General features: G+C 44.1%; 1 protein-coding gene and 3 pseudogenes across 1 annotated transcript; 3 read left to right on the forward strand and 1 right to left on the reverse strand.

The window, feature by feature from the left end:
* Window positions 1-19270: 19270 nt before the first annotated feature.
* On the forward strand, window positions 19271-24927 carry LOC132648709 (ribitol-5-phosphate xylosyltransferase 1-like; annotated as a pseudogene).
* A 9387-nt stretch (window positions 24928-34314) lies between these two features.
* On the forward strand, window positions 34315-35038 carry LOC132648575 (sentrin-specific protease 2-like; annotated as a pseudogene).
* Window positions 35039-41722: 6684 nt separating this feature from the next.
* LOC132648703 (ribitol-5-phosphate xylosyltransferase 1-like) lies at window positions 41723-96452 on the reverse strand. The gene is made up of 5 exons (XM_060370910.1): window positions 96129-96452; window positions 51066-51168; window positions 47142-47456; window positions 44798-44968; window positions 41723-42140 (listed from the first exon to the last, which is right to left on the reverse strand). Exons 1-5 carry the CDS (start codon window positions 96301-96303, stop codon window positions 41723-41725), a joined length of 1182 nt encoding a protein of 393 aa, XP_060226893.1. The 5' UTR covers window positions 96304-96452.
* A 42977-nt stretch (window positions 96453-139429) lies between these two features.
* Window positions 139430-144179, forward strand: part of LOC132648719 (ribitol-5-phosphate xylosyltransferase 1-like) — a 10879-nt pseudogene continuing 6129 nt past the window's right edge.

A 144179-nucleotide genomic window follows, 5' to 3' on the forward strand; every position in this document is an offset into this window, starting at 1 on the left:
TATGTTTAAACCTGCTTGTAGCTGCTTTTCTCACTCCCAAAAATCTAGACACATAACCATATCTCCATAAAACTCATATAACATGTGATTGATTAGTGGCGAAGCTTTGTAGATTATATATGATTTGATCATTGCCAAACAGAACGGAGGACCAAGGAGATGGCTCAGCCCGGTTAGCTGCTCCCTGGCAACTCTGACCAGTGCAGGGCAATTCCTGAGTCACTCAAAATAAAAGACAGAACCCAGTCACCCGAATTATTCTCCGACCTCCACGTGTGCTGCGGCAAGCCAACAGTTGCCGCACCCCCAATGCAAATAAATAATGAACTGCAATAAACCCTGCCAGGTGAGCAAAGAGAGTGGCATTTTATCCTAGTGGATCATGGTGGAATGGCCATGCCTCTCACCCTGCAAATTCAGGCAACGGCCACAAGAGGGCAGAGAGAAACCACAGAGAAGAGCGAGCCTCTCAGCTCTTTCCTGCCTTCATCTCTGACCCAAAGGAGATTTTCAGAGCAGAGAACTGCAGGGGCAGAACCAAAGCATCTGGACAACTGGGCTCCCCTTGATTACAAGGCTGGCAGGTTTAGTCAGGGATCTCGAGAGTAACAGAACACACACACACACACACACACACACACACACACGATAGATAGAGAGATAGATAGATAGACAGACAGACAGACAGACAGATAGATGAGTTTAGATAGATGACTTACAGGCTGAAGTCCAGCTATTCCAGAGATGGCTGCCTATGAATGGAAGGTCCAAAAGTCCAGTAGTTTTTCAGTCCATGAGTGTGGATGTCTCAGCTGGTCTTCATAAAGGCCAGAATTCTACACAAGTAGACCGCAAGGACAGTGAAGGAATGGACTTCTTCTCAGCTAGGCAGTAACAGGCAAATAGCAAAAGCTCCTTAGTTCCAGCGCCTTTTATAGAGGCTTCTAGCGGAAGGTGTTGCCTGGATTAGAGGCTCAGCTTCCCTCTTCAAAGATGCGGATTAAAATTAAGCAAGGAATCCCTCACAGGTGTGCCTTTTCATTTTGGGGTTTTACATAATACCAGATAACTGGAATCCAGTTGACACTCAAGAATGGCCGTCACAGCTGCCTTTCCAAACCCCACTTCATGTTCTGGACACAGTTTGACATTTTTGACATTTAACCTTGTGTTCTTTCTTTCTGTAGCTTCTGGTGTGTGTTTGTCTGTGTTCCCGTGTGTACGTGTGTGCATATGTGTGTGTGTGCCTGTGTGCAGGCTCTCTCAAAGAAGTCAGCATGTGTGGGCTGAGTTGTGGGGCAGCAGAGCTGGGTTGGAGTGGAGTGGAGCTCACTTGGTGGAACTCTTGGCCCAGCAAATAAGAACCCTGGGTTTGCTTCCCAGACCACACACAACTACATGTGATGGGGCACGCCTCTTCTCCTAGTGCTCTGGAAGCAGAGGCAGGAGAACCACAAGTTCAAGGTCATCTTAAGCAGTATAGGGCTTTCACAGTCAGCCTTGGATACAAAGAGCCCCGAATGATAAAATATAGGATATAGGAATGGAGGTTGTAGATCAGCAATTACTGAGCGTATGCCCTGCATAAACAAAGGCCACGGTTTAATCCCTACCACCTTCAAGATCCCCGTAGTTTGTTCAGTCTACGAAGCTGGCTGTCTAAGCTGGTCCTCAGTATATGTTGAAATCCCAAAGAAGTAGGCTGTAATGCCAGTGAAGAAATGCCTCAGCAGCAAGATGGATGAACTTGCCAGAGAAAGGGAGGGTGAGTGGACAAAAGGCAAAGACTCCCTTCTTCCAGGATCTTTTATACAGGCTTCTACTGGAAGGTGTGGCCCAAATTTAGGGTGGGTCATCTGACCCCAAAGGATCCCTCTGAAATGACCCAGTCCAGGAAAATCCTGTCTGAAGGGGGCCACCTTCATGGAGGGTACACCGATTAGATGCCCAGTGCAGAACAGCCTCCTGGAAGCTCCTCACACCAACAACGTTTTATGGACTTAGCAGGTTATATTTGGGATTATGCATACTGATATACATATTTGCAATGCCATAACAATTAATGAAAGGAGAGGAGGCCATGGATCTGAAGCAGAGTAGGGAGGGGAAATGCCAGGGTGTGGAGGGAGGAAAGGGAATGGAGAAATGTAATTATAGTATAATTTTGAAAATCTTTTTAGAAAGTTAAAAAAAAAAGAAAAAGAAAAAGAAAAAGAAGGCTCTAAAATAAAAAATAAAATAAAAAACAAAAGAAAAGAAAATTCCTGACAGATGTGCCCAGGTGCTTGAGTTTTAGTTGATTCCAGATGTGATCCATCCTTTTTACACTTTCCTTTACATATTCATTCTATTAGTTCTGTTTCTTCACTGAACCCCGACTAATACAGTAGCCTAGTATGGCCCCTAACGCAGGCAATCCCTCTACCACACCCTTCCTGAGTTCTGGAATTACATATGAGAATCAAGCTTGTCTCCATCCTATTAAATGACATCCCGGACTCAATTTTCCCTCTAGGACCCACCCCAAATCCATTTCCAAAGCATAGTATGCAAATATATTCTATGTCTGTCCATTCTTTTATGATGTTAATGATCATGACTGAATATGACAGAAAGGAGGGTTTAGACCAAGCATTCTGTCTCGCTGCCACTACCCACTTCTGATGGCCTGTGGGATGTGTGACACCTCCAGCCACTCAGTCGATAGGAATGCTGCTGGTGTTTGGGGCGCCAGGCCGAGGGTTTTCAGGTTCTTGGCCTCTTCCTCAAGAAGGAGCTAAAGCCATGCAAACATTACTTTCCTCAAAAGCTAAGTGATAGTATGGATCAGAAGGAAACATGCTGTCAAGAGTGGCATTGGCCTGTACAAGTGAGGGTACACAGTGCCCCAGTTAGTTTGGGGCTTCTTTTTCTGGGGTTCAGTGGGAGGTTATGTGCTATTCACCAACCCTAGACTGTTCTCCCTGGGCACATATCTATCAACAAGTCAAGACTAACGCCACAGCCTGTGTATCTAGGGAAGAGGCTAGAAAAACAGGCACCCTCTCAATAACTTCTACCAAAGTGTAAGGAAAAGAGAGCCTGATGTTTGCCTTCTAGAATATGGGCAGAGATCTGTAGCTGCTAAGAGATCTTTTTGTCACACTTTGCTCTGAATACTTACTCTCCCACCTTTCACCCTGACTGTTGAGTTGCAGCTGACAGTTCTTGTCTGGCCTAACTCTTGCTGCGTTCCTTGGAGTGCTAACACCATCTTGTTAAAATAAGGGATGGGATTTAATATTTTCATCGGTATAGGCTCCTGGAATATTCATATTCTGACTACACTGTGCATCAGACACATGGGAAACCTTAGCAGGATTCTAAGAGCAGAAAACAGTTGTCCTAATGAGAGGCTGGTTGGGGTAGGTGTTCAGAATTACCAAGATGAGTGGAAAGAAGGCCGATCCATTTTAATTGAACTGTGACTGGTGCAGCATGGAAACAGATGGACCTGAGTACAAGCCCGATGCTCTTACAGGTGAGTAAGTAAAGGCGAAAGTGTACTGAAGAAACAATTAGTTTTTAGAGATGTGTTCAATGAAAAATGTCTTGTCAGCACCATCACTGGCACTCAGGTAGTAAAACTCTTGATGTGCTTTAGTTCTGAGCTTCATATGTGTAGACTCACCTGGAGAATACTTTTCCCCAGTCAATATTTGGAACTTATGGTGTCTTTGCTCCTCAGAATGGCCTTTGTAACACACCTTCTCAGAGCTTACTGGAACTTCAGCATCTCAGGCTTCCCTCCGAAGGACAAGATCTCCCTTTGCCCCATACGCGCATTAGTCCTGTGAAGTGTCGTCTTAAGTGTGAAGTGGTGTGTCTGAGTTTAAAGCAGACTCTAAAGTGCTCTGATGTTGGTTATGAAGTGTCCCAGGACTGGATCCCAAACACTAACCACTGAAGGTGTAAGTGCAAGCACTTTGTGAGGTCAGGGGTCACTGGGAGTCCAGACAGTGCTGGACATATGTTGAGAGTCTGATGTATGCTGCGATGCTCTGGTCTGATCCCTAAACACAAGGGAGCATGCTGGCTTCCCCTGCTTCATTTGTAATCAGTCCCCTTGGGGGCACAAGAATGTACCCTTCCATTTGATGGGGGTCCCAGGACAGCCCATCAGACAGGAAATTCATTAAAGCCACAATTATAGCTAAAATGTATGTGAACCTGGTGCCAACAGTGCATTTCCATTTGCTATTTTAAAGTTTGTTTCAGAGTCTGGGAAGATGGGTCAGTTGGTCAACCGCCCACCGTGAAAGCGTGATATCCAGCAAATGTAAAAAGTCCTCAGTGTGATGGGGTGAGTCTGTAGGCTCCCAGCTGGGAAGGTGGCAGGAGGACTCCTGGGGCCCACTGCCTAATCAACCTAGCCAAATGGGTGCACCCCAGGTTAGGAGGGAGACCCTGACTCAAAAGGTGAGGTGGAAAGGGGCTGAGGAACACGTGATGTCAGCCTATTTCCTTCACATGTATAGATACATGTATACACATGCAAGTGCACACACAAACACACACACACACACACACACACACACACACACTGACACCATACAATTACTTGGCACTGAAGCAAAGCAATGCTTCTGTAAGTGACACTGTTTGGCCACAGGCCCTGGTGAATACCCCTACTTCCACCAAGGGTAAAGGGTCACATGGGACAAGAATCTCTGCTTCTGGAAACTTGGACTATCCAGAGAGGGATGGAATCTCACCAGCAGGCAAAGTTCTCACCACACACCTCTGAAGAGTGAAAAGATGTAAATTAGGAGGCGGTAGAGAGGAGCAGAGGGCTAAGAAAACAGCCATCACAAGGTGGAGCCAAGTCACACAGGACTGATGTGGGAACCAGACTTTAGCTGTCCACCATTTTTAAATTTGGGAGTCGGTTTGTTTCTTAAGTCTGAGAAAGATGATGGCACTGAAGGCCAGGTGAGGAACAAGATCCATCCGTATAATGCCGTGATCAGAAGTGATCATCTTGCGTGTGTGAACCTGCTTCCCAGTGGCAAGGAGTTACAGGTCCACAGGAAACAGCAGACAGCAGGAAAGAAGAGTCAATCCGGGTGCAGGAAGATGTGTGCTGGGATTACATCCTCGTTATGTCTGATTTATAAAATCTTTAGTCTCCAGATTCCATTTAGGAATATTAGGGGAATATTGGTGTTATCTTGTGGGGTTCTTGTGAGAATGTGTGCAAAATGCTCACATTTAGGCATTAATTCCCAACTTGTAAATGTTAAGCCACAAACACTCAACATATCATATTGATTGCTGAGTGAACACAGTGGTAGTTAAATGTTGTCAACTTGTGGGGGTCCAGAGGCATCCGAAGACAAACCTGTAGGCACACCTGTGAAGGATTACCTATATGGGAAAACCCACCTTAACCTTGTATGGGGCTCTATTCCATAGGCTGGGCTCCTGGACTGAATAAAAAGCTAAGCAAAACTGACTATGAGCATTTAATTCTCTCAAGATCGAACAAAATACCCCAGGTTCCCCATGAAATCCCTTACCCAGGATGGACTGGAATGCAGAATAAAACCCCTTATCTCTTGTGCTGTTTCTCATGGGATACCTTATCACAACTTCCAGGTAAGTTTGCATTACAGAGACCCTGGTGAAATCAAGCATGGGTAAGGCATTGTCTCTCATTTTTAAAATGTTTCCTGTTAAAGTCTGTTGAAGCTGAGTGTGGTAGTCGAGGAGAGGAGGCACCATGAGTTTGAGGGCAGCTGAGCCACACAGCATCTCTCTCAACAGGAACAGTAAGAGGCACAGATTATAGCGATGATCAAATGCAGTTGGTGTGTAGAAACTGCTCGGCTGCTGTGGCTGAGGCTATAGGCTGATGCTTCCTGCAGTACCTATGCTGGTCTCAACCCCCGGGAGGAAGCACCCCTCCTTTCTTAGCCTCTAGATGCTTCAACAATAGGCCCGAGTTGGTTTGAATTTGTCCCCATAGGCTCTGCTGTTTCAGTGTTTAGGCCTCTTTCTGTTTGTCTCTCAGTTGCTGTCTCAGTATGGAACCCCTCACTGCTGCTCCACCCCCATGCCTGCCTACCACCCTGTGTGACACCGAGGGGCCATGGACTCACCCTTGGAAACTGTGAGCAAGCCCCCGGGGAAAGGCTTTCTTTTGTAAGCTGCCTTGGTCATGGTGTCTCCTTATAGCAACAGAAGAGTGACTAAGACAAGGCCTAAGCCAGAGGCCCTTCTGTTAAACAATTTTAAATAATCATCTCAATAAGAGTTTATTCCATTCCAGGGATCTAGGAACTAACACATTTTAAAGATGAGGAAACAGAGGCCTAGGCAGGTAGTGATTTTTTTTTTTTAATATACTATTTAGCAGCAGAGCTAGGATTCACCACTGAGCCCTCTGTACCTCCGACTCCGTTCTGGGCTCAGGCAACAATTCCTCTCTAGTAGTTCAGTCTCTTCTCTCACATTGCTTTTCTCAGGTACAAATACAGAATAAACCCCAACAGCACCATGGGTGATAGGAATCCCAGGTCCAGGCTAGAGAGAATGCTCAGAGTTTAAGAGCACTGGCTGCTTTTCTAAAGGTCCTGAGTTCAATTCCCAGCAATCACATGGTGGCTCACAACCATCTATTATGAGATCTGGTGCCCTCTTCTGGCCTGCTGGCACACATGCAGGCAGAATACTGCATAATAGATAAATAAATAAATCTTTTTTTAAACTGGAGTATTCACATTACCTTAAAAAATATGAAACGAAGAATTCCAGTTCCATTTAAATGAATCCCACTTAAATGTGACTTTGATTGTGACCCCCTCAGGCTGCCTGTGTCAGCTCTTGCTCTCCCCAGGCTGACCCATCCTTTCTCTGCCAGTTATCATTACAGGACACCAATCTCTTCATGGCACTTCTCTGCTTAAAAGGCTCCTGGTGCTCTGCACAGCACAGCAGGGCTCCCTTGCACTGGGCATTCTGGAGCTTCTCTGTACACTGGCTCCTTCATCAGATCCTCATGCCATCAGGGCAGCCCAGAACTGAGTTTAAAACCGGAGGGCTCAGCGGTGAGTCCTAGCCCCCCCAATTCCTAGCATCAAAAAACATCACAGTCTAACCTCATGTGCAGTACACAGAAAAACAAGTCCTTTGGTGCTGGAGCCCAGCTGCCAGAGGGCTTAGCTAGAATGCCCTAAAGCCTGGGTTTATTCCCCAGGACTACAGAAAACCAGTCCTGCAGGCATCTGCCTATAATCTCACCATTTAGTGGGTAAAAACAGAGTCATCAGGACTTCAAGGTCATTCTTTCCTACTTTGCAAATTTGGGGCCATCTTGGCCTCATGAGATCTTGTCTCAATAAACAAGTTCAAGGCCAGCCTGGTCTACATGAGACCTGATGTCCAAAATAAAAGAGCCTTACTCTTACATCCTATTCTGATATAGAACAGAACATCGCTAAAAATTAAATTGAGGCAATTAGCAAGTTAAAAAATGCCAGCTCAGTACACCTGCATATGTTTAAAAAATGTGAAGTATTTTTTGTCTTCTATCATACCTAAACTTTGAGTGGATCTCTGGAAAAGTTATTTGCAGTGACCGAGGGTAAAATTTGTCTTTTCTCTGGAATGCATTTTCCTCTCTCATAGATGTCCAAGTACTTACTATTCAACCTTTAAATGCAGGAACAGGAGGCTGCAGAGTGATGGGTGGGAGGTGGGGTAGAGAGGTGGAGGAGGGGTGGTGATGGCTCAGGGATAGTCTTGCATGTATGAGGCCTTGGTTAATTCTCCACCACTGCAAACTAACAATCAATTGTTGAAGAGCTGTTTTTCTATAACACCTTATTCCCCAACCTGCCTCACGCTCAGTCTGCTTTTCCTCCCGTCCATCTCCCCAAGTCCTGAACTTGGATGACACCATTATTCCCACAGCCTGCAACTCTTTATTAATGCAATACACGGTTAAGATACTTCAGGACAGCTGCCTAACGCCGACTCCCCATTCTTGGCTTATGTTTGTTCACCGACTAAGGAGCAGTCTAAAAGTCTCTGACCGTTAGATCTTCCAGTGAAAACATTTTGGCATCAGACACGCCTTTGCTATATATCACTCAGCATTTGATAAACTGGTTGAGAGGAGCCAAAAAAGGTCCTAAAGGGTAAACACAGCCAGATGAAAGCCAGCGACACCTAAGTGTGACCGATGCCAAGTATACCGCTCTTTCCCTGTCATCCTAGTACCTGAGCTACATCTGGGATATCAAGAGGGCGATGGCGCTCAGGCAGTTTTCCTCCCTGCCTCAACTGGACAGCTTTGCCCTCTTGTTCTTTTTGACAGGCAGGTCCTTCACAATCCAAAGTTCAGTTGACTCCTGGGGTCTAGCATCTTGGATTCTTTAAGGGCGACACCCAACTCTGGACTTCCTCCCCTGGAAAAAACTGTGGAGGACCCACACAGAAGGCGGCAAGAAAGTCTGTCCCTAGGTTCAGAGGAGTCTAGGGGCACAGACCACCTCGCGGAGTCCACCAGGAGCGAAGCTCAGCAGGCTCCGCCAAGGCCGGTCACCGCTGGTGCGCGGGCCCCACTCGGGTTGGCCCCAAGGGGCCTCCATCTTCCAGGACGAGCTCGTAGACAGGACCGGGGCGATGGCGGGGAAAGTGTCTGCCCGGAGCGCGATCCCCTCGGGCGATAGGGCCTCGCATCGCTGAAGTGCCTGGGGCCCGGGCAGCCGCTGCCATCCTCCCGGCTCAGCAGGCGCAGGGCTGAGCGCGCGCCAAGGGCTGGGCTGCCCCCGGGCGGGGGCGCGGCTCCGGGTGCGCGTGTGGCCGCGGCCGCCAGGGGGCAGCAGCGGCCGGTGGGCGGCGGAGACCGAACCGAGGCGCCGGGCGACCAAGGCAGCAGAGGACCCTCGCGGCGCCGGCTCCGGAGACGCGTTCCCCGCCGGCGCTGAACCCGGCTCGTCCGAGGCGCGTCGCCGCTGCCGCCCTTCGAGCCCCGCCGATCGGACTCGCGCGGGGACGGCCATCCCTTCGGCCTGCCGGGCGTCGGCAGCGGCGGCGGCGTCCCAGCCCCGGAGCTCCGGCAGGAAGGGAGGAGGCGGCGGCGGCCGGCGGGGCGCGACCCCCGCGAGGGTCTCAACAATGGTGCGCAGCGCTGGCGCGATCCCCGCGTCCGCCCCGCGGCCGTAGAGGAAGCGGCCGGGAGCCGCCCCCACCCCGGACCCCCCAGCCACTCGCTCCCCCGAGTTGGCATGGCCTCGCGGGCTGGGGCTCCCGCTTGCCAGGACCTGCAGACCAGGACCCAACAGACACCTCGCTGCTCTTAGCTTGCTTTTGTCCGCTGTTTTGTTTGTTTGTTTGTTTTTCACATCAAAGAAAAAAATGATACAAATATCTTCCAATATTTTGCCCATTTTTTTCCAAAAGGCATTGGTTTTGTTGTACTGAGACTACATTTTGCATTGTTCGTGTATATGACTCGCTAACATTTTCTTCCAATCTGCTGCGGTTGATATTTTTTTCAGAGATTTTGCTTTTGGTGTCATATATGGAAACTTATCATCAATCCTCAAGGTAAGGGAGATCATTTTCTATGGTTTCTTTTAAACACTTTATGATAATTTTATGTTTAATCTACAGTCCTCTTCAAGGTAACTTTTCATAGGCTGCAAAAATTATAACAATTTTGCTCATGGATATCTAATTATTCCAACACCATTTCTTGAAAAAAACTTACCTTTTCTTTATTGTTTTTGTATCAGTGTCAAAAACCAACTAACTGTTCACTTGCACATCGACATTAAGATGTTCTGTTGAATGCTTGGGCTCACTGACAACACAGTGCCTTGGTCGCTGTGGCTTTATTCTGTCTGGAGTACTGTGCCTCCTCCATATTTCTTTCACTTTTCCAGACTGTTGTCATTCTTGTGCTTCCCTCATGCGCTTTTACTTGTCCGTGTTTCTAAAGCCTCAAGATTCATTATCTATTTAGATTTACTGAAGTCCATCAATAATTTAGGGAATAATTGTTACCTCAAGTACATGTTCTCTGATGAACACATATGCTATCCGTCCTCAGCAATTTGGGTCTTTCCTTTTCATTGTGTTCTCATTGTATTTTATCATAAAGATTCTGTGCATGCTTCTATTGGACTTAAGTTAATTCCCATTTTTGGAACTATACTAAGATGGAAACTTTATTTTCTTTGGCAACTCTACATTGCCAGGCTGTAGGAAAATGACATGCTGTTTTCCACAGTGGCTCTCTCTGAAAGTATTAGAGGAATGATTTGACATTGTGTCACATGAGGTACAGTTCAAGGAACCGGAAATGTTGTCACACTAGTAGAAGACCTGGGCAAATTAGTCAAACTGTGTGAGCTAGGAGGGCCAAACATAGGCGACATTTTGGTAGGGATCAGAAGTGAAACTTACCCTGCCCACTATGAAATTATAGAACTAACCCGTAAGTCTAGATGTTGATTAATAACAGGGAAGTTTATTCAGAAGACCCAGAATACTGACATGGAAATCAAGCTGCATCACCAACCTGGGATTTTTCAAACCATTATCTTTTAAAGCAGTGAGTCAAAAATAAATAAACAGCTGACACAAGAAGGTGAGTCCTGGTGCAGTGTGGTGTGAAAGTGAATTAGTGCTCAGTGATCCCAACTGTCCTACTCCTATTGTGTGAGAACACAGCACACAGATAAATATTGCTCCTAGAGTTCAAGGTTGGGCTTCTCCAGCCGAGCTGCAGTTAAGACTGAGTGCAGAGTAGCACAGCCCTCTTTGATTATGAAAGGAGCAGAAATTTTCATGGAAATGCTCTGCTAGTGCTAACTCTCATCTTGACCTGCATAAGCGAACTCAAGCCATGGACCAGCAGAGATCACTCAGCCCTCTCCCTTTGCAAGTTTGATTCCAAAATGTCTTTCTTCTAGAATGTAGGCAAGGCCAGGCATATTTTGAGGCTTCATCAAAACAAGATTAAAGAGTTTTGTTTGTAATGATAATGAGTTGATGTTTAAAAGAAAAAAGAAAAAAAAAAAAGCTGTTTCTTTTTATTTATTCACTTTCCTGCCAATTGTAGCCCCCTTCCTCCTCTCCTCCTCATCCCACCCCCTCACTCTTTCCCTTGCCCCCCTTCCCTTCTCCTTAGAAAGTGGGAGCCCCCACCATTACCAACCCACGCCAGCATATCAAGTCGCCTTAGGGCCGCATGCATGCGGTAACAGCAGAACTGACAGTGCCACGTGCCTTTTGGCATCCACATCACTGTGGCAGTGTACACGTCTCCCAGAGCGAGGAACAGTGCTATTTGTCTGGGTTTAGCCAGGTGTAGCGCGTGGAAGAATTAGCACAGCCAACCATGTTGAAGGAGGAGGTCACTCGCACATCAGAGAGCAGGAAGAGTAGGGAGGGGACAAGCCTCAGTGCACAGCTGATGGGGCCAACACAGAGAAATCTTTCTTTTTATCATCTTTATTCCATTTGTTCTGTCAGTTGGAGTGACCTAGAAACAGCTTGCTCATAAAAGATTAGCCACATTTACAAACACAGATCTCTTTAATAACAAATCCAGAATTCTCTTTGTAACATTCTGTTTTTTTTTTAACTCAGAACAAACATCACAAATTCACTGACACATAAGCACCCAACTTCTATAATCTACTTTTTAAAGAATTTGTTAGACTAGATCAGAAACCTCTAATACCATGGTCATATATTTTAAAAGTCTGCCTGCAGTGCCCTCTTCTGTAACTATAGGTAAGTGCAGTTTCCTGTCTGCCTTTTAGAAGAAAGTTATTTTGCCAGAACTGTTCGACTGCAAAATTTTGCAAATTTTGGACAGTTTATTTCTACTGACTTCTTTTGTATCAATTACAGTTTACTCATTTTTTTCTACTGACTTCTTTTGTTGCTATGTTAAGAAGCTACAGCATCGAAGAAATGTATTACAAAGATTGAGTTCTTTTTCTAAAACCCGCAAGATTTATGATTTGTAATAATGTTTCTCCAGGTTGACTATGTTACCATCTTCCAGGCATGGTTCCTGTTTGTAGGATGACCTATGCCACTCAATATTAACCGGTACCTGCTCGTGGTAGCTGTCAGGCACACACAGGGGTCATCTACAAGACAGAGGTGGCCACACACTGCATTTTGACAAAACTAAGGTTCTGTTTGCTCTGCCACATTGCTAAAACAAGTGATGAGGACGTAGGATGCTAAATAACTACTTGCTGCCTGCACATGTGTTTAAGAACATTCTCCAGATTCCAACAGTTTTCTAAAGAGAGATGCAAGTCAGTTTTAATGGACACTGGCCATGAGACCAAAAAACAAAAGAAAACAAAACTTAACCAAAGCAATTTTAGATGGCCACGGATCAGACCAAACAACAGGACAAGTACATAAGATTCTTCTGTGGGGATGGAAAAAATGTTAATAACTAATTAACATTGCTCAGGTACTAATAACAGGATTAATATCACCATGGGTACTGAAAAATAGAATGTATGGTGTCATAAATTTTAGATGTTCTCTGGGTCAAAATACCAGGAGTTTTCTAAAGTGGATAACTAATAAAAATTTTTAATGTATGATTTAAAATTTAGACTAAAGAGCCTTTCTACTCTTATCAACATTTATAAAACTTTTTGTGCTACTAAAACTTCCCAGGTTTCTCAGAAATCACAATAGAAAATAACTAAGTTCACATGAAAATAAATAAAAAATGAAACAAAAATATCCAATATGCACATAAATTAAGAGTTTAATGAAAGACATTAGAAGATCCAGGCTGGAGAAAAGGTTCAATCATTAAAGTGCTTGCAAAGAAGAACAAGGTCCAAAGGTCCCAGTTCTGTCCCAGGACACAGTAATCCCAGGGATGGAAAGGCAGAGGCAGGAAGATCCCCAAGGTCCCTTGGTATCTGTCCTGTCTAGTCTTTTGTTAACATAAGCTAGAGTCATCTCAAAGGAGGGAGCCTCAATTGATCCATAAGATACAGCTGTAGGTCATATTCTTAATTAGTGATTGATGAGGAAGGGCCCAGCCCATCCTGAATGGTGCCATCCCTGTGCTGGTGGTCCTAGTTCTATAAGAAAGCAGGCTGAGCAAGCCATGAGGAGCAAGCCAGTAAGCAACACCCCTCCATGGCCTCTGCATCAGCTCCTGCCTCCAGGTCCCTGCCCTGCTTGAGTTCCTGTCCTGACTTCCTTCAGTGATATGTAAATCAAATAAACCTTTTCCTCCCTGACTTTCTTGTTGGTCACAGTGTTTCATTGCAGTAATAGCAGCCCTAACTAAGACAAGTTGGTACCAGGATTGTGGGGTGTTTTGTGAGACTGAGCTGACCGTGATGTTTTGGGAGGATTGCAGAAGGACTTAAAAATTTGGATGAAAAAACCATTGAGTGTTGACAGCTTAGTGGGCAGCTGCTGGAGCTTGGAAGATAAGGATGTTGAGAGCGGTGCTGACAACAGAGGCCTGGCTTGTCAAGTTTCAGAGGAAAGCAAAGACTCGGCTGGGCCATTTGTATGAGGAATCTGTGGTGTCTGAACAGCTGGAGCTGAAGAATCAGCTGTGATGAACAAAAGACCAGCACCGTTGAAGAGAAAGCTTTGTGTGACTGAGACAATCAGTGCTGGTCAGCCTCAGCTGAGTAACTAGCAGTGCTTAGGAGCCCAGCATCATTAATTCAAAGCCTTCTGGAAAGTGTTTTCTCGGGGTCAACACACAGGCGCTGTGTTCCAGAGGTGGCCAAGGCTGTTGGCAACAGAACTTGGTAGTGTACGAGTCACCCAGGTGGTACTGGTTTTGAAGGCATGAAGGAGTGTGGAGATCAGCTGAGACTTGGCTCTGTAGGAAGCCAGGAGAGGCCACTGGTGAAGGTGCAGCCTCAGCAGCAGTTGAAGGCCCAGGATTAAAGGGACCATGCATAGAGCCTTTGAGAGGCTATTGGGGATGTCCATCCCAGTTGCAGTAACATAAGATGACCACCAAGAAGAGCAACAGCAATGGAATGGTGCCTTCTGGAGCTTGGAAGACAAGCTGTGTGTGCTGCAGGGGGTGGGGCTGGAGAAGTGACCCAAGCCCCTTAGAGGAGCCCAGAAGGTCATCTGCAAAGATTAAACAAACCCACAAAAGAGAAACACAAACACAGTGTACAAATGTGGGTCAAAGCAGCCATTGGTAAGTCAGTGTAAGAGGAACAGCTTGAGAAGACAGTGTAAACTGTATCCTGTCCTGGTATGGAATTTGCTAGATTGTGTATTTCCTTTAACGAAGTCAGTTTCAGGGAGTCTGTTCTTAAGGCAATGTAGGTTTTCTCTACTGTGTTCCTTGCTCTCTTCTGAGTCTTGCTCACTAAGTGAACTGTGAGCATCTGAATTATTCTGCAATCTGTTTCAGGCAATCTAAAGTAGACTTTGCTTATAAAAATAAAAATAAAAAAAAGTTACTCCTCAGAATTCTTCCAGCCACCCCCATTTCCCAGTTTCCAAGCCCCTTCCACATGTAACTGTTTGTTACAGTGGCACCTCCCTTCCAGGTGTTCTACCCACATAGCACAGTTTGCTGAGGCTGCTGTAGTGAACTGGTGATGGAGTGATTGAGAACTTTACAGCTTCTGCCTTCCTCAAGGCAGGAGTCTGTGTCTCTGGAAGGCTCTGCACCTCAGCAGCTAGGTCACATTGAGACACTCTGCTGTGTAAGACAATAGTCACAGGATCTAGAGATTAAGGTATGACCTGGAGAAGCGGGGCATTATTTAGCCTGACACATTTGGATGTTTTATACAATGGCCCACATTTTCACACTGGTTGTTAGTGTGGCTTTAAGAGCATGGCATAACGGAAATGGACCAAAGAATATCTTTCAAAATAACTGACAAGGGGTTCTCAGAGGTTGTAGGCCTGCATATTAATGTTACCTCATGTAACAAAACAAAGCATTGTGGTTGCTCTTAGGAGACAGGATGAAGTGTCAGCTTGCAGAGCGGATCATGCCTTCAAGGTCGTCTGAGCAAATGGGGAGGTGATATCTATCCCCTTGACACACTGAATGCTTTGGTGTACTTGTGGCTTCAGCACAAGACACATAGTCTCTCCAGTCACGATATTAAATTAATTCTAATAATGATGGTATTTTAGTTTATAATATACATTTTGCTTCAGAATATGATGGGTAGCCAGGGTTCAGTGACATTTGGGGTTCCACGGTATAAGTAAAATGTCCTGTCATCTTTACAACTACAGCCATGAAGTCTACCCGGCATACAGTAAGCTGCCACACAGGACCAAGGATTGTCTCAGTCACAGCCTGCAACCGACCATGGAGCGAAACGTCTCAGGTCAGAGTCAAAAGAGAAAAGAATAAAACATACATTTTCCTAACATTCTAAAACGGCTAAGACAGCAGATGTGTCTGGTTTTGTTCTTTGACTACCAGGTTTGTATCTGTGGGAACATGTTTTCGAAGGCACTCTTGATCGCCCGGACGTGACTGCGCAATGGAGGGAAGGACAGTTGATTGTAGGAAGAAGACAGTACAGGTACAGATAGACAACACTGACCTTGCCTGCCGCATGACTCCTCATGGACCTACCAGAGGGAATATACTCTCATAAGTATGCTCTATATTTTATCATATAGTATGCACAGTATATTTATACTTTTATAAACTTATTTTATATCTTTATGCTTCAGCTTGGGAAGAATACAGAAATCTATCCTGGGAATGAATAAATAAATGAATAGGTCCTGCTTACACTTTAGTAAATGTTTTCTTATTAAATTAGACATTTCAAGGTAATTTTGGAGGGAAAGCTGGAGATCTGCCTCAGTGGCAGATGAGTTGCCTGGCATGTGCCAGGCCCCGGGATCAGTCCCCAGTGCAGAGAAGAAAGAAACTAAAAGTCTGTAAATAAATCCTGGGGAGTCTTATTTCACTTTGGTTTTAGCTGATGATATGGAAAACTTCATGTTCCACATTTCATACACTTGACTCGTAAATGAACACAATGTTCTATGCCTTAGAGGACGAAAGTAAACATTACTTTCATGATTTTCTTTTCATTCGTAGTTAGGTTAACCTGGAAATACTCAGAGTCCAACTTTTACTTATTAAAACATTTTATGTCATATCTACTATGATTTACGTAATTATATAGGCTCCATTTTTTTCCAAAATTCAAAATTGTTTCTGTTTTGATTTTTAGATTCTAAAAAACCAGTGCATTGCCAACACTTTCAAGGGTTTTACTTTTATTTAACTTACTATTCACTGTATAATTTCTTAATTTTCAAATAGATTTAAGATGACTTTAATTAAAAAAAACATAGTTTTATCATGAAGGTACTATTTCCAGTTGGCTTTTAATGGAAATAAATTAGTTGTTTTTACATGTTTAATTGGTTTTTGTTATTTTTGTTTAAAGACAGTGTTTTTCTGTGTAGCCTTGGCTGCCCTGAACTTGCTTTATAGACCAGGCTGGCCTCAAAATCACAACGATCTGCCTGCCTCTGCCTTTTCAGTGCTGGGATTACAGGTGCATATCACCGAACCGGGCTTGTCCCTGTTTGTCTTCAATTAAATATTTTATTTAATGATAGTACATGAGGACATGAATACATGTTAGATCATGAATACATGATCCAGTTCAACCTGCATTCCCTCCCCTCCAGTTCCTTCTCTGTACAACCCACCACTTCTCCCTTCAACCTTATGTTCACATGTGTGCCCACATACACACCTCGGCAGCCTGCAGCTACCAGCTGGTTTTGAGAACAGGTTTCTGGCAGAAGCTTAGTGATTAGGCTAGGCTGTCTGGACAGTGAGCACCAGAGATCTGCCTCTCCATCACGACATCAGCCTGTTATCTTAGTTCAAGAATTGTCCTTAGGTCCTCATGCTCACAGCACAAGCACTTTGCCAACTCAGCTAGCTCCCGAGCCTGTCATTGCTTGACTCTCTCAAAGCTACTCTTTCAAATCATGCATGCAGTGTAAACAGGTATTTAGCCTCACTGTTCTAATCTCATTGTAGGTTGTGTGTATACTCCTAAACTTCACACTAGTTAGATTTCACTGCTTGAAAGAATAAGTGGATCTTAGTGGCAGGAAGGCTGTCATAGAATGTGCAACACCTTGGGTTCAATGGCCAGTCCAAAAAAAAAAATTTATTGCATGCATAAATTGCTTTCTGTGTTTGTAGTTGAACAGTGAACATGTCAGTGGACTAACATTGCAGAGACGTTTCTGGAATTCAACTAGTCTATAGAATGGAATATGTGAGACTCTCATTTCTTCCCTGAAGGCACAGTCATGCGTGTCATCCTTAAGCTTATAATTACTTGGTATTACCACAGTGATAGAAAACATCATTAACTACCACCAAGAAAGGCTAAGCCCAGTTTGCCTTTCTGAGGTTTGTACACAAGATTTAAGTCATCATGGAAGAAACCGTGTTCTTTCCTCTTAGAGAACTTTATAGTCAAGTTCTGTGACAGACTTTTAAAATACCTTATTAAACAATGAAAAGTAGTAGATAATGTATCCAAAATTAATGAAGTTTTATGGAATCGCAAGTTGTACTCTCAGTCAAGTTACACTGGTGCTAACTTGAGTGAATTCCAAAACTATACTGTTTGCACAGTTACTTCGGACTGAAATGATTCCTCTGGGCTTGCTATATGGAAGTGCTTACTCTGAAGACATTTTTCAGTTGAGGCAAGCGGTAGAAAAATATATTGAAAATTGTAAGTTCTGATGCTTACACATATGCTGAGTAACCCACAAGAGCAAATTAGAATTCTGTACATGATTATTTTCAGTTAATGGATTATCAGTAATAACCTTAGATAATTAGAACATAGCACTCATTCTGTACATTATACTACTCATACACAAGCCTTATTTTTATAATGTTAGTGTATAGTAGGAAATTTTCCTGTTTTAAGTGTAGTAGTTAGGGGTTGGAGATACAGCTCAGTTGGTAGAACTCTCACTGAACATGCGCACATCTGGGCTTGGTTCCCAGCGCCACATGGACAGGGAGTGGGGCGCACATTCTTATTCCTAGCACACCGAGAGTGAGGGCATCCATAATTCTCTGCCTTAACTAGATGCTCAGGCATCTTTACCCCTTCTCTCTCGGGGCCTTCCCTCACCCTGAGCTCTCTGGGAGGTGATCTCCCTACTCCAGGATGTTCTGTGCATTCCATCCTTCTCTTCTCAGACCATGTTCTGTCAGGTGCTGCCTCTCTCTCCTTCATTTTCCACCCCACTACTCTCCATTAATCCTCATCCAGGATTTCAGAACACTTGTCCACACTCACTGTTTTCACTTCCCACCTGCTCATTCCCTTGCACTTTGACTCCCAAAGTTCAGAACACTTCGGCAGCAGTGATTGCTTGGGGCAGCGGATGACAGTGTGAGTTATGGAGCATGTCTATTCCTTTTATGAAAACTCTTGAAAATATATTGCAAAGAAGAAAATACAACATTCTCCCACTTGCTAACCACTCAGACTTAACATATCTGAGCTGTCAGGAATTCTTAATGTTTAACTTTCCTCCTAACAGAATTGTTTCCAATAAAAGCCTTTTCTTTCTTTCCTACTCTTTTTATTCTTCACTAAAGAATTGCTATTAGGAATTTAAAGTATATTCTCACTCAAATTTTTATATTTCTACTGATGGAAGATATATAAGTATTTTTCAATACTTATTTTTATGTACTTTCATATTTACATAAAATTATCCTTTAAGGGCTGGTAAGATGAGTTGCCGGGTAAAAGTGGTTGCCCTTAACTCAGACAACCTGAATTCAACCCCAAGGTCTGCGTGGTGGAAGGAGAGAACCAACTCCTCCAAGTTGTCCTCTGGCTGTCACAAACACGCCGTGGCACACGCATGCACACAAATCCTTTTAATTATGTTCAGAATCTCCTGAAGCTTGATGCTTTCCTTTACATTGTATCTTACTGCCTTGCCTTCAGTGAAGAAATGAGAGTCCACTCTCATATACTAGCTGAATTTCTACATCCAAAGCTTTCTATTATTCTGTCCCACTTGCTCAGAAGAACTTGCATTATACAAATTGTACATCCAATGAGAATATTAATTTAATCTTATTCTAGATTTTATATAAAACGATTGAAATTTCCTTTGTTCAGTTTTGTTTATCTCTTGCTTGTGGTGTGTTGTTTTCGACAGCTTCATCACTGGCCGGGGTGTGGTTCCAGGGTACTTCTCCATAGAAGTGGACATTGTGGTCCTTGTGTTAAATGGAAGAGAAAAAGGAAAGATCTCCCATGCCACCCAGTGGTTACTGTAGGCACAGAATTTAATGCAAACCCAGAAACTGCGGCATCTGGCTGTTGTCTTGCTTGGAAATGAATACTGTGACAATGACTGGATAATGCAGTTCCTCAAAAGAAATGGAGGCTTTGTGGACCTGCTTTTCATAACATACGACAGCCCTTGGATTAATGGCGCAGATGTTTTCCAGTGGCCTTTAGGTGTAGCAACTTTGTAAGTACAAGATAAGAAAGGCATCCCTCTTATGGTGTTTTAAATGGCAGTAAGCTCACTGGTGATGAGGCAGGCCAATCTTTCCTACCATCAAAAAGAGTGGCCTAGAGCATAAGTGGCAATAGTATCTGCTTTGTTGTATTTTACCATCTTCTGAGGAGAACTGAAGAGTACTTGTTTGTTCTAAAAATGGATATAGGATAAAATTTTAAGCTTATTAGTGTCCTGAAGAGATGTTTAGCAGAGAATGAACAAAGACAGAGCCATAATTCTTGTGAAAACAAATACTGTTGTGGCAGTATTTTTATATGCTGTATACACATTCCTTGGGTTTGTGATTGGCTGACTTGATGTTAATCTCAACTATAAAAGCAGAGGTTAATTAAATGATAGTTTAGGGTCCTCAATATATAATCATCCTCCAGTTTAAAAAAAATGGAAAACATTTTTTAAACTTTCTGTGGATAGATTTTTAATAGTAAGAGATAGGCTCTCAGTAGTATATAAACTTTATGAGGTCAGGAGTTTTCTTCCCTGATTTAAAATAGCTCTGTAGAAATGGGCTATAGAGGTGGCTCAGCACTTAAGAACAATTACTGCTCATATAGTAAACTCAGATTCAGTTCTAAGCACCCACATGCTGTGTCTCATTGCCATGTGTGATTACAGTTCCAAGGCTCTGAATCCCTGTTCTGAAATCTGCGGGCGCTTGGCTACACATGGAGACAAGCAGGCATACAAATATACTAATATACACATAAATTAAAAAAAAAAGTAAATTTTAAAATAATGCTTATACACAGTAGGTACTCAGATATTTGCTGAGGAAGTGAATCATCTCACTGATAGAATTAAATCCGACATTCGTTATTATGTCACTGGTTACCATTTGTGAATTCAGACTGCTTTAGCTGTACAGATGTCACTAGAGAAATGCCAGGGACAGGTATTCCCACCCCTACATGGACAACATTCCAGGCGAACAGGTTTAGGCTGGGACCATCCTTAAAATTTCAAAAACTTTGTAAGTACACCCAACCTTCAGAAAAATCTATTTATTGAAAAGAGCCTGTATTTGTAGAAATATTTATACTTTTTCCACATTGTATGACACCACCTACTCACCTAATAGAAGACAGAAGCATAGTAATTCTGGTGTTGCCATCCTCACCTTGTTCCCGATGAGGAGATATTGGGTAGCATCTGGAAACCTTTTGGTTGTCTCAACTGAAGAGGGGGAATTATAACAACTGGTGTCATGGGGGTAGAGCCCAGGAATATTATTAAACATGGTGCAGTCTATGGCACTCTTTCAAACAAACAGTTATTTGACCCAAAATGCCATAATAATCTTATATACAGCATAGACTACAGGCACACATTTATATGCAAACCAGTGCCCATGGAATGATCCTCCTCTGTATAATAACAGGTTTGTTGTAAGCGGTGATTGATATATCTTCTAGTAAACTGCTGTTAGTCCTAAACAGCTGTATAACCAAATCACCATACAGAGACTGGGTTTATTTAGTTAACCTAGAACACAGTGTTGGGCAATAGCTACTCCATCCTAAAACTCCAAGCCCTCATGTTTTCCTAACATTTAGATTTCCCACGTTATACTTGCTTTTTGTGAAATATTAGATCCAGTCCATCTCCATGTAGTTCCAAGATCTGTCCTCCAGCTCTCTCTCCTAGCTCTCCTCTCCTCCCACTGCCCTCTGGCTCCTTCCCTCTTTCCTGTCCTCTGGCTCCTCCGAGCTCAACATTGTGTCTAATTTCTTTAGTTTGGCCTGTTTGCACACAGTTGAGACAGGATGCTTAAAATAAATATTACAAGGCAATATCCGGATTGAAACCGGACAGCTGTTGGGGGGGGAGGGAGATATCAGCATTTGAATGAACAAGGGTAAGGTGTATACATTTCAAAAGAACGTTATACCAACACAGGTTTTATTCATTGTTTTATTCTTTGGAATTTTTTTGAAATTAAATTTTCAGAGTTCATGATTATAACAGTATATATTCTTTTTAGTGGACAAATAGGACTGTTTATGTCTGTGGTGTACAATGTGCTTAGAAACCATTGTCCTTAACACATGGCTTAACAAGCCAAGCTGTGGGGCATCCTACCATATAGTACTTCATTACTTGCTTTTATAGATACAGAAAGTTTCCCGTGGTTGAAGCCAGCTGGTCGATGCTGCATGATGAGAGGCCCTACATATGTAATTTTTTTAGGAACTGTCTATGAAAACTCATCAAGACAAGCACTAATGAACATTTTGAAACAAGATGGAGGTGATAAACTTTTTTGGGTTTCTGCAAGAGAGCAGTACATTCAATGTTTGCATGGTTCCTTCCTGTTGTTCTCCAATCCGAATGTCACCTTGTGTACAAATAGGTTTCCAGAGAAACAATGGTAACTGCTTATTCCAGCCTCCTGTCTGAAGGTACAGCAGTAACTAAAACTTAGGAAACTGGCTTTTCTCCAGTCTTTCCCATTATAATCAGGAAGCAAGTATTGATGTAGTAATGGAAGTCATTTTGCAATAATATCTTTTGCTATTAAATAAACACGTGGAGTGTAAAGCTGATTGGCCAGGGAATGGATGCCTAATACATATGCTTCTAGATCTAAAAATTTATTTTTAATTAAGACAGAAATTGCCTTCTAGATGGATATCACTAATTACTATGAATTTAATACAATTACTGTTAATGTAATTGTATTAAATTCATTTACTCTGAGTTACCAAACAACTGCCAAATGCCAGAAACCATCTTACTCATAATAACAGTGAAAACAAAACAAAAACAGTGCCCTCATAGCACTTGTTGGTGGAGACAAGTAAAACAGTGTGTGTCAGGAGATGGTAATGCCGTGTAAGAAAAGAATTAAAGACAAGAAGGCCACAGAGAGGACTGAGGTGGAGGGTAGAACATTTGTTTTCAAGGAGCGAAGGAGAGCACCAGGTGGAGGGCTATATTATATACAGGCCTGAAGAGGGCACAAGAGTCAGCAGGGTCCATTTAGAGAGGGGAGCCAAAGCAAAGGACATAAGGCATGAGGGTGCTTACACAGCAGCTGAAGGGCTGGTGAGTGAGAGGTGGTATGAGAGAGGAAAGTCTTACTGGAGGAAAAGCACTAATAAAATGGTTCTGGTTGAGCTGAGCTAGAGGTCAGGTAGTACCCTCTGTGCTCCTGCTGCTTCTAGACCATTCTGTCCTTCTGCACCCGGAACCCCAGTTCTCAGTCTCATGCCAGTGTGTGTAACTGGTACTCTGTAGCCCTGAGCCTTCACCTTTGCCTTACCTTTATGTTTCCTTAAAGACTGGAGATCCAGTGCCCCTCTGGCTGACACCAGTCTTGTCTGAATTCTTGGTGACTTCTAAGTCTAGCCAATCCTTCCATCACCTTGGTATAAGGTTTCTTTCCTTTCTCCCCTTCATAGATCATAGGCTTCGATCAGCCATTTCCTGTTATGGTCATTCCTAAATGGACACTTGGATTTCACATACCACAAGGTTTCTCCATGACCTCGAATTCTAGCATTCCTGTTGGTAACCATCCTATCTTGCCATTCCAGCTCATTCTCTGTAATGGGACTCCACAGTTCAGCTGGAATTTACAACATGGTTTTTACTATTCCATGATTGTTCTTCCTGTCCTTGTATCAACTTCCGCATTACACAGCTTAAATTCTACAGTCAACCAGCCCTGCATATATGTTCCCCTTTCTAATTCCCCCATCTAGCGAGCCCTACCTGTCTAGTCTCCCCTTCTGCCCACTCCATAGCCATACTCACGCAGCTGTGCATAAGTTTAGACAGTTTGAAAGCTGAAGAACCCATCACTCCTATATTTCCTAAAGTATTCCCCCTTCGTCCTCAAAGACTGCTTTATACCTTCTCTCCTAAACTCTTGACACCTCCTCAGTCTCCCTTTAGAGATTGGAGCTTATTTCACTAAGAGAATACAAATGGAAAAGAATGCCAGGCTCAGCTTCTGCATGTATGTGGCCTATATATTCATTCCATTCTCAAGACCACAGCCTGGTTGAATGTTAAAATGTTTATTGCTTATGTCGTTCCCTCATCAGAACACTACAGGTGAGTCTTCTGTGAGCAGACTTTATGGTTTTTGACTGCTCACCTCAGTTCCTCTACTTCCACCTTGCTGGCCTCCCTACCAGTTCTTGGGCATACCAAGCACAAGCATGACCTTCATCTTTGTTTATTCTCTACTCTTCCCCACGTCTGCACTAGCCTGCCTGTTCACATACAGCTCTTGATTCTGAGCCCTTGGCAGTGAAACATTCAGTAATCACCCATACGAGAATGCAGCCCTGTCACTCCAGAAGCCCCTCTGTGCTTTTCCTCACAGGGCTTCAGACTTTCTAGAAAATGTCCTGACTTAACTGAAAGACCTAATGCCCACCACTGGATACAGCACAGCTGCATCAGAGTAAGCCGAGAGAACTCAACCTTCGGGAATTAAGGAGTGAATGAATACACCCAGTCGGAGATTGATCACCGGATATTTTTAAATATACAGCAATAAAATGTTCAGATCATTTTCAAATGTTCAAAACAAAAAACTTGTTTTAGGCAGAGTCTCATGTAGCACAGGCTGGCCTCAAACTCGGTATTTAACCCAGGATGATGTTAAACTCCTGATTCTTCCTATGCCTCCCAACTTACAGAATTAGGGAATTATATACCCAGTTTATGGATAGATGATGATCAATACTAGGTCTGAGTTCTAGCAGCTGGGCTATACCCACACCCCCAAGCCTTAAAGAAGTTTTAAGAAATGTGTTTGGTCCAACATTTTCATTGCCTCTCACATTTATCATCTCTATGATGTGTTCACAATTTTGATAACTGACATTAAAAGATTTGCTTCAAAAAAGATGCCATAGGAAAGGAAAACTTACAGGGATTTCTTTGTTGTTTGTTTAATTTCCTAGGTGGAAGCCTCAGGAGACAAATGAAAGACTTAAGAATTACCAAGATGCTTTGCTTCAGAGTGACCTCACTTTGTGTCCTGTAGGAGTGAACACAGAGTGTTACAGAATATATGAGGCCTGCTCCTTTGGCTCCAATCCTGTGGTAGAAGATGTGATGAAAGCTGGGCACTGTGGAAACATGTCCAGTTACCACAGCACTCCTCTGCAGTTACTCAAGGCCATGGGTGCCCCCTTTATCTTCATCAAGACTGGAAGGAGCTTCCTGCCATTTTAGAAAAGGAGAAGACTAACTTTACAAGAAAAGTTTCAAAGAAGAAAAATGTTACTTCACTGGTACCAACACTTCAAAACAGAACTAAAGTGGAAATTTACTACTATTTTAGAAAGCTCATTTTTTTATAAATAATAAAGGTTAATCATACCTAACTGTAAGTGTGTGTTCTTAAGTGTGAATATGTACAGCACTTGATAAGGCGGCTCCATCAACTCAGTTTCACGGAAGGGACCACATGTTCTCCTTTTTGGCTACTGCTGTATACAAGATCAAAGAAATGGTGATATTTTACTGAGGCTGACCTGGCAAGATACTGACACAGGCAGCCTGAGGGGGTCACAATCAAAGTCACATTTAAGTGGGATTCATTTAAATGGAACTAAAATTCTTCATTTCATATTTTTAAGGTAATGTGAATACCCCATTTTTAAAAAAGATTTATTTATTTATCTATTATGCAGTATTCTGCCTGCATGTGTGCCAGCCGGCCAGAAGAGGGCACCAGATCTCATGCTAGATGGTTGTGAGCCACCATGTGATTGCTGGGAATTGAACTCAGTAACTTTAGAAAAGCAGCCAGTGCTCTTAAACTCTGAGCCATCTCTCTAGACTGGACCTGGGATTCCTATCACCCGTGGTGCTGTTGGGGTTTATTCTGTATTTGTACCTGAGAAAAGCAATGTGAGACAAGAGACTGAACTACTAGAGAGGAATTGTTGCCTGAGCCCAGAACAGAGTAGGAGGTACAGAGGGCTCAGTGGTGAATCCTAGCTCTGCTGCTAAATAGGATATTAAAAAAAAATCACTACCTGCATAGGCCTCAGTTTCCTTATCTTTAAAATGTGTTAGTTCTTAGATCCCTGGAATGGAATAAACTCTTATTGAGATGATTATTTAAAATTGCTTAACAGAAGGGCCTCTGGCTTAGGCCTTGTCTTAGTCACTCTTCTGTTGCTGTAAAGAGACACCATGACCAAGGCAGCTTACAAAAGAAAGCCTTTCCCTGGGGGCTTGCTCACAGGTTGGGAGGGTGAGTCCATGGCCACAAGGGTATCACACAGGGTGGCAGGCAGGCATGGGGGTGGAGCGGCAGTGAGGGCTTCCATACGAGACAGCAATCGAAAGACAAACAGAAAGAGGCCTAAACACTCAAACAGCAGTGCCTATGGGGACAAATTCTATGGGGCCTATAGTTGAAGCATCTAGAGGCTAAGAAAGGAGGGGTGCTTCCTCCCGGGGATTGAGACCAGCATAGGTACCACAGGAAGCATCGGCCTACAGCCTCAGCCACAGCAGCCAAGCAGTTTCTACACACCAACTGCATTTGATCATCGCTATAATCTGTGCCTCTTACTGTTCCTGTTGAGAGAGATGCTGTGTGGCTCAGCTGCCCTCAAACTCATGGTGCCTCCTCTCCTCGACCACCACACTCAGCTTCAACAGACTTTAACAGGAAACATTTTAAAAATGAGAGACAATGCCTTACCCACGCTTGATTTCACCAGGGTCTCTGTAATGCAAACTTACCTGGAAGTTGTGATAAGGTATCCCGTGAGAAAGAGTACAAGAGATAACAGGTTTTATTCTGAATTCCAGTCCATCCTGGGGAAGGGATTTCAGGAGGAACCTAGGGTATTTTGTTCAATTTTGAGAGAGTTAAATGCTCATAGTCAGTTTTGCTTAGCTTTTTATTCAGTCCAGGAGCCCATCCTATGGAATAGAGCCCCATACAAGGTTAAGGTGGGTTTTCCCATGTAGGTAATCCTTCACAGGCATGCCTACAGATTTGTCTCCGGATGCCTCTGGACCCCCACAAGTTGACAACATTAACTACCACTGTGTTCACTCAGCAATCAATATGACATGTTGAGTGTTTGTGGATTAACATTTCCAAGTTTGGGGAATACTCGCTAAAGTGAGCATTTTGCACACATTCTCACAAGAAACCCACAAGATGACACCAATATTCCCCTAATATTCCTAAATGGAATCTGGAGGCTAAAGATTCTGTAAATCAGAAATAACGAGGATGTAATCCCAGCACACATCTTCCCGAACCCGGATTGACTCTTCTTTCCTGCTGTCTGCTGTTTCCTGTGGACCTGTAACTCCTTGCCACTGGAAAGCAGGTTCACGCACGCAAGATGAGCACTTCTGATCACGGCTTTATACCGATTGATCTTGTTCCTCACCTGGCCTTCAGTGCCATCATCTTTCTCAGACTGAAGAACCAAACCTACTCCCAAATTTGAAAATGGTGGACAGCTAAAGTCTGGGCTACCTGAAGTCTGGTTCCCCCATCAGTCCTGTGTGACTTGGCTCCACCTTGTGGTGGCTGTTTTCTTAGCCCTCTGCTCCTCTCTTTCGCCTCCTAATTTACATCTTTTCACTCTTCAGAGGTATGTGATGAGAACTTTGCCTGCTGGTGAGATTCCAGCCCTCTCTGGATAGTCCAAGTTTCCAGAAGCAGAGCTTCCTGTCCCATGTGACCCTTTACTCTTGGTGGAAGCAGGCTCTCAACACATGTCCAGCACTGTCTGGACTCCCAGTGACCCCTGACCTCACAAAGTGCTTGCACTTACATGTTCAGTGGATAGTGTTTGGGATCCAGTCCTGGGACATTTCATAACCAACATCAGAGCACTTTAGAGTCTGTTTTAAACTCAGACACACCACTTCACACTTAAGATGACACTTCTCAGGACTAATGCGCATATGGGGCACAGGGAGATCTCGTCCTTCTTCGGAGGGAAGCCTGAGATGCTGAAGTTCCAGTAAGTTCTGAGGAGGTGTGCTACAAGGGCCATTCTGAGGAGCAAAGACACCATAAGTTCCAAATATTGACTGGGAAAAGAATTCTCCAGGTGAGTCTACTCATGTGAAGCTCAGAACTAAAGCACATCAAGAGAGTAACCTTATAAAAGTTTTACTACCTGAGTGCCAGTGACTGTGCTGCCAAGACATTTTTCATTGAACACATCTCTACAAACTAATTGTTTCTTCAGTACACTTTTCGTCTTCACCTACTCACCTGTAAGAGCATCGGGCTTGTACTCAGGTCCATCTGTTTCCATTCTGCACGAGTCACAGTTCACTTACAATGGATCTGCCTTCTTTCCCCTCACCTCGGTAATTCTGAACACCTACCCCAACCAGCCTCTCCTTAGGACAACAGTTTTCTGCACTTAGAATCCTACTAAGGGTTCCCATGTGTCTGATGCACAGTGTAGTCAGAATATGAATATTCCAGGAGCCTATACCGATGAAAATATTAAATCCCATCCCTTATTTTAACAAGATGGTGTTAGCACTCCAAGGAACGCAGCAAGAGTTAGGCCAGACAAGAACTGTCAGCTGCAACTCAACAGTGAGGATGAAAGGTGGGATAGTAAGTATTCAGAGCAAAGCGTGACAAAAAGATCTCTTAGCAGCTGCAGATCTCTGCCCATATTCTAGAAGGCAAAGGTCAAGCTCTCTTTTCCTTACACTTCGGTAGATGGCATTAAGGGGGTGCCTGTTTTTCTAGCCTCTTCCCTACAGACACAGGCTGTGGCATTAGTCTTGACTTGTTGATAGATATTTGCCCAGGGAGAACAGTCTAGGGTTGGTGAATGGCGCATAACCTCCCCCTGAACCCCAGAAAAAGAAGCCCCAAACTAACTGGGGCACTGTGTACCCTCACTTGTACAGGCCACTGCCACTCTTGACAGCATGTTTCCTTCTGATCCATACTATCACTTAGCTTTTGAGGAAAGTAATGTTTGCATGGCTTTAGCTCATTCTTGAGGAAGAGGCCAAGAACCTGAAAACCCGAGGCCTGGTGCCCCAAGCACCAGCAGCATTCCTATCGTTCTGAGTTGCTCCAGGTGTCACACACCCCACAGGCCATCAGAAGTGGTTAGTGACAGGGAGACAGAATGCTTGTGCCCTAGAGCGATCCTTCTCCCTCAGTACTGAAAAAACAAAACACAGAGTCGGAACTCCACAGAGCTTTCTATAAGGGGACTGAGGAAATGCCACCTGAAAGAAAAGATTAGAGAAGATCAGCTATGTGAGAAGTGTTCTTTGACACTGCGACCTCCTTCTGTCTTCGTGGCCTAACTGACCCCAGCGCCAAAAGAAACCTGTGCTCTTCCCCTGTGGTTTCTGACCTTGAACCACCATGTCCGGTGTGGATAAGACATCTCCCAGTAGACTAAGGGACCCTTCAGCCATCAAGGGGACAACCCAAGAACTCCCAGAGAACGCCCAGCTGACCTGCAATTTGACTTGGACATCGGAAAGCTGTGTCGCAGGTGGCAGCCAACACCTGAGTAAAGACAATCCAGCCTACTTCAGCCAGAGCCAGTTACTTCTTTTATATCTATTGTAATGAATACAATAGATATAAAAGAAGTAACAGGGCCAGAAGATATTTCACCTTGATGGTACAAGACAGAAAAAAAAAAAAAAGATAAAGTAAATGGGCAGGTACAGATAAAGCTGGGATTACAAGCACCAGGTGGCCTTGCCCCTCTCTCATGCCTTCCTAACTTTTTGTTTCATTGCTGCTGCACAGCAGGGCTGGGGCCAGCAGGATTGTCCACTGGGTAATAGTGCTGGTCAGGTGAGCCTATGAACCTGAGATGTAGCCTCGGGATCCATCATGCAATGAGGCTCAGCTTCTAAAGCTTGTCCTCTGGCCTCCACAAATACACAATGGGACACATTCATGCACTCATACATGTATGCACACACACACACACACACACACACACACACTGTACACACCTATGCTCTCTACAAACATACTCTGTCCACACACATACTCTCTCTCTTGCTAAATGATAATTTAAAATAGAAAAACTCAAAACTAAAGCAGGCTTGTAGAATTGTCCTGTGTCCACCAGGAAAAACTGCTTGGACACAGGGTTCAAGCTGATAGAAAATATTAGTGAGCTGGCAACTACACTGAGCACTCAGGATCCTAGGGTAGCCCTCAGCTTTTCTCAAGGTGAGCTTTTAAGCACAAATCCCATAACCTGTGTTTGAGGTCTGTCTTCCCCTCCTTTTGCTTGAATCCCAGACTTGGGAAACCATCATTGTATTCTTCTCTTCCATGAACCAGAGATTTTCAGATTATATTATCTCCTAGAGGTGAGATAATACAACATTTATCAGGTTTATTTCACTTGACATACCTTATCCATGTTCAGCCATAATTTTTCTTCATATGAAAATTCTTCCATTGTGTGCATGTCATGTATGATAAGTAATCTTGGGTTGTCAACTTGATCACATCTGGAATCAACTAAAACTCAAGCACCTGGGCACATCTGTCAGGAATTCTCCTTTCTTTCTTTCTTTCTTTCTTTCTTTCTTTCTTTCTTTCTTTCTTTCTTTCTTTCTTTTTTCTTTCTTTCTTTCTTTCTCTTTTTATTTTAGAACTTTCTTTTTCTTTTTCTTTTTAACTTTCTAAAAAGATTTTCAAAATTATACTATAATTACATTTCTCCCTTCCCTTTCCTCCCTCCACACCCTGGCATTTCCCCTCCCTTCTCTGCTTCAGATCCATGGCCTCCTCTCCTTTCATTAATTGTTATGGCATTGCAAATATGTATATCAGTATGCATAATCCCAAATATAACCTGCTAAGTCCATAAAACGTTGCTGGTGTGAGGAGCTTCCGGGAGGCTGTTCTGCACTGGGCATTTAATCGGTGTGCCCTTCATGAAGCTGGCTCCCTTCAGACGGGATTTTCCTGGACTGGGTCATTTGAGAGGGATCCTTTGGGTTCAGATGACCCACCCTAAATTTGGGCCACACCTTCCAGTGGAAGCCTGAATAAAAGATCCTGGAAGAAGGGAGTCTTTGCCTTTTGTCCAATCACCCTCCCTTTCTCTGGCAAGTTCATCCATCTTGCTGCTGAGGCATTTCTTCAATGGCATTACAGCCTACTTCTTTGGGATTTCAACATATACTGAGGACCAGCTTAGACAGCCAGCTTTGTAGACTGAACAAACTACGTGGATCTCGAAGGTGGTAGGGATTAAACCTTGGCCTTTGTTTATGGACGGCAAATGCTCAGTAATTGCTGATCTACAACCTCCCTTCCTATATAATGTATTTTATCATTTGGGGCTCTTTGTATCCAAGGCTGACTGTGAAAGCCCCACGCTGCTTAAGATGACCTTGAACTTCTGGTTCTCCTGCCTCTGCTTACAGACTGCTAGGAGAAGAGGCATGCCCCATCACATGCAGTTGTGTGTGGTCTGGGAAGCAAATCCAGGATTCTTATTTGCTGGGCCAAGAGTTCCACCAAGTGAGCTCCACTCCACTCCAGCCCAGCTCTGCTACCCCACAACTCAGCCCACACATGCTGACTTCTTTGAGAGAGCCTGCACACAGGCACACACACACATATGCACACACGTACACACGTGAAGACAGACAAACACACACCAGAAGGTACAGAAAGAAAGAACACAAGATTAAATGTCAAAAATGTCAAACTGTGTCCAGAACATGAAGTGGGGTTTGGAAAGGCAGCTGTGACGACCATTGTTGACTGTGAACTGGATTCCAGTTATCTGGTATTATGTAAAACCCCAAAATGAAAAGGCACACCTGTGAGGGATTCCTTGCTCAATTTTAATCCTCATCTTTGAAGAGGGAAGCCGAGCCTCTAATCCAGGCCACACCTTCCGCTAGAAGCCTCTATAAAAGGTGCTTGAACTAGGGAGCATTTGCTATTTGCCTGTTACTGCCTCGCTGAGAAGAAGTCCATTCCTTCACTGTCCTTGCGGTCCAATTGTGTAGAATTCTGGCCTTTACTGAAGACCAGCTGAGACATCCACACTCATGGACTGAAAAACTAGTGGACTTTTGGACCTTCCATTCATAGGCAGCCATCTCTGGACTAGCTGGACTTCAGCCTGTAAGTCATCTATCTAAACTCATCTATCTATCTATCTATCTATCTATCTATCTATCTATCTATCTATCTATCTATCTAGTGTGTGTGTGTGTGTGTGTGTTTGTGTGTGTGTGTGTTCTGTTACTCTCTAGATCCCTGACTAAGCCTGCCAGCCTTGTAAACAAGGGGAGCCCAGTTGTCCAGATGTTTTGGTTCTGCCCCTGCTGTTCTCTGCTCTGAGAAGTTCCTTTGGGTCAGAGAGGAAGGCAGGAAAGACTGAGAGGCACACTCTTCTCTGTGGTTTCTCTCTGCCCTCTTGTGGCCGTGGCCTGAATTTGCAGGGTGAGAGGCACAGCCATTCCACAGTGATCCACTAGGATAAAAGGCCGCTGTCTTTGCTCACCTTTCAGAGTTTATTGCAGTTCAGTCATTTATTTGTGTTGGGGGTGCGGCAACTGCTGGCTTGCCATAGCACATGTGGAGGTCGGAGAATAATTTGGGTGACTGGGTTCTGTCATTTTATCTTGTGTGACTCAGGAATTGCCCTGAACTGGTCAGAGTTGCCAGTGAGCAGCTAACCGGGCTGAGCCATCTCATTGTTCCTCCGTTCTGTTTGGCAACGATCAAATCAAATATAATCTACAAAGCTTCGCCACTGTTCAATCACATGTTATGAGTTTTATGGAGATATGGTTATGTCTCTAGATTTTTGGGAGTGAGAAAAGCAGCTACAAGCAGGTTTAAACACATGGTTTAGTCTCTGTCTTTCAAGGTTTAAGGACATAGAAGCTTCTCAAACTATTTCTAAAAGCTTTTACAAGGGATAACTATCTTTTCATTTATTACATTTTTTTTCTAATTTTGTTTTGTACATTTTAGCAAAGATTTTTACTTAGTTCTCTGGTACACTGTTTTTCTGGGGAAAAAAAGAGAAATTGGCTTAGTACAAATCCTAGCTTTTATTTTTTTAAGATTTATTTTTAATGTATATGAGTGTTTTACTTTCACATATGTAAGAGCAGTGTGTGTGTGTGTGTGTGTGTGTGTGTGTGTGTCTGTGCGTGCGTTTCCTGCTTAAAGCCAGAAGAGAGTGTCAGCTCCCCTGGCACTGGAGTTACAGCTGATTGTAAACTGCAAAGACAGGGCTAGGAATCAAAGTGTGGTCTTCTAGTAAAGCATCACTCTTTACCACCACGGAGCCATATCTGCTGAGTCATCCTAAAAAGATCTCTCCCGCCAAGTAGTGGTGCTGCAGCTTTTAATCCCAGCATTTGGGGGTTTTTACATTTATTTATTCATTATATGTGCTGAACTTCTGCTCCTCTGAGTTCTTACTGATCTTGGGTTTGCTTCAGCCAGCAGGAGTTCCAACAGGAATTCCAGGAATGAAAACAAGCTTTAAGATCCTAGACCTGGTAGATGGTGGGCAGGGCCTCCATTCACCAATGAATGTTGCCCTGGTGCATAAAACCACATCATAACCAGCTTGTGGAAACTGGCCTTCCAGAGCCTTGATAACAGTGGAGGGACGCACACAGTAGTATTGATTCTAACATGTGTTGACTGCTGTCTCTGGCTGAAAGTCTCTGACACTCATTGTGATTTCCACAATTTCATTTTCTACAGTGGCTCCTTGTGCCCTACAGGGATCATTCTCCCTCAGTAGGGAAAAAACAAAACGCAGAGTCGGAACTCCACAGACCTTTCTATAGGGGGACTGAGGAAATGCCACCTGAAAGACAAGATTAGAGAAGATCAGCTATGTGAGAAGTGTTCTTTGACACTGCCACCTCCTTCTGTCTTCCTGGCCTAACTGACCCCAGCTCCAAAGGAAAACTGTACTCTTCCCCTGTGGTTTCTGACCTTGAACCACCATGTCTGGTGTGGATAAGACATCTCCCAGTAGACTAAGGGACCCTTCAGCCATCAAGGGGAAAACCCAAGAACTCCCACAGAACGCCCAGCTGCCCTGCACTTTGACTTGGACATCAGAAAGCTGCATCTCGGGTGGCAGCCAACACCTGAGCAAAGACAATCCGAGTAGAACCTCTATAAGGCAGCCTTGCAAGCAGGGTAAAAGAATGAGCCCTGAACAGCCAGAGAAAGGCCAGAAGAGGAAATGCCAAGAAGACAAAGAGGATGATGTGTGGTCCGAAGAGCCAGTCCAGTCCTGGAAGAAGCCGAAACAGGAACAGCATGAAACAGAGCTTGGGGATGAAGAACCTGACAAGAGCCGAATATGGTCACCCCAGGAAAAGGGTCCGTTACAGCTAATGGCCCCAGAGTGTGCCAAAGGCCCTGAGGAAGAGGCTGTGACTGAGGAGTCTGTGGGTGGAGGCCAGGGTCTCAAACCCCCTCACAGCAACAGGGAGGAAGAAGTTCAGAAACACCACCATGAAAAGTGCCCAGGGCTGTTGGAACTCCTCCAACCTGATGTCCCCGTGAGCTTTGGCCCTCACAGCACTCACACAAGCACCATGGACACCTCGAAGACTATCAAAGGTTGTGCTGAAGGGCAAAATCATGAATCGGAAACACCTCAAATCTGCACAGACAGTGTCAGCAATGGCATGCCCAGCAGCAAAGTGTCAACACCTGAGGTCAAGAAAAAGGCTCTTGAAGACCAAGAGAAGGGCAGAGGGCTGGACCGTGTTCCTGCTGTCACAGTGGACATGGAGAAAGAAATCAGCAGTGCGCTAGGCCCTGGGTCAAAAGATGAGATCTTGAGCTGTGCCTTCAAACTGCAAATGACTCGAGGAGACCTGTGGACCCTAAGGAACACCCAGTGGCTCAACGACAAAGACATCAATTTTTACATGAATCTTCTCATGGAAAGAAATCAAAGTCAAGGCTACCCGGCACTTCACGCATTTAATACCTTCTTTTACACCAAGTTAAAGTCTGGTGGCTACAGGTCAGTCAGAAGATGGACCCGGGCAGTAAACATCTTTGCCAAGGAACTTATCCTGGTCCCAGTTCACCTGGGCATGCAGTGGAGCCTGGTGGTCACAGACCTATGAAAGAAGAGTATTGTCTACCTGGACTCCCTGGGACAGAAGAGACCCGGCATCCTTGAGCTGCTTTTCTGCTATCTGCGGGAGGAGAGCAAAGCTAGAAGGAACAGCGACCTTAGCCCTGTGGAGTGGAAGCAACACATTATGTCGGCAGAGGAGATTCCTCAGCAGCTGAATGGGGGCGACTGCAGCGTGTTCGCCTGTAAATACGCAGATTACATTTCCAGGGGCCAGCCCATCAGCTTCTCCCAGCAGCACATAGCACATGCCTCTGTTCAGGAAGATGGTGTGGGAGATCCTGCACCAGCGCTTCCTATAGCAGCTTCCCCTGGCGGCACTGCGAGGCAGCTGCTCCGAGCTCTTTCCCAGGTGAGGCTAAGGACTGCAGGTACTGGGTGTGGAAGAGCCTTCAACAAGTTCTGAGTGTAAAGACTGCGGCCAGGACAGCCACGGCTGCACAGAGAAACCCTGTCGGGACAGAAACAACAACAACAGAAGACACGTGTGCCCACCGAAAGTGAGAAACTATCCGGCCTGCACAGCTCATGCTCACAAGCACGCGGCTTTCGAGATTCATCTGTGACTGAGGTCGACGCTGGATTGAATTTTACTGTTCTTGTTCACAATTTTTATCTAACTGGCAGTGGACGGCTTCCGGTGCTTTTCGGCCTTTCGTTCTCGACTGCTTGTTTGCATTAGTTATTTCTGAAAGGAAGGCCACCAGTTGCCTGTCTCCGAAGGAATCTCCGGTTGCCTTCCAGTACTGTGTGCTACCACAAAAGCGTCACAGTGTGCTGCTGTTCACGGGACCCGAGCAATCCAGGAGAAGTAAGAAACACGCCGGAGGCATCTCAAGATACTTCCCAGCCTGGAAGTAAAGACATCTATTTTATTCTCAGAAGAGGAGTAACTAATGCTACATGTGCATTGTAAACCCGGGACTCCTTGAAGCCTCACCCTGCTGAGGGCTGTACTAAACTGTTTATTCCAAAAAAATAAATATAAATATTTATATATATAGTTTAAATAAACAAATATTTATATATAAATAAAAATATATTTTATATATTATATATATTGTTAAGCTATTTTTGAAGATGTTTTCTTTGTATATATTAAGCTGAAATTTAATATGTCATGTTAATATTTATATTCTGTCACCTTAGCCCCACTATTGGTATAGACTTAATATATTTAGTGTGAATATTGCCAACTACATGATAATCTATTTTTATACAGGAAACTTTAATTTTTTATTAGCAGTAAATCTTACATTTGTGTTGTTATTCAATAAAGTTTTTATTTAATAAAGTTTGGAGTTTTCTGAACATACTTTGCAATATCTGGTGCCTGCTATTCCTTGCATGGTGTAGTGAGGTTGTCCGAGAGAACTGGAAAGCAGATGTCCGAGACAAGATCCAACAGTGTAAGCCAGAACCTGTTCATACATCTGCATGCTGAGATTGCTCTCATTCCAAACTTCTGACGTGAAGACAGGGCACTTTAGCCAAGACATGTCCTCATCCTGGGAGAAGCTCAATATCGCAGCCAGGGCTGCCTTGAAAAACCAAACAGAACAACCAAAACAAAAAAATATGTGATATCAAGACTTCAAAAATTCAAAGTTTTAACATAGTAATCAATGGAGTTGTGATACCTAAAATTACTTCTCATCATGTTAAAACCACCTCTGTCCAGACCTCTGGACAAAGAAAAGAATGTTGCTGTTTTTAACCCCAGATAATTTTTTTTAAATCCCCAAGCTTTTATTATGACTTAAAAGTAGAAGGCTCCAGAAGTTCCTCTTTTGTAACTTAAAAGAATTCATGTGAGCCTCACGGAGTTTGCAGCTTGGATCTATCTACCTGTCACAGGTCAATTGAACTCCAATCAACAGACTAAGATTCCCCAACTCTTGCCTGTTCCTGATGGAATAGGTGTGTGTGGGGGGTGCTCCAAATGTAAGAGTTTCCTTTAAGTTCCTTAACTTTAGCTTCTGTCCCTAGTCTGAATATATCTTGGCAGATTTCCACTCACCTGACAGTCACCACCCAGGAACCACAATCAGACAACAAACCACACCAAAAGTGATCTACAGCACCCAAGCCCCAGGCAGTCCTACAAAAGTGGACAGCCTGGGCTTGCTAGGTGATGTGCTCCAGTCCAGCTGCCTTGATTGCTTCCTCTCTTTTACCTTGATCAGGAAATCAGATGCTTCTGATGAGTGCCCCATTTCCGGAATGAATCCCCTCCCAGGCTTTGATTAACATTCCTGGCTTCCTGGGCCCCTACAATGGCATCCTAATTTCAGTTGAGGCCCATTTACAAAATCATCTATGCCACCCCTTATCCTCACCAAAAGACTGAAAAGGTTCAGTCCAAAGGAAACTCTCTGGCAAGGAAGACAAATGGTTACTTGGACTGTCTACCCAAGAAACCAGGCACGCTCATACTGACCTCCAGGCTCCCTTGTTTGAAAAAAAAAAAAAAGGTACCTGTAAAAACCAACTAGATCAAGATCCATCAGCATGTTGATCCATTAGCTGAAGCAGTTTTGCAACATGATAGAGCACTCACCATACTCTGTGCAGAACAAGGATGTGATTGTGTGGCTGTAAGAGAAAACGTTGTTCTATGCAAACCACTCAGCAATCATTAGAGATTCCTGTACTCTCAGGAAAACCAAAACAAAAACAAGCAAACAAACCCTGTACACTGCAGACAGAAAAATGACCCAGAACAGGGGAAGCCCATGGTTGCCATTCTCATTTCCTTGTTTTTCCGGGTGATAACTCTGTCTTCAGATATTGCAGAACACCAGACACTTCTGTTTCTGCTGATCATCGCTGGCTTATGCATCATAAATGTCTTAACTAGATACAGAAATTTTGGTCTGGGTGCCAGTATACTGATGTTTATTAAATCCCAGTGTGAACAGGTGTTAGGCCCACCGAGAGCCCAATTACCAGAGAGAAAGATGAAGTTAGCTTGGAGATGGATTGCCGCAAACAGAAGAGGTTTATTCAGGCCAGTGAGTGATGGGGCCACTTTGCAAGTCATCAGGGAACAGCCCCGAGAGACAAAGGCATGGGGTTTTTAAAGGAAAAAGCAAGGGAGGCGTGGGGGCTGCAAGCTTGGCAGTACAGGATTGGGTGAATGGGCTTATGGGTAGTTGACTTTTAATATCATTGGTTCGTTTTAGGCACCCATGTCCAGTCAGGCCTGCCCCCGACATCTGGTGGATATCTGATCTTCAAGTTACACCCAGAATGTCCTGGATGGGGGAGCTGTGGCCATCCGGACCAGTTGCCAGGCACCCTATCTCATACTGCAGGCCTGGACAGTCTTCTGCAGCAGGGTGGGTCTTGTCCCCATTCACCCACTTCTCCTTTTGTCTGTGTCCTTCTGCTTTCTGGAAAACTACCGGGAGAACTTAGTTTAATTAATATGGGGTATAGAATTCATAAAGAAACCTGTAAAGCTACCCTGTTCCTTTCACAGATACTCACCACAGGGTCAAGAACTTGACTCAGGATACAACTTAAGTGGGGGATGGAAGTGATGGTGAACATTTTGTTTAAAGTCCTGTGCTTAAGAGAACTATCAAACAAAAAGTGTGTCTAGCCTGTAAGTCCTACTTGTCCAAGGACAGAGGAGGTCTCAGAATGCTAGGCGTTGTTCTATGATTGCCTGGTCTTGTTCATGGAGGATACAGACAGTGTGTGGTCACTCCTGTGGACAAGCTTGCTTGCCCTTGACTGCACCTAGATGGAGGTGTCTGAGGACATGCAGGCAGGAAGTCTGCCAGTGTTCCTGCCTCTAGGTGCACAAAGCCAGGATGGACACAGCCTGAGAGCCTTTATGAACACATGACTAATGTAAATTGGGACTGCATCTTGAGAGCACTCTCAGGCACAGTCTTCACACCCTGGGTATCTGGTGCTAGCATCTGAATGAAGTCTCTTTGTTAAAATTTTAATAAATAGATAAGCAAATAAAAACACCTTGTTCTCTGAAAGTAAAGAGATCTGTGTTTTTGGAAGTTGAGTGAAGTATTTCCAAACGTACATTTTCAACACAGGTATCTTTGAATATAAGCCTCATCCTTGTTTTAACTGATGTACCAAACTGTTTATTCGAAAAAGGGTACTCAACTTAAAGCTACTTTAACATTTTTGGTACAGATTAAACTGAAATTAATTTGTTACTCTTTAAGAGTATTATTCCCCTTCACATCCTCACTGTGATTTAGTATTTAGCCTCAATAGTTCCAGTTTCATAATAATCAATTTTACATGTAATAATTTAACCTTTTCTGTTCATTGCATAATTTATAATGCTATTATGAAGTCTTTATAAAGTCCAGAAATGTCCAGAACATACTTCATAAGATTATGCTCCCACTGATGCTTTTATGATGCATTCAAGATTTTCTGACACAACCTAGGGAGCAGATAGCTAGAGGATAACCCATCAGCATTCCTGTCATTCAAGTATCCTACATCAAGTTCTGATTACAGCACTTAAGGGCTTTGTCGCCCGAAGTTCTCCAATCTTCCACATTTCTTCTGCAACTCACTTCCAAAGTATTAAGAATCACATGGTCAGGGTATTGTAACAACAGCCCAACTCCCAGGACCGATTTTCCGTATTAGTTCCTTTTCTTGTTTACTATGAAAAAATGTTTTGACAAAGCAAGGAGAGAGTTCATTCTGTATTCCACAATTCAAGGGTATAGTTGATATATATAGGAAGACCTAGTTGGTAGCTGGATCTCAAGCAGTTGGTCACATTGTGAACTGGGACCAGAATAAGTTCCTTTGCGAAGAGCTTTAGTGCCTACATCCATCTTTTGACTAACCTGTAGCCCCTGCTCCATTTTTAATTGGATTATTTGCTTTTTTTGTTATCTAGTTTCTTGAGTTCTTTACATATTTTGGATAATAGTCTTCCATCAGATGTGGAGTTGGTAAAAATCTTTTTGCATTCTGTAGGGTGCTACTTTAATTGATAGTGTCCTTTGTATTACAGAAGTTTTCCAGTTTCATGAGGTCCCATTTATCCTAGTGCCTGTGCGATTGGTGTTCTGTTCAGAAATTCATCTCCTGTGCCAGTTAAGTACAGAGCTGTTGCCTGCTTTTTCTTCTATCTGGTTCAGTGTATCTGGTTTTATGTTGACTGAACACAGCTGTATCTGTTGGTCTGGACAAGTTGTGAAAGGTATTTACTTGAATAATAGTACTATTGAACTTTTAGCATGATTTCAGCAGAACCTGTTGTAAAAGATTTTAGATCACCTTTTAAATTCCCTCAAGCTCTCCCAAAGCATCTATTTTGCCTGTTTCCCTCGTTTTATCACAAATTCAATTCTGCAAAAAGGGATAGACCTGACACTCTTACAGATAAACAGTGAAAATCCTTTTTTTCTTTTTTCACCCTGAGATCCAAGGTAATTGGCTGCTGGACTGATGGGACACACAGCAATCACCAGCTAAGATAGTGTCATCAAACCATCTTCTGTAAGACAGCAAGCAGCAGTAAGCTAACAGCTCCAGGAACATGACCTGGTGTTTCAGGTATTGCCAAGTTGACAACTGTTGTCTCCTAACCTTCCATGCTTACACTACCCTGCCATCTTCCTAGGATGAACACTCACCATCCTGAACTCTAGTCACAGCATGGAGTCTGTTCTAAAGGCTGTGCAGCCATTAGAAGGGGACTGGCTGGCAAAGCAGGTCCTGTGAGACTTTTACACACCTCTCTGTAGTCTGGAATTCTTCTACCTGGTCAGCAGTGATGCAAACAGTTGATGCCTGACAGTTCTGCTAGCCTGGATACATCCATTTTTGCCTCCTTTCTGGCTTTGGTACCCTGAAGATGTCAGAAAATATAAGCCAAAATAAACTTTCCCCACTTGTTCCTGCCGGCTATTTTGTTACTATGTTAAGGACACAAATGCTTTTCATACTGAGAAGAGAGTATGGCCAGTTAGTTGGCTTGAGCAAAATCCTCATGGAAACTGAAGTTTTTAATGTTTTTTTTTTCTTACTGCAATAAGCAGTGTTTTAACATATAATGCTGTTTCCCTAAAGTTTGCAATTTCTAATATCGGTATATAAAATAAAACGTGTTATCAAGTGAAATGTTTTGGGACTATATACATGGTGTACTAGCCACAACTTGCTAATTCACATACAAATCACCTCAGAGTTGATACAGTTTGTGAAAGCATGTAACACCCACTCAGGCACCTTTCAATTATATTAAAATAATTTCCGTGTTATATAGTAGAGCCATTAAATTCATTGACACTATCTAACTTCCGCCATTGATCAGCATATATCCTGCTACTGACATGACCAGATGTCAGCCCTAGTAAATAGTACTGTATCAGTTAGTTCTTTATTTTAATGTGTCATATGCACTTGTGTGCATGGAAGACAGAAGAACATGTCAGGATCTACGGAGCAATACTTACAGATGGCTGAGTGTGTGCCATGCATGCTGGGCACTGAACTCAGGCTATATGCAAGAATAGTGAGCACTTTCAAACACTGAGCCAGCACTCCAGCCCATACAGTGGGTTAAAGTCAGTGAGCACGGTCAGTAAATGCTAGCTTCTTGATCTCGGTAGAACTGAACCTGAGTCACCTGTCTACCTATCCATCCATCCACCAATCTATCTATCCATCTGTTTGACGTGTTTGTGTGTGCACGCTGGTGGGGTGGTCACATGACAGCCCATGAGACTCACTTCTCTCCTACCATGTGGTTTCTGGGGGACTGAACTTAGTTCATCAGGCTTGGCAGTAAGCACCTTTAAACACTCAAGTATCTTGCCAGGTGAGCCTCAGTAAAATATCGCCATTTCTTTGATCTTGTATACAGCAGTAGCCAAAAAGGAGAACATTTGGTCCCTTCTGTGAAACTGAGTTGATGGAGCCACCTTATCAAGTGCTGTACATATTCACACTTAAGAACACACACTTACAGCTAGGTATGATTAACCTTTATTATTCATAAAAAATGAGCTTTTTAAAATATTAGTAAATTTCCACTTTAGTTCTGTTTTGAAGTGTTGGTACCAGTGAAATAACATTTTTCTTCTTTGAATCTTTTCTTGTAAAGTTACAGTCTTCTCCTTTTCTAAAATGGCTGGAAGCTCCTTCCAGTCCTTGATGAAGATAAAGGGGGCACCCATGGCCTTGAGTAACTGCAGAGGAGCGCTGTGGTGACTGGACATGTTTCCACAGTGGCCAGCTGTCATCACATCTTCTACCACAGGAATGGAGCCAAACGAGCAGGCCTCATATATTCTGTAACACTCTGTGTTCACTCCTACAGGACACAAAGTGAGGTCACTCTGAAGCAAAGCATCTTGGTAATTCTTAAGTCTTTCATTTGTCTCCTGAGGCTGCCACCTAGGAAATTAAACAAACAACAAAGAAATCCCTGTAAGTTTTCCTTTCCTATGGCATCTTTTTTGAAGCAAATCTTTTAATGTCAGTTATCAAAAATGTGAACACATCATAGAGATGATAAATATGAGAGGAATTGAAAATGTTGGACCAAACACATTTCATAAAACTTCTTGAAGGCTTGGGGGTGTGGGTATAGCCCAGCTGCTAGAACTCAGACCTAGTATTGATCATCATCTATCCATAAACTGGGTATATAATTCCCTAATTCTACAAGTTGGGAGGCATAGGAAGAATCAGGAGTTTAACATCATCCTAGGCTAAATACCGAGTTTGAGGCCAGCCTGTGCTACATGAGACTGCCTAAAACAAGTTTTTTGTTTTGAACATTTGAAAATAATCTGAACATTTTATTGCTGTATATTTAAAAATATCCGGTGATCAATCTTCGAATGGGTATATTCATTCAGTCCGTAATTCCCAAGTGTTTAGTTCTCTCGTCTTACTCTGATGCAGCTGTGCTGTATCCAGTGGTGGGCATTAGGTCTTTGAGTTAAGTCAGGACATTTTCTAGAAAGTCTGATGCCCTGTGAGGAAAAGCACAGAGGGGCTTCTGGAGTGACAGAGCTGCATTTTCGTATGGGTGATTACTGAATGTTTCACTGCCAAGGGCTCAGAATCAAGAGCTGTATGTGAACAGGCAGGCTAGTGCAGAAGAGTAGAGAAGAGTAGAGTGGGGAAGAGTAGAGAATAAACAAAGATGAAGGTCATGCTTGTGCTTGTTATGCCCAAGAACTGGTAGGGAGGCCAGCAAGGTGGAAGTAGAGGAACTGAGGTGAACAGTCAAAAACTATAAAGTCTGCTCACAGAAGACTGACCTGTAGTGTTCTGATGAGGGAACGACATAAGCAATAAACATTTTAACATTCAATCTGGCTGTGGTCTTGAGAATGGAATGAATATATAGGCCACATACATGCAAAAGCTGAGCCTGGCATTCTTTTCCATTTGTATTCTCTTAGTGAAATAAGCACCAGTCTCTAAAGGGAAACTGAGGAGGTGTCAAGAGGTTAGGACAGAAGGTATAAAGCAGTCTTTGAGGACAAAGGGGGAATAATTTAGGAAATAGATGAGTGATGGGTTCTTCAGCTTTCAAACTGTCTAAACTTATGCACAGCTGCGTGAGTATGGCTATGGAGTGGGCAGAAAGGGAGACTAGACAGGTAGGGTTTGCTAGATGGGGGAATTAGAAAGGGGAACATATATGCAGGGCTGGTTGACTGTAGAATTTAAGCCGTGTAATTCAGAAGTTGATACAGGGACAGGAAGAACAATCAGGGGATAGTAAAAACCATGTTGTAAATTCCAGCTGAACTGTGGAGTCCCATTACAGAGAATGAGTTAGAATGGCAAGATAGGATGGTTACCAACAGAAATGCTAGAACTCGAGGTCGTGGAGAGACCTTGTGGTATGTGAAATGCAAGTGGTCATTTAGGAAATGACCATAACAGGAAATGGCTGAGCGAAGCCTATGATCTATGAAGGGGAGCAAGGAAAGAAACCTTATACCAAGGTGATGGAAGGATTGCCTAGACTTAGAAGTCACCAAGAATTCAGACAAGACTGGTGTCAGCCAGAGGGGCACTGGAGCTCCAGTCTTTAAGGAATCAGGGAGGTAAGGTGAAGGTGAAGGCTCAGGGCTACAGAGTTCCAGTTACACACACTGGCATGAGACTGAGAACTGGTGTTTCGGGTGCCGAAGGACAGAATGGTCTAGAAGCAGCAGGAGCACAGAGGGTACTACCTGACCTCTAGCTAAGCTCAACCAGAACCATTTTATTAGTGCTTTTTCTTCCAGCAATACTTTCCTCTCTCATACCACCTCTCACTCACCAGCCCTTCAGCTGCTGTGTAAGCACCCCCTGTGCCTTATGTCCTTTGCTTTGGCTCCCCTCTCTAAATGGACCCTGCTGACTCCTGTGCCCTCTTCAGTCCTGTATATAATGTAGCCCTCCACCTGGTGCTCTCCTTCGCTCCTTGAAAACAAATGTTCTACCCTCTACCTCAGTCCTCTCTGTGGCCTTCTTGTCTTTAATTCTTTTCTTACACGGCATTACCATCTCCTGACACACACTGTTTTACTTGTCTCCTCCAACAAGTGCTATGAGGGCACTGTTTTTGTTTTGTTTTTACTGTTATTATGAGTAAGATGGTTTCTGGCATTTGCCAGTTGTTTGGTAACTCAGAGTAAATGAATTTAATACAATTACATTAACAGTAATTGTATTAAATTCATAGTAATTAGTGATATCCATCTAGAAGGCTATTTCTGTCACAATTAAAAAATAAATTTCTAGATCTAGAAGCATATGTTTTAGGCATCCATTCCCTGGCCACTCAGCTTTATACTCCATGTGTTTATTTAATAGCAAAAGAAATTATTGCAAAATGACTTCCATTACTCCATCAATACTTTCTTCCTGAGTATAATGGGAAAGACTGGAGAAAAGCCAGTTTCCTAAGTTTTAGTTACTGCTGTACCTTCAGACAGGAGGCTGGAATAAGCAGTTACCATTGTTTCTCTGGAAACCTATTTGTACACAAGGTGACATTCGGATTGGAGAGCAACAGGAAGGAACCATGCAAACATTGAACTTACTGCTCTCTTGCAGAAACCCAACAAAGTTTACCACCTCCATCTTGTTTCAAAATGTTCATTAGTGCTTGTCTTGATGAGTTTTCATAGACAGTTCCTAAAAAATTACATATGTAGGGCCTCTCATCATGCATCATCGACGTGCTGGCTTCAACCACGGGAAACTTTCTGTATCTATAAAAGCAAGTAATGAAGTACTATATGGTAGGATGCCCCACAGCTTGGCTTGTTAAGCCATGTGTTAAGGACAATGGTTTCTAAGCACATTGTACACCACAGACATAAAGAGTCCTATTTGTCCACTAAAAAGAAAATGTACTGTTATAATCATGAACTCTGAAAAGTTAATTTCAAAAAAAAATCCATAGAATAAAACAATGAATAAAACCTGTGTTGGTATGACGTTCTTTTGAAATGTATACACCTTACCCTTGTTCATTCCAATGCTGATTTCTCCCCGCCCCCCAACTGTCTGGTTTCAATCCGGATATTGCCTTGTAATTACTTATTTTAAGCATCCTGTCTCAACTGTGTGTAAACAGGCCAAAATAAAGAAATTAGACACAATGTTGTGCTGGGAGGAGCCACAAGACAGGAAAAAGGGAGGAGCCAGAGGGCAGTGGGAGGAGAGGAGAGGTAGGAAAGAGAGCTGGAGGACAGATTGTGGAACTACAAGGGGATGGACTGGACATATTTCACAAAAAGCAAGTATAACGTGGGAAATCTAAATGTTAGGAAACCATGAGGGCTTGGAGGTTTAGGATGGAGTAATTATTGCCCAGCACTGTGTTCTAGGTTAACTAAATAAACCCAGTGTCTGTGTGTTGATTTGGTTATACAGCTGCTTAGGACTAACAGCAGTGTCACTAGAAGATATATTAATCACCACTTACAACAAACCTGTTATTATACAGAGGAGGCTCATTCCACTGGCACTGGTTTGCAAATAAATGTGTGCCTGTAGTCTATGCTGTACACAAGATTATTATGGCATTTTGGGTCAAATAACTTTTTGTTTGAAAGAGTGCCATAGACTGCACCATGTTTAATAACATTCCTGGGCTCTACCCCCTTGACACCAGTTGTTATAATTCCCCCTCTTCAGTTGAGACAACCAAAAGGTTTCCAGATGCTACCCAATGTCTCCTCATCAGGAACACGGTGAGGCTGGCAACACCAGAATTACTATGCTTCTGTCTTCTATTAGGTGAGTAGGTGATGTCATACAATGTGGAAAAAGTATAAATATTTCTACAAATACAGGCACTTTTCAATAAATAGATTTTTCTGAAGGTTGGGTGTACTTACAAAGTTTTTGAAATTTTAAGGATGGTCCCAGCCTAAACCTGTTCGCCTGGAATGTTGTCCATGTAGGGGTGGGAATACCTGTCCCTGGCATTTCTCTAGTGACATCTGTACAGCTAAAGCAGTCTGAATCTACAAATGGTGGTAACCAGTGACATAATAACAAATGTCGGATTTAATTCTATCAGTGAGATGATTCACTTCATCAACAAATATCTGAGTACCTACTGTGTATAAGCATTATTTTAAAATTTCCTGTTTTTTATTTATGTGTATATAAGTATATTTGTGTGCCTGCTTGTCTCCATGTGTAGCCAAGCACCCACAGACTTCAGAACAGGGATTCAGAGCCTTGGAACTGTAATCACACATGGCTATGTGACACAGCTTGTGGGTGCTTAGAACTGAATCTGAGTTTCCTATATGAGCAGTAATTGTTCTTAACTGCTGAGCCACCTCTATAGCCCATTTCTACAGAACTATTTTAAATCAGGGAAGAAAACTCCTGACCTCAGAAAGTTTATATACTACTGAGAGCCTATCTCTTACTACTAAAATCTATCCACAGAAAGTTTAAAAAATGTTTTCCATTTTTTTTTAAACTGGAGGATGATTATATATTGAAGACCCTAAACTATCATTTAAGTTTTTTACAGTTGAGATTAACATCAAGTCAGCCAATTACAAACACAAGGGAAGTCTATACAGTATATAAAAATATTGCCACAACAGTATTTGTTTTCATTAGATGTATGGCTCTGTCTTTGTTCATTCTCTGGTAAACATCTCCTCGGGACACTAATAAGCTTAAAATTTTATCCTATATCCATTTTTAGAACAAACAAGTACTCTTCAGTTCTCCTCAGAAGATGGTAAAATACAACAAAGCAGTTACTATTGCCACTGAGGCTCGAGGCCACTCTTTTTGATGGTAGGAAAGATAGGCCTGCTTCATCACCAGTGAGCTTACTGCCATTTAAAACACCATCTTCCCTGTTCTGTTCAGAAAACCCGAGGGATGCCTTTCTTATCTTGTACTTACGTTGCTACACCTAAAGGCCACTGGAAAACATCTGCGCCATTAATCCAAGGGCTGTCGTATGTTATGAAAAGCAGGTCCACAAAGCCTCCATTTCTTTTGAGGAACTGCATTATCCAGTCATTGTCACAGTATTCATTTCTAAGCAAGACAACAGCCAGATGCTGAAGTTTCTGGGTTTGCATTAAATTCTGTGCATAAAGTAACCACTGGGTGGCATGGAAGATCTTTGCTTTTTCTCTTCCATTTAACACAAGGACCACATTGTCCATGTCTATGGAGGAGTACCCTGGAACCACACCCGGGCCAGTGATGAAGCTGTCGAAAACACCACACCACAAGCAAGAGATAAACAAAACTGAACAAAGGAAATTTCAATGGTTTTATATAAAATCTAGAATAAGATTTAATTAATATTATCTTTGGCAGTGCAATTTGTATAATGCAAGTTCTTCTGAGCAAGTGGGACAGAATAATAGAAAGCTTTGGATGTAGAAATTCAGCTAGTATATGAGCGTGGACTCTCATTTCTTCACTGAAGGCAAGGCAGTAAGATACAATGTAAAGGAAAGCATCAAGCTTCAGGAGATTCTGACAATAATTAAAAGGATTTGTGTGCATGCCTGCCAAGGTGTTCCTGTGACATCCAGAGGACTTTTGGAGAAGTTGGTTCTCTCCTTCCACCATGCAGACCTTGGGGTTGAATTCAGGTTGTCTGAGTTAAGGGCAACCACTTTTACCTGGCAACTCATCTTACCAGCCCTTAAAGGATAATTTTATGTAAATATGAAAGTACATAAAAATAAGTATTGAAAAATACTTATATATCTTCCATCAGTAGAAATATAAAAATTTGAGTGAAATTATACATTAAACTCCTAATAGCAATTCTCTAGTGAAGAATAAAAAGAGTAGGAAACAAAGAAAAGGCTTTTATTGGAAACAATTCTGTTAGGAGGAAAGTTAAACATAGAGAATTCCTGACAGCTGAGATATATTAAGTCTGAGTGGTTAGCAAGTGGGAGAATGTTGTATTTTCTTCTTTGCAATATATTTTTAAGAGTCTTCATAAAAGGAATAGACATGCTCCATAACTCACACTGTCATCCGCTGCCCCAAGCAATCACTGCTACCGAAGTGTTCTGAACTTTGGGAGTCAAAGTGCAAGGGAATGAGCAGTTGGGAAGTGAAAACAGTGAGTGTGGACAACCATTCTAAAATTCAGGATGATGATCAACGGAAAGTAGTGGGGGAGGAAAATGAAGGAGAGAGAGGCAGCACCTGACAGAACATGGTCTGAGAAGAGAAGGATGGAATGCACAGAACATCCTGGAGTAGGGAGATCACCTCCTAGAGAGCTCAGGGTGAGGGAAGGCCATGAGAGAGAAGGGGTAAAGATGCCTGAGCATCTAGTTAAGGGAGAGAATTACGGATGCCCTCATTCTTGGTGTGCTAGGAATAAGAATGTGCGCCCCACTCCCTGTCCATGTGGCGCTGGGAACCAAAGCCAGATGTGTGCATGTTCAGTGAGAGTTCTACCAACTGAGCTGTATTTCCAACCCCTAGCTACTACACTTAAAACAGGAAAATTTCCTACTATACACTAACATTACAAAAATAAGGCTTGTGTATGAGTAGTATAATGTACAGAGTGAGTGCTGTGTTCTAATCATCTAAGGTTATTACTGATAATCCATTAACTGAAAATAATCATGTACAGAATTCTAATTTGCTCTTGTGGGTTACTCAGCATATGTGTAAGCATCAGAACTTACAATTTTCAATATATTTTTCTACCGCTTGCCTCAACTGAAAAATGTCTTCAGAGTAACCACTTCCATATAGAAAGCACAGAGGAATCATTTCAGTCCGAAGTAACTGTGCAAACAGTATAGTTTGGAATTCACAAAGTCAGTACCAGTGTAAGTTGACTGAGACTACAACTTACGATTCCATAAGACTTCATTAATTTTGGATACATTATCTACTACTTTTCATTGTTTAATAGGGTATTTTAAAAGTCTGTCAAAGAACTTGACTACAAAGTTCTCTAAGAGGAAAGAACACGGTTTCTTCCATGATGACGTAAAATCTTGCATACAAACCTCAGAAAGGCAAACTGGGCTTAGCCTTTCTTGGTGGTAGTTAACGATGTTTTCTATCACTGTGGTAATACCAAGTAATTATAAGCTTAAGGATGACACGCATGACTGTGCCTTCAGGGAAGAAATGAGAGTCTCACATATTCCATTCTATAGACTAGTTGAATTCCAGAAACTTCTCTGCAGTGTTAGTCCACTGACATGTTCACCTCTCAACTACAAACACAGAGAGCAATTAATGCATGCAATAGACATTCACTTTTTTTTTGGACTGGCCATTGAACCCAAGGTGTTACACATTCTATGACAGCCTTCCTGCCACTAAGATCCACTTACTCTTTCAAGGAGTGAAATCTAACTAGTGTGAAGTTTAGGAGTATACACACAACCTACAATGAGATTAGAACAATGAGGCTAAATACCTGTTTACACTGCATGTATGATTCCTCTGAGAGAGTCAGGCAATGACAGCTAGGGAGATAGCTGAGTTGGCAAAGTGCTTGTGCCGTGAGCATGAGGACCTAAGGACAATTCTTGAACTAAGATAAAAGGCTGATGTCGTGACGGAGAGGCAGATCCCTGGTGCTCACTGTCCAGACAGCCTAGCCTATTCACTAAGCTTCCACGAGAAACCTTTTCTCAAAACCAGCTGGTTGCTGCAGGCTGCCGAGGTGGGTATGTGGGCACACATGTGAACATAAGTTTGAAGAGAGAAGTGGTGGGTTGTACAGAGAAGGAAATGGAGGGGAGAGAATGCAGGTTGAACTGGATCATGTATTCATGATCTAACATGTATTCATGTCCTCATGTACTAAATTATGATGTACACCTGTTCCCAGCACTGAGGAGGCAGAGGCAGGCAGACTGTTGTGAGTTTGAGGCCAGCCTGGTCTACAAAGCAAGTCCAGGGCAGCCAAGGCTACACAGAAAAACACTGTCTTCAAACAACAATAACAAAAACCAAGTAAATATGTAAAAACAACTAATATTTATTTCCATTAAAAGCCAACTGGAAACAGTACCTTCATGATAAAACTATGTTTTTTCTAATTAAAATCATCTTAATTCTATTTGAAACTTAAGAAATTACACAGTGATAAGTAAGTTAAATAAAAGTAAAACCCTTGAAAGTGTTGGTAATGCACTGTTTTTTTAGAATCTAAAAATCAAAACAGAAACAGTTTTGAATTTTGGAAAAAAAGGGAGCCTATATAATTACGTAAATCATAGTAGATATGACATAAAATGTTTTAATAAGTAAAAGTTGGACTCTGAGTATTTCCAGGTTAACCTAACTAGGAATAAAAGAAAATCATGAAAGTAATGTTTACTTTCGTCCTCTAAGGCATAGACCATTGTGTTCATTTACCAGTCAAGTGTATAAAATGTGGAACATGAAGTTTTCCATATCATCAGCTAAAACCAACATGGAAATAAGACTCCCCAGGATTTATTTACAGACTTTTAATTTCTTTCTTCTCTGCACTGGGGACTGACCCCGGGGCCTGGCACATGCCAGGCAACTCATCTGCCACTCAGGCAGGTCTCCAGCTTTCCCTCCAAAATTACCTTGAAATGTCTAATTTAATAAGAAAACGTTTACTAAAGTGTAAGCAGGACCTATTTATTTTTTTATTCATTCCCAGGATTGATTTCTGTCTTCTTCCCAAGCTGAAGCATAAAGATATAAAACAGGTTTATAAAAGTATATATATACTGTGCATACTATATGATAAAATATAGAGCATTCTTATGAGAGTACATTCCCTCCGGTAGGTCCATGAGACGTCACGCGGCAGGCAAGGTCAGTGTTGTCTAACAGTACCTGTACTGTGTTCTTTCTACAATCAACTGTCCTTCCCTCCATTGCGCAGTCATGTCCGGGGGATCAAGAGTGCCTTCGAAAACATGTTCCCACAGATACAAAACTGGTAGTCAAAGCACAAAACCAGACACATCTGTTGTTTAGCCGTTTTAGAATGTTAGGAAAATGAATGTTTTATTCTTTTCTCTTTTGACTCTGAGCTGAGACGTTTCTCTCCATGTTCGGTTGCAGGCGGTGACCAAGACATTCCTCGGTCACCTATCGCAACTTACTGTATGTGGGGTAGACTTCAGTGGCTGTAGTTGTAAAGATGACAGGACATTTTACTCATACAGAGGAACCCCAAATGTCACTGAACCCTGGCTACCCATCATATTCTGAAGCAAAATGTATATTATAAACTAAAATACCATCATTATTAGAATTAATTTAATATTGTGACTGGAGAGACTAAATGTCTTGTGCTGAAGCCACAAGTACACCAAAGCATTCAGTGTGTCAAGAGGATAGATATCACCTCCTCATTTGATCAAAGGTCCTTGAAGGCATGATCTGCTCTGCAAGCTGACACTTCATCCTGTCTCCTAAGGGCAACCACGATGCTTTGTTTTGTTACATGAGGTAACATTAATATGCAGGCCTACAACCTCTGAGAACCCCTTGTCAGTTATTTTGAAAGATATTCTTTGGTCCATTTCCATTATGCCATGCTGTTAAAGCCACACTAAAAACCAGTGTGAAAATGTGGGCCATTGTATAAAACATCCAAATGTGTTAGGCTAAATAATGCCCCGCTTCTCCAGGTCATACCGTAATCTCTAGATCCTGTGACTATTGTCTTACACAGCAGAGTGTCTCAATGTGACCTAGCTGCTGAGATGCAGAGCCTTCCAGAGACAGACTCCCTCCTTGAGGTAGGGAGAAGATGTAACGTTCTCAATCGGTACACAGGCAGTTCACTACAGCAGCCTCAGCAAACTGTGCTATGTGGGTAGAACATGGTACCTGGAAGGCAGGTGCCACTGTAACAAACAGTTACATGTGTAAGGGGCTTGGAAACTGGGAAATGGGGGAGCTGGAAGAACTCTGAAGAGTAACTTTTTTTTAATTTTATTTTTATAAGCAAAGTCTACTTTAGATTGCCTGAAACAGACTGCAGAATAATTCAGATGCTCACAGTTCATTTAGTGAGCAAGACTCAGAAGACAGCAAGGAACACAGTAGAGAAAACCTACATTGCCTTAAGGACACACTCACTGAAACTGACTTCGTTAAAGGAAATACACAATCTAGCAAATTCCACACCAGGACAGGACACAGTTTATACTGTCTTCTCAAGCTTTTCCTCTTACACTGACTTACCAATGGCTGCTTTGCCCTACATTTGTACACTGTGTTCGTGTTTCTCTTATGTGGGCTTGTTTAATATTTGCAGATGATCTTCTGGGCTCCTCCAAGGGGCTTGGGTCACTTTTCCAGCCCCACCCCCTGCAGCTCCAGCAGGCTTGTCTTCTTAGCTCCAGAAGGCTACATTCCATTGCTGTTGCTCTTCTTGGTGGTAATCTTATGTTACTGCAACTGGGATGGACTTCCCCAATAGCCTCTCAAAGGCTCTCTGCATGGTCCCTTTAATCCTGGGTCTTCAACTGCTGGTGAGGCTGCACCTTCACCAGTGGCCTCTCCTGGCTTCCTACAGAGCCAAGTCTCAGCTGATCTCCACACTCCATCATGCTTTCAAAACCAGTATCACCTGGGTGACTCGTACACTACCAAGTTCTGTTGCCAACAGCCTTGGCCACCTCTGGAACACAGCACCTGTGTGTTGACCCCGAGAAAACACTTTCCAGAAGGCTTTACGTTAATGATGCTGGGCTCTTAAGCGCTGCTAGTTCCTCAGCTGAGGCTGACCAGCACTGATTGTCTCAGTCACACAAAGCTTTCTCTTCAACGGTGCTGGTCTTTTGTTAATCACAGCTGATTCTTCAGCTCCAGCTGTACAGACACCACAGATTCCTCACACAAATGGCCCAGCAGAGTCTTTGCTTTCCTCTGAAACTTGACAAGCCAGGCCTCTATTGTCAGCACCGCTCTCAACATCCTTATCTTCCAAGATCCAGCAGCTGCCCACTAAGCTGTCAACACTCAATGGTTTTTTCATCCAAAGTTTTAAGTCCTTCTGCAATCCTCCCAAAACATCACGGTCAGCTCGGTCTCACAGCAACACCCCACAATCCTGGTACCAACTTGTCTTAGTTAGGGCTGCTATTACTACAATGAAACACTGTGACCAACAAGAAAGTCAGGGAGGAAAAGGTTTATTTGACTTACATATCACTGAAGGAAGTCAGGACGGGAACTCAAGCAGGGCGGGGACCTGGAGGCAGGAGCTGATGCAGAGGCCATGGAGGGGTGCTGCTTACTGGCTTGCTCCTCATGGCTTGCTCAGCCTGCTTTCTTATAGAACTAGGACCATCAGCACCATTCAGAATTGGCTGGGCCCTTCCTCATCAATCACTAATTAAGAATATGACCTACAGCTGTATCTTATGGATCAATTGAGGCTCCCTCCTTTGAGATGACTCTAGCTCATGTTAACAAAAGACTAGCCAGGACAGATACCAAGGGACCTTGGGGATCTTCCTGCCTCTGCCTTTCCATCCCTGGGATTACTGTGTCCCGGGACAGAACTGGGACCTTTGGACCTTGTTCTTCTTTGCAAGCACTTTACTGCTCGAGCCTTTTCTCCAGCCTGGATCTTCTAATGTCTTTCATTAAACTCTTTATTTATATGCATTTTGGATCTTTTTGTTTCATTTTTTATTTTTTTCGTGTGAATTTAGTTATTTTCTATTGTGATTTCTGAGAAACCTGCGCAGTTAGACAGTTTAACTGTGTAGCTCACATAGCTATTCTTTGTTGTCAACTTGGCTACATCTGGAATGAACAAAAGCCAAGGTTCTGGGTACACCTGTAAGGGACTTTTCTTAATTGAATCACTCCAAGTGTACAGACCCACCTTTAATCTGGCCACTCCTTATGGTGGGAGCCCATACAAAGGAGGTGAAAGCAGGAAGCTCTCTCCTTGCCTGCTTCCCCTCACTCTCACTGGCAAGTCCACTTCTTCACTGGCATTAGAGCCTACTTCTTCCAGGATTCCAGAATATGCTGAAGACCTGCTGAGACATCCAGCCATAACCAAACAACTATTAGCCCCTTGGACACTCCTTTGGAGACAGCCATTGTTGGAATAGTCAGGCCACAGCCTGTAAGCCATCATAATAAATCCCGTTTACACTTTCCTGTACATATTCAATCTTTTAGTTCTGTTTCTTCACTGAACCCCGACTAATACAGTAGCCTAGTATGGCCCCTAACTCAGGCAATCCCTCTACCACACCCTTCCTGAGCTCTGGAATTACATGTGAGAATCAAGCATGTCTCCATCCTATTAATTTACATCGGGGACTCAATTTTCCCTCTAGGACCCACCCCAAATCCATTTCCAAAGCATAGTATGCAAATATATTCTATGTTGGTCCATTCTTTTATGATGGAAATGATCATGACTGAATATGACAGAAAGGAGGGTTTAGACCAAGCATTTTGTCTCGCTGCTGCCACTAACCACTTCTGATGGCCTGTGGGATGTGTGGCACCTCGAGCCCCTTAGTCGATAGGAATGCTGCTGGTGCTTGGGGTGCCAGGCCGAGGGTTCTCAGGTTCTTGGCCTCTTCCTCAAGAAGGAGCTAAAGCCATGCAAACATTACTTTCCTCAAAAGCTAAGTGATAGTATCGATCAGAAGGAAACATGCTGTCAAGAGTGGCAGTGGCCTGTACAAGTGAGGGTACACAGTGCCCCAGTTAGTTTGGGGCTTCCTTTTCTGGGGTTCAGGGGGAGGTTATAAGCCATTCACCAACCCTAGACTGTTCTCCCTGGGCACATATCTATCAACAAGTCAAGACTAACGCCACAGCCTGTGTATCTAGGGAAGAGGCTAGAAAAACAGGCACCCTCTCAATACCTTCTACCGAAGTGTAAGGAAAAGAGAGCCTTACCTTTGCCTTCTAGAATATGGGCAGAGATCTGCAGCTGCTAAGATATCTTTTCGTGATGCTTTGCTCTGAATACTTACTCTCCCACCTTTCACCCTGACTGTTGAGTTGCAGCTAACCGTTCGTGTCTGGCCTAACTCTTGCTGCGTTCCTTCGAGTGCTAATACAATCTTGCTAAAATAAGGGATGGGATTTAATATTTTCATCGGTATAGGCTCCTGGAATATTCATATTCTGACTACACTGTGCATCAGTCACACGGGAAACCTTAGTAGGATTCTAAGAGCAGAAAACAGTTGTCCTAATGAGAGGCTGTTTGGGGTAGGTGTTCAGAATTACCGAGATGAGTGGAAAGAAGGCCGATCCATTGTAATTGAACTGTGACTCGTGCAGCATGGAAACAGATGGACCTGAGTACAAGCCCGATGCTCTTACAGGTGAGTAGGTGAAGACAAAAAGTGTACTGAAGAAACAATTAGTTTGTAGAGATGTGTTCAATGAAAAATGTCTTGTCAGCCCCATCACTGGCACTCAGGTAGTAAAACTCTTGATGTGCTTTAGTTCTGAGCTTCACATGAGTAGACTCAACTGGAGAATTCTTTTAACCAGTCAATATTTGGAACTTATGGTGTCTTTGCTCCTCAGAATGGCCTTCGTAGCACACCTCCTCAGAGCTTACTAGAACTTCAGCATCTCAGGCTTTCCTCCGAAGAAGGACCAGATCTCCCTGTGCCCCATACGTGCATTAGTCCTGAGAAGTGTCCTCTTAAGTGTGAAGTGGTGTGTCTGAGTTTAAGACAGACTCTAAAGTACTCTGATGTTGGTTATGACGTTTCCCAGGACTGGATCCCAAACACTATCACTGAACGTGTAAGTGCAAGCACTTTGTGAGGTCAGGGGTCACTGGGAGTCCAGACAGTGCTGGACATGTGTTGAGAGTCTGATGTGTGCTGTGATGCTCCAGAGTGATCCCTAAACACAAGGGAGCATGCTGTCTTCCTCTGTTTCATTTGTAATCCGTCTGCTTGGGGGCACAAGAATGTACCCTTCCATTTGAGGGGGGTCCCAGGACGGCCCATCAGACAGGAAATTCATTAAAGCCACAATTATAGCTAAAAAGTATGTGAACTTGGCACCAACGGTGCATTTCCATTTGCTATTTTAAAATTTGTTTCAGAGTCTGGGAAGATCCGTCAGTTGGTCAAGCGCCCACCGTGAAAGCATGAGTTTGGGTCTCCAGCAAATGTAAAAAGTCCTCAGTGTGATGGAGTGAGTCTGTAGGTTCCCAGCTGGGAAGGCAGCAGGAGAACACCTGGGCCCCACGGCCTAATCAACCTAGCCAAATGGGTGCACTCCAGGTTAGGAGGGAGACCCTGACTCAAGAGCTGAGGTGGAAAGAGGCTGAGGAACACGTGATGTCAGCCTATTTCCTTCACATGTATAGATGCATATGTACACATGCAAGTACACACATAGACACACACACACACACACACACACACTGACACCATTCAATTACTCGGCACTGAAGCAAGCAATGCTTCTGTAAGTGACATTGTTTGGCCACAGGCCCTGGTGAATACCCCTACTTCCACCAGGGGTAAAGGGTCACATGGGACAGGAAGCTCTGCTTCTGGAAACTTGGACTATCCAGAGAGGGCTGGAATCTCACCAGCAGGCAAAGTTCTCATCATATACCTCTGAAGAGTGAAAAGATGTAAATTAGGAGGCTATAGAGAGAGGAGATGGCTAAGAAAACAGCCACCACAAGGTGGAGCCAAGTCACACAGGACTGATGCAGGAACCAGACTTCAGGTACCCCAGACTATAGCTGTCCACCATTTTCAAATTTGGGAGTCGGTTTGGTTCTTAAGTCTGAGAAAGATGATGGCACTGAAGGCCAGGTGAGGAACAAGATCCATCGGTATAAAGCCATGATCAGAAGTGCTCATCTTGCATGTGTGAACCTGCTTCCCAGTGGCAAGGAATTACAGGTCCACAGGAAACAGCAGACAGCGGGAAAGAAGAGTCAATCCGGGTGCAGGAAGATGTGTGCTGAAATTGCATCCTTGTTATGTCTGATTTACAGAATCTTTAGCCTCCAGATTCCATTATAGGAATATTAGGGGAATATCGGTGTCATCTTGTGGGGTTCTTGTGAGAATGTGTGCAAAATGCTCACTTTTAGCGATTAATTCCCAACTTGGAAATGTTAAGCCACAAACACTCAACATGTCATATTGATTGCTGAGTGAACACAGTGGTAGTTAATGTTGTCAACATGTGGGGGTCCAGAGGCATCCGGAGACAAACCTGTAGGCATGCCTGTGAAGGATTACCTACATGGGAAAACCCACCTTAACCTTGTATGGGGCTCTATTCCATAGGCTGGGTGCCTGGACTGAATAAAAAGCTAAGCAAAACTGACTATGAGCATTTAATTCTCTCAAGATCGAACAAAATACCCCAGGTTCCCCCTGAAATCCCTTCCCCAGGATGGACTGGAATTCAGAATAAAACCTGTTATCTCTTGTACTCTTTCTCACGGGATACCTTATCACAACTTCCAGGTAAGTTTGCATTACAGAGACCCTGGTGAAATCAAGCATGGGTAAGGCATTGTCTCTCATTTTTGAAATGTTCCCTGTTAAAGTCTGTTGAAGCTGAGTGTGGTGGTTGAGGAGAGGAGGCACCATGAGTTTGAGGGCAGCTGAGCCACACAGCATCTCTCTCAACAGGAACAGTAAGAGGCACAGATTATAGCGATGATCAAATGCAGTTGGTGTGTAGAAACTGCTCTGCTGCTGTGGCTGAGGCTGTAGGCCAATGCCTCCTGCGGTACCTATGCTGGTCTCAATCCCCAGGAGGAAGCACTCCTCCTTTCTTAGGCTCTAGATGCCTCAACTATAGGCCCGAGGTGTTCTGAATTTGTCCCCATAGGCTCTGCTGTTTGAGTGTTTAGGCCTCTTTCTGTTTGTCTCTCGGTTGCTGTCTCAGTATGGAAGCCCTCACTGCTGTTCCACCCCCATGCCTGCCTGCCACCCTGTGTGACACCGTGGTGGCCATGGACTCACCCTCTGAACCTGTGAGCAAGACCCCTTGGAAAGGCTTTCTTTTGTAAGCTGCCTTGGTCATGGTGTCTCTTTACAGCAACAGAAGAGTGACTAAGACAAGGCCTAAGCCAGAGGCCCTTCTGTTAAACAATTTTAAATAATCATCTCAATAAGAGTTTATTCCATTCCAGCGATCAAGGAAATAACACATTTTAAAGATGAGGAAACAGAGGCCTAGGCAGGTAGTGATTTTTTTCTTTTAATATACTATTTAGCAGCAGAGCTAGGATTCACCACTGAGCCCTCTGTACCTCCGACTCCGTTCTGGGATCAGGCAACAATTCCTCTTTAGTAGTTCAGTCTCTTCTCTCACATTGCTTTTCTCAGGTACAAATACGGAATAAATCCCAACAGCACCATGGGTGATAGGAATCCCAGGTCCAGGCTAGAGAGATGGCTCAGAATTTAAGAGCACTGGCTGCTTTTCTGAAGTTACTGAGTTCAATTCCCAGCAATCACATGGTGGCTCCCAACCATCTTTCGTGAGATCTGGTGCCCTCTTCTGGCCTGCTGGCACACATGCAGGCAGAATACTGCATAATAGATAAATAAATAAATCTTTTTTAAAAATGGGGTATTCACATTACCTTAAAAAAAAAAAAAAAAACAGGAAATGAAGAATTCCAGTTCCACTTAAACGAATCCCACTTAAATGTGACTTTGATTGTGACCCCCTCAGGCTGCCTGTGTCAGCTCTTGCTCTCCCCAGGCTGACCCATCATTTCTCTGCCAATTATCATTACAGGACAACAATCTCATCATGGCATTCCTCTGCTTACAAGACTCCCGGTGCTCTGCACGGCACAGGAGGGCTCCCCTGGGTGGCTCTGACATTCCTTCCTGGCTTCTGCACTGGGCATTCTGGAGCTTCTCTGGACACCAGCTATTTGGTCAGATTCACATGCCATCAGGGCAGCCCAGAACTGAGTTTCAGACCCCTTGGGCTCAGCGGTCAGTCCTAGCCCCCACCTACTTCCTAGCATCAAAAAAAATCACAGTCTAACCTCATATGCAGTACACAGAAAAACAAGTCCTTTGGGGCTGGAGCTCAGCTGCCAGAGGGCTTCGCTAGAATGCCCTAAAGCCTGGGTTTGTTCCCCAGAACTACAGAAAACCAGATGTGGAGGCATCTGCCTATAATCTCACCATTTAGTGGGTAAAAACAGAGGCATCAGGACTTCAAGGTCATTCTTTCCTACTTTGCAAATTTGGGGCCATCGTGGCCTCATGAGATCTTGTCTCAATAAACAAGTTCAAGGCCAGCCTGGTCTACATGAGACCTGATGTCCAAAATAAAAGAGCCTTACTCTTACATCCTATTCTGATATAGAACAGAATATCGCTAAAAATTAAATTGAGGCAATTAGCAAGTTAAAAAATGCCAGCTCAGTGCACCTGCATATGTTTAAAAATGTGAAGTATTTTTTGTCTTCTATCATACCTAAACTTTGAGTGGATCTCTGGAAAAGCTGCAGAGTGATGGGTGGGAGGTGGGGTAGAGAGGTGGAGGAGGGGTGGTGATGGCTCAGGAATAGTTTTGCATGTATGAGGCCTTGGTTAATCCTCCACCACTGCAAAGTAACAATCAATTGTTGAAGAGCTGTTTTTCTATAACACCTTATTCCCCAACCTGCCTCACGCTCAGTCTGCTTTTCCTCCCGTCCATCTCCCCAAGTCCTGAACTTGGATGACACTATTATTCCCACAGCCTGCAACTCTTTATTTATGCAATACACGGTTAAGATACTTCAGGACAGCTGACTAACGCCAACTCCCCGGTCTTGGCTTATGTTTGTTCACCTACTAAGGGAGCAGTCTAAAAGTCTCTCAGACCCTTAGATCTTGCAGTGAAAACATTTTGGCATCAGACACGCCTTTGCTATATATCACTCAGCATTTGATACACTGGTTGAGAGTAGCCAGAAAAGGTCCTAAAGGGTAAACACAGCCGGATGAAAGCCAGCGACACCTAAGTATGACCAATGCCAAGTATACCGCTCTTTCCCTGTCATCCTAGTATCTGAGCTACATCTGGGATCCAGAGGGCGATGGTGCTAAGGCAGTTTTCCTCCCTGCCTCAACTGGACAGCTTTGCCCTCTTGTGCTTTTTGACAGGCAGGTCCTTCACAATCCAATGTTCAGTTGCCTCCTGGGGTCTAGCATCTTGGATTCTTTAAGGGCGACACCAGACTCTGGACTTCCTCCACTGGAAAAAACTGTCCAGAACCCACACAGAAGGCGTCAAGAAAGTCCGTTCCTAGGTTCAGAGGAGTCTTCGGGCAAAGACCACCTCTTGGAGCCCAGGAGGAGCAAGGCTCAGCGAGCTCCGCCCAGGGCGGTACCGCTGGTGCGCGGGCCCCACTCTGGTTGGCCACAAGGGGCCTCCATCTTCCAGGACGAGCTCAGAGCTGGGACCGGGGCGAGGGCGGGGAAAGGGTCGGCCCGGAGTGCGGTCCCCTTGGGCGATAGGGCCTCGCCTCGCCGAAGTGCCGGGGGCCGGGGCAGCCGCGGCCTTCCTCCAGGCGCCAATAGCGCAGGGCTGAGCGCGCGCTGAGGGCTGGGCGGCCGTTGGCGGGGGCGCGGCTCCGGGTGCGCGTGTGGCCGCGGCCGCCAGGAGGCAGCAGCGGCCGGTAGGCGGCGGAGACCAAGCACAGGCGCCAGGCGACCGAGGCAGCAGAGGACCCTCGCGGCGCCGGCTCTGGAGACGCGTTCCCCGCCGGCGCTGAACCGGGCGCGTCCGAGGCGCGTCGCCGCCGCCGCCCTTCGAGCCCCGCCGATCAGACTCGCGGGGGTACGGCCATCCCTTTGGCCTGCCGGGCATCGGCAGCAGCGGCGGCGTCCTAGCCCCGGGGCTCAGACAGGAAGGGAGGAGGCGGCGGCGGCCGGCGGGGCGCGACCCCCGCGAGGGTCTCCACAATGCTGCTCGATATGGAGGAGGTACAGTACTCCAGACAGAATAAAGCCACAGCTACCGAGGCACTGTGTTGTCAGTGAGCCCAAGCATTCAACAGAACATCTTAATGTCGATGTGCAAGTGAACAGTTAGTTTGTTTTTGACACTGGTGCAAAAACAATAAAGAAAAGGTAAATTTTTTCAAGAAATGATGTTCGAATAATTAGATATCCATGAGCAAAATACTTACACTTTTTGCAGCCTATGAAAAGTTACCTTGAAGAGGACTGTAGATTAAACATAAAATTATTATAAAGTGTTTAAAAGAAACCATAGAAAATGATCTCCCTTACGTTGAGGACTGATGATAAGTTTCCATATATGACTCCAAAAGCAAAATCTCTGAAAAAAATATCTACAGCAGCAGATTGAAAGAAAATGTTAGCGAGTCATATACACGAACAATGCAAAATGTAGTCTCAGTACAAGAAAACCAATGCCTGGTGGAAAAAATGGGCAAAATATTGGAAGATATTTGTATCATTTTTTTTCTTTGATGTGAAAAACAAACAAAACAGCAGACAAAAGCAAGCTAAGAGCAGGGAGGTGTCTGTTGGGTCTTGGTTTGCAGGTCCTGGCTAGCAGGAGACCCAGCCTGCAAGGCCGGCTGTGCCAACTCGGGCGAGCGGATGGCTGGGGGTCCGGGGTGGGGGCAGCTCCTGGCCGCTTCCTCTACGGCTGCGGGGTGGACGCGGGGACCGCGCCAGCGCCGCGCACCATTGTTGAGACCCTCGGGGGGGTGGCGCCCCGCCGGCCGCCGCCGCCTCCTCCCTTCCTGCCGGAGCCCCGGGGCTGGGACGCCGCCGCCGCTGCCAAAGCCCGGCAGGCATAAAGGATGGCCATCCCTGCGCGAGTCCAATCGGCGGGGCTCGAAGGGCGACGGCGGCGATGCGCCTCGGATGCGCCAGATTCAGCGCCGGCGGGGAAAGCATCTGTGGAGCTGGCGCCGCGAGGGTCCTCTGGTGCCTTGGTCGCCCGGCGCCTGGGCTCGGTCTCCGCTGCCCACCGGCATCTGCTGCCCCCTGGCGGCCGCGGCCACACGCGCACCCGGAGCCGCACACCCGGAGCCGCGCCCCCACCTGGCAGCCCTGTCCAGCCCTAGGCGCGCGCTCACCCTGTGCTCATGGCGCCTGGAGGAAGGACGCGGCTGCCCGGGCCCCGGGCACTTTGGCGAGGTGGGGCCCTGTCGCCCCATGGGACCGCGCTCCGGGCCGACCCTTTCCCCGCCCTCGCCCCGGTCCCAGCTCCGAGCTCGTCCTGGAAGATGGAGGCCCCTTGTGGCCAACCCGAGTGGGGCCCATGCACCAGCGGTGACCGCCCTGGGCGGAACCTGCTGAGCCTTGCTCCTCCTGGGCTCTGCACTGTGGTCTGCGCCCGGAGACTCCTCTGAACCTAAAGACAGACTTTCTTAATGCCTTCTGTGTGGGCCCTCGACAGTTTTTACCAGGGGAGGAAGTCCAGAGTTGGGTGTCGCCCTTAAAGAATCCAAGATGCTAGACCCCAGGAGGCAACTGAACATTGGACTGTGAAGGAACTGCCTGTGAAAAAGCACAAGAGGGTGAAGCTGTCCAGTTGAGGCAGGGAGGAAAACTGCCTGAGCACCATCGCCCTCTAGATCCCAGATGTAGCTCAGGTACTAGGATGACAGGGAAAGAGTGGTAAACTTGGCATCAGTCACACTTAGGTGTTGCTGGCTTTCATCCAGCAGTGTTTACCCTTTAGGACCTTTTCTGGCTCCTCTCAACCAGTTTATCAAATGCTGAGTGACATATAGCAAAGGCGTGTCTCATGCCAAAATGTTTTCACTGCAATATCTAAGGGTCTGAGAGACTTTTAGACTGCTCCCTTAGCCGGTGAACAAACACAAGCCAATAACGGGTAGTCGGCGTTAGGCAGCTGTCCTGAAGTATCTTAACCGTGTATTGCATAAATAAAGAGTTGCAGACTGTGGGAATAATAGTGTCATCCAAGTTCAGGACTTGGGGAGATGGACGGGAGGAAAAGCAGACTGTGCGTGAGGCAGGTTGGGGAATAAGGTGTTATAGAAAAACAGCTCTTCAACAATTGATTGTTACTTTGCAGTGGTGGGGAAATAACCAAGGCCTCATACATGCAAGACTATCCCTGAGCCATCACTACCCCTCCTCCCTCTCTCTACCCCAGCTCCAACCCATCACTCTGCAGCCCCAGTTCATGCATTTAAAGGCTGAATAGTAAGTACTTGGACATCTATGAGAGAGGAAAATGCATTCCAAAGAAAAGACAAATTTTACCCTCTGTCACTGCAAGTAACTTTCCCAGAGATCCAATCAAAGTTTAGGTATGATAGAAGACAAAAAATACTTCACATTTTTAAACATATGCAGGTGCACTGAGCTGGCATTTTTTAACTTGCTAATTGCCTCAATTTAATTTTTAGCGATATTCTGTTCTATATCAGAATAGGATGTAAGAGTAAGGCTCTTTTATTTTGGACATCAGGTCTCATGTAGACCAGGCTGGCCTTGAACTTGTTTATTGAGACAAGATCTCATGAGGCCACGATGGCCCCAAATTTGCAAAGTAGGAAAGAATGACCTTGAAGTCCTGATGCCTCTGTTTTTACCCACTAAATGGTGAGATTATAGGCAGATGCCTCCACATCTGGTTTTCTGTAGTTCTGGGGAATAAACCCAGGCTTTAGGGCATTCTAGCGAAGCCCTCTGACAGCTGAGCTCCAGCCCCAAAGGACTTGTTTTTCTGTGTACTGCACATGAGGTTAGACTGTGATTTTTTTGATGCTAGGAAGTGGGGGGGCTAGGACTCACCACTGAGCCCTGGGGGTGTGAAACTCAGTTCTGGGCAGCCTTGAAGGCACAAGGATCTGACGAAGGAGCCGGTGTCCAGAGAAGCTCCAGAATGCCCAGTGCAAGGGAGCCCTCCTGTGCCAGGCAGAGCACTTGGAGTCTTTTAAGCAGAGAAATGCCATGAAGCGATTGTTGTCCTGTAATGATAACTGGCAGAGAAAGGATGGGTCAGCCTGGGGAGAGCAAGAGCTGACACAGGCAGCCTGAGGGGGTCACAATCAAAGTTACATTTAAGTGGGATTCATTTAAGTGGAACTGGAATTCTTCATTTTTTGTTTTTTTTTTTTTAAGGTAATGTGAATACCCCATCTTTTAAAAAGATTTATTTATTTATTTATTTATTTATTTATTTATTATGTATACAGTTTTCTGCCTGCATGTGTGCCAGGGGGCCAGAAGAGGGCACCATATCTCATGATAGATGGTTGTGAGCCACCATGTGATTGCTGGGAATTGAACTCAGTAATTTTAGAAAAGCAGCCAGTGCTCTTAAACTCTGAGCCATCTCTCTAGCCTGGACCTGGGATTCCTATCACCCATGGTGCTGTTGGGGTTTATTCCATATTTCTACCTGAGAAAAGCAATGTGAGAGAAGAGACTGAACTACTAAAGAGGAATTGTTGCCTGAGCCTAGAACGGAGTTGGAGGTACAGAGGGCTCAGTGGTGAATCCTAGCTCTACTGCTAAATAGTATATTAAAAAAAAAATCACTACCTGCCTAGGCCTCAGTTACCTCATCTTTAAAATGTGTTAGTTCTTAGATCCCTGAAATGGAATAAACTCTTATTGAGATGATTATTTAAAATTGCTTAACAGAAGGGCCTCTGGCTTAGGCCTTGTCTTAGTCACTCTTTTGTTGCTGTAAAGAGACACCATGACCAAGGCAGCTTACAAAAGAAAGCCTTTCCAAGGGGGCTTGCTCACAGGTTCGGAGGGTGAGTCCATGGCCACCACAGTGTCACACAGGGTGGCAGGCAGGCATGGGGGTGGAGCAGCAGTGAGGGCTTCCATACTTAGACAGCAACCGAGAGAAAAACAGAAAGAGGCCTAAATACTCAAACAGCAGAGCCTATGGGGACAAATTCAAACCACCTCGGGCCTATAGTTGAAGTATCTAGAGGCTAAGAAAGGAGGAATGCTTCCTCCTGGGGATTGAGACCAGCATAGGTGCCGCAGGAAGCATTGGCCTACAGCCTCAGCCACAGCAGCCAAGCAGTTTCTACACACCAACTGCATTTGATCATTGCTATAATCTGTGCCTCTTACTGTTCCTGTTGAGACAGATGCTGTGTGGCTCAGCTGCCCTCAAACACATGGTGCCTCCTCTCCTCGACCACCACACTGAGCTTCAACAGACTTTAACAGGGAACATTTTAAAAATGAGAGACAATGCCTTACCCACGCTTGATTTCACCAGGGTCTCTGTAATGCAAACTTACCTGGAAGTTGTGATAAGGTATCCCGTGAGAAAGAGTACAAGAGATAACAGGTTTTATTCTGAATTCCAGTCCATCCTGGGGAAGGGATTTCAGGGGGAACCTGGGGTATTTTGTTCGATCTTGAGAGAATTAAATGCTCATAGTCAGTTTTGCTTAGATTTTATTCAGTCCAGGAGCCCAGCCTATGGAATAGAGCCCCAAACAAGGTTAAGGTGGATTTCCCATGTAGGTAATCCTTCACAGGCGTGCCTACAGGTTTGTCTCCGGATGCCTCTGGACCCCCACAAGTTGACAACATTAACTACCACTGTGTTCACTCAGCAATCAATATGACATGTTGAGTGTTTGTGGATTAACATTTCCAAGTTGGGAATTAATCGCTAAAAGTGAGCATTTTGCACACATTCTCACAAGAACCCCACAAGATGACACCGATATTCCCCTAATATTCTTATAATGAAATCTGGAGGCTAAAGATTCTGTAAATCAGACATAACGAGGATGTAATTTCAGCACACATCTTCCTGCACCTGGATTGACTAGTCTTTCCCGCTGTCTGCTGTTTCCTGTGGACCTGTAATTCCTTGCCACTGGGAAGCAGGTTCACACATGCAAGATGAGCACTTCTGATCATGGCTTTATACCGATGGATCTTGTTCCTCACCGGGCCTTCAGTGCCATCATCTTTCTCAGACTTAAGAACAAAACCGACTCCCAAATTTGAAAATGGTGGACAGCTAAAGTCTGTGGTACCTGAAGTCTGGTTCCTGCATCAGTCCTGTGTGACTTGGCTCCACCTTGTGGTGGCTGTTTTCTTAGCCCTCTGCTCCTATCTATCACCTCCTAATTCACATCTTTTCACTCTTCAGAGGTATGTGATGAGAACTTTGCCTGCTGGTGAGATTCCAGCCCTCTCTGGATAGTCCAAGTTTCCAGAAGCAGAGCTTCCTGTCCCATATGACCCTTTATCCTTGGTGGAAGTAGGGGTATTCACCAGGGCCTGTGGCCAAACAGTGTCACTTACAAAAGCATTGCTTGCTTCAGTGCCGAGTAATTGAATGGTGTCTGTGTGTGTGTGTGTGTGTGTGTGTGTGTGTGTGTCTGTGTGTGCACTTGCATGTGTATATATGCATCTATACATGTGAAGGAAATAGGCTGACATCACGTGTTCCTCAGCCCCTTTCCACCTCACCTTTTGAGTCAGGGTCTCCCTCCTAACCTGGGGTGCACTCATTTGGCTAGGTTGTTTAGGCAGTGGGCCCCAGGAGTCCTCCTGCCGCCTTCCCAGCTGGGAGCCTACAGACTCACCCCATCACACTGAGGACTTTTTACATTTGCTGGAGATCATGCTTTCACGGTGGGCGGTTGACCAACTGACCCATCTTCCCAGACTCTGAAACAAACTTTAAAATAGCAAATGGAAATGCACCGTTGGCACCAGGTTCACATACTTTTTAGGTATAATTGTGGATTTAATGAATTTCCTCTCTGATGGGCCGTCCTGGGACCCCCCTCAAATGGAAGGGTACATTCTTGTGCCCCCAAGTGGACTGATTACAAATGAAGCAGGGGAAGCCAGCATGCTCCCTTGTGTTTAGGGATCAGACCAGAGCATCGCAGCACGCATCAGACTCTCAACATAAGTCCAGCACTGTCTGGACTCCCAGTGACCCCTGATCTCACAAAGTGCTTGCACTTACACCTTCAGTGGTTAGTGTTTGGGATCCAGTCCTGGGACACTTCATAACCAACATCAGAGCACTTTGGAGTCTGCTTTAAACTCAGACACACCACTTCACACTTAAGAGGACACTTCACAGGACTAATGCGCGTATGGGGCACAGGGAGATCTTGTCCTTCTTCAGAGGGAAGCCTAAGATGCTGAAGTTCCAGTAAGCTCTGAGGAGGTGTGTTACAAAGGCCATTCTGAGGAGCAAAGACACCATAAGTTCCAAATATTGACTGGGGAAAAGTATTCTCCAGGTGAGTCTACACATATGAAGCTCAGAACTAAAGCACATCAAGAGTTTTACTACCTGAGTGCCAGTGATGGTGCTGACAAGACATTTTTCAATGAACACATCTCTAAAAACTAATTGTTTCTTCAGTACACTTTCACCTTTACCTAATCACCTGTAAGAGCATCGGGCTTGTACTCAGGTCCATCTGTTTCCATGCTGCACGAGTCACAGTTCAATTACAATGGATCGGCCTTCTTTCCACTCATCTCGGTAATTCTGAACACCTACCCCAAACAGCCTCTCATCAGGACAACTGTTTTCTGCTCTTAGAATCCTGCTAAGGTTTCCCATGTGTCTGATGCACAGTGTAGTCAGAATATGAATATTCCAGGAGCCTATACCGATGAAAATATTAAATCCCATCCCTTATTTTAACAAGATGGTGTTAGCACTCCAAGGAACGCAGCAAGAGTTAGGCCAGACAAGAACTGTCAGCTGCAACTCAACAGACAGGGTGAAAGGTGGGAGAGTAAGTATTCAGAGCAAAGTGTGACAAAAAGATCTCTTAGCAGCTACAGATTTCTGCCCATATTCTAGAAGGCAAACGTCAGGCTCTCTTTTCCTTACACTTTGGTAGAAGTTATTGAGAGGGTGCCTGTTTTTCTAGCCTCTTCCCTAGATACACAGGCTGTGGCGTTAGTCTTGACTTGTTGATAGATAAGTGCCCAGGGAGAACAGTCTAGGGTTGGTGAATAGCACATAACCTCCCCCTGAACCCCAGAAAAAGAAGCCCCAAACTAACTGGGGCACTGTGTACCCTCACTTGTACAGGCCACTGCCACTCTTGACAGCATGTTTCCTTCTGATCGATACTATCACTTAGCTTTTGAGGAAAGTAATGTTTGCATGGCTTTAGCTCCTTCTTGAGGAAGAGGCCAAGAACCTGAAAACCCTCGGCCTGGCGCCCCAAATACCAGCAGCATTCCTATCGACTGAGTGGCTGGAGGTGTCACACATCCCACAGGCCATCAGAAGTGGGTAGTGGCAGCGAGACAGAATGCTTGGTCTAAACACTCCTTTCTGTCATATTCTGTCATGATCATTTCCATCATAAAAGAACGGACAGACATAGAATATATTTGCATACTATGCTTTGGAAATGGATTTGGGGTGGGTCCTAGAGGGAAAATTGAGTCCCGTTGTCATTTAATAGGATGGAGACACGCTTGATTCTCATATGTAATTCCAGAACTCAGGAAGGGTGTGGTAGAGGGATTGCCTGCGTTAGGGGCCATACTAGGCCACTGTATTAGTCGGGGTTCAGTGAAGAAACAGAACTAATAGAATGAATATGTACAGGAAAGTGTAAAAGGGATGGATCACATCTGGAATCAACTAAAACTCAAGCACCTGGGCACATCTGTCAGGAATTTTCTTTTCTTTTGTTTTTTATTTTATTTTTTATTTTAGAACCTTCCTTTTCTTTTTCTTTTTTTTTTTAACTTTCTAAAAAGATTTTCGAAATAATACTATAATTATATTTCTCCATTCCCTTTCCTCCCTCCACACCCTGGCATTTCCCCTCCCTACTCTGCTTCAGATCCATGGCCTCCTCTCCTTTCATTAATTGTTATGGCATTGCAAATATGTATATCAGTATGCATAATCCCAAATATAACCTGCTAAGTCCATAAAACGTTGCTTTTGTGAGGACTTTCCGGAAGGCTCTTCTGCACTGGGCATCTAATCGGTGTGCCCTTCATGAAGCTGGCCCCCTTCAGACGGGATTTTCCTGGACTGGGTCATTTGAGAGGGATCCTTTGAGGTCAGATGACCCACCCTAAATTTGGGCCACACCTTCCAGTGGAAGCCTGCATAAAAGATCCTGGAAGAAGGGAGTCTTTGCCTTTTGTCCACTCACCCTCCCTTTCTCTGGCAAGTTCATCCATCTTGCTGCTGAGGCATTTCTTCACTGGCATTGTAGCCTACTTCTTTGGGATTTCAACATATACTGAGGACCAGCTTTGACAGCCAGCTTTGTAGACTGAACAAACTACGGGGATCTTGAAGGTGGTAGGGATTAAACCGTGGCCTTTGTTTATGCACGGCAAATGCTCAGTAATTGCTGATCTACAACCTCCCTTCCTATATAATGTATTTTATCATTCGGGGCTCTTTGTATCCAAGGCTGACTGTGAAAGCCCCACGCTGCTTAAGATGACCTTGAACTTGTGGTTCTCCTGCCTCTGCTTCCAGAGCGCTAGGAGAAGAGGCGTGCCCCATCACATGCAGTTGTGTGTGGTCTGGGAAGCAAACCCAGGGTTCTTATTTGCTGGGCCAAGAGTTCCACCAAGTGAGCTCCACTCCACTCCAGCCCAGCTCTGCTACCCCACAACTCAGCCCACACATGCTGACTTCTTTGGGAGAGCCTGCACACAGGCACACACACACATATGCACACACGTACACACGGGAACACAGACAAACACACACCAGAAGCTACAGAAAGAAAGAACACAAGGTTAAATGTCAAAAATGTCAAACTGTGTCCAGAACATGAAGTGGGGTTTGGAAAGGCAGCTGAGACGGCCATTCTTGACTGTCAACTGGATTCCAGTTATCTGGTATTATGTAAAATCCCAAAATGAAAAGGCACACCTGTGAGGGATTCCTTGCTTAATTTTAATCCTCATCTTTGAAGAGCGAAGCCGAGCCTCTAATCCAGGCAACACCTTCCGCTAGAAGCCTCTATAAAAGGCGCTGGAACTAGGGAGCATTTGCTATTTGCCTGTTACTGCCTCGCTGAGAAGAAGTCCATTCCTTCACTGTCCTTGCAGTCTACTTGTGTAGAATTCTGGCCTTTATTGAAGACCAGCTGAGACATCCACACTCATGGACTGAAAAACTACTGGACTTTTGGACCTTCCATTCATAGGCAGCCATCTCTGGACTAGCTGGACTTCAGCCTGTAAGTCATCTATCTAAACTCATCTATCTGTCTGTCTGTCTGTCTGTCTATCTATCTATCTATCTATCTATCTATCTATCTATCGTGTGTGTGTGTGTGTGTGTGTGTGTGTAGGTGTGTGTGTGTGTGTTCTGTTACTCTCGAGATCCCTGAATAAACCTGCCAGCCTTGTAATCAAGGGGAGCCCAGTTGTCCAGATGCTTTGGTTCTGCCCCTGCAGTTCTCTGCTCTGAGAAGCTCCTTTGGGTCAGAGAGAAAGGCAAGAAAGAGTTGAGAGGCGCGCTCTTCCTGTGGTTTCTCTCTGCCCTCTTGTGGACGTTGCCTGAATTTGCAGGGTGAGAGGCATGGCCATTCCACCGTGATCCACTAGGATAAAATGCCACTCTCTTTGCTCACCTGGCAGGGTTTATTGCAGTTCATTATTTATTTGCATTGGGGGTGCGGCAACTGTTGGCTTGCCGCAGCACACGTGGAGGTCGGAGAATAATTCGGGTGACTGGGTTCTGTCTTTTATTTTGAGTGACTCAGGAATTGCCCTGAACTGGTCAGAGTTGCCAGGGAGCAGCTAACCGTGCTGAGCCATCTCCTTGGTCCTCCGTTCTGTTTGGCAACGATCAAATCATATATAATCTACAAAGCTTCGCCACTGATCAATCACATGTTATATGAGTTTTATGGAGATATGGTTATGTGTCTAGATTTTTGGGTGTGAGAAAAGCAGCTACAAGCAGGTTTAAACACATGGTTTGGTCTCTGTCTTTCAAGGTTTAAGGACATAGAAGCTTCTCAAACTATTTCTAAAAGCTTTTAGAAAGGATAACTATCTTTTCATTTATTACATTTTTTTCTAATTTTGTTTTGTACATTTTAGCAATGATTTTTACTTAGTTCTCTGGTACACTGTTTTTCTGGGGGGAAAAAGAGAAATAGGCTTAGTACAAATCCTAGCTTTTATTTTTTTAAGATTTATTTTTAATGTGTATGAGTGTTTTACTCTCACATATTTAAGAGCAGTGTGTGTATGTGTGTGTGTGTGTGTGTGTGTGCGTTTCCTGCTTAAAGCCAGAAGAGAGTGTCAGCTCCCCTGGCACTGGAGTTACAGGTGATTGTAAGCTGCAAAGACAGGGTTGGAAATCAATGTGTGGTCTTCTAGAAAAGCATCACTCTTCACCACGGAGCCATCTCTGCTGAGTCATCCTGAAAAGATCTGTCCAGCCAAGCAGTGGTGCTGCCGCTTTTAATCCCAGCACTTGGGGGTTTTTACATTTATTTATTCATGATATGTGCTGAACTTCTGCTCCTCTGAGTTCTTACTGATCTTGGGTTTGCTTCAGCCAGCAGGAGTTCCAACAGGAATTCCAGGAATGAAAACAAGCTTTAAGACCCTAGACCTGGGCGATGGTGGGCAGGGCCTCCATTCACCAATGAATGTTGCCCTGGTGCATAAAACCACATCATAAACCACAGTTTTTTGTGGAAACTGGCCTTCCAGATCGTGGTGACAGTGGAGGAGGCACACAGTAGTCTTGCTTCTAACGTGTGTTGACTGCTGTCTTTGGCTGAAAGACTCTGACAATCATTGTGATTTCCACAATTTCAGGTTCTACAGAGGCTCCTTGTGCCCTAGAGCGATCCTTCTCCCTCAGTAGGGACAAACAAAACGCAGAGTGGGAACTCCACAGACCTTTCTATAGGGGGACTGAGGAAATGCCACCCGAAAGACAAGATTAGAGAAGATCAGCTATGTGAGAAGTGTCCTTTGACACTGCGACCTCCTTCTGTCTTGGTGGCCTAACTGACCCCAGCGCCAAAGGAAACCTGTGTTCTTCCCCTGCGGTTTCTGACCGTGAACCACCTTATCTTGTGTGGATAAGACATCTCCCAGTAGACTAAGGTGCCTTCAGCCATCAAGAGGACAACCCAAGAACTCCCACAGAACGCCCAGCTGACCTGCACTTTGACTTGGACATCGGAAAGCTGTGTCATGGCCGGCAGCCAACAGCTGAGCAAAGACAATACAAGTAGTCCCTCTATAAGGCAGCCTTGCAAGCAGGGTAAAACGATAAACCCTGAACAGCCAGAGAAAGGCCAGAAGAGGAAACACCAAGAAGAGGAAGAGGATGATGTGTGCTCAGAAGAGCCAGTCCAGTCGTGGAAGAAGCTGCAACAGGAACAGCATGAAACAGAGCTTGGGGATGAAGAGCCTGACGAGAGCCGAATATGGTCACCCCAGGAAAAGGGTCCGTTACAGCTAATGGCCCCAGAGTGTGCCAAAGGCCCCCCAGAAGAGGCTGTGACTGAGGAGTCTGTGGGTGGAGGCCAGGGTCTCAAGCCCCCCCACAGCAACGGGGAGGAAGAAGTTGAGAAACACCACAATGAAAAGTGCCCAGGGCTGTTGGAACTCCTCCAACCTGACGTCCCCGTGAGCTCTGGCCCTCACAGCACTCACACAAGCACCATGGACACCTCCAAGACTCTCAAAGGTTGTGCTGAAGGGCAGAATCATGAATCGGAAACACCTCAAATCTGCACAGACAGTGTCAGCAATGGCATGCCCAGCAGCAAAGTGTCAACACCTGAGGTCAAGAAAAAGGCTCTTGAAGACCAAGAGAAGGGCAGAGGGCTGGACCGTGGTCCTGCTGTCACAGTGGACATGGAGAAAGAAATCAGCAGTGCGCTAGGCCCTGGGTCAAAAGATGAGTTCTTGAGCTGTGCCTTCAAACTGCAAATGACTCGAGGAGACCTGTGGACCCTAAGGAACACCCAGTGGCTCAACGACAAAGTCATCAATTTTTACATGAATCTTCTCATGGAAAGAAATCAAAGTCAAGGCTACCCGGCACTTCACGCATTTAATACCTTCTTTTACACCAAGTTAAAGTCTGGTGGCTACAGGTCAGTCAGAAGATGGACCCGGGCAGTAAACATCTTTGCCAAGGAACTTCTCCTGGTCCCAGTTCACCTGGGCATGCACTGGAGCCTGGCGGTCACAGACTTAAGAAAGAAGAGTATTGTCTACATGGACTCCACGGGACAGAAGAGACCCGACATCCTTGAGCTGCTTTTCTGCTATCTGAGGGAGGAGAGCAAAGCGAGAAGGAACAGCGACCTGAGCCCTGTGGAGTGGAAGCAACACAGCATGTCGGCAGAGGAGATTCCTCAGCAGCTGAACGGGGGCGACTGCGGCGTGTTCGCCTGTAAATATGCAGATTACATTTCCAGGGACCAGCCCATCACCTTCTCCCAGCAGCACATGCCTCTTTTCAGGAAGATGGTGTGGGAGATCCTGCACAAGCGCTTACTGTAGCAGCGCCCCCTGGCGGCCCCTGCGAGGCAGCTGCTCCGAGCTCTTTCCCAGGTGAGGCTAAGGACTGCAGGTACTGGGTGTGGAAGAGCCTTGAACAAGTTCTGAGTGTAAAGACTGTGGCCAGGACAGCCGCGGCTGCACAGAGAAACCCTGTCGGGACAGAACAACAACAACAACAGAAGACACGTGTGCCCACCGAAAGTGAGAAACTATCCGGACTGCACAGCGCATGCTCACAAGCACGCAGCTGTCAAGATTTATCTGTGACTGAGGTCGACGCTGGATTGAATTTTGCTGTTTTTGTTCACAAGTTTTAGCTAACTGGCAGTGGATGGCTTCTGGCGATTTTCGGCCTTTCGTTCTCGACTGCTTGTTTGCATTAGTTATCTCTGAAAGGAAGGCCACCAGTTGCCTGTCTCCGATGAATCTCCGGTTGCCTTCCGGTACTGTGTGCTACTACAGAAGCGTCGCAGTGTGCTGCTGTTCACGGGATCCGAGCAATCCAGGAGAAGTAAGAAACGCGCCGGGGACATCTCAAGATACTTCCCAGCCTGGAAGTAAAGACATCTATTTTATTCTCAGGAGAGGAGTAACTAATGCTAGATGTGCATTGTAAACCCGGGACTCCTTGAAGCCTCACCCTGCTGAGGGCTGTACTAAACTGTTTATTCCAAAAAAATAAATAAATATATATTTATATATATATGTAAATAAACAAATATTTATATATAAATAAAAATATATTTTATATATTATATATATAAATATATATATTCTTAAGCTATTTTTGAAGATGTTTTCTTTGTATATATTAAGCTGAAATTTAATGTCATGTTAATATTTATATTCTGTCACCTTAGCCCCACTATTGGTATAGACTTAATATATTTAGTGTGAATATTGCCAACTACATGATAATCTATTTTTATACAGGAAACTTTAATTTTTTATTAGCAGTAAATCTTACATTTGTGTTGTTATTCAATAAAGTTTTTATTTAATAAAGTTTGGAGTTTTTTGAACATACTTTGCAAGATCCTGTGCCTGCTGTTCCTTGCATGGTGTAGTGAGGTTGTCCGAGAGAACTGGAAAGCAGATGTCCAAGACAAGATCCAACAGGGTAAGCCGGAACCTGTTCATACATCTGCATGCTGAGATTGCTCTCATTCCAAACCTCAGAGGTGAAGACAGGGCACTTTAGCCAAGACCTGTCCTCATCCTGGGAGAAGCTCAATATCGCAGCCAGGGCTGCCTTGAAAAACCAAACAGAACAACCAAAACAAAAAATATGTGATATCAAGACTTCAAAAATTCAAAGTTTTAACATAGTAATCAATGGAGTTCTGATACCTAAAATTACTTCTCATCATGTTAAAACCACCTCTGTCCAGACCTCTGGACAAAGAAAAGAATGTTGATGTTTTTAACCCCAGATATTTTTTTTTTTAAATCCCCAAGCTTTTATTATGACTTAAAAGTAGAAGGCTCCAGAATTTCATGTTTTGTAACTTAAAAGAATTCATGTGAGCCTCACGGAGTTTGCAACTTGCATCTATCTACCTGTCACAGGTCAATTGAGCTACAATCAACAGACTAAGATTCCCCAACTTTTGCCTGTTCCTGATGGAATATGTGTGTGTGTGTGTGTGTGGGTTGGGGGGGGCTCCAATTGTAAGAGTTTCCTTTAAGTTCCTTAACTTTAGCTTCTGTCCCTAGTCTGAATATGTCTCGGCAGATTTCCACCCACCTGACAGTCACCACCCAGGAACCAGAATCAGAAAACAAACCACTCCAAAAGTGATCTACAGCACCCAAGCCCCAGGCAGTCCACAAAATTGGAGAGCCTGATGTGCTCCAGTCCAGCTGCCATGATTGCTTCCTGTCTTTTACCTTGATCAGGAAACCAGATGCTTCTGATGAGTGAGTGCCCCATTTCCTGAATGAATCCCCTCCCAGGCTTTGGTTAACATTCCAGCCTTCCTGGGCCCCTACAATGGCATCCTAATTTCAGTTGAGGCCCATTTACAAAATCATCTATGTCACCCCTTATCCTCAACAAAAGACTGAAAAGGTTCAGTCCAAAGGAAACTCTCTGGCAAGGAAGACAAATGGCTACTTGGAGTGCCTACCCAACAAACCAGGCTGGCTCATATTGACCTCCAGGCTCCCATGTTTGAAAAAAAAAAAAAAAAAAAAAAGGTACCTGTAAAACCCAACTAGATCAAGATCCATCAGCATGTTGATCCATTAGATGAAGCAGTTTTGCAACATGATAGAGCACTCACCATACTCTGTGCAGAACAAGGATGTGATTGTGTGGCTGTAAGAGAAAATGTTGTTCTATGCAAACCACTCAGCAATCATTAGAGATTCCTGTACTCTCAGAAAAACAAAAACAAAAACAAGCAAACAAACAAACCCTGTACACTGCAGACAAAAAAATGACCCAGAACAGGGGAAGCCCATGGTTGCCATTCTCATTTCCTTGTTTTTCCGGGTGATAACTCTGTCTTCAGCTATTGCAGAACACCAGACCCTTCTGTTTCTGCTGATCATCGCTGGCTTGTGCATCATAAATGTCTTAACTAGATACAGAAATTTTGGTCTCGGTGCCAGTATACTGATATTTATTAAATCCCAGTGTGAACAGGTGTTAGGCCCACCGAGAGCCCAATTACCAGAGAGACAGATGAAGGTAACTTGGAGATGGATTGCCACAAACAGAAGAGATTTATTCAGGTCAGTGAGTGATGTTGCTGCTTTCCAAATCATCAGGGAACAGCCCCGAGAGAAAAAGGCATGGGGTTTTTAAAGGAAAAAGCAAGGGAGGCGTGGGGGTGGCAAGCTTGGCAGTGCAGGATTGGGTGAATGGGGTTATGGGTAGTTGACTTTTAATATCATCGGTTCGTTTTAGGCACCCACATCCAGTCAGGCCTGCCCCCGACATCTGGTGGATATCTGATCTTCAAGTTACACCCAGAATGTCCTGGATGGGGAGCTGTGGCCATCTGGACCGGTTGCCAGGCACCCTATCTCATACTGCAGGCCTGGACATTCTTCTGCAGCAGGGTGGGTCTTGTCCCCATTCACCCACTTCTCCTTTTTCCTTGTCCTTCTGCTTTCTGGAAAACTACCGGGAGAACTTAGTTTAATTAATATGGGGTATAGAATTCATAAAGAAACCTGTAAAGCTAGCCTGTTCCTTTGACAGATACACACCACAGGGTCAAGAACTTGACTCAGGATACAACTTAAGTGGGGGATGGAAGTGATGGTGAACATTATGTTTAAAGTTACTGTGCTTAAGAGAACTATCAAACAAAAAGCATGTCTAGCCTGTAAGTCCTACTTGTCCAAGGACAGAGGAGGTCTCAGAATGCTAGGCGTTGTTCTTGTGATTGCCTGGTCTTATTCATGGAGGATACAGACAGTGTGTGGTCACTCCTGTGGACAAGCTTGCTTGCCCTTGACTGCACCTAGATGGAGGTGTCTGAGGACATGCAGGCAGGAAGTCTGCCAGTGTTCCAGCCTCTAGGTGCACAAAGCCAGGATGGGCACAGCCTGTGAGCCTTTATAAACGCATGAGTAATGAACCTTGGGACTGCATCTTGAGAGCACTCTAAGGCACAGTCTTCACACCGTGGGTATCTGGTGCTAGCATCTGAATGAAGTCTCTTCTTTGTTAAAATTTTAATAAATAGATAAACAAATAAAAACATTTTATTTTCTGAAAGTAAGGAGATCTGTCTTTTAGGAAGTTGAGTGAAGTATTTCCAAACGTACATTTTCAACACAGGTATCTTTTAATATAAGTCTCAGCCATATTTTAAGTGCTGTACCGAACTGTTTATTCGAAAAAGGGTACTCAACTTAAAGCTACTTTAACATTTCTGGTACAGGTTAAACTGAAATTAATTTGTTACTCATTAAGAGTATTATTCCCCTTCACATCCTCACTGTGATTTAGTATTTAGCCTCAATAGTTCCAGTTTCAAAATAATCAGTTTTACATGTAATAGTTTAACCTTTTCTGTTCCTTGCATAATTTATAATGGTATTATGAAGTCTTTATTTTATAAAGTCCAGAGATGTCCAGAACATACTTTATAAGATTATGCTCCCACTGTTGCTTTTATGATGCATTCATGATTTTCTGACACAACCTAGGGAGCAGATAGCTAGGGGATAACCCATCAGCATTCCTGTCATTCAAGCATCCTACATCACGTTCTCATTACAGCACATAAGGGCTTTGTCGCCTGAAGTTCTCCAATCTTCCACATTTCTTCTGCAACTCACTTCCAAAGTATTAAGAATCACATGGTCAGGGTATTGTAACAACAGCCCAACTCCCAGTACCAATTTTCCGTATTAGTTCCTTTTCTTGTTTACTATGAAAAAATATTTTGACAAAGCAAGGAGAGAGTTCATTCTGTATTCCACAATTCAAGGGTATAGTTGATATATATATATATATATAGGAAGACCTAGTTGGTAGCTGGAGCTCAAGCAGTTGATCACATTGTCAACTGGGACCAGAATAAGTTCCTTTGTGAAGAGGTTTAGTGCCTGCATCCATCTTTTGACTAACCTGTAGCCCCTGCTCCATTTTTAATTGGATTATTTGCTTATTTTGTTATCTAGTTTCTTGAGTTCTTTACATATTTTGGATATTAGTCTTCCATCAGATGTGGAGTTGGTAAAAATCTTTTTGCATTCTGTAGGGTGCTAATTTAATTGATAGTGTCCTTTGTATTACAGAAGTTTTCCAGTTTCATGAGGTCCCATTTATCCTATTGCCTGTGCGATTGGTGTTCTGTTCAGAAATTCATCTCCTGTGCCAGTAAGTACAGAGCTGTTGCCTGCTTTTTCTTCTATCTGGTTCAGTGTATCTGATTTTATGTTGACTGAACACAGCTGTATCTGTTGGTCTGGACAAGTTGTGAAAGGTATTTACTTGAATAATAGTACTATTGAACTTTTAGCATGATTTCAGCAGAACCCGTTGTAAAAGATTTTAGATCACCTTTTAAATTCCCTCAAGCTCCCCCAAAAATCCTCATGGAAACAAGTTTTTTATTTTTTTTTTCTGACTGCAATAACCAGTGTTTTAACATATGATGCTGTTTCCCTAAAGTTTGCAATTTCTAATATTGGTATAGAAAATAGAACGTGTTATCAAGTGCAATGTTTTGGGACTATATACATTGTGTACTAGCCACAACTTGCTAATTCACATACAAATCACCTCAGAGTTGATACAGTTTGTGAAAGCACATAACATCCACTCAGGCACCTTTCAATTATATTAAAATAATTTCCATGTTGTATAGTAGAGCCATTAAATTCATTGACATTATATAACTTTGTACCATTGTTCAGCATATATCCTGCTACTGACATGACCAGATGTCAGCCCTAGTAAATAGTACTCTATCAGTTAGTTCTTTATTTTAATGTGTCATATGCACTTGTGTGCATGGAAGACAGAAGAACATGTCAGGACCTACTGAGCAATACTTACAGATGGCTGAGTGTGTGCCATGCATGCTGGGCACTGAACTCAGGCTATATGCAAGAATAGTGAGCACTTTCAAACACTGAGCCAGCACTCCAGCACCTAAAGTGGGTTAAAGTCAGTGAGCACAGTCAGTAAATGCTGGCTTCTTGATCTCGGTAGAACTGAACCTGAGTCACCTGTCTATCTATCCATCCATCCACCAATCTATCTATCCACCTATTTGATGTGTTTGTGTGTGCATGCTGGTGGGGTGGTCACATGACAGCACATGAGACTCACTTCTCTCCTACCGTGTGGTTTCTGGGGGACTGAACTTAGCTCATCAGCCTTGGCAGTAAGCACCCTTTAACCACTTAAGTATCTTGCCAGGTCAGCCTCAGTAAAATATCGCCATTTCTTTGATCTTGTATACAGCAGTAGCCAAAAAGGAGAACATTTGGTCCCTTCTGTGAAACTGAGTTGATGGAGCCACCTTATCAAGTGCTGTACATATTCACACTTAAGAACACACACTTACAGTTAGGTATGATTAACCTTTATTATTTATAAAAAATGAGCTTTCTAAAATATTAGTAAATTTCCACTTTAGTTCTGTTTTGAAGTGTTGGTACCAGTGAAGTAACATTTTTCTTCTTTGAAACTTTTCTGGTAAAGTTACAGTCTTCTCCTTTTCTAAAATGGCAGGAAGCTCCTTCCAGTCCTTGATGAAGATAAAGGGGGCACCCATGGCCTTGAGTAACTGCAGAGGAGTGCTGTGGTGACTGGACATGTTTCCACAGTGGCCAGCTGTCATCACATCTTCTACCACAGGAATGGAGCCAAACGAGCAGGCCTCATATATTCTGTAACACTCTGTGTTCACTCCTACAGGACACAAAGTGAGGTCACTCTGAAGCAAAGCATCTTGGTAATTCTTAAGACTTTCATTTGTCTCCTGAGGCTGCCACCTAGGAAATTAAACAAACAACAAAGAAATCCCTGTAAGGTTTTACTTTCCTATGGCATCTTTTTTGAAGCAAATCTTTTAATGTCAGTTATCAAAAATGTGAACACATCATAGAGATGATAAATATGAGAGGCATTGAAAATGTTGGACCAAACACATTTCTTAAAACTTCTTGAAGGCTTGGGGGTGTGGGTATAGCCCAGCTGCTAGAACTCAGACCTAGTATTGATCATCATCTATCCATAAACTGGGTATATAATTCCCTAATTCTACAAGTTGGGAGGCATAGGAAGAATCAGGAGTTTAACATCATCCTGGGCTAAATACCGAGTTTGAGGCCAGCCTGTGCTACATGAGACTGCCTAAAACAAGTTTTTTGTTTTGAACATTTGAAAATAATCTGAACATTTTATTGCTGTATATTTAAAAATACCCGGTGATCAATCTTCGAATGGGTGTATTCATTCAATCTTATTTCCCTAGTGCTGTGTCCTCTTATCTTACTCTGATGCAGCTTTGCTGTATCCAGTGGTGGGCATTAGGTCTTTGAGTTAAGTCAGGACATATTCTAGAAAGTCTAAAGCCCTGTGAGGAAAAGCACAGAGGGGCTTCTGGAGTGACAGGGCTGCATTTTCCTATGGGTGATTACTGAATGTTTCACTGTCAAGGGCTCAGAATCAAGAGCTGTATGTGAACAGGCAGGCTAGTGCAGACGTGGGGAAGAGTAGAGAATAAACAAAGATGAAGGTCATGCTTGTGCTTGGTATGCCCAAGAACTGGTAGGGAGGCCAGCAAGGTGGAAGTAGAGGAACTGAGGTGAGCAGTCAAAAACTATAACGTCTGCTCACAGAAGACTGACCTGTAGTGTTCTGATGAGGGAACGACATAAGCAATAAACATTTTAACAATCAATCTGGCTGTGGTCTTGAGAATGGAATGAGAATGGAATGAGAATGGCAGCTGGGCTCCAGCACCAAAGGACTTGTTTTTCTGTGTACTGCACATGAGGTTAGACTGTGATTTTTTTTGAAGCGAGGAAGTGGGGGGGGGGGGCTAGGACTCACCGCTGAGACCTCGGGGTCTGAAACACAGTTCTGGGCTGCCCTGATGGCATGTGGATCTGACAAAGGAGCCGGTGTACAGAGAAGCTCCAGAATGCCCAGCGCAAGGGAGCCCTCCTGTGCCGGGCAGAGCACTGGGAGCCTTTTAAGCAGAGAAGTACCCTGATGAGATTGGTGTCCTGTAATGATAACTGGCAGAGAAAGGATGGGTCAGCCTGGGGAGAGCAAGAGCTGACACAGGCAGCCTGAGGGGGTCACAATCAAAGTTACATGTAAGTGGGATCCATTTAAATGGAACTGGAATTCTTCATTTCATATTTTTCTAAGGTAATGCGAATACCCCATTTTTTTAAAAAGATTTATTTATTTATCTATTATGCAGTAATCTGCCTGCATGTGTGTCAGCGGGCCAGAAGAGGGCACCAGATCTCATGATAGATGGTTGTGAGCCACCATGTGATTGCTGGGAATTGAACTCAGGACCTTTAGAAAAGCAGCCAGTGCTCTTGAACTCGGAGCCATCTCTCTAGCCTGGACCTGGGATTCCTATCACCCATGGTGCTGTTGGTGTTTATTCCGTATTTGTACCTGAGAAAAGCAATGTGAGAGAAGAGACTGAACTACTAGAGAGGAATTGTTGCCTGAGCCCAGAACGGAGTTGGAGGTACAGAGGGCTCAGGGGTGAATCCTAGCTCTGCTGCTAAATAGTATATTAAAAAAAAATCACTACCTACCTAGGCCTCAGTTTCCTCATCTTTAAAATGTGTTAGTTCTTAGATCCCTGGAATGGAATAACCTCTTATTGAGATGATTATTTAGAATTGCTTAACAGAAAGGCCTCTGGCTTAGGCCTTGTCTTAGTCACTCTTCTGTTGCTGTAAAGAGACACCATGACCAAGGCAGCTTACAAAAGAAAGCCTTTCCCCGGGGGCTTGCTCACAGGTTCGGAGGGTGAGTCCATGACCACCACAGTGTCACACAGGGTGGCAGTCAGTTATGGGGGTGGAGCGGCAGTGAGGGCTTCCATACTGAGACAGCAACGGAGAGACAAACAAACAGAAAGAGGCCTAACACTCAAACAGCAGAGCCTATGGGGACAAACCCAAACCACCTTGGGCCTATAGTTGAAGCATCTAGAGGCTAAGAAAGGAGGGGTGCTTTCTCCCGTGGGTTGAGAACAGCATAGGTGCCACAGGAAGCATCAGCCTACAGCCTCAGCCTCTTGCTGTTCCTGTTGAGAGAGATGCTGTGTGGCTCAGCTGCCCTCAAACTCATGGTGCCTCCTCTCCTCGACCACCACACTGAGCTTCAACAAACTTTAACAGGAAACATTTTAAAAATGAGAGACAATGCCTTACCCACGCTTGATTTCACCAGGGTCTCTGTAATTCAAATTTACCTGGAAGTTGTGTTAAGGTATCCCATGAGAAACAGCACAAGTAATAACGGGTTTTATTCTGCATTCCAGTCCATCCTGGGGAATGGATTTCAGGGGAAACCTGGGGTATTTTGTTCGATCTTGAGAGAATTAAATGCTCATAGTCAGTTTTGCTTAGCTTTTTATTCAGTCCAGGAGCGCAGCCTATGGAATAGAGCCCCACACAAGGTTAAGGTGGGTTTTCCCAGGTAGGTAATCCCTCACAGTCATGCCTACAGGTTTGTCTCCGGATGCCTCTGGACCCCCACAAGTTGACAACATTAACTACCACTGTGTTCACTCAGCAATCCATATGACATGTTGAGTGTTGGTGGCTTAACATTTCCACGTTTGGGGATTACTCGCTAAAGTGAGCATTTTGCACACATTCTAACAAGAACCCCACAAGATGACACCAATATTGCCCTAATATTCATAAATGGAATCTGGAGGCTAAAGATTCTGTAAATCAGACATAACGAGGATGTAATCCCAGCACACATCTTCCTGAGCCCGGATTGACTCTTGCTTCCTGCTGTCTGCTCTTTCCTGTGGACCTGTAACACCTTGCCACTGGCAAGCAGGTTCAGGCACGCAAGATGAGTACTTCTGATAACCTGTGTCGGAGGTCTGTCTTCCCCTCCTTTTACTCGCATCCCAGACTTGGGAAAACATCCTTGTATTCTTCTCTTCCATGAACCAGAGATTTTCTGATTATATTATCTCACAGAGGTGAGATAATACAACATTTATCAGGTTTATTTCACTTGACATACCTTATCCATGTTCAGCCATAATTTTTCTTCATATGAAAATTCTTCCATTGTGTGCATGTCATGTATGATGAGTAATCTTGGGTTGTCAACTTGATCACATCTGGAATCAACTAAAACTCAAGCACCTGGGCACATCTGTCAGGAATTTTCTTTCCTTTTTTTTTTTAATTTTTTTTTTTTTTAGTTTAGAACCTTCTTTTTCTTTTTCTTTTTTTTAACTTTCTAAAAAGATTTTTGAAATTATACTATAATTACATTTCTCCCTTCCCTTTCCTCCCTCCACACCCTGGCATTTCCCCTCCCACTCGGCTTCAGATCCATGGCCTCCTCTCCTTTCATTAATTGTTATGGCATTGCAAATATGTATATCAGTATGCATAATCCCAAATATAACCTGCTAAGTCCATAAAACGTTGCTGGTGTGAGGAGCTTCCAGGAGGCTGTTCTGCACTGGGCATCTAATCGGTTTGCCCTCCATGAAGCTGGCCCCCTTCAGACGGGATTTTCCTGGACTGGGTCATTTGAGAGGGATGCTTTGGGGTGAGAAGACCCACCCTAAATTTGGGCCACACCTTCCAGTGGAAGCCTGCATAAAAGATCCTGAAAGCAGGGAGTCTTTGTCTTTTGTCTGCTCACTCTCCCTCTGTCTGGAAAGTTCATCATCTTGCTGCTGAGGCATTTCTTCACTGGCATTGTAGCCTACTTCTTTGGGATTTCAACATATACTGAGGACCAGCTTAGACAGCCAGCTTCGTAGAGTGAACAAACTTCGGGGATCTTGAAGGTGGTAGGGATTAAACCGTGGCCTTTGCTTATGCACGGCATATGCTCAGTAATTGCTGATCTACAACCTCCCTTCCTATATCCTATATTTTATCATTCGGGGCTCTTTGTATCCAAGGCAGACTGTGAAAGCCCTATACTGCTTAAGATGACCTTGAACTTGTGGTTCTCCTGCCTCTGCTTCCAGAGCGCTAGGAGAAGAGGCGTGCCCCATCACATGCAGTTGTGTGTGGTCTGGGAAGCAAACCCAGGGTTCTTATTGGCTGGACCATGCGTTCCACCAACTGAGCTCCACTCCACTCTAACCCACCTCTGTTGCCCCACAACTCAACCCACACATGCTGACTTCTTTGAGAGAGCCTGCACACAGGCACACACACACATATGCACACACGTACACAAGTGAACACAGACAAACACACACCAGAATCTACAGAAAAAAGAACACAAGGTTAAATGTCAAAAATGTCAAACTGTGTCCAGAACATGAAGTGGGGCTTGGAAAGGCAGCTGAGACGGCCATTCTTGACTGTCAACTGGATTCCAGTTATCTGGTATTATGTAAAACCCCAAAATGAAAAGGCACACCTGTGAGGGATTCCTTGCTTAATTTTAATCCGCATCTTTGAAGAGGGAAGCCGAGCCTCTAATCCAGGCAACACCTTCCGCTAGAAGCCTCTATAAAAGGCGCTGGAACTAGGGAGCTTTTGCTATTTGCCTGTTACTGCCTCACTGAGAAGAAGTCCATTCCTTCACTGTCCTTGCGGTCTACTTGTGTAGAATTCTAGCCTTTACTGAAGATCAGCTGAGACATCCACACTCATGGACTGAAAATCTACTGGACTTTTGGACCTTCCATTCATAGGCAGCCATCTCTGGACTAGATGGACTTCAGCCTGTAAGTCATCTATCTAAACTCATCGATCTGTCTTTCTGTCTGTCTGTCTATCTATCTATCTATCTATCTATCTATCTATCTATCTATCTATCTATCGTGTGTGTGTGTGTGTGTGTGTGTGTGTGTGTGTGTTCTGTTACTCTCGAGATCCCTGACTAAACCTGCCAGCCTTGTAATCAAGGGGAGCCCAGTTGTCCAGATGCTTTGGTTCTGCCCCTGCAGTTCTCTGCTCTGAGAAGCTCCTTTGGGTCAGAGAGGAAGGCAGGAAAGAGCTGAGAGGCGTGCTCTTCTCTGTGGTTTCTCTCTGCCCTCTTGTGGCCGTTGCCTGAATTTGCAGGGTGAGAGGCATGGCCATTCCACCGTGATCCACTAGGATAAAATGCCACTCTCTTTGCTCACCTGGCAGGGTTTATTGCAGTTCATTATTTATTTGCATTGGGGGTGCGGCAACTGTTGGCTTGCCGCAGCACACGTGGAGGTCGGAGAATAATTCGGGTGACTGGGTTCTGTCTTTTATTTTGAGTGACTCAGGAATTGCCCTGAACTGGTCAGAGTTGCCAGGGAGCAGCTAACCGGGCTGAGCCATCTCCTTGGTCCTCCGTTCTGTTTGGCAACGATCAAATCATATATAATCTACAAAGCTTCGCCACTGATCAATCACATGTTATATGAGTTTTATGGAGATATGGTTATGTGTCTAGATTTTTGGGTGTGAGAAAAGCAGCTACAAGCAGGTTTAAACACATGGTTTGGTCTCTGTCTTTCAAGGTTTAAGGACATAGAAGCTTCTCAAACTATTTCTAAAAGCTTTTAGAAAGGATAACTATCTTTTCATTTATTACATTTTTTTCTAATTTTGTTTTGTACATTTTAGCAATGATTTTTACTTAGTTCTCCGGTACACTGTTTTTCTGGGGGGAAAAAGAGAAATAGGCTTAGTACAAATCCTAGCTTTTATTTTTTTAAGATTTATTTTTAATGTGTATGAGTGTTTTACTCTCACATATTTAAGAGCAGTGTGTGTATGTGTGTGTGTGTGTGTGTGTGTGCGTTTCCTGCTTAAAGCCAGAAGAGAGTGTCAGCTCCCCTGGCACTGGAGTTACAGGTGATTGTAAGCTGCAAAGACAGGGTTGGAAATCAATGTGTGGTCTTCTAGAAAAGCATCACTCTTCACCACGGAGCCATCTCTGCTGAGTCATCCTGAAAAGATCTGTCCAGCCAAGCAGTGGTGCTGCCGCTTTTAATCCCAGCACTTGGGGGTTTTTACATTTATTTATTCATGATATGTGCTGAACTTCTGCTCCTCTGAGTTCTTACTGATCTTGGGTTTGCTTCAGCCAGCAGGAGTTCCAACAGGAATTCCAGGAATGAAAACAAGCTTTAAGACCCTAGACCTGGGCGATTGGTGGGCAGGGCCTCCATTCACCAATGAATGTTGCCCTGGTGCACAAAACCACATCATAAACCACAGTTTTTTGTGGAAACTGGCCTTCCAGATCCTTGGTGACAGTGGAGGGAGGCACACAGTAGTCTTGCTTCTAACTTGTGTTGACTGCTGTCTTTGGCTGAAAGACTCTGACAATCATTGTGATTTCCACAATTTCAGGTTCTATAGAGGCTCCTTGTGCCCTAGAGCGATCCTTCTCCCTCAGTAGGGAAAAACAAAACGCAGAGTGGGAACTCCACAGACCTTTCTATAGGGGGACTGAGGATATGCCACCCGAAAGACAAGATTAGAGAAGATCAGCTATGTGAGAAGTGTCCTTTGACACTGCGACCTCCTTCTGTCTTGGTGGCCTAACTGACCCCAGCGCCAAAGGAAACCTGTGTTCTTCCCCTGCGGTTTCTGACCGTGAACCACCTTATCTTGTGTGGATAAGACATCTCCCAGTAGACTAAGGTGCCTTCAGCCATCAAGAGGACAACCCAAGAACTCCCACAGAACGCCCAGCTGACCTGCACTTTGACTTGGACATCGGAAAGCTGTGTCATGGCCGGCAGCCAACAGCTGAGCAAAGACAATACAAGTAGTCCCTCTATAAGGCAGCCTTGCAAGCAGGGTAAAACGATAAACCCTGAACAGCCAGAGAAAGGCCAGAAGAGGAAACACCAAGAAGAGGAAGAGGATGATGTGTGCTCAGAAGAGCCAGTCCAGTCGTGGAAGAAGCTGCAACAGGAACAGCATGAAACAGAGCTTGGGGATGAAGAGCCTGACGAGAGCCGAATATGGTCACCCCAGGAAAAGGGTCCGTTACAGCTAATGGCCCCAGAGTGTGCCAAAGGCCCCCCAGAAGAGGCTGTGACTGAGGAGTCTGTGGGTGGAGGCCAGGGTCTCAAGCCCCCCCACAGCAACAGGGAGGAAGAAGTTGAGAAACACCACAATGAAAAGTGCCCAGGGCTGTTGGAACTCCTCCAACCTGACGTCCCCGTGAGCTCTGGCCCTCACAGCACTCACACAAGCACCATGGACACCTCCAAGACTCTCAAAGGTTTTGCTGAAGGGCAGAATCATGAATCGGAAACACCTCAAATCTGCACAGACAGTGTCAGCAATGGCATGCCCAGCAGCAAAGTGTCAACACCTGAGGTCAAGAAAAAGGCTCTTGAAGACCAAGAGAAGGGCAGAGGGCTGGACCGTGGTCCTGCTGTCACAGTGGACATGGAGAAAGAAATCAGCAGTGCGCTAGGCCCTGGGTCAAAAGATGAGATCTTGAGCTGTGCCTTCAAACTGCAAATGACTCGAGGAGACCTGTGGACCCTAAGGAACACCCAGTGGCTCAACGACAAAGTCATCAGTTTTTACATGAATCTTCTCATGGAAAGAAATCAAAGTCAAGGCTACCGGGCACTTCACGTATTTAATACCTTCTTTTACACCAAGTTAAAGTCTGGTGGCTACAGGTCAGTCAGAAGATGGACCCGGGCAGTAAACATCTTTGCCAAGGAACTTCTCCTGGTCCCAGTTCACCTGGGCATGCACTGGAGCCTGGCGGTCACAGACTTAAGAAAGAAGAGTATTGTCTACATGGACTCCACGGGACAGAAGAGACCCGACATCCTTGAGCTGCTTTTCTGCTATCTGCGGGAGGAGAGCAAAGCGAGAAGGAACAGCGACCTGAGCCCTGTGGAGTGGAAGCAACACAGCATGTCGGCAGAGGAGATTCCTCAGCAGCTGAACGGGGGCGACTGCGGCGTGTTTGCCTGTAAATATGCAGATTACATTTCCAGGGGCCAGCCCATCACCTTCTCCCAGCAGCACATGCCTCTTTTCAGGAAGAAGATGGTGTGGGAGATCCTGCACAAGCGCTTACTGTAGCAGCGCCCCCTGGCGGCCCCTGCGAGGCAGCTGCTCCGAGCTCTTTCCCAGGTGAGGCTAAGGACTGCAGGTACTGGGTGTGGAAGAGCCTTGAACAAGTTCTGAGTGTAAAGACTGTGGCCAGGACAGCCGCGGCTGCACAGAGAAACCCTGTCGGGACAGAAACAACAACAACAACAGAAGACACGTGTGCCCACCGAAAGTTAGAAACTATCCGGACTGCACAGCGCATGCTCACAAGCACGCAGCTGTCAAGATTTATCTGTGACTGAGGTCGACGCTGGATTGAATTTTGCTGTTTTTGTTCACAAGTTTTAGCTAACTGGCAGTGGACGGCTTCTGGCGATTTTCGGCCTTTCGTTCTCGACTGCTTGTTTGCATTAGTTATTTCTGAAAGGAAGGCCACCAGTTGCCTGTCTCCGAGTGAATCTCCGGTTGCCTTCCGGTACTGTGTGCTACTACAGAAGCGTCGCAGTGTGCTGCTGTTCACGGGATCCGAGCAATCCAGGAGAAGTGAGAAACGCGCTGGAGACATCTCAAGATATTTCCCAGCCTGGAAGTAAAGACATCTATTTTATTCTCGGGAGAGGAGTAACTAATGCTAGATGTGCATTGTAAACCCGGGACTCCTTGAAGCCTCACCCTGCTGAGGGCTGTACTAAACTGTTTATTCCAAAAAAATAAATAAATAATTATTTATATATATATATGTAAATAAACAAATATTTATATATAAATAAAAATATATTTTATATATTATATATAAATATATATATTCTTAAGCTATTTTTGAAGATGTTTTCTTTGTTTATATTAAGCTGAAATTTAATATGTCATGTTAATATTTATATTCTGTCACCTTAGCCCCACTATTGGTATAGACTTAATATATTTAGTGTGAATATTGCCAACTACATGATAATCTATTTTTATACAGGAAACTTTAATTTTTTATTAGCAGTAAATCTTACATTTGTGTTGTTATTCAATAAAGTTTTTATTTAATAAAGTTTGGAGTTTTTTGAACATACTTTGCAAGATCCTGTGCCTGCTGTTCCTTGCATGGTATAGTGAGGTTGTCCGAGAGAACTGGAAAGCAGATGTCAGAGACAAGATCCAAATGTGTAAGCCTGAACCTGTTCATACATCTGCATGCTGAGATTGCTCTCGTTCCAAACTTCTGACGTGAAGACAGGGCACTTTAGCCAAGACCTGTCCTCATCCTGGGAGAAGCTCAATATCGCAGCCAGGGCTGCCTTGAAAAACCAAACAGAACAACCAAAACAAAAAAATATGTGATATCAAGACTTCAAAAATTCAAAGTTTTAACATAGTAATCAATGGAGTTCTGATACCTAAAATTACTTCTCATCATGTTAAAACCACCTCTGTCCAGACCTCTGGACAAAGAAAAGTATGTTGATGTTTTTAACCCCAGATAATTTTTTTTAAATCCCCAAGCTTTTATTATGACTTAAAAGTAGAAGGCTCCAGAATTTCATGTTTTGTAACTTAAAAGAATTCATGTGAGCCTCACAGAGTTTGCAACTTGGATCTATCTACCTGTCACAGGTCAATTGAACTCCAACCAACAGACCAAGATTCCCCAACTTTTGCCTGTTCCTGATGGAATAGGTGTGTGTGGGGGGGGGCTCCAAATGTAAGAGTTTCCTTTAAGTTCCTTAATTTTAGCTTCTGTCCCTAGTCTGAATATGTCTAGGCAGATTTCCACTCACCTGACAGTCACCACCCAGGAACCAGAATCAGACAACAAACCACACCAAAAGTGATCTACAGCACCCAAGCCCCAGGCAGTCCTACAAAAGTGGAGAGCCTGGGCTTGCTAGGTGATGTGCTCCAGTCCAGCTGCCATGATTGTCTTTTACCTTGATCAGGAAATCACATGCTTCTGATGAGTGCCCCATTTCCTGAATGAATCCCCTCCCAGGCTTTGATTAACATTCCAGGCTTCCTGGGCCCCTACAATGGCATACTAACTTCAGTTGAGGCCCATTTACAAAATCATCTATGCCACTCCTTATCCTCAACAAAAGACTGAAAAGGTTCAGTCCAAAGGAAACTCTCTGGTAAGGAAGACAAATGGCTACTTAGACTGCCTACCCAACAAACCAGGCTGGCTCATACTGACCTCCAGGCTCCCTTGTTTGAAAAAAATAAAAGGTACCTGTAAAACCCAACTGGATCAAGATCCATCAGCAGGTTGATCCATTAGCTGAAGCAGTTTTGCAACATGATAGAGCACTCACCATACTCTGTGCAGAACAAGGATGTGATTGTGTGGCTGTAAGAGAAAACGTTGTTCTATGCAAACCACTCAGCAATCATTAGAGATTCCTGTACTCTCAGGAAAACAAAAACAAAAACAAGCAAACAAACCCCGTACACTGCAGACAGAAAAATGACCCAGAACAGGGCAAACCCATGGTTGCCATTCTCATTTCCTTGTTTTTCCGGGTGATAACTCTGTCTTCAGCTATTGCAGAACACCAGACACTTCTGTTTCTGCTGATCATCGCTGGCTTGTGCATCATAAATGTCTTAACTAGATACAGAAATTTCAGTCTGGGTGCCAGTATACTGATGTTTATTAAATCCCAGTGTGAACAGGTGTTAGGACCCCCAAGAGCCCAATTACCAGAGAGACAGATGAAGGTAGCTTGGAGATGGATTGCCACAAACAGAAGAGGTTTATTCAGGCCAGTGAGTGATGGGGCTGCTTTGCAAGTCATCAGGGAACAGCCCCGAGAGACAAAGGCATGGGGTTTTTAAAGGAAAAAGCAAGGGAGGCGTGGGGGTTGCAAGCTTGGCAGTACAGGATTGGGTGATTGGAGTTATGGGGTAGTTGACTTTTAATATCATTGGTTCATTTTAGGCACCCACGTCCAGTCAGGCCTGCCCCCAACATCTGGTGGATATCTGATCTTCAAGTTACACCCAGAATGTCCTGGATGGGGGAGCTGTGGCCATCTGTACCGTTTGCTAGGCACCCTATCTCATACTGCAGGCCTGGACATTCTTCTGCAGCAGGGTGGGTCTTGTCCCCATTCACCCACTTCTCCTTTTGTCCCCGTCCTTCTGCTTTCTGAAAAACTACCGGGAGAACTTAGTTTAATTACTATGGGTTATAGAATTCATAAAGAAACCTGTAAAGCTGGCCTGTTCCTTTCACAGATATGCACCACAGGGTGAAGAACTTGACTCAGGATACAACTTAAGTGGGGGATGGAAGTGATGGTGCACATTATGTTTAAAGTTGCTGTGCTTAAGAGAACTATCAAAGAAAAAGTGTGTCTAGCCTGTAAGTCCTACTTGTCCAAGGACAGAGGAGGTCTCAGAATGCTAGGCGTTGTTCTATGATTGCCTGGTCTTGTTCATGGAGGATACAGACAGTGTGTGGTCCCTCCTGTGAACAAGCTTGCTTGCCCTTGACAGCACCTAGATGGAGGTGTCTGAGGACATGCAGGCAGGAAGTCTGCCAGTGTTCCTGCCTCTAGGTGCACAAAGCCAGGATGGACACAGCCTGAGAACCTTTATGAACACATGACTAATGTAAGTTGGGACTGCATCTTGAGAGCACTCTCAGGCACAGTCTTCACACCGTGGGTATCTGGTGCTAGCATCTGAATGAAGTCTCTTCTTTGTTAAAATTTTAATAAATAGATAAACAAATAAAAACACCTTGTTTTCTGAAAGTAAGGAGATCTGTGTTTTTGGAAGTTGAGTGAAGTATTTCCAAACGTACATTTTCAACACAGGTATCTTTGAATATAAGTCTCAGCCTTGTTTTAATTGCTGTACCAAACTGTTTATTCGAAAAAGGGTACTCAACTTAAAGCTACTTTATCATTTTTGGTACAGATTAAACTGAAATTAATTTGTTACTCATTAAGAGTATTATTCCCCTTCACATCCTCACTGTGATTTAGTATTTAGCCTCAATAGTTCCAGTTTCATAATAATCAGTTTTACATGTAATAGTTTAACCTTTTCTGTTCATTGTATAATTTATAATGGTATTATGAAGTCTTTATAAATCCAGAAATGTCCAGAACATGTTTTAAAAGATTATGCTCCCACTGCTGCTTTTATGATCCATTCAAGATTTTCTGACACAACCTAGGGAGCAGATAGCTAGGGGATAACCCATCAGCATTCCTGTCATTCAAGCATCCTACATCAAGTCCTGATTACAGCACTTAAGGACTTTGTTGCCTGAAGTTCTCCAATCTTCCACATTTCTTCTGCAACTCACTTCCAAAGAATTAAGAATCACATGGTCATGGTATTGTAAAAACAGCCCAACTCCCAGTACCGATTTTCCGTATTAGTTCCTTTTCTTGTTTACTATGAAAAAATGTTTTGACAAAGCAAGGAGAGAGTTCATTCTGTATTCCACAATTCAAGGATATAGTTGATATATATAGGAAGACCTAGTTGGTAGCTGGAGCTCAAGCAGTTGGTCACATTGTGAACTGGGACCAGAATAAGTTCCTTTGCGAAGAGGTTTAGTGCCTACATCCATCTTTTGACTAACCTGTAGCCCCTGCTCCATTTTTAATTGGATTATTTGCTTTTTTGTTATCTAGTTTCTTGAGTTCTTTACATATTTTGGATATTAGTCCTCCATCAGATGTGGAGTTGGTAAAAATCTTTTTGCATTCTGTAGGGTGCTACTTTAATTGATAGTGTCCTTTGAATTACAGAAGGTTTCTGTAATTTATTTTGTAATTTATCTGTAATACAGATAAATGAGGTCCCATTTATCCTAGTGCCTGTGCGATTGGTGTTCTGTTCAGAAATTCATCTCCTGTGCCAGTAAGTACGGAACAGTTGCCTGCTTTTTCTTCTATCTGGTTCAGTGTATCTGGTTTTATGTTGACTGAACACAGCTGTATCTGTTGGTCTGGACAAGTTGTGAAAGGTATTTACTTGAATAATAGTACTATTGAACTTTTAGCATGATTTCAGCAGAACCCATTGTAAAAGATTTTAGATCACCTTTTAAATTCCCTCAAACTCCCCCAAAGCATCTATTTTGCCTGTTTCCCTCCTTTTATCATAAATTCAATTCTGAAAAAAGGGATAGACTTGACATCCTTACAGATAAACACTGAAAATCACTCTTTTTTTCTTTTTTCAGCCTGAGATCCAAGGTAATTGGCTGCTGGACTGATGGGACACACAGCAATCACCAGTTAAGATAGTGTTATCAAACCATCTTCTTTAAGAAAGCAAGCAGCAGTAAGCTAACAGCTCCAGAAACATGACCTGTTGCCTCAGGTATTGCCAAGTTGACAACTGTTGGCTCCTAACCTTCCATGCTTACACTACCCTGCCATCTTCCTAGGATGAACACTCACCATCCTGAACTCTACTCACAGCATGGAGTCTGTTCTAAAGGCTGTGGAGCCATTAGAAGGGGACTGGCTGGCAAAGCAAGTCCTGTGAGACTTTTACACACCTCTCTTTAGTCTGGCGTTCTTCTACCTGGTCAGCCGTGATGCAAACAGTTGATGCCTGACAGTTCTGCTAGCCTGGATGCATCCATTCTTGCCTCCTTTCTGGCTTTGGTACCCTGAAGATGTCAGAAACTATGAGCCAAAATAAACTTTCCCCACTTGTTCCTGCCCGCTATTTTGTTACTATGTTAAGGACACAAATGCTTTTCATACTGAGAAGAGAGTATGACCAGTTAGTTGGCTTGAGCAAAATCCTCATGGAAACTGAAGTTTTTAATGTTTTTTTTTTTTTCTGACTGCAATAAGTAGTGTTTTAACATATAATGCTGTTTCCCTAAAGTTTGCAATTTCTAATATCGGTACATAAAATAGAACGTGTTATCAAGTGCAATGTTTTGGGACTATATACATTGTATACTAGCCACAACTTGCTAATTCACATACAAATCACCTCAGAGTTGATACAGTTTGTGAAAGTATGTAACATTCACTCAGGCACCTTTCAATTATATTAAAATAATTTCCATGTTGTATAGTAGAGCCATTAAATTCATTTACACTATCTAACTTTGCAGCCATTGATCAGCATATATCCTGCTACTGATATGATCAGATGTCAGCCCTACTAAATAGTACTGTATCAGTTAGTTCTTTATTTTATGTGTCATATGCACTTGTGTGCATGGAAGACAGAAGAACATGTCAGGACCTACTGAGCAATACTTACAGATGGCTGAGTGTGTGCCATGCATGCTGGGCACTGAACTCAGGCTATATGCAAGAATAGTGAGCACTTTCAAACACTGAGCCTGCACTCCAGCCCCTAAAGTGGGTTAAAGTCAGTGAACACGGTCAGTAAATGCTGGATTCTTGATCTCGGTAGAACTGAACCTGAGTCACCTGTCTACCTATCCATCCATCCACCAATCTATCTATCCACCTATTTGATGTGTTTGTGTGTGCACGCTGGTGGGGTGGTCACATGACAGCCCATGAGACTCACTTCTCTCCTACCATGTGGTTTCTGGGGGACTGCACTTAGGTCATCAGGCTTGGCAGTAAGCACCTTTAACCACTTAAGTATCTTGCCAGGTCAGCCTCATAAAATATCGCCATTTCATGTGTGGCAGCATAATGTATGCGGGGTAGACTTCAGTGGCTGTATTTGTAAAAATTACAGGACATTTTACTTATACTGAGGAACCCCAAATGTCACTGAACCCTGGCTACCCATCATATTCTGAAGCAAAATGTATATTATAAACTAAAATACCATCATTATTAGAATTAAGTTAATATCGTGACTGGAGAGACTAAGTGTCTTGTGCTGAAGCCACAAGTACACCAAAGCATTCAGTGTGTCAAGAGGATAGATATCACCTCCCCATTTGCTCAGATGTCCTTGAAGGCATGATCCCCTCTGCAAGCTGACAGACACTTCATCCTGTCTCCTAAGGGCAACCAGGATGCTTTGTTTTGTTACATGAGGTAACATTAATATGCAGGCCTACAACCTCTGAGAACCCCTTGTCAGTTATTTTGAAAGATATTCTTTGGTCCATTTCCATTATGCCATGCTCTTAAAGCCACACTAACAACCAGTATGAAAATGTGGGCCATTGTATAAAACATCCAAATGTGTCAGGCTAAATAATGCCCCGCTTCTCCAGGTCATACCCTAATCTCTATATCCTGTGACTATTGTCTTACACAGCAGAGTGTCTCAATGTGACCTAGGTGCTGAGATGCAGAGCCTTCCAGAGACACAGACACTCCCGCCTTGAGGAAGGTGGAAGCTGTAACTTTCTCAATCGCTCCATTGGCAGTTCACTACAGCAGCCTCAGCAAACTGTGCTATGTGGGTAGAACACCTGGAAGGGAGGTGCCACTGTAACAAACAGTTACATGTGGAAGGGGCTTGGAAACTGGGAAATGGGGGTGGTTGGAAGAACTCTGAAGAGTAACTAATTTTTATTTTTATTTTTATAAGCAAAGTCTACTTTAGATTGCCTGAAACAGACTGCAGAATAATTCAGATGCTCACAGTTCAATTAGTGAGCAAGACTCAGAAGAGAGCAAGGAACACAGTAGAGAAAACCTACATTGCCTTAAGAACAGACTCCCTGAAACTGACTTCGTTAAGGGAAATACACAATCTAGCATATTCCATACCAGGACAGGACACAGTTTACACTGTTCAAGCTTTTCCTCTTACACTGACTTACCAATGGCTGCTTTGCCCCACATTTGTACCATGTGTTCATGTTTCTCTTTTGTGGGCTTGTTTAATATTTGCAGATGATCTTCTGGGCTCCTCCAAGGGGCTTGGGTCACTTCTCCAGCCCCACCCCCTGCAGCACACACAGCTTGTCTTCTAAGCTCCAGAAGGCACCATTCCATTGCTGTTGCTCTTCTTGGTGGTCTTCTTATGTTACTGCAACTGGGATGGATTTCCCCAATAGCCTCTCAAAGGCTCTCTGCATGGTCCCTTTAATCCTGGGCCTTCAACTGCTGCTGAGGCTGCACCTTCACCAGTGGCCTCTCCTGGCTTCTCACAGAGCCAAGTCTCAGCTGATCTCCACACTCCTTCATGCCTTCAAAACCAGTACCACCTGGGTGACTCATACACTACCAAGTTCTGTTGCCAACAGCCTTGGCCACCTCTGGAACACAGCGCCTGTGTGTTGACCCCGAGAAAACACTTTCCAGAAGGCTTTGAATTAATGATGCTGGGCTCCTAAGCACTGCTAGTTCCTCAGCTGAGGCTGACCAGCACTGATTGTCTCAGTCACACAAAGCTTCCTCTTCAACGGTGCTGGTCTTTTGTTAATCACAGCTGATTCTTCAGCTCCAGCTGTACAGACACCACAGATTCCTCACACAAATGGCCCAGCAGAGTCTTTGCTTTCCTCTGAAACTTGACAAGCCACGCCTCTGTTGTCAGCACCGCTCTCAACATCCTTATCTTCCAAGCTCCACCAGCTGCCCACTAAGCTGTCAACACTCAATGGTTTTTTCATCCAAATTTTAAGTCCTTCTGCAATCCTCCCAAAACATCACGGTCAGCTCAGTCTCACTGCAACACCCCACAATCCTGGTATCAACTTGTCTTAGTTAGGGCTGCTATTACTACAATGAAACACTGTGACCAACAAGAAAGTCAGGGAGGAAAAGGTTTATTTGACTTACATATCACTGAAGGAAACCAGGACGGGAACTCAAGCAGGGCGGGGACCTGGAGGCAGGAGCTGATGCAGAGGCCATGGAGGGGTGCTGCTTACTGGCTTGCTCCTCATGGCTTGCTCAGCCTGCTTTCTTAGAGAACTAGGACCACCAGCCCAGGGATGGCACCATTCAGGATGGGCTGGGCCCTTCCTCATCAATCACTAATTAAGAATATGACCTACAGCCGTATCTTATGGATCAATTGAGGTTCCCTCCTTTGAGATGACTCTAGCTCAGGTTAACAAAAGACTAGCCAGGACAGATACCAAGGGACTTTGGGGATCTTCCTGCCTCTGCCTTTCCATCCCTGGGATTACTGTGTCCTGGGACAGAACTGGGACCTTTGGACCTTGTTCTTCTTTGCAAGCACTTTACTGATCGAGCCTTTTCTCCAGCCTGGATCTTCTAATGTCTTTCATTAAACTCTTTATTTATATGCATATTGGATCTTTTTGTTTCATTTTTTATTTTTTTTCATGTGAACTTAGTTATTTTCTATTGTGATTTCTGAGAAACCTGGGAAGTTTTAGTAGCACAAAAACTTTTATAAATGTTGATAAGAGTAGAAAGGGTCTTTAGTCTAAATTTTAAATCATACATTAAAAAATGTTTTCACTTATCCTCTTTATAAAACTCCTGGTATTTTGACCCAGAGAACATCTAAAATTCATGATACCATACATTCTATTTTTCAGTACCCGTGGAGTTATTAATCCCCTGTTATTAGTACCTGAGTAATGTTAATTAGTTATTAACATTTTTTCCATCCCCACAGAAGAATCTTATGTAATTGTCCTGTTGTTTGGTCTGATCTGTGGCCATCTAAAATTGCTTTGGTTAAGTTTTGTTTTGTTTTTTGGTCTCATGGCCAGTGTCCAGTAAAACTGACTTACATCTCTCTTTAGAAAACTGTTGGAATCTGGAGAATGTTCTTAAACACATGTGCAGGCAGCAAGTAGTTATTTAGCATCCTACGTCCTCATCACTTGTTTTAGCAATGTGGCAGAGCAAACAGAACCTTGGTTTTGTCAAAATGCAGTGTGTGGCCACCTCTGTCCTGTAGATGACCCCTGTGTGTACCTGACCGCTACCACGAGCAGGTGCTGGTTAATATTGAGTGGCATAGGTCATCCTACAAACAGGCACCATGCCTGGAAGATGGTAACATAGTCAACCTGGAGAAACATTATTACAAATCATAAATCTTGCGGGTTTTGGCAAAAGAACTCAATCATTGTAATACATTTCTTAGATGCTGTAGCTTCTTAACATAGCAACAAAAGAAGTCAGTAGTACAAAATGAGTAAACTGTAATTGATACAAAAGAAGTCAGTAGAAATAAACTGTCCAAAATTTGCAAAATTTGGCAGCTGAACAGTTCTGCCAAAATAACTTTCTTCTAAAAGGCAGACGGGAAACTGCACTTACCTATAGTTAACAGCAGACGGCACTGCAGGCAGACTTTTAAAATATATGACCATGGTATTAGAGATTTCTGATCTAATCTAACAAATTCTTTAAAAAATAGATTATAGAAGTTGGGTGCTTATGGATCAATGAATTTGTGATGTTTGTTCTGAGTTAAAAAAACAGAATGTTACAAAGAGAATTCTGGGTTTGTTATTAAAGAGATCTGTGTTCTTAAATGTGCCTAATCTTTTATGAGCAAGCTGTTTCTAGGTCACTCCAATTGAGGGAACAAATGGAATAAAAACGATAAAAAGAAAGATTTCTCTGTTTTGGCCCCATCAGCTGTGTACTGAGGCTTGTCCCCTCCCCACTCTTCCTGCTCTCTGATGTTCCAGTGACCTCCTCCTTCATCATGGTTGGCTGTGCTAATGTCTTCCACACGCCACACCTGGCTAAACCCAGACAAATAGCACTGTTCCTCCCTCTGGGAGACGTGTACACTGCCACAGTGATGTGGATGCCAAAGGGCACTTGGCACTGTCAGTTCTTCTGATAAGGCATGCATGCGGCCCTAAGGCGACTTGATATGCTGGCGTGGGTTGGTGATGGTGGGGGCTCCCACTTTCTAAGGAGAAGGGGAGGGGGCAAGGGAAAGAGTGAGGGGGTAGGATCAGTAGGAGAGGAGGAAGCTGGCTACAATTGGCAGGAAAGTGAATAAATAAAAAGAAACAGCGTTTTTTTTCTTTTTTCTTTTAAACATCAACTCATTTTCATTACAAACAAAACTCTTTAATCTTGTTTTGATGAAGCCTCAAAATGTGCCTGGCCTTGCCTCCATTCTAGAAGAAAGACATTTTGGAATCAAACTTGCAAAGGTAGGGGCCTGTGTGATCTCTTGCCGGTCCGTGGCTTGAGCTTGCTCAGGCAGGTCAAGATGAGAATTAGCACTAGCAGAACATTTCCATGAAAATTTCTGCTCCTTTCATAACAAAGAGGGCTGTGCTACCCTGCACTCAGTCTTAACTGCAGCTGGGCTGTGCATGTCTGGAGAAGCCCAACCTTGAACTCTAGAAGATATATTTATCTGTGTGCTGTGTTCTCACACAATAGGAGTAGGACAGTTGGGATCTCTGGGCACTAATTCACTTTCACACCACACTGCACCAGGACTCACCTTCTTCTGTCAGCTGTTTATTTATTTTTGACACGCTGCTTTAAAAGACAATGGTTTGAAAACTCCCAGGTTGGTGATGCGGCTTGATTTCCATGTTAGTATTCTGGGGCTTCTGACTAAACTTCCCTGTTATTAACCAACATCTAGACTTACAGGTTAGTTCTATAATTTCATAGTGGGCAGGGTAAGTTTCACTTCTGATCCCTACCAAAATGTCGCCAATGTTTGGCGCTCCTAGCTCACACCGTTTGTCTTGTTTGCCCAGGTCTTCTACTAGTGTGACAACATTTCCGGTTCCTTGAACTGTACCTCTTGTGACACAATGTCAAATCATTCCCCTAATACTTTCAGAGAGAGCCACTGTGGAAAACAGCATGTCATTTTCCTACAGCCTGGCAATGTAGAGTTGCCAAAGAAAATAAAGTTTCCATCTTACTATAGTTCCAAAAATGGAAATTAACATAAGTCCAATAGAAGTATGCACAGAATCTTTATGATAAAATACAATGAGAACAAAATGAAAAGGAAAGACCCAAATTGCTGAGGATGGATAGCACATGTATTCATCAGAGAATATGTGCTTGAGGTAACAATTATTCCCTAAATTATTGATGGACTTCAGTAAATCCAAATAGATAACGAATCTTGAGGCTTTAGAAACACGGACAAGCAAAAGCACATGAGGGAAGCACAAGAATGACAACAGTCTGGAAAAGTGAAAGAAATATGGAGGAGGCACAGTACTCCAGACAGATTAAACCACAGCGACCAAGGCACTGTGTTGTCAGTGAGCCCAAGCATTCAACAGAACATCTTAATGTCGATGTGCTTGTGAACAGTTAGTTGGTTTTTGACACTGGTATAAAAACAATGAAGAAAAGGTGATTTTTTTTCAAGAAATGGTGTTTGAATAATTACATATCCATGATCAAAATAGTTATAATTTTCACAGCCTATGAAAAGTTACCTTGAAGAGGACTGTAGATTAAACATAAAATTATTATAAAGTGTTTAAAAGAAATCATAGAAAATGATCTCCATTCCCTTGAGGATTGATGATAAGTTTCCATATATGACTCCAAATCAAAATCTCTGAAAAAAATATCAACAGCAGCAGATTGAAAGAAAATGTTAGCGAGTCATATACACGAACAATGCAAAATGTAGTCTCAGTACAAGAAAACCAATGCCAGGTAGAAAAAATGGGCAAAATACTGGAAGATATTTGTGTCATTTTTTTCTTTGATGTGAAAAACAAACAAACAAACAAACAAAGCAGTGGACAAAAGCAAGCTAAGAGCAGCCAGGTGTCTGTTGGGTCCTGGTCTGCAGGTCCTGGCGAGCGGGAGCCCCAGCCCGCGAAGCCGGCCATGCCAACTCGGGCAAGCGATGGGTGGGGGGTCCGGGGTGGGGGCGGGTCCCGGCCGCTTCCTCTACGGCCGCGGAACGGACGCGGGGACCGCGCCAGCGCCGCGCACCATTGTTGAGACCCTCACAGGGGTCGCGCCCCGCCGGCCGCTGCCGCCTCCTCCCTTCCTGCCGGAGCCCCGGGGCTAGGACGCCGCCGCCGCTGCCGACGCCCGGCAGGCCGAAGGGATGGCCGTCCCCGCGCGAGTCCGATCGGCGGGGCTCGAAGGGCGGCGGCGGCGACGCTCCTCGGACGCGCCCGGTTCAGCGCCGGCGGGGAACGCGTCTCCGGAGCCAGCGCCCCGAGGGTCCTCTGCTGCCTTGGTCGCCCAGCACCTGGGCTCTTTCTCCGCCGCCCACCGCCCGCTGCTGCCCCCTGGCGGCCGCAGCCACACGCGCACCCGGAGCCGCGCCCCGGCTCTGCGGCCGCCCAGCCCTCAGCGCGCGCTCAGCCCTGTGCTCGGGGCACCGGGAGGAAGGCCGCAGCAGCCCCGGCCCCCGGAACTTCGGCGAGGCGGGGCCCTGTCGCCAGATGGGACCGTGCTCCGGGCAAACCCTTTCCCCGCCCTTGCCCCTGTCCCGGCTCCGAGCTCGTCTTGGAAGATGGAGGCCCCTTGTGGCCAACCCGAGTGGGGCCCCCGCACCAGCGGTGACCGCCCTGGGCGGAGCCCGCTGAGCCTTGCTCCTTCACTGGGTGGTCTGCGCCTGGAGACTCCTGTAAACCTCGGGACAGACTGTCTTGCCTCCTTCTGTGTGGGCCCTCGATAGTTTTTTCCAGGGGAGGAAGTCCAGAGTCGGGTGTCCCCCTTAAAGAATCCAAGATGCTAGACCCCAGGAGGCAACTGAACATTGGGCTGTGAAGGACCTGCCTGTCAAAAAGCACAAGAGGGCGAAGCTGTCCCGTGAGGCAGGGAGGAAAACTGCCTGAGCGCGCGCCATCGCCCTCTCAATCCCAGATGTAGCTCAGGTACTAGGATGACAGGGAAAGAGCGGTATACTTGGCATTGGTCACACTTAAGTGTCGCTGGCTTTCATCCGGCTGTGTTTACCCTTTAGGACCTTTTCTGGCTCCTCTCAACCAGTTTAGCAAATGCTGAGTGATAGATAGCAAAGGCGTGTCTCATGCCAAAATGTTTTCACTGCAAGATCTAAGGGTCGGAGAGACTTTTAGACTGCTCCTTAGTCGGTGAACAAACATAAGCCAAGAACGGGGAGTCGGCATTAGGCAGCTGTCCTGAAGTATCTTAACCGTGTATTGCATAAATAAAGAGTTGCAGGCTGTGGGAATAATAGTGTCATCCAAGTTCAGGACTTGGGGAGATGGACAGGAGGAAAAGCAGACTTGCATGAGGCAGGTTGGGGAAAAAGGTGTTATAGAAAAACAGCTCTTCAACAATTGATTGTTAGTTTGCAGTGGTGGGGAATTAACCAAGGCATCATACATGCAAGACTATCCCTGAGCCATCACCACCCCTCCTCCACCTCTCTACCCCACCTCCCACCCATCACTCTGCAGCCCCCTGTTCCTGCATTTAAAGGTTGAATAGTAAGTACATGGCCATCTATGAGAGAGGAAAATGCATTCCAGAGAAAAGACAAATTTTACCCTCGGTCACTGCAAATAACTTTTCCAGAGATCCACTCAAAGTTTAGGTATGATAGAAGACAAAAAATATTTCACATTTTTTAAACATATGCAGGTGCACTGAGCTGGCATTTTTTTAACTTGCTATTTGCCTCAATTTAAGTTTTAGCGATATTCTGTTCTATATTAGAATAGGATGTAAGAGTAAGGCTCTTTTATTTTGAAGATCAGGTCTCATGTAGACCAGGCTGGCCTTGAACTTGTTTATTGAGACAAGATCTCATGGAGCCCAAGATGGCCCCAAATTTGCAAAGTAGGAAAGAATGACCTTGAACTCCTGATGCCTCTGTTTTTACCCACTAAATGGTGAGATTATAGGCAGATGCCTCCACAACTGGTTTTCTGTAGTCCTGGGGAACAAACCCAGGCTTTAGGGCATTCTAGCTAAGCCCTCTGGCAGCTGAGCTCCAGCCCAAAGGACTTGTTTTTCTGTATACTGCACATGAGGTTAGACTGTGAGTTTTTTGATGCTAGGACGTGGGGGGGCTAGGACTCACCGCTGATCCCTCTGGGTCTGAAACTCAGTTCTGGGCTGCCCTGATGGCATGTGGATCTGACTAAGGAGCCCGTGGACAGAGGAGCTCCAGAATGCCCAGTGCAGAAGCCAGGAAGGAAGGTCAGAGCAACCCAGGGGAGCCCTCCTGTGCCGTGCAGAGCACCGGGAGTCTTTTAAGCAGAGAAGTGCCATGAAGAGATTGGTGTCCTGTAATGATAACTGGCAGAGAAAGGATGGGTCAGCCTGGAGAGAGCAAGAGCTGACACAGGCAGCCTGAGGGGGTCACAATCAAAGACACATTTAAGTGGGATTCGTTTAAGTGGAACTGGAATTCTTCATTTCGTGTTTTTTTTTTTTTTTTAAGGTAATGTGAATACCCCATTTTAAAAAAGATTTATTTATTTATCTATTATGCAGTATTCTCCTGCATGTGTGCCAGCGACCCAGAAGAGGGCACCAGATCTCATGATAGATGGTTGTGAGCCACCATGTGATTGCTGGGAATTGAACTCAGTAACTTTAGAAAAGCAGCCAATGCTCTTAAACTCTGAGCCATCTCTCTTGCCTGGACCTGGGATTCCTATCACCCATGGTGCTGTTGAGGTTTACTCCATATTTGTACCTGAGAAAAGCAATGTGAGAGAAGAGACTGAACTACTAGAGAGGAATTGTTGCCAGAGCCCAGAAGGTACAGAGGGCTCAGGGGTGAATCCTAGCTCTGCTGCTAAATAGGATATTAAAAAAAAATCACTACCTGCCTATGCCTCAGTTTCCTCATCTTTAAAATGTGTTAGTTCCTAGATCCCTGGAATGGAATAAACTCTTATTGAGATGATTATTTAAAATTGCTTAACAGAAGGGCCTCTGGCTTAGGCCTTGTCTTAGTCACTCTTCTGTTGCTGTAAAGAGACACCATGACCAAGGCAGCTTACAAAAGAAAGCCTTTCCCCGGGGGCTTGCTCACAGGTTTGGAGGGTGAGTCCATGGCCACCAGGGTGTCACACAGGGTGGCAGGCAGGTGGGGGTGGAGCGGCAGTGAGGGCTTCCATACTGAGACAGCAACAGAGAGACAAACCGAAAGAGGCCTAAACACTCAAACAGCAGAGCCTATGGGGACAAATTCAAACCACCTCGGGCCTATAGTTGAAGCATCTAGAGGCTAAGAAAGGAGGAGTGCTTCCTCCCGGGGAAGGAAGGAAGAGACCAGCTTAGGTACCACAGGAAGCATCGGCCTACAGCCTCAGCCACAGCAGCCCAGCAGTTTCTACACACCAACTGCATTTGATCATCGCTATACTCTGTGCCTCTTACTGTTCCTGTTGAGAGAGATGCTGTGTGGCTCAGCTGCCCTCAAACTCATGGTGCCTCCTCTCCTCGACCACCACACTCAGCTTCAACAGACTTTAACAGGAAACAGTTTAAAAATGAGAGACAATGCCTTACCATGCTTGATTTCACCAGGGTCTCTGTAATGCAAACTTACCTGGAAGTTGTGATAAGGTATCCCGTGAGAAACAGCACAAGAGATAACAGGTTTTATTCTGCATTCCAGTCCATCCTGGGGAAGGGATTTCAGGGGGAACCTGGTGTATTTTGTTCAATCTTGAGAGAATTAAATGCTCAAAGTCAGTTTTGCTTAGCTTTTTATTCAATCCAGGAGCACAGCCTATGGAATAGAGCCCCACACAAGGTTAAGGTGGGTTTTCCCATGTAGGTACTCCCTTACAGGCATGCCTACAGGTTTGTCTCCGGATGCCTCTGGACACCCACAAGTTGACAACATTAACTACTACTGTTTTCACTCAGCAATCAATATGACATGTTGAGTGTTCGTGGCTTAACGTTTCCAAGTTTGGGGATCACTCGCTAAAAGTGAGCATTTTGCACACATTCTCACAAGAACACCACAAGATGACACCAATATTGCCCTAATATTCCTAAATGGAATCTGAAGGCTAAAGATTCTGTAAATCAGACATAACGAGGATGTAATCCCAGCACACATCTTCCTGCACCCGGATTGAATCTTCTTTCCCACTGTCTGCTGTTTCCTGTGGACCTGTAACTCCTTGCCACTGGGAAGCAGGTTCATGCACGCAAGATGAGCACTTCTGATCATGGCTTTATACCAATGGATCTTGTTCCTCACCTGGCCTTCAGTGCCATCATCTTTCTCAGACTTAAGAACCAAACCGACTCCCAAATTTGAAAATGGTGGACAGCTAAAGTCTGGGCCACCTGAAGTGTGGTTCCCCCATCAGTCCTGTGTGACTTGGATCCACCTTGTGGTGGCTGTTTTCTTAGCCCTCTGCTCCTCTCTACAGCCTCCTCATTTACATCTTTTCACTCTTCAGAGGTATGTGATGAGAACCTTGCATGCTGGTGAGATTCTAGCCCTCTCTGGATAGTCCAAGTTTCCAGAAGCAGAGCTTCCTGTCCCATGTGACCCTTTACCCCTGGTGGAGGTAGGGGTATTCACCAGGGCCTGTGGCCAAACAGTGTCACTTACAGAAGCATTCCTTGCTTCAGTGCTGAGTAATTGAATGGTGTCAGTGTGTGTGTGTGTGTGTGTGTCTGTGTGTGCACTTGCATGTGTATGTATGCATCTATACATGTGAAGGAAATAGGCTGATATCACGTGATCCTCAGCCCCTTTCCACCTCAGCTCTTGATTCAGGGTCTCCCTCCTAACCTGGGGTGCACCCATTTGGCTAGGTTGATTAGGCAGTGGGACCCAGGCGTTCTCCTGCCGCCTTCCTAGCTGGGAGCCTACAGACTCACCCCATCACACTGAGGACTTTTTACATTTGCTGGAGATCCAAACTCATGCTTTCACGGTGGGCGCTTGACCAACTGACCCATCTTCCCAGACTCTGAAACAAATTTTATAATAGCAAATGGAAATGCACCATTGGCGCCAAGTTCACATAGTTTTTAGATATAATTGTGGCTTTAATGAATTTCCTGTCTGATGGGCCGTCCTGGCACCCCCTTAAATGAAAGGGTACATTCTTTTGCCCCCAAGGGGACTGATTACAAATGAAGCAGGGGAAGCCAGCATGCTCCCTTGTGTTTAAGGATCAGACCAGAGCATTGCAGCACACATCAGACTCTCAACACACGTCCAGCACTGTCTAGATTCCCAGTGACCCCTGACCTCACAAAGTGCTTGCACTTACACGTTCAGTGATAGTGTCTGGGATCCAGTCCTGGGACACTTCATAACCAACATCAGAGCACTTTAGAGTCTGTCTGAAACTCAGACACACCACTTCACACTTAAGACGACACTTCTCAGGACCAATGCGCATATGGGGCACAGGGAGATCTCCTCCTTCTTAGGAGGGAAGCCTGAGATGCTGAAGTTCCAGTAAGCTCTGAGGAGGTGTGCTAAGAAGGCCATTCTGAGGAGCAAAGACACCATAAGTTCCAAATATTGACTGGGAAAAGAATTCTCCAGGTGAGTCTACTCATGTGAAGCTCAGAACCAAAGCACATCAAGAGAGTAACCTTATAAAAGTTTTACTGCCTGAGTGCCAGTGACGGTGCTGTCAAGGCATTTTTCATGGAACGCATCTCTAAAAACTAATTGTTTCTTCAGTACACTTTTCCTCTTCACCTGCTCACCTGTAAGAGCATCGGGCTTGTACTCAGGTCCATCTGTTTCCATGCTGCATGAGGAGTCACAGTTCATTATCAATGGATCAGCCTTCTTTCCACTCATCTCAGTAATTCTGAACACATACCCCAACCAGCCTCTCATTAGGATAACTGTTTTCTGCTCTTAGAATCCTACTAAGGTTTCCCATGTGTCTGATGCACAGTGTAGTCAGAATATGAATATTCCAGGAGCCTATACCGATGAAAATATTAAATCCCATCCCTTATTTTAACAAGATGGTATTGGCACTCCAAGGAACACAGCAAGAGTTTGGCCAGACAAGAACTGTCAGATGCAATTCAACAGTCAGGGTGAAAGGTGGGATAGTAAGTATTCAGAGCAAAGAGTGACAAAAAGATCTCTTAGCAGCTACAGATCTCTGCCCATATTCTAGAAGGCAAAGGTCAGGCTCTCTTTTCCTTACACTACGGTAGAAGGTATTAAGAGGGTGCCTGTTTTTCTAGCCTCTTCCCTAGAGACACAGGCTGTGGCATTAGTCCTGACTTGTTGATAGATATGTGCCCAGGGAGAACAGTCTAGGGTTGGTGAATGGCACATAACCTCCCCCTGAACCCCAGAAAAAGAAGCCCCATACTAACTGGGGCACTGTGTACCCTCACTTGTACAGGCTTATTTGCACTCTTCCGTCACTGACTTTCCAGACCGTTTGATTTTTATACTCATGAGGAGACAACATGGAATTGCACCCATCCCCGTGCAATGGGAATAAGTCCCCGGGAGTGCAAGGGCTGCTAATCCAGTCTCATCCAATTTTGTGGCACTACAACTAGAAAGGCAGAGGTAACCTTGCTCTTTATCAGCCAAACCTCGGGAGACGAGCCTTGCTCTAGGGCTGCTAGTGCTTGTGTGATCACCACCTTGTCACGTTTTTGTTGGGTTTTGAGTTTGCAGAACAACCAGAGTAAAAAACACTAACCCACAACATAATGCTGCACCAAACATTCCAACCACCACCCGTTCTTTAAAATAAGAAAAGGCGGAAGAAACCCAGGATGATGAGCCATCTGTGAGCAATAAATTCACTCGAGTAGAATTAGTGGTCACCACCGCTGCCCTTAGTTCTTCAAGTAGTTGCAGGTGTATTTGTTGAAAGATCATCTTCAGCTGTAACGAGCTTTCGCGTGAGGCACTCCGGTACCCAGAATGGATTGTTTTCTTGCTGTGGGAAAACACAGACAGCTCCCCTGGATCTTACTAAGATAGGATCAGGGCCTTTCCATTGACCAGTCAAGACATCCTTCCATTTGACCATTTCCTTAGGCCTATCAGGCTCTAAGCAGTGGTGATCAGCCACCGAGTGGCCCTGACTGTCCAAATTTAAAAAATTGAGAGTAAAGAGTGCCAAGGAAACAGTCACTCGTGGCACTGAGGGCAGAGCCTCCTCGACTCCCCCTTTTTGTTTTAAGTAGGATTTTAGAGTGCGATGAGCATGTTCAATAATACCCTGTCCCTGAGGGTTATATGGGAGACCCGTTAGGTGGGTCACTCCCATTTGATGACAAAACTGTCCAAATTTCTGAGAAGTATAGGCCGGCCCATTGTCAGTTTTTAGAATTTCGGCTTTCCCCAGGCACTCCATGCCTCCAGGCAATGTTGAATAACATGGGCTGCCTTTTCTCTAGTCAGGGGAGAAGCAAACATAACTCCAGAGCAAGTATCAACGGAAACATGCAAATATTGAAGTTTACCAAAAGATGAAATGTGGGTAACATCCATCTGCCACACTTGTAGCAGACGGATTCCTCTGGGATTAATCCCAACATGAGGCATAGGTAAGAACTGACAACAGTTTTGACACTGGGTAACAATATCTCTAGCTTCTTTTCTAGTTATGTCAAATCGATGACGCAATGTCTCAGCTGTAACATGAAATTTTTTATGAAACTCCTTAGCCAATTCTAAATTTGAAAGGAGGGCAAATGCAATCATCTTTGTGGCTCGATCTGCCAGGTCATTTCCATAGGACATGGGCCCCGGTAGACCGGAATGAGCCCTAATATGTGTAATAAAAACAGGGGATCTTCTGGTAATTAAGGCAAACTGAATCCTTTGAAAAATTTTTGCAAGCTTGCTAGATGCTTTAATCAATCCAGCAGCCTCTAAGATTTTGGTTGCATTTACCACATAACTAGAATCAGAAACAATATTTAAAGGACCTGGAAATTTTTCCAAAACATTTAGCACTACTAAACATTCCACAATTTGAGGCAAGGTCTCATGATATTGCTTAGAAACAACTTTATTATTAACCACATAAGCTCCCACTCCTGTTTTTGACCCATCTGTATAAACCACCAGTCCATCCCGAAGTGGTTCCTGGGACGTTACATGAGGGAAGACTACCTCTTGAGTTAAAGCAAATTGCAAAACGGGGTGTCGAGGATAATGATTATCAATCAAACCACTAAAGGAGGTAACTAGCACCGCCCAAGTATCAGAGATAGCAGTCAATACCTGAACTTGGTGAGCTGTATAAGGCACTATTAAGAACTTTGGCTCCAACAGAACAAGAAAATTTGAACACAGGGAACTTACCAGAGACTCAATACTCCAACCAAGGACTATTCATGGAGATAACCCAGAACCCCTGCACAGATGTAGCCCAGGGCAGTTCAGAGTCCAATTGGGTTACATAGTAATGGGAAGAGGGACTGCCTCTGACATAATCTGATTGGCCTGCTCTTTGATCACCTCCCTCTGGGGGGGAGCAGCCTTACCAGGCCATAGTAGAGGACAATGCAGCCACTTTTGATGTGAACTGACAGACTAAGATCAGAAAGGAGAGGAGAACCTCCCCTATTAGTGGACTTGGGGAGTGGCATGCAAGCAGAGGGAGGAGGGAGGGTGGGATTGGGAGGGGAGGAGGGAGGGGCTTCTGGGGGGATGCAGAATGAATGAAGTGTAATTGATGAAAAATTAAAAAAAAAAGAACTTTGGCTCCTTCCCAAAGTATGTAATGGCTGCTTTTAACCCACGAAGTGCAAGTTGAGCAACTGCATCTGGATACCATTCAATAATTTTTGCAGGAGAAGCATTGGGATGAACCCACAATAAGGGTCCATCTTGCCATAATACAGCAGTTGGTAAATGTTTACTTTTAATGACACACAGGTCAAAGGTCTTAGTTTCATCTACACGTTTTAATTGGGCATCTTGTAAAGCGTTTTCTACCACTTGTAGGGCACGGCTTGCAGCCGGTGTTAAGGCTCTGTGAAGAAATATGAGCATCCCCTTCCAAAATATCAAATAGGGGTTTTAATTCAGCAGAAGGAATCTTTAAAAATCGCCTAAGCCAATTTATATCACCTAATAATTTTTGAAAATTATTTAAGGTATGCAAATGATCCCTGCGAATTTCTATTTTCTGAGGAACTATTCCTTCCGGATAAATAACAGTCCCTAGAAAGGAACCTACTTCTGAAATTTGGACCTTTTCAGTGGCAAATATGCAATCCCCATTGTTGCAGGGTTTTTTGCAACAAAGGATACGCATCTTGCAAGATGGCTAACTCCTCATGGCACAAGAGAATATCATCCATATAATGAATCAGCAACAAGGAAGGAAATTGCTGTCTAACTGGTTCAAGAGCCATCTGCACATACAATTGACACATGGTGGGGCTATTAGCCATGCTTTGAGGTAAAACCATCCATTGATGTCTTTTGTCTGGCTCATAGTGATTAACAGCAGGTAGGGTAAAGGCAAATCTCTGTCTGTCTCGTGGGCACAATGGAATGGAGAAAAAACAATCCTTGATGTCTATTATTATAATTCTCCATTGCTTAGGCAGGGCTGAAAGCAGAGGCAAGCCTCATTGCACTGTTTCAAATAATCGCATCTGTGCATTAATAGCCCTCAAATCATGGAGAAGCCTCCATTTTCCTGATTTCTTTTTTATAACAAAAATGGGTGTATTCCAGGGGGAAGTAGTACAGGTTCCAAATGACCAAGCTGTACCTGTTCTTTAACCAGCCTTGTAGCGGCTTCCCACTTTTCAGAGGAAAGGGGCCATTGAGGAACCCATACGGCTTCCTCTGTGAGCCAAGATATGGGCATGGAACCCTCAATGGCAGCTAATGAAAACCCAGGCCTTGTTTCCCTGTATTACTTTCCTGTGAAATCGGGTGTAATCTCCCTTGTTCCTGTTTACCAAGGCCTTTTCCTTCCTTATAACCCATCCTTTTCATTATATCAACCACTTGTTGAGAGTACTCATTGGTCAATGCTAATCCTAAATCCTGCAAAATATCTCTTTTCCAGAGATTGACAGGGAGAGAAAGAACATATGGTATGAAACTTCCTGTTTGACCTTCCGGTGCTTGCCACATCAAAGAGCGTGAACTAACTGCAGGGCTGGCCTTATATCCCAACCCTTGTAAGGAGTGGGATGATTGTGTAACAGGGCACGCCTTAGGCCACCAGGTGGAAGAGATAATGCTTTTATCAGCCCCTGTGTCCAAAATACCAGTAAAACTTTTTCCTTCTATTTGTATTTGTAGGGTAGGTCTAGTCTTAAGATCAACTACCAAATGAGCAAAATCTGTTCCTGTGGAACCGAGTCCTTTTGTGCCCCTTGGTGTTCCGGTAGATGGAAAACAGTCATGAAGGCTTGGGAGAAGGACTAATTGAGCAATCCTATCTCCAGGAGAAATAGAAAATACGCCTTGGGGGCAGGAACAAAGCACCTGGAGCTGTCCCGTAAAATCCTGATCTAAAATTCCAGGATGGACCATACGTCCTTTTAAAGTGAGAGAGGAGCGACCCAAAATAAGACCGACACTTCCTTCAGGCAGGGAGCCTTCAAACTCCACTGGGACAGGTGGCACCCCCATGTGTGGCATTAATAAGAATTGGGAGGTGGAATGGAGGTCCAGCCCTGCTGATCCTCTTGTTGCTCTACAGCTGGATAAACCCTCCTGTTTTCTGCCTGTGTCCCATTTTTGGAAGGGCCCTGAGACCCGTTTTTTTTTTAATATTCTTATTCCTCTCATTAGGGGGGGTTTCATGCTGGATAAGTTTTCCCTGAATATCTCTAACTGAATGGCATTCATTAGCCCAGTGATTGCCTTTTCCACACTTAGGGCAAAGACCAGGAACTTTCTTTTGCACAGACACATGACAGTCTCTTTTTAAATGACCCATTTTGCCACAATTAAAACAAACTTTGTTGTTTCCAAAACTTGGGCGGTTATTGATTTGTAATATGGCTGCCGCCAGGCTGGCGTTGGTAAGCGGGCCTCCGAGTCCTTGGCAAACTTTTATCCAATCTGTTAGTCCTTTGCTCTTTCTGGGGGTAATGACTGCCTTGCATTCTGGTGAAGCATTCTCATACACCAGTTGCTCTATCATTGGTGGGACCCTTTCCGGGTCTCCAAATATTCTGCCTGCTGCGTCTGTCATTCTGGCCACAAATTCTGGGAATGACTCCTGAGGACCCTGGATAATTTTTGTTAAATGGCCCTCGGTCCCACCCTTCTTTGAAAGGGCCTTCCATGCTTTAATTGCAGCAGCAGATATTTGGCCGTACACTCCCCAATCATAATCTGTCTGTTGCTGAACATGTGGACCTTGTCCTGTTAGTAGCTCAAATGTCCAGCATCGTTGACTGTCTTCTGCATTGGCATTAGCCCTAGCTTGGGATTGACAGGCATCATGCCATAAGGCTTTCCATTCCAAATACACTCCCATATTAGGGAGGGCAGCTTTCACTACAGTCTGTCAGTCATTTGGGGTCATTGCTGTAGAGCCTAGCCTCTCAAGCTGCGTAATTGTGAAATTAGCATCCACCCCGTACTTATTAACTGACTCTGCCAGTTCCTTGACTAGCAGGTAATCTACAGGTACGTGGACACTGCCTCCCTCCACATCTTCAAATACTGGAAAAGTCTAAAAAATTTTGTGTCTATCTTTTGTTGAAAAGAAGAAATCAGGACAGTGCCTCCCGGTGTAGGGTGGAGGAGCACTAGAGACAACGGGAGTGGCCGACTGAGAAAGTGCGCCCTTCCTGTTCCTCATACTACTTTGCTTCTGATACAACAGTAATGGCTGCTCATCCAGGTGGTATTGTTCTTCCTCATAGTGGGCTGCTTCCCCCTCTAAGTCCTCTTCCTCAGAGGGATTTAGCTGCTCAGATTCAGAGCTATCAAGCCCCAAAGCCTCCAATTCTTTTATCGGATAAAGAGGCTTCTCTTTTGGGTTTCTCCTTCCCTTCTCACCTTTCTCCCCCAGGGCGTTCTTTCCCTTACCTCTCGCTCCTGCAGCTTTAACATCCACAGAAGGGCCTTTTTTCTTAGAGACGTCTCTATTTCTATCCATTGGGGCCCCTAATCTTTTGTCACGTTCTGTTTCTGACATGCCGTCTTGTATCTCCTCTAACACTCCCTTAGTGCCTACTCTTAGCTTTTTGTTAATCTCTTCCCTTCCAAGGTCACCCTCAAGCTTGTACGAAACCAAAAGAAAGAGGACGAGGGCAACGATCACAACAGGGAAAGCAATAAGGGCTTCTGCTAGCTGAAATGAAAGATGAGATAAATCAAGACCAAACATGCCTCTCAGAACTAACCTCGATGCTGCAGTTCTGAATCCTCCCCGCAAACAGGGCTCTCTTGGGCACCGGCGATGGCAGGCTCCCTGCTTCTCGGGTTGTTCAATCCCGGGTTTCGGCACCAGATGTTGCGAGCCTCGTGATCATCTCACCAGCAAGAACGCACACTGACAACAGGATCCTTCTGCAACAGGCTTTATTACAGTCAAGCGATGAAAGGAGGAGAGACCGAGCCCCGAAGTGGTGCTGTTTATATAAGCCCTGGTCCCACCTAAGTGACGTGAAGTGACGTGTCATACCCTGACTGGCTGCTCACTCATCACCCTGTCTGACGGCCCGATCTCGGGCAGTGGCTTGGCGACTTTTCGACTGCTCCCTTAGTCAATGAACAAACATAAGCCAAGAACAGGGAGTCGGCGTTAGGCAGCTCTCCTGAAGTATCTTAACCATGTATGGCATAAATAAAGAGTTGCAGGCTGTGGGAATAATAGTGTCATCCAAATTCAGGACTTGGGGAGATGGACGGGAGGAAAAGCAGACTGTGCGTGAGGCAGGTTGGGGAATAAGGTGTTATAGAAGAACAGCTCTTCAACAATTGATTGTTACTTTGAAATGGTGGAGGATTAACCAAGGCCTCATACATGCAAGACTATCCCTGAGCCATCACCACCCCTCCTCCACCTCTCTACCCCACCTCCCACCCATCACTCTGCAGCCGCCTATTCCTGCATTTAAAGGTTGAATAGTAAGTACTTGGCCATCTATGAGAGAGGAAAATGCATTCCAGAGAAAAGACACATTTTACCCTCGGTCACTGCAAATAGCTTTTCCAGAGATCCACTCAAAATTTAGGTATGATAGAAGACAAAAAATACTTCACATTTTTTAAACATATGCAGGTACATTGAGCTGGCATTTTTTAACTTGCTAATTGCCTCAATTTAATTTTTAGCGATGTTCTGTTCTATATCAGAATAGGGTGTAAGAGTAAGGCTCTTTTATTTTGGACAGCAGGTCTCATGTAGACCAGGCTGGCCTTGAACTTGTTTATTGAGACAAGATCTCATGGAGCCCAAGATGGCCCCAAATTTGCAAAGTAGGAAAGAATGACCTTGAACTCCTGATGCCTCTGTTTTTACCCACTAAATGGTGAGATTATAGGCAGATGCCTCCACAACTGTTTTTCTGTAGTCCTGGGTAATAAACCCAGGCTTTGGGGCATTCTAGCTAAGCCCTCTGGCAGCTGGGCTCTAGCCCCAAAGGACTTGTTTTTCTGTGTACTGCACATGAGGTTAGACTGTGATTTTTTTTTTTTTTTTTGATGCTAGGAAGTGGGGGGGGGGCTAGGAATCACCGATGAGCCCTCGGGGTCTGAAACTCAGTTCTGGGCTGCCATGATGGCATGAGGATCTGAAGAAGGAGCCGGTGTACAGAGAAGCTCCAGAATGCCCAGCACAATGGAGCCCTCCTGTGCCGGGCAGAGCACCGGGAGCCTTTTAAGCAGAGAAGTGCCATGAAGAGATTGGTGTCCTGTAATGATAACTGGCAGAAAAAGAATGGGTCAGCCTGGGGAGAGCAAGAGCTGACACAGGCAGCCTGAGGGGGTCACAATCAAAGTCACATTTAAGTGGGACTCATTTAAATGGAACTGGAATTCTTCCTTTCATATTTTTTAAGGTAATGTGAATACCCCATTTTTAAAAAAGATTTATTTATTTATCAATTATGAAGTATTCTGCCTGCATGTGTGCCAGCAGGCCAGAAGAGGGCACCAGATCTCATAATAGATGGTTGTGAGCCACCATGTGATTGCTGGGAATTGAACTCAGGACCTTTAGAAAAGCAGCCAGTGCTCTCAAACTCTGAGCCATCTCTCTAGCCTGGACCTGGGATTCCTATCACCCATGGTGCTGTTGGTGTTTATTCCGTATTTCTACCTGAGAAAAGCAATGTGAGAGAAGAGTCTGAACTTCTAGAGAGGAATTGTTGCCTGAGCCCAGAATGGAGTCGGAGGTACAGAGGGCTCAGGGGTGAATCCTAGCTCTGCTGCTAAATAGTATATTAAAAAAAAAATCACTACCTGCCTAGGCCTCAGTTTCCTCATCTTTAAAATGTGTTAGTTCCTAGATCCCTGGAATGGAATAAACTCTTATTGAGATGATTATTTAAAATTGCTTAACAGAAGGGCCTCTGGCTTAGGCCTTGTCTTAGTCACTCTTTTGTTGCTGTAAAGACACACCATGATCAAGGCAGCTCATAAAAGAAAGCCTTTCCCCGGGGGCTTGCTCACAGTTTCTGAGGGTGAGTCCATGGCCACCACGGTGTCACACAGGGAGGCAGGCAGGCATGGGGGTGGAGTGGCAGTGAGGGCTTCCATACTGAGTCAGCAACCGAGAGACAAACAGAAAGAGACCTAAACACTCAAACAGCAGAGCCTACGGGGACAAATTCTATGGGGCCTATAGTTGAACCATCTAGAGGCTAAGAAAAGAAGGGTGCTTCCTCCCGGGGGTTAAGACCAGCATAGGTACCGCAGGAAGCATCGGCCTACAGCCTCAGCCACAGCAGCCGAGCAGTTTCTACACACCAACTGCATTTGATCATCTATAATCTGTGCCTCTTACTGTTCCTGTTGAGAGAGATGCTGTGTGGCTCAGCTGCCCTCAAACTCATGGTGCCTCCTCTCCTCGACCACCACACTCAGCTTCAACAGACTTTAACAGGAAACATTTTAAAAATGAGAGACAATGCCTTACCATGCTTGATTTCACCAGGGTCTCTGTAATGCAAATTTACCTGGAAGTTGTGATAAGGTATCCCGTAACAGCACAAGAGATAAGGGGTTTTATTCTGAATTCCAGTCCATCCTGGGGAAGGGATATCAGGGGGAACCTGTGGTATTTTGTTCAATCTTGAGAGAATTAAATGCTCATAGTCAGTTTTGCTTAGCTTTTTATTCAGTCCAGGAGCACAGCAAATGGAATGGAGCCCCCCACAAGCTTAAGGTGTGTTTTCCCATGTAGGTAATCCCTCACAGGCATGCCTACAGGTTTGTCTCCAGATGCCTCTGGACACCCACAAGTTGACAACATTAACTACCACTGTGTACACTCAAAAATCAATATGACATGTTGAGTGTTTGTGGCTTAACATTTACAAGTTGGGAATTAATCGCTAAATGTGAGCATTTTGCACACATTCTCACAAGAACCCTACAAGATGACACCAATATTCCCCTAATATTCCTATAATGGAATCTGGAGGCTAAAGAGTCTGTAAATCAGACATAACGAGGATGTAATCCCAGCACACATCTTCCTTCACCCGGATTGACTCTTCTTTCTTGCTGTCTGATATTTCCTGAACATCCTTGCCACTGGGAAGCAGGTTCACGCAAGCAAAATGAGGACTTCTGATCACGGCTTTATACCAATGGATCTTGTTCCTCACCTGGCCTTCAGTGCCATCATCTTTCTAAGACTACATGTGAAGAAAATAGACTGACATCATGTGTTGCTCAGCCCCTTTCAACCTCAGCTTTTGAGTCAGGGTCTCCCTCCTAACCTGGGGTGCACCCATTTGGCTAGGTTGATTAGGCAGTGGGGCCCAGGCGTTCTCCTGCCGTCTTCCCAGCTGGGAGCCTACAGACTCACCCCATCACACTGAGGACTTTTTACTTTGCTGGAGATCCAAACTCAAGCTTTCACGGTGAGCACTTGACCAACTGACCCATCTTCCCACCTTGAAACAAATTTTAAAATAGCTAATGGAAATGCACCATTGGCGCCAAGGTCACATACTTTTTATCTATAATTGTGGCTTTAATGAATTTCCTGTCTGATGGGCCGTCCTGGGAACCCCTTAAATGAAAGTGTACATTCTTGTGCCCCCAAGGGGACTGGTTACAAATGAAGCAGGGGAAGCCAGCATGCTCCCTTGTGTTTAGGGATCAGACCAGACCATCGCAGCACACATCAGACTCTCAACACACGTCCAGCACTGTCTGGACTCCCAGTGACCCCTGACCTCACAAAGTGCTTGCACTTACACGTTCAGTGATAGTGTTTGGGATCCAGTCCTGGGACACTTCATAACCAGCATCAGAGCACTTTAGAGTCTGTCTTAAACTCAGACACACCACTTCACACTTAAGACGACACTTCTCAGGACCAATGCGCGTATGGGGCACAGGGAGATCTTGTCCTTCTTTGGAGGAAAGCCTGAGATGCTGAAGTTCCAGTAAGCTCTGAGGAGGTGTGCTAAGAAGGCCATTCTGAGGAGCAAAGACACCATAAGTTCCAAATATTGACTGGGGAAAAGAATTCTCCAGGTGAGTCTACTCATGTGAAGCTCAGAACTAAAGCACATCAAGAGAATAACCTTATAAAAGAGTTTTACTACCTGAGTGTCAGTGACGGTGCTGCCAAGACATTTTTCATAGAACGCATCTCTACAAACTAATTGTTTCTTCAGTACACTTTTCCTCTTCACCTGCTCACCTGTAAGAGCATCGGGCTTGTACTCTGGTCCATCTGTTTCCATGCTACACGAGTCACAGTTCAATTACAGTGGATCGGCCTTCATTCCGTTCATCTCGGGAATTCTGAACACCTACCCCAACCAGCCTCTCATTAGGACAACTATTTTCTGCTCTTAAAATCCTACTAAGGTTTCCCATGTGTCTGATGCACAGTGTAGTCAGAATATGAATATTCCAGGAGGCTATACCGATGAAAATATTAAATCCCATCCCTTATTTTAACAAGATGGTGTTAGCACTCCAAGGAACGCAACAAGAGTTAGGCCAGACAAGAACTGTCAGATGCAATTCAACAGTCAGGGTGAAAGGTGGGAGAGTAAGTATTCAGAGCAAAGCATGACAAAAAGATCTCTTAGCAGCTACAGATCTCTGCCCATATTCTAGAAGGCAAAGGTCAGGCTCTCTTTTCCTTACACTTCGGTAGACGGCATTAAGGGGGTGCCTGTTTTTCTAGCCTCTTCCCTAGAGACACAGGCTGTGGCGTTAGTCTTGACTTGTTGATAGATATTTGCCCAGGGAGAACAGTCTAGGGTTGGTGAATGGCGCATAACCACCCCCTGAACCCCAGAAAAAGGAGCCCCAAACTAACTGGGGCACTGTGTACCCTCACTTGTACAGGCCAATGCCACTCTTACAGCATGTTTCCTTCTGATCAATACTATCACTTAGCTTTTGAGGAAAGTAATGTTTGCATGGCTTTAGCTCCTTCTTGAGGAAGAGGCCAAGAACCTGAAAACCCTCGGCCTGGCACCCCAAGCACCAGCAGCATTCCTATCAACTGAGTTGCTCGAGGTGTCACACATCCCACAGGCCATCAGAAGTGGGTAGTGGCAGGGAGACAGAATGCTTGGTCTAAACCCTCCTTTCTGTCATATTCAGTCATGATTATTTCCGTCATAAAAGAATGGACAGACATAGAATATATTTGCATACTATGCTTTGGAAATGGATTTGTGGTGGGTCCTAGAGGAAAAATTGAGTCCCCGATGTAAATTAATAGGATGGAGACACCCTTGATTCTCATATGTAATTCCAGAGCTCAGGAAGGGTGTGGTAGAGGGATTGCCTGGGTTAGGGGCCATACTAGGCTACTGTATTAGTCGGGGTTCAGTGAAGAAACAGAACTAATAGAATGAATATGTACAGGAAAGTGTAAAAGGGATTTATTATGGTGGCTTACAGGCTGTGGCCTGACTATTCCAACAATGGCTGTCTCCAAAGGAGTGTCCAAGAGGCTAATAGCTGTTTGGTTAAGGCTGGATGTCTCAGCAGGTCTTCAGCACATTCTGGAATCCTGGAAGAAGTAGGCTCTAATGACAGTGAAGAAGTGGACTTGCCAGTGAGAGTGAGGGCAAGCAGGCAAGGAGAGAGCTTCCTGCTTTCACCTCCTTTGTATGGGCTGCCACCATAAGGAGTGGCCAGATTAAAGGTGGGTCTGTACACTTCCAGTGATTCAATTAAGAAAAGTCCCTTACAGATGTACCCAGAACATCTTGGCGTTTGTTCATTCCAGATGTAGCCAAGTTGACAACAAAGAATAGCTATGGGAGCCACACAGTGAAACTGTCTAAAAAGGGAGAAACTGTGGAAGAAACTGAATTTTTATTTTGACTGTGGTTTTGGGAGACTGGCCCTTTAGAGGAGGTCCTGGGCTATAGCCCCTATGCTTAAACTGGACTGTTTTGTTGTTTTGGTTTTTGTTTTGAATATGGGAAGTCACGATGAGATGGGAAGAGATGTTGCCTACATTAACATACTTTAATTTTTTTATTATATGTGTATGGGTGTTTTGACTGCATGTATATCTGTGCAGCATTTGTATGCCTGGTGACAGCCGTAACAAGGCATTAGAAGCTGGTCTCCTGGAAGCTGTAGGGCACCATGTGGATTCTGCGACTCCAGTGTGGGTCTCAGAGTGTTTTCCACTACACGGCCATTTTCTAGCTACTTTTGTAATGAATACAATAGATATAAGAGAAGTAACAGGGCCAGAAGATATTTTATATTGATGGTAGAAGACAGAAAAAAAAAAAAAGATAAAGTAAAAAGGGCAGGTACAGATAAAGCTGGGATTACAAGCACCAGGTAGCCTTGCCCCTTTTTCATGCCTTCCTAACTCTTTGTTCCATTGTTGCTGCACAGCAGGCCTGGGGCCAGCAGGATTGTCCACTGAGTAATAGTGCTGGTCAGGTGAGCCTATGAACTGAGATGTAGCCTTGGGATCCAGCATGCAATGAAGCTCAGCTTCTAAAGGTTGTCCTCTGGCCTCCACAAATACACTATGGGACACATTCATGCACTCATACAGGTATGCACACACACACACACACACATATTGCACACACCTATGCTCTCTACAAACATACTCTGTGCACACACATACTCTCTCTCTTGCTAAATGATAATTTAAAATAGAAAATCTTAAAACTAAAGCAGGCTTGTAGAATTGTGGTGTGTCCACCAGGAAAAACTACTTGGACACAGGGTTCAAGCTGATAGAAAATATTAGTGAGATGGCAACTACACTGAGCACTCAGGATCCTAGGGTAGGCCTCAGCTTTTCTCAAGGTGAGCTTTTAAGCACAAAACCCATAACCTGTGTCTGAGGTTTGTCTTCCCCTCCTTTTGCTCGCATCCCAGACTTGGGAAACCATCATTGTATTCTTCTCTTCCATGAACCAGAGATTTTCAGATTATATTATCTCACAGAGGTGAGATAATACAACATTTACCAGGTTTATTTCACTTGACATACCTTATCCATGTTCAGCCATAATTTTTCTTCATATGAAAATTCTTCCATTGTGTGCATGTCATGTATGATGAGTAATCTTGGGTTGTCAACTTGATCACATCTGGAATCAACTAAAACTCAAGCACCTGGGCACATCTGTCAGGAATTTTCTTTTCTTTCTTTCTTTCTTTCTTTATTTTATTTTAGAACCTTCCTGTTCTTTTTCTTATTCTTTTTTTTTAACTTTCTAAAAAGATTTTCGAAATTATACCATAATTACATTTCTCCCTTCCCTTTCCTCCCTCCACACCCTGGCATTTCCCCTCCCTACTCTGCTTCAGATCTATGGTCTCCTCTCCTTTCATTAATTGTTATGGCATTGCAAATATGTATATCAGTATGAAAAATCCCAAATATAACCTGCTAAGTCCATAAAACTTTGCTGGTGTGAGGAGCTTCCGAGAGGCTGTTCTGCACAGGGCATCTAATCGGTGTGCGCTTCATGAAGCTTGCCCCCTTCAGACAGGATTTTCCTGGACTGGGTCATTTGAGAGGGATCCTTTGGGGTGAGATGACCCGCCCTAAATTTGGGCCACACCTTCCAGTGGAAGCCTGCATAAAAGATCATGGAAGAAGGGAATCTTTGCCTTTTGTCCACTCACCCTCCCTTTCTCTGGTAAGTTCATCCATCTTGCTGCTGAGGCATTTCTTCACTGGCATTACAGCCTACATCTTTGGGATTTCAACATTTACTGAGGACCAGCTTAGACAGCCAGCTTTGGAGACTGAACAAACTACAGGGATCTTGAAGGTGGTAGGGATTAAACCATGGCCTTTGTTTATGCATGGCATACGCTCAGTAATTGCTAATCTACAACCTCCCTTCCTATATCCTGTATTTTATCATTTGGGGCTCTTTGTATCCAAGGCTGACTGTGAAAGCCCTACGCTGCTTAAGATGACCTTGAAATTGTGGTTCTTCTGCCTCTGCTTCCAGAGCGCTAGGAGAAGAGGCATGCCCCATGACATGCAGTTGTGTGTGGTCTGGGAAGCAAACCCAGGGTTCTTATTTGCTGGGCCAAGAGTTCCACCAAGTGAGCTCCACTCCACTCCAGCCCAGCTCTGCTGCCCCACAACTCAGCCCACACATGCTGACTTCTTTGAGCAAGCCTGCACACAGGCACACACACACATATGCACACACGTACACACGGGAACACAGACAAACACACACCAGAAGCTACAGAAAGAAAGAACACAAGGTTAAATGTCAAAAATGTCAAACTCTGTCCAGGATATGAAGTGGGGTTTGGAAAGGCAGCTGAGACGGCCATTCTTGACTGTCAACTGGATTCCAGTTATCTGGTATTATGTAAAACCCCAAAATGAAAAGGCACACCTGTGAGGGATTCCTTGCTTAATTTTTATCCTCATCTTTGAACAGGGAAGCCGTGCCTCTAATCCAGGCCACACCTTCTGCTAGAAGCCTCTATAAAAGGCGCTGGAACTAGGGAGCTTTTGCTATTTGCCTGTTACTGCCTCACTGAGAAGAAGTCCATTCCTTCACTGTCCTTGCGGTCTACTTGTGTAGAATTCTGGCCTTTACTGAAGATCAGCTGAGACATCCACACTCATGGACTGAAAAACTACTGGACTTTTGGACCTTCCATTCATAGGCAGCCATCTCTGGACTAGATGGACTTCAGCCTGTAAGTCATCTATCTAAACTCATCTATCTATCTATCTATCTATCTATCTATCTATCTATCTATCTATCTATCTATCTATCTATCTAGTGTGTGTGTGTGTGTGTGTGTGTGTGTGTGTGTTCTGTTACTCTCTAGACCCCTGACTAAGCCTGCCAGCCTTGTAAACAAGGGGAGCCCAGTTGTCCAGATGCTTTTGTTCTGCCCCTGCGGTTCTCTGCTCTGAGAAGCTCCTTTGGGTCAGAAAGGAAGGCAGGAAAGAGCTGAGAGGCGCGCTCTTCTCTGTGGTTTCTCTCTGCCCTCTTCTGGCCGTTGCCTGAATTTGCAGGGTGAGCGGCACAGCCTTTCCACAGTGATCCACTAGGATAAAAGGCCGCTGTCTTAGCTCACCTTTCAGAGTTTATTGCAGTTTGGTCATTTATTTGTGTTGGGGTCCAGCAACTGCTGGTTTGCCGCACCACACGTGGAGGTCGGAGAATAATTCGGGTGAATGGGTTCTGTCTTTTTATCTTGTGTGACTCAGGAATTGCCCTGAACTGGTCAGAGTTGCCAGTGAGCAGCTAACCTGGCTGAGCCATCTCATTGGTCCTCCCTTCTGTTTGGCAACGATCAAATCAAATATAATCTACAAAGCTTCGCCACTGATAAATCACATATTATATGAGTTTTATGGAGATATGGTTATGTATCTAGAGTTTTGGGAGTGAGAAAAGCAGCTACAAGCAGGTTTAAACACATGGTTTGGTCTCTGTCTTTCAAGGTTTAAGGACATAGAAGCTTCTCAAACTATTTCTAAAAGCTTTTACAAGGGATAACTATCTTTTCATTTATTACATTTTTTTCTAATTTTGTTTTGTACATTTTAGCAAAGATTTTTACTTAGTTCTCTGGCACACTGTTTTTCTGGGGAAAAAATAGAAATTGGCTTAGTACAAATCCTAGCTTTTATTTTTTTAAGATTTATTTTTAATGTGTATGAGTGTTTTACTTTCACATATGTAAGAGCAGTGTGTGTGTGTGTGTGTGTTTGTGTGTGTGTGTGTGTGTGTGTGTGTGTTTCCTGCTTAAAGCCAGAAGAGAGTGTCAGCTCCCCTGGCACTGGAGTTACAGCTGATTGTAAGCTGCAAAGACAGGGCTAGGAATCAAAGTGTGGTCTTCTAGAAAAGCATCACTCTTTACCACGGAGCCATCTCTGCTGAGTCATCCTAAAAAGATCTCTCCAGCCAAGCAGTGGTGCTGCCGCTTTTAATCCCAGCACTTGGGGGTTTTTACATTTATTTATTCATTATATGTGCTGAACTTCTGCTCCTCTGAGTTCTTACTGATCTTGGGTTTGCTTCAGCCAGCAGGAGTTCCAACAGGAATTCCAGGAATGAAAACAAGCTTTAAGACCCTAGACCTGGTAGATGGTGGGCAGGGCCTCAATTCACCAATGAATGTTGCCCTGGTGCATAAAACCACATCATAACCAGCTTGTGGAAACTGGCCTTCCAGAGCCTTGGTGACAGTGGAGGGAGGCACACAGTAGTCTTGCTTCTAAGATGTGTTGACTGCTGTCTTTGGCTGAAAGTCTCTGACACTCATTGTGATTTCCACAATTTTGGTTCTACAGAGGCTCCTTATGCCCTAGAGTGATCCTTCTCCCTCAGTTGAGAAAAACAAAACGCAGATTTCGAACTCCACAGACCTTTCTTTAGGGGGACTGAAAAAAACGCCACCTGAAAGACAAGATTAGAGAAGATCAGCTATGTGAGTGAAAGACCAAAAGATAAGCAGCGATTGTTAACACTATGTAGAGTAGGCGCGGTATAGCAAGAGCTACCTCGCTGCATTCTTTCCCGCCTTCTGGTTCCGGGTGGGTACGTGACTGGGCTCACAATCTGCCTTCCCGCCTTCCCTGTTCTGGGTACTTGACTTAACTACGGCTTTGTTCAAACCACCCAATCAGACCCCTGTAACTATGCTTCTCGCTTCTGTAACCGGGCCTCCTGCTCCCGAGCCCTATAAAAACCCGTCACCCCAACCAAGAGGCGCACAAGTCCTCCGATAGGCTTGGTCGCCCCGGGTACCCGTGTATCAAAATAAACCTCTTGTGGCCTGCATCCGAAGGCTGGTCTCGCTGTTCCTTGGGAAGCGGGGTCTCCCCGTCTAGATAGGCTCCTGGGAGTCTTTCATTTGGAGGTCCCACCGAGATCTGAGACCCCCGCCCAGGGACCACCAACCCAGCGTCGGGAGGTAAGACCTGCCGGCTTTTTGTTCTGTGAGTCTTGTGTATCGTTGTGTTAAACGGTCTGTCTTTGTGTGAGTTCGTTTCCAGGGGGTTCGAGTCCCCCTGTGGTCTGGACTTGGCCAGGTCATCTGTATCAGACGGAAACTAGAAGGAGGCGACGGGCTCGTACTTCTATTACGTGCCTCCTGGGAGACGTCTCAGGAGTGCCTGGTAGGGGAATCATTTGCTTCCCTGTCTGAAAGGTAACCCTTCTTGGGTTCCCTCCTGTCTGGAAACATGAGCCGAGTGGGACTCTTTGGGGCGACGCCCCTGAGAGAAGGCTACGTGCTTCATCTGGGAGACGGAGGAACCGGACCTCCGACACGGTCTCCATCTGAATGTTTGTGTTCGCTTTGGCGCTGATCTCGTACCGCGCGGTTTGTGTCTTCTGTCTGCCTGATTTTTGTCATAAGTGTAGTGAGTGTTGTTTGTCTGTCTACCTTTTGTTTTCTGTTCTGAAAGGCCTCACGAAATTTGTTTAAAATGTGTGCCTATGCGCCTTATTAGATCCATAAGTGCATATTGTATAGGCTGCCACATGGTCTAAAGTGTCTCAGTGTCTCGCCGCCATCTTGACTTAACCATGTGATTTTATAATGTAACCGCCATCTTGGTATGGGTAAAAAAAAAAAAAGGAAAACCTTGGTCAAATAATTCTCATTTCCTTCTAGGTTAAAAGGATAGCTTATTTTAAATTGGTATTGGTTTTAAAAATTAAATTGCTTGCACTGGTAAATTCTGGTTTTAAAATCTGGTTTTAATTTTAAAGATTATGTTTATGCCTTGTGACTTCTACAAAAGGGGTACTTTGTTTTAATATTGCAAAAACGGGTTTTAAAAAATTGTTTAAAGTTTATCAGACATTTGGGTATGACTATGACTGAGAAAATTGCAGTTTTTGAAATGTATCTTATGGAGAGCTGTTTGTTTGATAAGCTGCTTTGTTTATAAAAAAACATGTTTACACCCTGTTCTTTATCTTGAGACAAAGAAAAGGGGAAGTTTCACCAAGTTCTTTAAAGCTTGTTCTAAGTTCCTTAGAGTTTGGTTGTTACCTTTATGTTATCAGATGCAGGAAAGTTATTTTAAAAAAATTTGGCAGTTTCAGAACTCCTCTTTATAGTAATGTAACTTGCTTTTGCTTTGCCTATAAAAAGCAAATCGTACGTAGACTCTGGGCTTCAGCAGGATCATGTCAGAATGGGAAGGATTTTAGTGAGAGTTTTTATGTTGTCTGAAAAGCAAGAAAGAGAGCAAAAAAGTAAGCATGTCTGGTTAAGCCAGAAAAGAAAAGCTAGAAATCTGAATGTATAAAGCATGTTGCAGAAGGTTAGTGGATGTGTTATAAAAAGCCAGAGAGTTAATATGATTTAAAAAAAAAACTGTATTTTAAAATGTTATACTTCATTTAAAAGGCTGGTGATTCCTCATTACAAAATGTTTTTTTATGCTCTTTTAAGGAAAAAATTCTAGCTGATAGGTTTGGTATGGCTAAAATAATTACAGTTTAAAATTGTTCTGTTTTGCAGTTGGTTCTAAAGCTTGTTCGATTACTGGGAACTTTTGGTTGTGGGGGATTATGGAAGCTCCGAAGTGTTTGCTGTATCATCAGCACCTAATGGCCATGTTTGGTATTGTCAGTCACAGCCTGTGCTAATGCTAGCACATGGCCAGCCGCCATGATGGTTCAGCAATGGAGAGCTCGTAAAGCTGTAGTTTGGCTGCCATATTTGTTTAAGACTTCCAGCTGAGTTCAGTTACACGTGGCCAGCCGCCATGCTGGTCCGGAGATATGTTTAGTCATTAGGGCTAAATGCAAAGCTTTTTAATGTTCAATTTTAATGCAAGTGGTAGGAGCAGCAAGATTAGCTAGCCTCTCTATGAACTGTATCCGATTAAAAGGTTTGCTTTGATTTTAGTTCAGAAAGAACAGATTTAAAGTCATGCTAAATACTGCAGTTGAGCCTTACCTAGTCTCTTATCTATTTGTCTTAAAATATATACTTCTAGGACATGCATCTCGAAAATATGCTAGAATCAGAGATCATAGCATTCTGTTTTATAGGACACAGTTTAGAGCAGATGATAAAAACAGAGTAACTCGGATATGCTGGCCCTCAAGCTTGTCAGAAATCTGAATTAGGCATTTTAACATATGTAAGCTTATTGTGACAGGAAGTCCCGCAATCCTGGCAGTAGGTCCCCCAAGGTCTCCGAGAAGATTTGGGCACAACGACAGATGAATGCTACTCTGGATTGTGGTATGCTAACCACTGGGCAATACTGCCTCAACTGGCCTACTGTTAGGGCCCAGCCAAAACTGTGGACACCTGGAGTCAATGTTTCACGTTGCTAAGGGCGAGGTGAGGCCATTCTCTCCACAGAAACAGTTTCTCCACAGAAACAGTCTCTCATCTTATGTGCCTGGCAGAACTGCATCTGTTCAGGATGCTGAAACACAGGAGCCAGGGACACTGCCTAGGTAATGGGCTAACTAGTCATCCCTGTCATTTTGATTGGCACATGGATTGGTATTTATTTAGCTTATAATTTATCCTTCTCAGGTCTCTGAACACCTTGACGGCTATGCTAAGCTTACGGTAGCTTTGCAGCTAGAGAAAAGACAATTAGATCGACTGTTAGCTCATTGATCATTAGCTAGAACCACAGAGTACTAGATACATTATTTAGAAAAAAAAAGACAGGTTTGCCTTGCTCACAGGACTCATGTCTTAAGATAAATAAGTGGAGCTTATATAGGGTCTGAGAATACAGGAGTTTAGGTTGTAAAAATCTAGAGTGTTATTATTTAGTTTAAAAAAATGTTTCAGGGTTGATAAATTCAAAAGATTGGAGAGTCTAAGTAGTTTTTTTAAGATATAATTATAAGTTATAAAGAGATAAATATTTTAAAGCAGATTAAAAATGGGAAATATTTTAAATATCTCCCCCCTCTTTGCTACTATTGTGCTTATGTTATAAAATTTTAAAAGTTCAGAGTGTTGACATTGATCAATAGAGTTCTGATAAGTTGATGGAGCAATAACTGCTTATTATTCAGTCACCAGGTTAAGATTTTAATTTCCTTTGTTGGCTTCTGAAGATAGACTAAAGGTGCTTCTCGTTATTTTAAAAACATCTGTTTAATGTGTGTATCTGACCCAAAAGTCATAGCTTTTAGTATGGTATTCTTAATATCTGCCATTTCTGGGGTAGATTTTGACACAGAAATATCCTAAACCTATTCCTTCTAGTTGCTTTGTTAAGGAAAGTCCAAGCATCCAGGGTTTAGCACTAAAAGCCAGTAATGTATTTCTGCCTAACTTTCCAGTGTAAACATAAAAGTAAAAGTGAAAACTAAAAGTATATGCTGAGTGTATAAAAATGGCCAAGCTTCATTCGTGACTAATTACAAACAGCTATGCCCAAAGGAAAAAAATGTGTTACTGTGGACATACTTAGGTTGTGTATAAAGGTTATAAAACAAACAGCTAACTGATACTCATTCAGTGGGATGCAGTTTTACCTGTTCCTCTCAAAATGTTTGATTTGCTGATATGTTACTTTTCTGAGTATTTAAAATTATGTATATTTCCTTTTGTGTACTAAAATTTCATATGAGTTTCAGGGATGTGACCTGGATCTGGCATAGCTCAAAAGGATCACAGATGAGATTTTCCCTGATCTTACCCATTTAATAGACAAATTTTAACTCCTGTCTCCAGTCTGAATTTGTCTCAGCAGATCTTCACCTGTTTAACTCTGTCCGGGATCAGCTGTGGACTGCAAGCTGAGATCTGGACTTCCTGGAAACTGACAGGATTGCTCCCTGCCTCTTCAGGTGGATCAACGAACCAGATGCTTGGGACTTCCCCATTGCCCAGCCTTTGACTGGCATTTCAGCCTTCCTAGCCCCTGATGCCTACGGTCCAACGGTCAGCTCGAAGAAGCTCCAGAAGACCGATCTACGACCAAATCCCCCCTAGCAGGCTGAAATGCTAAGTCAAAAGGGGCTCCCTGGCATTAGCTATTGTCTTGGACATCTGCTTAGCTGAAATGGACACTAATATTGCAGCAACTGGGCTAAAAGCCTAGAGAGATCCTGTAATAGTTCTCCTTGGCTTACTACCCCTATATCCACCCTGAAGGAACCCCAGATCCCATTATAAAAAAATAAATCTATAAGATACAAGGGGTCATATCTGGAAGACCCAAGATTGGGTCTTCAAATGATTATAGGAAAGGGGGAAATGAAAGACCAAAAGATAAGCAGCGATTGTTAACACTATGTAGAGTAGGCGCGGTATAGCAAGAGCTACCTCGCTGCATTCTTTCCCGCCTTCTGGTTCCGGGTGGGTACGTGACTGGGCTCACAATCTGCCTTCCCGCCTTCCCTGTTCTGGGTACTTGACTTAACTACGGCTTTGTTCAAACCACCCAATCAGACCCCTGTAACTATGCTTCTCACTTCTGTAACCGCGACTCCTGCTCCCGAGCCCTATAAAAACCCGTCACCCCAACCAAGAGGCGCACAAGTCCTCTGATAGGCTTGGTCGCCCCGGGTACCCGTGTATCAAAATAAACCTCTTGCGGCTTGCATCTGAAGGCTGGTCTCGCTGTTCCTTGGGAAGCGGGGTCTCCCCGTCTAGATAGGCTCCTGGGAGTCTTTCAGTGAGAAGTGTTCTTTGACACTGCCACCTCCTTCTGTCTTCGTGGCCTAACTGACCCCAGCTCCCAAAGAAACCTGTGCTCTTCCCCTGAGGTTTCTGACCTTGAACCACCATGTCTGGTGTGGATAAGACATCTCCCAGTAGACTAAGGGACACTTCAGCCATCAAGGGGACAACCCAAGAACTCCCACAGAACACCCAGCTGACCTGCACTTTGACTAGGACATGGGAAAGCTGTGTAGCAGCTGGCAGCCAACACCTGAGCAAAGACAATCCAAGTAGTCCCTCTATAAGGCAGCCTTGCAAGCAGGGTAAAACAATGAGCCCTGAACAGCCAGAGAAAGGCCCGAAGAGGAAATGCCAAGAAGAGGAAGAGGATGATGTGTGCTCCGAAGAGCCAGTCCAGTCCTGGAAGAAGCTGAAACAGGAACAGCATGAAACAGAGCTTGGGGATGAAGAGCCTGACAAGAGCCGAATATGGACACCCCAGGAAAAGGGTCCGTTATAGCTAATGGCCCCAGAGTGTGCCAAAGGCCCTGAAGAAGAGGCTGTGACTGAGGAGTCTGTGGGTGGAGGCCAGGGTCTCAAGCCCCCCTACAGCAACAGGGAGGAAGAAGTTCAGAAACAACACAATGAAAAGTGCCCAGGGCTGTTGGGACTCCTCCAACCTGACGTCCCCGTGAGCTCTGGCCCTCACAGCACTCACACAAGCACCATGGACACCTCCAAGACTCTCAAAGGTTGTGCTGAAGGGCAGAATCATGAATCAGAAAAACCTCAAATCTGCACAGACAGTGTCAGCAATGGCATGCCCAACAGCAAAGTGTCAACACCTGAGGTCAAGAAAAAGGCTCTTGAAGACTAAGACAAGGGCAGAGGGCTGGACTGTGGTCCTGATATCACAGTGGACATGGAGAAAGAAATCGGCAGTGCGCTAGGCCCTGGGTCAAAAGATGAGATCTTGAGCTGTGCCTTCAAACTGCAAATGACTCGAGGAGACCTGTGGACCCTAAGGAACACCCAGTGGCTCAACGACAAAGTCATCAATTTTTACATGAATCTTCTCATGGAAAGAAATCAAAGTCAAGGCTACCCGGCACTTCACGCATTTAATACCTTCTTTTACACCAAGTTAAAGTCTGGTGGCTACAGGTCAGTCAGAAGATGGACCCGGGCAGTAAACATCTTTGCCAAGGAACTTCTCCTGGTCCCAGTTCACCTGGGCATGCACTGGAGCCTGGTGGTCACAGACCTAAGAAAGAAGAGTATTGTCTACCTGGACTCCATGGGACAGAAGAGACCCGGCATCCTTGAGCTGCTTTTCTGCTATCTGCAGGAGGAGAGCAAAGCGAGAAGGAACAGTGACCTGAGCCCTGCAGAGTGGAAGCAATACAGCATGTCGGCAGAGGAGATTCCTCAGCAGCTGAACGGGGGCGACTGCGGCGTGTTCGCCTGTAAATATGCAGATTACATTTCCAGGGGCCAACCCATCACCTTCTCCCAGCAGCACCTCTGTTCAGGAAGAAGATGGTGTGGGAGATCCTGCACAAGCCCTTACTGTAGCAGCGGCCCCTGGCGGCCACTGCGAGGCAGCTGCTCCGAGTTCTTTCCCAGGTGAGGCTAAGGACTGCAGGTACTGGGTGTGGAAGAGCCTTGAACAAGTTCTGAGTGTAAAGACTGTGGCCAAGACAGCCACGGCTGCACAGAGAAACCCTGTCGGGACAGAAACAACAGAAGACAAGTGTGCCCACTGAAAGTTAGAAACTATCCCAGCCTGCAGAGTGCATGCTCACAAGCATGCGGCTGTCAAGATTTATCTGTGACTGAGGTCGACGCTGGATTGAATTTTGCTGTTCTTGTTCACAAGTTTTAGCTAACTGGCAGTGGATGGATTCCGGTGCTTTTCATTCTCGACTGCTTGTTTGCATTAGTTATTTCTGAAAGGAAGGCCACCAATTGCCTGTCTCTGAGTGAATCTCCGGGGTTGCCTACCCGTACTGTGTGCTACCAGAGAAGTGTCACAGTGTGCTGCTGTTCACGGGATCCGAGCAATCCAGGAGAAGTAAGAAATGCGCTGGAGGCATCCCAAGATACTTCCCAGCCTGGAAGTAAACACATCTATTTTATTCTCGGGAGAGGAGTAACTAATGCTAGATGTGCATTGTAAACCCGGGACTCCTTGAAGCCTCACCCTGCTGAGGGCTGTACTAAACTGTTTATTCCAAAAATATATATATATATATATTTTAAATAAACAAATATTTATATATAAATAAAAATATATTTTACATATTATATATATATATATTCTTAAGCTATTTTTGAAGATGTTTTCTTTGTATATATTGAGCTGAAATTTAATATGTCATGTTAATATTTATATTCTGTCACCTTAGCCCCACTATTGGTATAGACTTAATATATTTAGTGTGAATATTGCCAACTACATGATAATCTATTTTTATACAGGAAACTTTAATTTTTTATTAGTAGTAAATCTTACGTTTGTGTTGTTATTCAATAAAGTTTTTATTTAATAAATTTTGGAGTTTTTTTAACATACTTTGCAAGATCCTGTGCCTGCTGTTCCTTGCATGGTGTAGTGAGGTTGTCCGAGAGAACTGGAAAGCAGATGTCCACGACAAGATCCAACAGTGTAAGCCGGAACCTGTTCATACATCTGCATGCTGAGATTGCTCTCGTTCCAAACTTCTGACGTGAAGACAGGGCACTTTAGCCAAGACCTGTCCTCATCCTGGGAGAAGCTCAATATCGCAGCCAGGGCTGCCTTGAAAAACCAAACAGAACAACCAAAACAAAAAAAAAAAATATGTGATATCAAGACTTCAAAAATTCAAAGTTTTAACATAGTAATCAATGGAGTTCTGATACCTAAAATTACTTCTCATCATGTTAAGACCACCTCTGTCCAGACCTCTGGACAAAGAAAAGAATGTTGAAGTTTTTAACCCCAGATAATTTTTTTTAAATCCCCAAGCTTTTATTATGACTTAAAAGTAGAAGGCTCCAGAAGTTCATCTTTTGTAACTTAAAAGAATTCATGTGAGCCTCACGGAGTTTGCAACTTGGATCTATCTACCTGTCACAGGTCAATTGAACTCCAATCAACAGACTAAGATTCCACAACTTTTGCCTGTTCCTGATGGAATAGGTGTGTGTGTGTTTGGGGGGTGCTCCAAATGTAAGAGTTTCCTTTAAGTTCCTTAAATTTAGCTTCTGTCCCTAGTCTGAATATGTCTCAGCAGATTTCCACTCACCTGACAGTCACCACCCAGGAACCAGAATCAGACAACAAAGCACTCCAAAAGTGATCTACAGCACCCAAGCCCCAGGCAGTCCTACAAAAGTGGAGAGCCTGGGCTTGCTACGTGATGTGCTCCAGTCCAGCTGCTGTGATTGCTTCCTGTCTTTTACCTTGATCAGGAAATCAGATGCTTCTGATGAGTGCCCCATTTCCTAAATGAATCCCCTCCCAGGCTTTGATTAACATTCCAGCCTTCCTGGGCCCCTACAATGGCATCCTAATTTCAGTTGAGGCCCATTTACAAAATCATCTATGCCACCCCTTATCCTCAACAAAAGACTGAAAAGGTTCAGTCCAAAGGAAACTCTCTGGCAAGGAAGACAAATGGCTACTTTGACTGCCTACCCAAGAAACCAGGCTGGCTCATACTGACCTCCAGGCTCCCTTGTTTGAAAAAAAAAAAAAAAAAAAAAAGGTACCTGTAAAATCCAACTAGATCAAGAGCCATCAGCAGGTTGATCCATTAGCTGAAGCAGTTTTGCAACATGATAGAGCACTCACCATACTCTGTGCAGAACAAGGTTGTGATTGTTTGGCTGTAAGAGAAAAGGTTGTTCTATGCAAACCACTCAGCAATCATTAGAGATTCCTGTACTCTCAGAAAAACAAAAACAAGCAAACAAACAAACCCCGTACACTGCAGACAGAAAAATGACCCAGAACAGGGGAAGCCCATGGTTGCCATTCTCATTTCCTTGTTTTTCCGGGTGATAACTCTGTCTTCAGCTATTGCAGAACACCAGACACTTCTGCTTCTGCTGATCATCGCTGGCTTGTGTATCATAAATGTCTTAACTAGATACAGAAATTTTGTTCTGGGTGCCAGTATACTGATGTTTATTAAATCCCAGTGTGAACAGGTTTTAGGCCCACCGAGAGCCCAATTACTGGAGAGACAGATGAAGGTAGCTTGGAGATGGATTGCCACAAACAGAAGAGGTTTATTCAGGCCAGTGAGTGATGGGGCTGCTTTGCAAGTCATCAGGGAACAGCCCCAAGAGACAAAGGCATGGGGTTTTTAAAGGAAAAAGCAAGGGAGCCGTGGGGGTTCCAAGCTTGGCAGTACAGGATTGGGTGAATGGGGTTATGGGGTAGTTGACTTTTAATATCATTGGTTCATTTTAGGCACCCACGTCCAGTCAGGCCTGCCCCCGACATCTGGTGGATATCTGATCTTGAAGTTACACTCAGAATGTCCTGGATGGGGGAGCTGTGGCCATCCGGACCGGTTGCCAGGCGCCCTATCTCATACTGCAGGCCTGGACATTCTTCTGCAGCAGGGTGGGTCTTGTTCCCATTCACCCACATCTCCTTTGGTCTGTGTCCTTCTGCTTTCTGAAAAACTACCGGGAGAACTTAGTTTAATTAATATGGGATATAGAATTCATAAAGAAACCTGTAAAGCTAGCCTGTTCCTTTCACAGATACGCACCACAGCGTCAAGGATTTGACTCAGGATACAACTTAAGTAGGGGATGGAAGTGATGGCGAACATTATATTTAAAGTTACTGTGCTTAAGAGAACTATCAAAGAAAAAGCGTGTCTAGCCTGTAAGTCCTACTTGTCCAAGGACAGAGGGTGTCTCAGAATGCTAGGCGTTGTTCTTGTGATTGCCTGGTTTTGTTCATGGAGGAATCAGACAGTGTGTGGTCACTCCTGTGAACAAGCTTGCTTGCCCTTGACTGCACCTAGATGGAGGTGTCTGAGGACATGCAGGCAGGAAGTCTGCCAGTGTTCCTGCCTCTAGGTGCACAAGGCCAGGATGGACACAGTCTGTTGGCATGCCCGGCCTCACCCGCTGGGGCTCCTGCTCGACAGGACCTGCAAACCAGGACCCAACAGACACCTCGCTGCTCTTAGCTTGCTTTTGTCTGCTGTTTTGTTTGTTTGTTTGCTTGTTTATTTGTTTTTCACATCAAAGAAAAAAATGATACAAATATCTTCCAATATTTTGCCCATTTTTTTCCACCAGGCATTGGTTTTTTTGTACTGAGACTACATTTTGCAATGTTCGTGTATATGACTCGCAAACATTTCCTTTCAATCTGCTGCTGTTGATATTTTTTTCAGAGATTTTGATTTGGAGTCATATATGGAAACTTATCATCAATCCTCAAGGTAATGGAGATCATTTTCTATGGTTTCTTTTAAACACTTTATAATAATTTTATGTTTAATCTACAGTCCTTTTCAAGGTAACTTTTCATAGGCTGCAAAAAGTGTAACTATTTTGCTCATGGATATCTAATTATTCCAACACCATTTCTTGAAAAAATTTACCTTTTCTTTATTGTTTTTGCACCAGTGTCAAAAACCAACTAACTGTTCACTTGCACATCGTCATTAAGATGTTCTGTTGAATGCTTGGGCTCACTGACAACACAGTGCCTTGGTCGCTGTGGCTTTATTCTGTCTGGAGTACTGTGCCTCCTCCATATTTCTTTCACTTTTCCAGACTGTTGTCATTCTTGTGCTTCCCTCATGTGCTTTTACTTGTCCGTGTTTCTAAAGCCTCAAGATTCATTATCTATTTGGATTTACTGAATTCCATCAATAATTTAGGGAATAATTGTTACCTCAAACACATGTTCTCTGATGAATGCATGTGCTATATGTCCTCAGCAATTTGGGTCTTTCCTTTTCATTTTATTCTCATTGTATTTTATCATAAAGATTCTCCTGCATGCTTCTATGGACTTAAGTTAATTCCCATTTTTGGAACTGTAGTAAGATGGAAACTTTATTTTCTTTGGCAACTCTACATTGCCAGGCTGTAGGAAAATGACATGCTGTTTTCCACAGTGGCTCTCTCTGAAAGTATTAGGGGAATGATTTGACATTGTGTCACATGAGGTACAGTTCAAAGAACCGGAAATGTTGTCACACTAGTAGAAGACCTGGGCAAACAAGACAAAGTGTATGAGCTAGGAGCGCCAAACATTGGTGACATTTTGGTAGGGATCAGAAGTGAAACTTACCCTGCCCACTATGAAATTATAGAACTAACCCCTAAGTCTAGATGTTGATTAATAAGAGGGAAGTTTAGTCAGAAGCCCCAGAATACAGACATAGAAATCAAGCTGCATCACCAACCTGGGAGTTTTCAAACTGTTATCTTTTAAAGCAGGGAGTCAAAAATAAATAAACAGCTGACAGAGGAAGGTGAGTCCTGGTGCAGTGTGGTGTGAAAGTGAATTAGTGCTCAGAGATCCCAACTGTCCTACTCCTATTGTGTGAGAACACAGCACACAGATAAATATTGCTTCTAGAGTTCAAGGTTGGGCTTCTCCAGACATACACAGCCGAGCTGCAGTTAAGACTGAGTGCAGGGTAGCACAGCCCTCTTTGTTATGAAAGGAGCAGAAATTTTCATGGAAATGCTCTGCTAGTGCTAATTCTCATCTTGACCTGCCTGAGCAAGCTCAAGCCACGGACCGTCAAGAGATCACACAGGCCCCTACCTTTGCAAGTTTGATTCCAAAATGTCTTTCTTCTAGAATGGAGGCAAGGCCAGGCACATTTTGAGGTTCTTCAAAACAAGATTAAACTGTTTTGTTTGTAATGAAATGAGTTGATTAGTTAAAAAAAAAGAAAAAAAAGGAAAAAAAAAAGCTGTTTCTTTTTATTTATTCACTTTCCTGCCAATTGTAGCCAGCTTCCTACTCTCCTCCTGATCCCAACCCCTCACTCTTTCTCTTGACCCCCTCCCCTTCTCCCCTTCTCCTTAGAATGTGGGAGCCCTCACCATCACCAACCCACGCCAGCATATCAAGTCGCCCTATGGCCGCATGCATGCCCTATCAGCAGAACTAACAGTGCCACGTGCCCTTTGGCATCCACATCACTGTGGCAGTGTACACGTCTCCCAGAGCGAGAAACAGTGCTATTTGTCTGGGTTTAGCCCGGTGTGGCACGTGGAAGACATTAATACAGCCAACCATGATGAAGGAGGAGGTCACTGGAACATCAGAGAGCAGGAAGAGTAGGGAGGGGACAAGCCTCAGTGCACAGCTGATGGGGCCAACACAGAGAAATCTTTCTTTTTATCATCTTTATTCCATTTGTTCCCTCAGTTGGAGTGACCTAGAAATAGCTTGCTCATAAAAGATTAGCCACATTTACGCACACAGATCTCTTTAATAACAAACCCAGAATTCTCTTTGTAACATTCTGATTTTTTAACTCAGAACAAGCATCACAAATTCACTGACACATAAGCACCGAACTTCTATAATCTATTTTTTAAAGAATTTGTTAGACTAGATCAGAAACCTCTAATACCATGGTCATATATTTTAAGAGTGTGCCTGCAGTGCCCTCTTCTGTTAACTATAGGTAAGTGCAGTTTCCCATCTACCTTTTAGAAGAAAGTTATTTTGGCAAAAGTGTTCGACTGCAAAATTTTGCAAATTTTGGACAGTTTATTTCTACTGACTTCTTTTGTATTAATGACAGTTTACTCATTTTGTTCTACTGACTTCTTTTGTTGCTATGTTAAGAAGCTACAGCATGGAAGAAATGTATTACAAAGATTGAGTTCTTTTTCCAAAACCCGCAAGATTTATGATTTGTAATAATGTTTCTCCAGGTTGACTATGTTACCATCTCCCAGGCATGGTTCCTGTTTGTAGGATGACCTATGCCACTCAATATTAACCAGTACCTGCTCATGGTAGCCGTCAGGCACACACAGGGGTCTTCTACAAGACAGAGGTGGCCACACACTGCATTTTGACAAAACCAAGGTTCTGTTTGCTCTCCCACATTGCTCAAACAAGTGATGAGGATGTAGGGTGCTAAATAACTACTTGCTGACTGCACATGTGTTTAAGAACATTCTCCAGATTCCAACAGTTTTCTAAAGAGAGATGCAAGTCTGTTTTACTGGACATGAGCCATGAGACCAAAAAACAAAACAAAACAAAACTTAATCAAAGCAATTTTAGATGGCCACAGATCAGACCAAACAACAGGACAATTACATAAGATTCTTCTGTGGGGATGGAAAAAATGTTAATAACTAATTAACATTGCTCTGGTACTAATAATAGGGGATTAATAACACCACGGGTACTGAAAAATAGAATGTATGGTATCATGAATTTTAGATGTTCTCTCGGTCAAAATACCAGTAATTTTATAAAGAGGATAAGTAAAAACATTTTGTAATGTATGATTTAAATTTAGGCTAAAGAGCCTTTCTACTCTTATCAACATTTATAAAAGTTTTTGTGCTACTAAAACTGCCCAGGTTTCTCAGAAATCACAATAGAAAATAACTAAGTTCACATGAAAAAAAATAAAAAATGAAACAAAAAGATCCAATATGCATATAAATAAAGAGTTTAATGAAAGACATTAGAAGATCCAGGCTGGAGAAAAGGCTCAGTCAGTAAAGTGCTTGCAAAGAAGAACAAGGTCCAAAGGTCCCAGTTCTGTCCCAGGACACAGTAATCCCAGGGATGGAAAGGCAGAGGCAGGAAGATCCCCAAGGTCCCTTGGTATCTGTCCTGGCTAGTCTTCTGTTAACCTGAGCTAGAGTCATCTCAAAGGAGGGAGCTTCAATTGATCCATAAGATACAGTTGTAGGTCATATTCTTCATTAGTGATTGATGAGGAAGGGCCCAGCCCATCCTGAATGGTGCCATCCCTGGGCTGATGGTCCTAGTTCTCTAAGAAAGCAGGCTGAGCAAGCCATGAGGAGCAAGCCAGTAAGCAGCACCCCTCCATGGCCTCTGCATCAGCTCCTGCCTCCAGGTCCCTGCCTTGCTTGAGTTCCCGTCCTGACTTCCTTCAGTGATATGTAAGTCAAATAAACCTTTTCCTCCCTGACTTTCTTGTTGGTCACAGTGTTTCATTGTAGTAATAGCAGCCCTAACTAAGACAAGTTGGTACCAGGATTGTGGGGTGTTGCTGTGAGACTGAGCTGACGGTGATGTTTTGGGAGGTTTGCAGAAGGACTTAAAATTTGGATGAAAAAACCATTGAGTGTTGACAGCTTAGTGGGCAGCTGGTGGAGCTTGGAAGATAAGGATGTTGAGAGCGGTGCTGACAATAGAGGCCTGGCTTGTCAAGTTTCAGAGGAAAGCAAAGACTCTGCTGGGCTATTTGTGTGAGGAATCTGTGGTGTCTGTACAGCTGGAGCTGAAGAATCAGCTGTGATTAACAAAAGGCCAGCACCGTTGAAGAGAAAGCTTTGTGTGACTGAGACAATCAGTGCTGGTCAGCCTCAGCTGAGGAACTAGCAGTGCTTAAGAGCCCAGCATCATTAACGTAAACCCTTCTGGAAAGTGTTTTCTCGGAGTCAACACACAGGTGCTGTGTTCCAGAGGTGGCCAAGGCTGTTGGCAACAGAACTTGGTAGTGTACGAGTCACCCAGGTGGTACTGGTTTTGAAGGCATGAAGGAGTGTGGAGATCAGCTGAGACTTGGCTCTGTGAGAAGCCAGGAGAGGCCACTGCTGAAGGTGCAGCCTCAGCAGCAGTTGAAGACCCAGGATTAAAGGGACCATGCAGAGAGCCTCTGAGAGGCTATTGGGGAAGTCCATCCCAGTTGCAGTGACATAAGATGACCACCAAGAAGAGCAACAGCAATGGAATAGAGCCTTCTGGAGCTTAGAAGACAAGCTGTGTGTGCTGCAGGGGGTGGGGCTGGAGAAGTGACCCAAGACCCTTGGAGGAGCCCAGAAGATCATCTGCAAATATTAAAGAAACACACAAAAGAGAAACATGAACACAGTGTACAAATGTGGGGCAAAGCAGCCATTGGTAAGTCAGTGTAAGAGGAAAAGCATGAGAAGACAGTGTAAAGTGTATCCTGTCCTGGTATGGAATTTGCTAGATTGTGTATTTCCTTTAACCAAGTCAGTTTCAGGGAGTCTGTTCTTAAGGCAATGTAGGTTTTCTCTACTGTGTTCCTTGCTCTCTTCTGAGTCTTGTTCACTAAATGAACTGTGAGCATCTGAATTATTCTGCAGTCTGTTTCAGGCAATCTAAAGTAGACTTTGCTTATAAAAATAAAAATAAAGTTACTCTTCAGAGTTCTTCCAGCCACCCCCATTTCCCAGTTTACAAGCCCCTTCCACATATAACTGTTTGTTACAGTGGCACCTCCCTTCCAGGTGTTCTACCTACATAGTACAGTTTGCTGAGGCTGCTGTAGCGAACTGCCAATGGAGCCATTGAGAACGTTTCAGCTTCTGCCTTCCTCAAGGTGGGAGTGTCTGTGTCTCTGGAAGGCTCTGCACCTCAGCAGCTAGGTCACATTGAGACACTCTGCTGTGTAAGACAATAGTCAAAGGATCTAGAGATTAGGGTATGACCTGGAGAAGCGGGGCATTATTTAGCCTGACACATTTGGATGTTTTATACAATGGCCCACATTTTCATACTGGTTGTTAGTGTGGCTTTAAGAGCATGGCATAATGGAAATGGACCAAAGAATATCTTTCAAAATAACTGACAAGGGGTTCTCAGAGGTTGTAGGCCTGCATATTAATGTTACCTCATGTAACAAAACAAAGCATCATGGTTGCCCTTAGGAGACAGGATGAAGTGTCTGTCAGCTTGCAGAGGATGTCTGAGCAAATGGGGAGGTGATATCTATCCCCTTGACACACTGAATGCTTTGGTGTACTTGTAGCTTCAGCGCAAGACAATTAGTCTCTCCAGTCACGATATTAAATTAATTCTAATAATGATGCTATTTTAGTTTATAATATACATTTTGCTTCAGAATATGATGGGTAGCCAGGGTTCAGGAACATTTGGGGTTCCTCGGTATAAGTACAATGTCCTGTCATCTTTACAACTACAGCCACTGAAGTCTGCCCCGCATACAGTAAGCTGCCACACATGATCGAGGATTGTCTCAGTCACTGCCTGCAACCGACCATGGAGAGAAACGTCTCAGCTCAGAGTAAAAAGAGAAAAGAATAAAACATACATTTTCCTAACATTCTAAAATGGATGAGACAGCAGATGTGTCTGCTTTTGTTCTTTGACTACCAGGTTTGTATCTGTGGGAACATGTTTTCGAAGGCACTCTTGATCCCCCTGACATGACTGCGCAATGGAGGGAAGGACAATTGATTGTAGGAAGAACACAGTACAGGTACTGTTAGACAACACTGACCTTGCCTGCCGCGTGACGCCTCATGGACCTACTGGAGGGAATATACTCTCATAAGGATGCTCTATATTTTATCATATAGTATGCACAGTATATTTATACTTTTATAAACCTATTTTATATCTTTATGCTTCAGCTTGGGAAGAAAACACAAATCAATCCTGGGAATGAATAAATAAATAAATAGGTCCTGCTTACACTTTAGTAAACGTTTGCTTATTGAATTAGACATTTCAAGGTAATTTTGGAGGGAAAGCTGGAGACCTGCCTCAGTGGCAGATGAGTTGCCTGGCATGTGCCAGGCCCCGGGGTCAGTCCCCAGTGCAGAGAAGAGAGAAACTAAAAGTCTGTAAATAAATCCTGGGGAGTCTTATTTCTGTTTTGGTTTTAGCTGATGATATGGAAAACTTCATGTTCCGCATTTCATACACTTTACTGGTAAATGAACACAATGTTCTATGCCTTAGAGGACGAAAGTAAACATTACTTTCATGATTTTCTTTTCGTTCATAGTTAGGTTAACCTGGAAATACTCAGAGTCCAACTGTTACTTATTAAAACATTTCATGTCATATCTACTATGATTTACGTGATTATGTAGGCTCCTTTTTTTTCCAAAATTCAAAACTGTTTCTGTTTTGATTTTTAGATTCTAAAAAACCAGTGCAATGCCAAGACTTTTAAGGATTTTACTTTTATTTAACTTACATATCACTGTATAATTCCTTAATTTTCAAATAGAATTAAGGTGATTTTAATTAGAAAAAACATAGTTTTATCATGAAGGTACTGTTTCCAGTTGGCTTTTAACGGAAATAAATATTAGTTGTTTTTACATGTTTACTTCATTTTTGTTATTGTTGTTGTTTCAAGACAGTGTTTTTCTGTGTAGCCTTGGCTGCCCTGGACTTGCTTTGTAGACCAGGCTGGCCTCAAACTCACAACGATCTGCCTGCCTCTACCTCCTCAGTTTTGGGATTACAGGTGTACATCACTGAACCCGGCTTGTCCCGGTTTGTCTTCAATTAAATATTTTATATAATGTTAGTACATGAGGACATGAATACATGTTAGATCATGAATACATGATCCAGTCCAACCTGCATTCCCTCCCCTCCAGTTCCTTCTCTGTACAACCCACCACTTCTCCCTTCAACCTTATGTTCACATGTGTGCCCACATACACACCTCGGCAGCCTGCAGCTACCAGCTGGTTTTGAGAACAGGTTTATGTGGAAGCTCATTGATTAGGCTAGGCTGTCTGGACAGTGAGCACCAGGGATCTGCCTCTCCATCACGACATCAGCCTTTCATCTTAGTTCAAGAATTGTCCTTAGGTCCTCATGCTCACGGCACAAGCACTTTGCCAACCCAGCTAGCTCCCTAGCCTGTCATTGCTGACTCTCTCAAAGGAATCATGCATGCAGTGTAAACAAGTATTTAGCCTCATTGTTCTAATCTCATTGTAGGTTGTGTGTATACTCCTAAGCTTCACACTAGTTAGATTTCACTGCTTGAAAGAGTAAGTGGATCTTAGTGTCAGGAAGGCTGTCATAGAATGTGCAACACCTTGGGTTCAATGGCCAGTACAAAAAAAAAAAAAAAGTGAATGTCTATTGCATGCATAAATTGCTTTCTGTGTTTATAGTTGAGCAGTGAACATGTCAGTGGACTAACATTGCAGAGACGTTTCTGGAATTCAACTAGTCTATAGAATGGAATATGTGAGACTCTCATTTCTTCCCTGAAGGCACAGTCATGCGTGTCATCCTTAAGCGTATAATTACTTGGTATTACCACAGTGATAGAAAACATTGTTAACTACCACGAAGAAAGTCTAAGCCCAGTTTTCCTTTCTGAGGTTTGTACGCAAGATTTTACAATCATGGAAGAAACCTTGTTCTTTCCTCTTAGAGAACTTTGTAGTCAAGTTCTGTGACAGACTTTTAAAATACCTTATTAAAAAATGAAAAGTAGTAGATAATGTATGCAAAGTGAATGAAGTCTCATGGAATCGCAAGTTGTAGTCTCAGTCAAGTTACACTGATGCTAACTTAAGTGAGTTTCAAAACTCTACTGTTTGCACAGTTACTTCGACTGAAATGATTCCTCTGGGCTCGCTATATGGAAGTGCTTACTCTGAAGATATTTTTCAGTTGAAGCAAGCGGTAGAAAAATATATTGAACATTGTAAGTTCTGATGCTTACACATATGCTGAGTAACCCACAAGAGCAAATTAGAATTCTGTACATGATTATTTTCAGTTAATGGATTTTCAGTAATAACCTTAGATAATTAGAACACAAAGAACACAACACTCATTCTGTACATTATACTACTCATACACAAGCCTTATTTTTATAATGTTAGTGTATAGTAGGAAATTTTCGTGTTTTAAACTAAGGGTTGGAAATACAGCTCAGTTGGTAGAACTCTCACTGAACATGCGCACATCTGGCCTTGGTTCCCAGCGCCACATGGACAGGGAGTGGGGCGCACATTCTTATTCCTAGCACACTGAGAGTGAGGGCATCTGTAATTCTCTCCCTTAACTAGATGCGCAGGCATCTTTACCCCTTCTCTCTCGAGCCTTCCCTCACCCTGAGCTCTCTAGGAGGTGATCTCCCTACTCCAGGATGTTCTGCGCATTCCATCCTTCTCTTCTCAGACCATGTTCTGTCAGGTGATGCCTCTCTCTCCTTCATTTTCCTCCCCCACTACATTCTGTTGATCCTCATCCGGAATTTCAGAATGGTTGTCCCCACTCACTGTTTTCACTTCCCAACTGCTCATTCCCTTGCACTTTGACTCCCAAAGTTCAGAACACTTCAGCGGCAGTGATTGCTTGGGGCAGCAGATGACAGTGTGAGTTTTGGAGCATGTCTATTCCTTTTATGAAGACTCTTAAAAATATATTGCAAAGAAGAAAATACAACATTCTCCAACTTGCTAACCACTCAGACTTAATATATCTTAGCTGTCAGGAATTCTCTATGTTTAACTTTCCTCCTAACAGAATAGTTTCTAATAAAACCTTATCTTTTTTTCTTACTCTTTTTATTCTTCACGAAAGAATTGCTATTAGGAATTTAATGTATAATCTCACTCAGATTTTTATATTTCTACTGATGGAAGATATATAAGTATTTTTCCATACTTATTTTTATGTACTTTCATATTTACATAAAATTATCCTTTAAGGGCTGGTAAGATGACTTGCCGGGTAAAAGTGGTTGCCCTTAACTCAGACAACCTGAATTCAACCCCAAGGTCTGCATGGTGGAAGGAGAGAACCAACTCCTCCAAGTTGTCCTCT

This window comes from Meriones unguiculatus, chromosome 17 (genome assembly GCF_030254825.1).
Source record: "Meriones unguiculatus strain TT.TT164.6M chromosome 17, Bangor_MerUng_6.1, whole genome shotgun sequence".
Lineage (NCBI taxonomy): Eukaryota > Metazoa > Chordata > Mammalia > Rodentia > Muridae > Meriones > Meriones unguiculatus.

Excerpts from the sequence above, each read along its gene's own strand:
- LOC132648703 (XM_060370910.1), bottom strand. The coding sequence starts at position 96,303 with ATGGAATGGTGCCTTCTGGAGCTTAGAAGACAAGCTGTGTGTGCTGCA. Across the intron at positions 47,457-51,065 it reads GTAGAAAGAACACAGTACAG|CTTCATCACTGGCCCGGGTG; the intron begins GTACTGTTAGAC and ends TGTTTTCGACAG. Across the intron at positions 42,141-44,797 it reads TGGGTTTCTGCAAGAGAGCA|GTGGCAGCCTCAGGAGACAA; the intron begins GTAAGTTCAATG and ends TTAATTTCCTAG.